This window comes from Dromaius novaehollandiae, unplaced genomic scaffold (assembly GCF_036370855.1).
Source record: "Dromaius novaehollandiae isolate bDroNov1 unplaced genomic scaffold, bDroNov1.hap1 HAP1_SCAFFOLD_102, whole genome shotgun sequence".
Lineage (NCBI taxonomy): Eukaryota > Metazoa > Chordata > Aves > Casuariiformes > Dromaiidae > Dromaius > Dromaius novaehollandiae.
In genome coordinates this window covers 8,872-146,158 of record NW_026991412.1, presented here as the reverse complement: position 1 = coordinate 146,158, position 137,287 = coordinate 8,872, and the positions used below count along the sequence as shown (strand labels likewise).

The 137,287-nt window shown below is 47.7% G+C and overlaps 4 protein-coding genes and 11 long non-coding RNA genes across 20 annotated transcripts in view; 12 read left to right on the top strand and 3 right to left on the bottom strand.

The window, feature by feature from the left end:
* The first annotated feature begins 680 nt into the window (after window positions 1-680).
* LOC135326277 (uncharacterized) lies at window positions 681-1,936 on the top strand. Its single transcript, XR_010386805.1, has 3 exons — window positions 681-716; window positions 1,222-1,373; window positions 1,857-1,936. It is a non-coding gene; the product is annotated as an uncharacterized LOC135326277 (long non-coding RNA).
* LOC135326278 (uncharacterized) lies at window positions 1,934-3,126 on the top strand. Its single transcript, XR_010386806.1, has 3 exons — window positions 1,934-2,000; window positions 2,261-2,353; window positions 3,063-3,126. It is a non-coding gene; the product is annotated as an uncharacterized LOC135326278 (long non-coding RNA).
* A 902-nt stretch (window positions 3,127-4,028) lies between these two features.
* LOC135326284 (maestro heat-like repeat-containing protein family member 2B) lies at window positions 4,029-21,460 on the top strand. Its single transcript, XM_064504170.1, has 29 exons — window positions 4,029-4,096; window positions 4,243-4,362; window positions 5,416-5,523; window positions 5,881-6,031; window positions 6,487-6,527; window positions 6,866-7,007; window positions 7,710-7,762; window positions 8,077-8,184; window positions 8,525-8,644; window positions 8,812-8,934; window positions 9,462-9,614; window positions 10,429-10,551; window positions 10,916-10,995; window positions 11,480-11,612; window positions 11,759-11,851; window positions 12,341-12,445; window positions 12,814-12,937; window positions 13,699-13,802; window positions 14,394-14,546; window positions 15,573-15,727; window positions 15,990-16,152; window positions 16,462-16,655; window positions 17,962-18,099; window positions 18,296-18,407; window positions 18,598-18,744; window positions 19,050-19,232; window positions 20,319-20,477; window positions 20,970-21,092; window positions 21,341-21,460. The coding sequence occupies exons 1-29, from the start codon at window positions 4,043-4,045 to the stop codon at window positions 21,458-21,460; spliced, it is 3,582 nt and encodes a 1,193-aa protein (XP_064360240.1). The 5' UTR covers window positions 4,029-4,042.
* Window positions 21,461-21,569: 109 nt separating this feature from the next.
* Window positions 21,570-22,720, top strand: LOC135326280 (uncharacterized). The gene is made up of 2 exons (XR_010386808.1): window positions 21,570-21,917; window positions 22,471-22,720. It is a non-coding gene; the product is annotated as an uncharacterized LOC135326280 (long non-coding RNA).
* A 5,976-nt stretch (window positions 22,721-28,696) lies between these two features.
* LOC135326289 (uncharacterized) lies at window positions 28,697-38,929 on the bottom strand. Of its 2 annotated transcripts, XR_010386814.1 has the most exons (4): window positions 38,822-38,929; window positions 38,475-38,630; window positions 38,064-38,151; window positions 28,697-37,494 (listed from the first exon to the last, which is right to left on the bottom strand). It is a non-coding gene; the product is annotated as an uncharacterized LOC135326289 (long non-coding RNA). The 2 variants fall into 2 exon arrangements; XR_010386813.1 differs by lacking the exon at window positions 38,064-38,151.
* A 6,741-nt stretch (window positions 38,930-45,670) lies between these two features.
* Window positions 45,671-46,863, top strand: LOC135326275 (uncharacterized). The gene is made up of 3 exons (XR_010386803.1): window positions 45,671-45,737; window positions 45,998-46,090; window positions 46,800-46,863. It is a non-coding gene; the product is annotated as an uncharacterized LOC135326275 (long non-coding RNA).
* Window positions 46,864-47,765: 902 nt separating this feature from the next.
* Window positions 47,766-65,197, top strand: LOC135326283 (maestro heat-like repeat-containing protein family member 2B). The gene is made up of 29 exons (XM_064504169.1): window positions 47,766-47,833; window positions 47,980-48,099; window positions 49,153-49,260; window positions 49,618-49,768; window positions 50,224-50,264; window positions 50,603-50,744; window positions 51,447-51,499; window positions 51,814-51,921; window positions 52,262-52,381; window positions 52,549-52,671; window positions 53,199-53,351; window positions 54,166-54,288; window positions 54,653-54,732; window positions 55,217-55,349; window positions 55,496-55,588; window positions 56,078-56,182; window positions 56,551-56,674; window positions 57,436-57,539; window positions 58,131-58,283; window positions 59,310-59,464; window positions 59,727-59,889; window positions 60,199-60,392; window positions 61,699-61,836; window positions 62,033-62,144; window positions 62,335-62,481; window positions 62,787-62,969; window positions 64,056-64,214; window positions 64,707-64,829; window positions 65,078-65,197. The coding sequence occupies exons 1-29, from the start codon at window positions 47,780-47,782 to the stop codon at window positions 65,195-65,197; spliced, it is 3,582 nt and encodes a 1,193-aa protein (XP_064360239.1). The 5' UTR covers window positions 47,766-47,779.
* A 109-nt stretch (window positions 65,198-65,306) lies between these two features.
* Window positions 65,307-66,457, top strand: LOC135326281 (uncharacterized). The gene is made up of 2 exons (XR_010386809.1): window positions 65,307-65,654; window positions 66,208-66,457. It is a non-coding gene; the product is annotated as an uncharacterized LOC135326281 (long non-coding RNA).
* A 5,976-nt stretch (window positions 66,458-72,433) lies between these two features.
* On the bottom strand, window positions 72,434-83,493 carry LOC135326291 (uncharacterized). Of its 3 annotated transcripts, XR_010386819.1 has the most exons (4): window positions 82,704-82,811; window positions 82,357-82,512; window positions 81,946-82,033; window positions 72,434-81,231 (listed from the first exon to the last, which is right to left on the bottom strand). It is a non-coding gene; the product is annotated as an uncharacterized LOC135326291 (long non-coding RNA). The 3 variants fall into 3 exon arrangements; XR_010386820.1 differs by lacking the exons at window positions 81,946-82,033; window positions 82,704-82,811 and adding an exon at window positions 83,383-83,493; XR_010386818.1 differs by lacking the exon at window positions 81,946-82,033.
* A 5,976-nt stretch (window positions 83,494-89,469) lies between these two features.
* LOC135326274 (uncharacterized) lies at window positions 89,470-90,662 on the top strand. Its single transcript, XR_010386802.1, has 3 exons — window positions 89,470-89,536; window positions 89,797-89,889; window positions 90,599-90,662. It is a non-coding gene; the product is annotated as an uncharacterized LOC135326274 (long non-coding RNA).
* A 902-nt stretch (window positions 90,663-91,564) lies between these two features.
* Window positions 91,565-108,996, top strand: LOC135326282 (maestro heat-like repeat-containing protein family member 2B). The gene is made up of 29 exons (XM_064504168.1): window positions 91,565-91,632; window positions 91,779-91,898; window positions 92,952-93,059; window positions 93,417-93,567; window positions 94,023-94,063; window positions 94,402-94,543; window positions 95,246-95,298; window positions 95,613-95,720; window positions 96,061-96,180; window positions 96,348-96,470; window positions 96,998-97,150; window positions 97,965-98,087; window positions 98,452-98,531; window positions 99,016-99,148; window positions 99,295-99,387; window positions 99,877-99,981; window positions 100,350-100,473; window positions 101,235-101,338; window positions 101,930-102,082; window positions 103,109-103,263; window positions 103,526-103,688; window positions 103,998-104,191; window positions 105,498-105,635; window positions 105,832-105,943; window positions 106,134-106,280; window positions 106,586-106,768; window positions 107,855-108,013; window positions 108,506-108,628; window positions 108,877-108,996. The coding sequence occupies exons 1-29, from the start codon at window positions 91,579-91,581 to the stop codon at window positions 108,994-108,996; spliced, it is 3,582 nt and encodes a 1,193-aa protein (XP_064360238.1). The 5' UTR covers window positions 91,565-91,578.
* Window positions 108,997-109,105: 109 nt separating this feature from the next.
* Window positions 109,106-110,256, top strand: LOC135326273 (uncharacterized). The gene is made up of 2 exons (XR_010386801.1): window positions 109,106-109,453; window positions 110,007-110,256. It is a non-coding gene; the product is annotated as an uncharacterized LOC135326273 (long non-coding RNA).
* Window positions 110,257-116,232: 5,976 nt separating this feature from the next.
* LOC135326290 (uncharacterized) lies at window positions 116,233-127,276 on the bottom strand. 3 transcript variants are annotated; one of them, XR_010386816.1, is made up of 3 exons: window positions 127,166-127,276; window positions 126,158-126,313; window positions 116,233-125,032 (listed from the first exon to the last, which is right to left on the bottom strand). It is a non-coding gene; the product is annotated as an uncharacterized LOC135326290 (long non-coding RNA). The 3 variants fall into 3 exon arrangements; XR_010386815.1 differs by lacking the exon at window positions 127,166-127,276 and adding an exon at window positions 126,505-126,612; XR_010386817.1 differs by lacking the exons at window positions 126,158-126,313; window positions 127,166-127,276 and adding an exon at window positions 125,747-125,830.
* Window positions 127,277-133,252: 5,976 nt separating this feature from the next.
* On the top strand, window positions 133,253-134,445 carry LOC135326276 (uncharacterized). The gene is made up of 3 exons (XR_010386804.1): window positions 133,253-133,319; window positions 133,580-133,672; window positions 134,382-134,445. It is a non-coding gene; the product is annotated as an uncharacterized LOC135326276 (long non-coding RNA).
* Window positions 134,446-135,347: 902 nt separating this feature from the next.
* The window catches only part of LOC135326288 (maestro heat-like repeat-containing protein family member 2B), a gene marked incomplete at its 3' end in the record, with an annotated part of 10,518 nt that continues 8,578 nt past the window's right edge, over window positions 135,348-137,287 (top strand). Inside the window, exons 1-4 of the mRNA XM_064504172.1 lie at window positions 135,348-135,415; window positions 135,562-135,681; window positions 136,735-136,842; window positions 137,200-137,287. The exon at window positions 137,200-137,287 is cut by the window's right edge and continues 63 nt beyond it. Of these exons, the coding sequence (XP_064360242.1) occupies window positions 135,362-135,415; window positions 135,562-135,681; window positions 136,735-136,842; window positions 137,200-137,287 (370 nt within the window). The remainder of the gene's footprint in view (window positions 135,416-135,561; window positions 135,682-136,734; window positions 136,843-137,199) is intronic.

Below are 137,287 nucleotides of genomic sequence, written 5' to 3'. Positions count from 1 at the left end.
ACTCTTCCCTTCAACATGGAAATGTAGAGCTGAAGTCATACAGCCATCGTTGGCTAGTTCCATCTGCCCCGCTGCCTCAGTCTTTCCTGTGTTGATGGTTTTCCTTCATGGTCCTTTTGTAGGGTGTAACGGATGTCGTGCAAAGAGCAGCAAGTGACATCCTGGTCTCCCTGGCCCGCTCTCACTTCCTACAAGTCATGGAAGAGCTACAGCGTCATCTGAAGCCTGTGGAGGATATCCCTCAGGAATTTGTTTTTATAACCCTCAGCAAACTGGCCACGAGCTATGGTACGGCAACTTGGGCTGCATGCTTTGGTGCTGGCTTCTTTGAGCAGCGGGAGAAGGGTTTCGGTTGTTGGAATATGGGAGGGCTACAGGGTTATGGCTTCCACATCTTTTGCTGCCTGGGAGCAGTCGGAAGTGGTGGCTTTGTCCCCTGAGCTAAGTGCCCTAAGGATGGGACCGTGGGAAGACCCAGCCTAGCGGAGTTCTGCTCCACTCTGCTTCCAGTCCCACCCTGAAGGGCTTCCCTGCTCCCATCCCTCGGGGAAGGGCACCCTTGCTGAACAGCTTTCCTGACAGCAGGTTGTTTGCTTTCCCTCTGCCCTTCTCTGCAGCACTGAGCTGCATCCCGTTTCTGGAAATGACCTGGAATGTCATGTACACCATGCTGGGGCAAGTACAGAGCAGCAGGATGAAGCAAGCCTTCTGTGCTGGTAAGTGTCCACCTCTAGTGCCAGGGCTGCACTGGGATGCAGAGGGAAGGGGAAGTTAGTGAGCGGCAGTCGGCACCCAAGTCTCTTCTCTCTCAAGCTGCTACTGCAGGTTCTGAACCTCTAGGGAGCTCCAGCCCTTTAAAGCTCCAAACAGTCTGTACAACATAAAAGAATGTCTAAAGCTCAGGAGATGGCTGTGGCCAGGAAGGGAATGGAGTTGTTGGAGTTTTACTACTCAGCTAATTTTACTACTCAACAGCTAATCTTGGAGGGGGGAAAAAGGACTAGCAGGAACAAGGAGGAGAAGAGGGAGGAGAGAAACAGCTTAGCATTTCAAGGAAGGCATTTTCAAACATTTCACGCCTGCCCCAGAACCCAAAACTGCTCTGGAGCTAAGTGCTGATGAGCATGGGACGGCAGTTTGAGACAGGCTGGAGTGATAATGCAAACTCTTCTCTCTGGGACATACTTGACAGAGTGACCTTTCTCCCCATCTTTCATGCAGTTCTGGAAACGTGGTCGAAAGGGGTGACTGTTTACTTCCAAGACTGGGCAAAGTGCTCCTTCCCTCGAATAGGGGAAGCCCAGCTTTGTGAGAAGACATACCCTTTCTTCTGCTACGTGGTCAGAAACTGGCTGGACTGTGAAGAGAAGGAGGTGAGACTGGCTGCCTTTGTGGCCCTTTAGCAGCAGCAGCTGCAATGCTGGAGTTCACCTGTCTTTCTGGGGAACAGTGGTGTCACGTCAGGAGAAGTGCTTTCCAGGGAGGAAGCAGGTCGTTGAGGCGTTGTCTAGAGCTGGGAGCCTGCTGCAGCTCGACAGTGTGGAAATGCTGTGGGCCAACAGGCAGTGTGCCTGGAGTCCCGCTTTGCAGCCTCGCGATGAACTAGTGAGGCCAGGCCGGGTCTGGAGAACCGCCGCTGGGAACCAGCCAAATTCCAGTGGCCTTTGAGCCCCAAGGGTCTTGGGTTTAGAAGAGGGGAAATGTTCTCTCTCTTCTCGAGCAAGACCGTTTCCTCCAGAGGAAGCTGGGAAATGGCCGTCTTTGGGAAGGGGGAAGTTTGTGTCTGGGGGATGCTGCCTCCTAGAGCAGAGCTTCAGTCGGAGCAAACAAAGGTCTTCTGTCTTCCTTGTGTGCAGCTCAAGGAGGACATCATCAGGGCTGTGGCAGCTATGATGGGCCTCCTCCTTCATCAGGAAGAGTATCAAGGGCATGTGTGCGACCAGCTCTGCTGGCTCTTGGACCAGTATGAAGAGGTCCAAGATGGTTTTCACGTGACCAAGGTGAGGTGTCTGGCAAGATACGATGTGGCTGCATGGGTCAGGGTGAGTGTGTGCTGGGATCAGGGAGCTGTGGGAGTTCCTGGAGGAGCTGGGAACCTGTTAGAGAAGAAGCCAAGACAGTCGCACACAGATGGAGGGGGAGGCTTGATACTGCCTGTTTTTTCAGGGCAGAGAACAGCCAACTGTGGAGGCATGCTGTCCTGTGTTAATGAGCTGCTCTCACTCACAAGCCACCCTCTCGTTTTCACTTTTTCTTGTAGCGTCTCAGGCATTTCTTGGAAGCTGTGGAGAAAACTGAGCCCTTTATCCCCAGGGAAAGAGTTTTTATCATCTGCATTGTTGTGCACAACCAGGTAAGCAGGGGCTGAACATCTTGCACTTCCCTCTGGGTTAGCAGGTCTGCCTCTGGTTGGCAGGAAAGACCCATGGGGTGGCAGGGCAGAGTTTCCCTCCTTTGGGCTTTTCTCATACCTTGCAGTCAGGTCCATACAGCTGTTGAGGCCCCCATTCCGGCCAGGTGCCCACGGACTTTTCCAGGGCTGCTTTGCCTGGTTCCAGGGACAGCTCAGTTCACAAAGGAGTTTCCTGCTCGGGCAGAGAGCAGGAGGAATCTGGAGCCCAGAGAGCTGAAGCTGAGCCTTGGAATCCCAGCCAGCCCTTGTATCCTAACGGCCTTTTGCTGCTGCGGAACTGACTGGAACTCAAAGGTTGCTCTTGCCTCTAGGGCGTAGCCTTTGTTTTGGCTGTGGGTCCCCTGTCGTAGGCTCAAACTCCCTCTGGAGCGTTAGAGTGGAGCTGACAAGACGCTCAGGAAGGTGTTCATCTCTGACTCCAGGATCTAGAAGCTGTCTGTCAGAGCACAAGCTCATCTCTGGCCTCTCCGTAGAGTTCCAGAGAGACAGAAGGGTGGGGGGGAAGCAGAAGACAGCTTTGAGAGGACAGAGCACTGTCCTTCTTGAATGGCATCTTTCCCTGTGAGTCCCCAGGGAGACAAGACCTCATAGGAGCGATTCTTTTCAGTCTCTCTCAAGACTGATCCTAAAACGTACCTCATTCCCACAGCTCTCGGATGTGACCAAGAAGCACCGCATTGGCCATAAAACAGAGCTGTGCCACTGCATGCTGCTACTAGGTAAGGAGAAAACAGAATTTGGCTGTGGTTTCTTTGAAAGCTCTGCAATGGGAGAAGAGCTTGATTGTTAACCTAGAACATGATTTCTTCCCTCCAGCCCGAAGCTTCCCTGAGGAGACCATGGAGTTTCTGTACTCACAACTGGAGGCTGAGAACGAGGCTTCTAGAATAGCAGCCCTGTCTCTGCTGAGATTCTTTGTTCATTGTGACTGTAAGTAACACTAGGAAGAAAATAGGAGGAATGATGTACTTTGGCTGAGGGACTACGAGCAGAAACAGCCAAGAGCTGAAGCCATGAACTGCCAGAGCCTGATCAGAGGAGGTGTTCAGGCTGTGCAGTTGGGCTGTGGTAGACCAGACTCCTCTGCAACCTGAGTGCACAAGAAGTGCACACTCCCTGAGGTATCTCAGAAGTCGCCCGAGTCCCCTTCAGCTCTGAGAAACAGGCCAGCAGCCTTGTCAAAATCCATGGAGGGCACACGCTTAGTGTGGACCAAGCACCTTACCATGTTTCAGCTGAGAAAGGGTGAAGCACAGAAATGCGTGGGTGCTTACAAAGACTATGTTACCCAAATGAATTGTAGTCTCCAACCGTATCAAACCCAGCCGAGCAGTCTGTCTGGATAGTTATTGACCACGCTTCGTCAGGGGTGACAGCTGAAGCTCAGTAACACTCCGAGCATAAAGAGTAGTGAATTCCAGTGTGGATCCCATTTTTCTAACTCTCTGTGTTAGGCAGTCCCTGTTGCTCCTGGCTTCTGCTGCTTCCCCTGAAGTCAGATTTTGGCCCCGTGCTTTCTGTCTAGCTGTCCATGAGAAAGCAGAGACATTTTGACAGTGCTCTTTTGGAGGGGTGGGCTCTGCCTCAACGTACCTGTACTTCCTTTCAGCAATGGCGATAAGAAAGAACATGTTCCTGGTTGTCAAGGCAGTGGAAACTGTCTTTGGAGACCACCGGAGTAAGGTGAGGTGGCTGGGGAAGGGATGGTAGCCTGATGAGTGACAGGGGAAGCATTTCCCTACGCAGTTTGGATCTAGCCTAGGCATATGTTTCCTGCTTCGGAGAGAAGGACTCATGGTTACTCTTGTTTGCAATCTCCTCCCCGGCAGGTGAAGGTGGCTGTTCTTGGTTTCATCAAGGAACTGTTCAGCTCTGGTGTCGAGAACTGTTCGGCCTGGGGTCTGGTGGCCTATGTTTTCAGGGAGTTCAGTCGGGCCACCAGCAGACTGGTAAGAGGAGAATGTGACATTTGGGGCTTTGTTTTGTGCCTTTTGTCCACTGACTACTGCACTGAGCTTCCCTGAAAATGTGGAGGCCCCCAAGCAGCAGCCCTTGAGTGCCTGGTGCCATGACCTCATCAGCATCCCAACCGACTTGAATCGTGGGTCTCTCTGTTGCTGTCAAGGGTGCGGCTGTGGTGCTACACCACCATGTCATGCAATGGGAGGCACCGTGGGAGAGTAAGAAAAGAGCAGTGGTGCTGCCAGGGATTTCAGCAAAACTGCTTGGCAAAAGCCACCCTGGAAAAGTGGATTCTCAGCAGGATACAAAGGTGGACAAGTCTTTTCTGAACTGCTGATGGATGATCAGCAAAAGACAGAAATTGTGGGCTAAGCAGGACAAGCCGGAAAAGCTCTCCAGTTCTTTCCTTGTCCTCCATATTTCTGTCCGAACCTGTCCTGCCCTCCATGCAGTGCTTTCGGGCCCTGTGTGCTTTCTGGAAACAAAGGGACCACAGGCACCTCTTTCTTAGGTGTTGCCAGCCAGGTCCACAGGGAATGACTCCTTGTAGGTGGCTCACCAGAACAAGGACTTGGTGAAACTCTTGGCTTTGGCTGTGCCTTTCCTCTTGTTCAGTCATTTGCTGTGAGGCTCCTGAAGGCTGCATTTGTAAGGAGAAGCGTGTCAAGAACTCCCACCTCCTCTTCCTTGTCCTTGGGGCCAGTTCTGCTCTCCTTTCAGTGCAGGAATTGAGCAGAACTCCTCTGAAGAGCGTTTCTTTGGTGTCATTAAAACAGAGCTCGGGCCATTGAGCATCTGCTGTCGCGAATAAACCATTTACCCCCATTGGTTGGGTAATTGCAAACAGGCAGTTGCTCTCTCTGCATTCTGTGTAGTTTTCCTTGCAGTCCAGGATGTGACCCCTACTATAGGATTTCCCATTGTCTTACCTCAGGTGACCTGTGCTCCCAAAGCAAAAGCCAAGTCTCCTACTGAAGCCTCTAGCCTCTTCCTGAAGAAACAGTAGCTGATGGGAGTGTTTTCAAACTTGTGTCTTGCAGGAGACAGGAAACCTCTCTGAGAGGGAAGCAGTGGCAGAGACCGCGCTTCAAACTCTCTGCTTACATGTCCTCGACACCCTGGACGTCTCAGCAAGCGGCATGACAAGAGTAAGTCATCCCACCACCTGGTGCTACTCCTTGCCTTGAGGATACCTTCTTCTAGCCCTCCCCCTCCCTGCTGACAAGCTCTTCCGAGCACGGGGCTACCAGAATGTCTTGTCGGAGGAGAGGGGAAATGAAGCCTTGTGAATAACAGTCCAAGAGATGGGCTCAAGTGGGGATTAGGACAGTGGACTAGAAGGAAGAGAGACAGAAGAGAAAGGGTGGGAGAGACATGAAGTAATGCCCTGGAGAGGGCTAACAGTGGAGGGGCTGGGTCATAGCCACAGAGGACAGCCACTATGAAAACAGGAGTTGAAGGGATGGAAAGAATGACGTGCTGAATTGCTGTATTTTGCTCTGCAGCTCCTATGGCCAAGGCTCCTCCAGTTCGTAGTGCCAGCTCAGTACACTGGCACTCTGGTCCCACTCTCCCGCTGCCTCAGGGAGCTCGTGGAGAGACAGGAGAGAGCAGAAGAGAAGGAGGAACCCAATTACCTGTGCTACCAAGAACGCGGTAAAAGAGAGAAACTTCCAAAGTATTCTGTCCTGCTCTGTCAGGTGGACAGGCTGAGCCTGTGTGTGTCTCTGTCCCCTGGCAGACCCAACTGGGAGGCTGGGAAGAGTGAACAGCACAGCCTTGCCCTTCTGCTAGGTGACAGGGAGTCCTGCCCTGTATTTCCTTTGTGGAAATTTCCTCTGCATTTCCCAGAGAAAATGCTTTGCTCTTCATTTCTCAGCATTCTCCCTGTAAAATGGAGGACTCCTTGCTGGCAGTGCTGGGGAGTTACCTTCCTTTCGGCACGTTAATTGCATGGATACCCTAAGATGGGAAAAGCTGGGGGAAGGCAAATTTATCAGCAGATTATCAGGCCCCTTCAGTCCTGTCCTGGAGGCTTTGCCTGGGATGGACGGGTGATCATCTTGTGTGGGACTTGGCCTGCTGAAATGGATCTTTCTTTCTCTTTCCAGCCAAACTGCCAACTCCCCAGGCTCTGCTGGTACGTCTCCTGGTGAGTAGTTGGGGACTCCTCGGGGCAGAGTTTTCCTGACCAAGGGAAAGGGGGAGAGCTCCGGATGGAGACTGCTTTCAAGGCAGATGCTTGCAGCCTTCAGGGAGGAACAAGCCTGCTGGAGGGCGTCTTGCCCTCCAAGGACTGCCTGGGCATTCCCAGTGTGGACCTCTCGAATAGCAAGGACGCGCCATTCCTCAGGGAGGCAGTGCAAAAAGAGAAGCAGTTCTGCTGTGTGCTGCCTGCCATGGCACCTGCAAAGCCCCTCTCCTTTCTCAGACAAACTGCTGTTCCTCTGTCAGGCTGGAGCTCTAATTCTCTCTCCTTCCCTCTTCCAGGTGCTTGCTTGCTCTCCTTATGAAGGAGGTGGCCATGGAGCTGTTGCCCTGCAGCTGCTGAAGACCCTTCACAGGGCAATTCACAGAGCGGTGGGGATTCCCTGGATGGCCCAGATCCCTTCCTTGCTGCAGTACCTTGAAGGTAAAGTGTCCGCTGGGAGGGGATTGATTTGAAGAGGACAGAAGGGAAGTCAGGAAAAGGCAGGTCCCCAGAGTGCCTGAGGACAACGGAGCCCTTGAGTGTCTTAAAGCTGTCTTGTTCTTCATCCCTCCCAGTTCCAGGGAGCTGGAACTGACAGCTGAGAGAAGTAATGCTCCTGAAATAATCTGATCCCTGTGTGGGCTTTAGCCTGGCATATTGCATCAGAATGGCAGGCTCTGGCAGCATCCTCCCACCCTTGCTTGGACAGTGTTTGTGAGTGGTTACATTCCCCCTTGAGGAGATTTTGTGGCACTGCCCTCTCCTTGGAAGCTCAGAGTCACCAGTCGAGTCCAGCTTGGCAGTGGCAGTTCTCTCTTGCACTAAGCTCCAGCTGGTTGTGAAAGGCCCTTCTGCCTCATTTTTCTTCCTGTGAGGAAATAGACAGCTGCTTTGACCAGCAGTCAGTATTCCCCAGCGTTGATTCCATGGTCCTGAACAAATGGGACTTGGACATACCTTATGCATTTGGACTCACAAAGGGGCTGGTGGAGTAGCTGCCTTTGAGCCCTGACAGAACAGGTACATTCTGGGAGCTGGTAGCCTGGGAATGCTGGACTTTTTGCTTCCAAAGGAGACGTGTGGATGCTTCTTTTGGGCTCACTGTAATCAGATGACCTGCTGTTGTGTCCTCTTGTTTCCCAGGAAAAGATGAGAGCTCCCTGGACTATGCAGAATGGGAGTGCCGTCTGCTGCAGGTACAGAGTTCTTTTATGACAGCTGGGAGGTGGGGTCTTGGCAGTGAGGTTTTGGGCAAGCCTGTCCTCTCCCAGAACTTGGGCCTGTTGTCCTAAAAGCGCCACTGCCTCTTTCTCTATAGTTTCCTGAGACCCAGAAGGATCTTAGCTGCATATTGGAAGAAGGGTCTGGGGCAGATTAAAGGGGTGGGAAGGGAAGATGGATTATCCGTAGTGTGAGCTGTCCCCAGACACCTTCTTGTTACACTGGAATGAGAGAAAGACCTTGACAAAACCTGAGGAAGCATTTGCTTCACTTTTTGTTTTCTCCATAGTTCCTGAGAACATCTCTGGAAGCCATAAAGAATGAGACCTGGAATATGAAGCTGAATGGCGAGTTAACTCAGCAGATGGCCCACTATCCAAACTTTTCCAAGGAGAAGGTTGGTCCTCTGCTAAGACTTGGTCTTTACTTTTCTTCCTTGAGAGGTTTGGTGGCAGAGCCACAGGATGCTTCTCTCCCTGCATGGTTTTTTTCAATACAGTTGCTTTTCACTGCTTCCTATTCTCAGCCCTACATAATGTCTTTTTTTTTTTTCTTCCTTTAATTCTCTGTATAGAGCTGGTAACTGGATTGGGCCAAGAAATGGGCTGTTTTTGTAGTCTTGGTGCCTTGGCTGTCTCTTGGTCCTTGAGATGGGGTGGTAGCTGGGTGTTCCGCTTCTCCAGTGATGACAGGTTGCTGTGTTAGCAACCTCTTCGCGCTGGCCTCTTCTCTTTCAGAATTTCCTCTATAAGGCTGTGGGGGGAGCACTGGCAGCGTCTCAGAACATCAGCTACATTGAAGAACAGCTGCAGAGCTACTTGGAAAGAGTCAGACGTCTGGAACCTTCTGAGAGAGAGGTGGGTGCTCTCTATCCCTGCGCTCTCCAGTTTTCCCTCGGCAGCTTGGATCTCGTTGCCTGACTTGGAGCTTTTTCCTGCTGATTCCCTCAGGCAATATGCTTGAAAGCTTGAAAGGGATGAATGTGTGGGATGGAAACAGACTCACTCTTTCCCTTGTGTTGCAGGGACCGATTTCGGTGTTAGCATCCTCTGCTGAGGGCCACTTCGACCTGGCCTTGAAGACAGTCCACGACTTTGCTGCTGCTGGGGAGAATAGGAGACTTCCTAGGGTCTTCACCCTCCAGAAGGTAAGGGAAGCAGGTTTTCTCTGTTGTCTTGGCTTTCTTTGCTTGTGTAAGAACTGCCGGAAGCCTGTAGCCAGGAGTTCTGGTGCTTCAGGCGTCTTCAGGACAGATCCCATTACAAAGTCATGGATCAAAATTCCCCAGCAGTGGCAACAAACAGCAACTGGCCATTGGAACAGTGTTGGGTGTGGTTTCAGTTCAGCTGGCAAATGGAAATGAGGGATGGTCAATGGGCAGTGCTCAAACTCCTGGTGCTGTCAAGGAAGGAGGTTCTGCACTTCAGCCCTCCTTTGTCTAAGAGTTCCAGCTCTTAGACACAAGAGAGGGAGACAGTGGGAGGGAGAACAGCTCTCTCCCAGAGAGTTAACGGAGGCATTGAAGAGTTACTTGGTGAAATGTTTTGAGAAGTGTGGATGAAAAAGGCAAGCTCGTACCTGTTTGGAGGCAGTTTCTCAGCTAGAAGCAAAGGGGAAGTCTAAGGTAAAATGAAGAGGCTCGACTGAATCCTCCTGACTTTCCCAATTTTCCAGGAGCACCAGAAGGAGAACGGAGCAAAGACAGCTGCTGCTGTCATGCTCATCTACAGTAAAATAGCACTCCATGCACCCAAGCAGCAGCTTCTTGCCCGGGTCGAGACGGACATTGTAGAGAACATCCTGTGCCAGTACAGAACCAGCCCTCAGGTAGGAGCTGTGAATGCTCGGTGTCGGGACAATTAGTCTAGAGCTAGCTCCCGCCCTCCTCTGAACCGGAGCTTACTGGGACAGAGCATCTGTTTGGAAAGATCTGCTCTCAACAAGAGTCCTGGATCTCCAGTTCCAAACCTGCCACTCTATCCCTTTGACATATATCCCCGTGTCATTGCTGGTGTTCTTTGAGTTTTGGGGGACTTGTCTGAGATGTCAGAGACCCGAAGCACAAGCAGTATCCCAGGTCCAGTTCTAGCCGTTGCTCCCCATGCAGGGGACAGAGGGCTCCAGATGAGTCTCTGCAGCCTCGTAGTGTTGGCGGTAATCTGAACTGCTGCCGTCTTTCGCATACTAGTGTTTTCTGTTTCCCCGACTCTCACTCTTTCTCCTTGCACCTTGCAGGCACCGGGCATCACTTTCCCAGCCCCAGTAAATGCTCCCTGAATGAGCCTTGCTCCTTGCCCTTCTCCCATTTCCAGTTTCCGTTGTTCCAGATTTGCTTTCCCCACTGCCTTGGGCCAGAGTCCAGGGGGCTCTCTTTTGGGTAGGAAGCTGGGGAAAGCTCCTTTCTGCTTCCAGGTAGTCCATGTCTTCCTAGGATCCCAGGAGAGATCTCCTTCCACTGAAATAAGACCCAGAGGCCCTTCCCCCTAGGCTCCTGGAGGATGCAGTTTCTTCCCTCCGCAGCACTTTGAGAGTAGCTTTGGCCCTTGGGTTGATCTTTTGGCCCTCCTGTTAATCTTTTGGCCTTTGGTCCTTTGAACAGCTCCTCATCTATGTCACCTTTTTTTTCTTTCCTGGTCCTCAGGACACAGAACTCAAGCTGGCCCTAATCCAGAGTGTCACAGAAGTCAGCTGCGCCCTTCAAGGCGTTGGCACCTGTGAGAACTTCAGCTTTGCTTCGAAGAGGGTGCTGCTGGAGCTTGTGCTGGTGAGTGACATGGAATGAGAGAGGCTGTCCTGCAGAAGAGTTTGTGCACTGAGAGGGGTTTCCTCAGAGAGGCACTGTTCTCTGTGGGCTGAGAAAGGCCTTGGGCAAACTTGGGAGTGTCCGAGGCCTAGGCACCAGCACACTAGGGTCCCTTGTGCTGCCAGCTTGTGGGTGATCCCTGGGAAGAGCAGTGGGTCTGTCCTCTCTGGAGCTGCGGTCTTCCGGCAGTTCTGGGAGAAACCTGCATGGAGGCTGTCTGTGTTAGCCACACGCGCGGAAGAAGAATCTGCTCTTCTTGCTGAGGCAAGGCCCTCTTCTTTCCTGCCCTCTGACCTCTGTGTACCTGTCTCTCTGTGACCTGCAGGACTTCATGAAGCAGGAGCCCCTGGATTGCGTGGCTTCTCCCGTTCGCTACAGGGCAATTCTTGCGGTGGAGCACTTGAGGTAGGGCTTTTCCTCCTGTGTGCTGGGTTTTCCTCCGCATGTCACAGAGGAGCTGATTGAAGCTTCACAGTTGACCTGAGTGTGGGGTGAGAAGCTGCCTTTGGTGTGGGGTGAGGTGATGGTCCCCGTTTTGTATGATCCTGGAAGATGTGATGCGGTACAGATCCTGGAGCCCAGTGTTGGAGAGAGATGGCCTGAGGCTGTAGATTGGAGAAGTGTGGAACAGAGAGTGGTCTGGGCTGCAGAAAGGCTGCTGGCTGGCTGGCTGGCTGGCTGGCTGGGGGAAGAGAGCTCCCGGCTCTCTGTACGCTGGGAGTCTGATGGGCAAGAATCCATGGGAGTTGGCGGAAGTGCTCCCTCTTCATGGAACAGCAGTGTTGGGAACTGGGGCTCCAGCTTCAGATGAACTCTAGCTGCCACTGGACCCCCTCTGGCAAAGAGTAGCAAGTGTCCTTTCTGAACTCTTTCTTTTGTCTTCTGCCAGCAAGATCAAGCCATCTCTGACCCAGAAGGAAAACTGTCATCTTCTTCAGGAGTGCTTCCGAAGCCTATTTCCCCTTCCTCCCCTTGAGCAGACAAAAGAAGGGGAGGCAGCAGATGATGCTGAGCATGCAGAGGTAGCTGTCAATCCCCCTCTGCTGCTCTGCATGTTCAGAGCTGCACCTTATCATGCACTGAATGCTGGCAGAGCTGAGGCTCTGGACTCTGGCTGAGTTCTGAGGCTCTCTGATTTCAGCTACCACTCCTTCTCTCTTGCTTTTAGGCTCTCTATACACGATCCCTGGAAGCTCTTGCTCGCCTCATGACAAGTCTTGAGGAAGAGCTGACCTTGTCATGGCTCAAGGAAACCTTTCACGTGAGTAGCAAAGAGGAGAAAGGGAAACTCTCTTTTGTCAAGAGGAGAGCCAAGGATGGAGGGCCTCACGCTTTAGGGGATCATCTGAGAATAGGAGATGCTCTGGAGGCAGGTGCAAGGCATGCAATTCTTCCCTGGAGGTGGAGAAAACTATGGCCCGTCGTGGCTGTAGGAGTTGTGTTATTGGTTGTCAGGGCATGTTGCAATGGGAGCTGTTGCCAAGATGGCCATGGTGGACGGATACAAGGCACTCCCAATCTTTGCTGATGAGTGAGTGCTGTGTGCAAGTATCAGATACACTAATATAAGAAGCCTTCAGTGTTTGTGTACCTCACAGCGGTGATGAATTCCCATGGAGGCCAATGTATCCTTAGTGTGGTTCCTGGGGGAAGAAAAGGTGGGAGACTGTAAAGGAGTGTGTGTGTGTGTGTGTGAGTGTGTGTGCGTGCAAACGATGCATGCCCTGATCTAGCTGTGGTCTTCCAACAGCTCCTAGAGGCCTGGCTCCGTTCTGGGAAAGAGTGGGAGAGAGAGAGGGCCCTTTATGCCTGCACTCATCTGCTAAAGACTTACACCGAGAGACTGGAGGATGCTGTGAGTATTGACTCCCTCTTCCCAAAACTCTTTGGGAGTGCTTGTGGGTTCAGCTGGAGTCTCTCGGGGAACCAAGACGAGGGCAGCCCTGGCGAGCCAGGAGGCCCTGCAGGTCTTCTCTGCAGCTCTGCCCTAACCTCAGCACCCATCTGCCACCAAGACAGCATTGCTCCTTAAGCCCTTCTGCTTCCCTGGCAGGGAGGTTTGCTCAGAGCTGTGCTCTGGGTTGCTAATCTCCTGGGAGGATAAAGCTGAGCTTCTGTCGATCCAGATGCCCTGCTGTGGGTCAGGAGTCAGTGTCAGAAGGAGAAGGTTGAAGGGCCACTCCTGCAGCCTGAGAACTTTCTTCTTTCTTTGATTTCTACCAGAGAGAAAACTCTTCTGAGCAGTTTGGCTCCATGATTGGAGTGCTGGGGCCTCTCAGCTGTGACTCCCTGGCCACATCACGCCAGCGGGCAGTCGACTGTATCAGCTGCCTTCTCTCAACACAAGGTGAGAAGAACAGTCATTGCTTCCCACTTCCTTCCGCCTGCTCTTCCCTCTCTTCCCTGTCTGGCAGCAGAGGCAATGTGCAGGGAGGGGGCTCCATTGCCAGAGGAGAAGAGTAATGGACAGCAGACTGCTGGTTTCTTGCATCCAGACCTTGGTCATTCTTTTCCCTCCTGGCCATAGCACAAGGGAGGCCTGGGAAAGTTCTCTGAGCAGCCTTGCCTCAGGGGCACTTCTGGGTGCTGTGGAGAATGAGAGCCCTCCCACATTTCTGTCTCAGGGCAGCACTCTCAGGCACCAAGGATTAGAGGACAGCACTTTCTAGCTTTGTAGAGACAAAGTAATGATCCCAGTTGAGAAATTGTTTAGAAGGGAGTTGTACACCTGGGCTTCTGGAGTGGACTTTGGTCAGCATCACCTGTCCACACTGATGAATCTATGGAGACCCTCCTCCCAGTCAGAGGATAGGTGTGACCTGTGCTTGCACATGGGATGGAGGGGCTGAGAAAAAGAGGAGCCATAGTTGAGGACAATAGGTATAGTCTGAAAACTGCTGTAGGAGAAGGAGAGTGTTTTTTCTGACTGGCATAGAGCAGAATCTGATGGCCTGACTCGTAAAATGCTGCACCCAGAGTTCAGAAGGGTCCTGCACTACCCCTGTGGAATTCCCTACCACCATTTGGTGATTCCTTGATCAATGGCTGTGGACTGGGGGTTCATTTTCAGAAAATGTGCCTATCCTTTCCCACCTGTGTTTCTTTTAGGCAAGGTTATGCACACAAGGGAAGTGGATCTGAATCACTTCTGTGAGGAGCTAGTGGCCGCAGATGTGGATTCGCTGCTGAGGACCTCTTCCAAAATCGCAAAGGTTACTGACTCCAAAGCCAGAGCTGTGGCTACCTGGTGGCTCAGCTCCCATCACTTTTCTCTTCTTTACTTCCAAGATTTCTCTCCCCTTTCAGAGTGGCCTATAGCAATGGGGCCTCTGTTGTTAGCAAGTAGTAAGAGGGTTTTGAAGCATAACAATATCTAGCGTTCCCACTGGGGAAAGAAGTAGACTCCATGAAGTTTCTATGAGTTTGTGTGTTTGTTTTCATCCATCCACACCCAAACACTCTCCATCTGGGGAAAGTGAGCTGTTGAAGCAAAGCAGGGAAGTTCCTTAGCCCGATGGCTTTCTCTTTATTTTAACATGTATTAGCTTGCCAGCTCTTGAGAGTTATTTTAAGAACATAAGTTGTGTAGGCAAGCAACCGACCTCATGGAAGAGCCTTCCAACTCTATGAGCTTCATAAATCAAAAGAAGAAGTTGTATGTGCAATTGGAATACAAAGCACCTGCCACCTTCAGGATTAGCTAATGGCTGAACTGAGAAGCTGCTCAAGTTTTCTTGTCCTTTGCTTGTAAGAGAGGAAGCAGACTTCTGATGTTGTTTCTCCTGTTTCTCATTTCTCTCCAGGTTGCATGCAAATCCTTTTGCTCAGAGCAGGCAAGAGGCTTTCTGAAGGCTGTCCTGGGCAGCATGCTGTCCTTCAGCCCCACTTGTGCTCGGGCAGCAGGCGAGTGGATGCTCATCTTCCTGAAGGAATGTGGAAGAGAAATGTTGCGGGAGGTAAAACACCCCTTGTTTATCTTTAGAGTTGGAACTTTGACACTGAGCTGCTGCACTACCCCTTGTCTAGCTGCTGTGGTCTGCAGAAATGCATCTTGCATGCAGAGCCAAGAATGTCTTGTTTATCCAGCTGAAGTCCTGGCAACCTAATCCAAGAGCTACTGTGCATCTGGTACCAGCAATACAAACCCTTCTGGAGCAAAGTCTCCAACTGTTCCAGACACAGTGCCAAGAAGGAGCAAATCTGATAGACACAATTTAGTAGAGCCCCCCCCCTTTCTCTGGTCTGTGCTGCGTCTCGGGGTCCACTGGTGAACGGTGCCAGCCATCTTTTCTCCTGGGCTCTGTTCCTTTCATACGTGGTCAGCAGATCGCTTGGTGTCTGTCCTGTGGGGAAAAAGAGCAGACAGATAGTGTCTTGATGGCTGTCATCCACAGGAGAAGTGAGTAGTTTTGCTCTGTGCAGGCTACGGCCACAGTTTCTGGCGGTGAAAGGATCTGCCAAATGTCTTCCTCCAGAGCAAAGTTGTTCCCTCTGGGGAAGGTGTTAAATCTATGAGAAATGAGGAGGCTGGAGGCAAGGACAAGTATCCCTGGAGAGCTGGTTCCTCCAGGAAGGACCTGAAGGCCCTTGTGCAGGCACTGCATGGTATCTTCGGAAGGTGTGAAGAATGTGTTAGGTCTTGATGTTGCCTTATTTCAAGCACATAGTTAGAAGCGTTCAGACTGCTCTGGGTGAAACGTTAAAATGTCTTTTGTGTGCATGAGAAGAGAAGCTGAAAACAGAAGGGAGCCAAGGCATGTGCAATGACAGCACATCTGTGTGCGTGAGAGGGCAAGGAGCACACTTAGACCCAAAAGAAAACCCTCCACTGTGTGGAGTGGTAGGGCTGAAGTTTAGGGTGAGATCTTGACAAATGGTCAAGGAAGCAGGACTTGCTCATGTGCTGAAGAATTGGTCTGGCTTTAAGGGAAGCCCTAGGAAAGGCCTAAAACAACCTGCTGTTCTTTCCTTGTCCCTTCCAGGTGCCAGAAATCCTGACAATCCTTTACGATCATCTGCCAGCTGCTCAGCAGGGCAGCCTGAAGGAGTTCCTCTTTGAGGCAGTGTCTGTCCTGGGCTGCTATCACCCTGAGGCAGTAACCAACAGCCTCCTCCAGAGACACCTGCCCATGGACAGGTAGGTTCCCCTCCCCTCTCCTTCCACTTCAGGAGCCCAGAGACGCCACAGCCTGGCGGCACTAGAGGGGACTCTGTTCAGCAGCCAGTTGTCTCTTTCCCCGAGGAGAAAAGTCCGACTGTTGCCAGAGCATGTGCTTGTGACTTGCCAGGGACTGGGGCTGCTAAAGCTCCGCGCTGGGAGGGGGGGAGTATTTAACCTGCCTTTGAGGGGCTGCAGGCCCAACAGTACACGCGATCACGGGTAAACTGTTCACCTGCAGTGATACCGTGGAGCTGTGGAGGACTCTTGGCAGAGGCATCTTTGCAATTGAAATGCTCCAGTTGCTAATGGGCAAACTGGAGAGCGCTGAAGACACCCCCGCCAGAAGCAACTGCCTCGATGAGGAAGGGAGCGACAATCTGGCTGCGCTGGAGCCTCTCATGGTATGTGAAGTGACATTTCTGCCCCTCTTTGGCTGAGGATCCCGTGGAATGAAAGCGAGGGGTTGGACATCCTCCTGGTACACAGGCACTTGTAAATCCACATGCAGAAGCCTCACAGTGTGCTTTGCTGGGTCATTCTCATTTTGATCACTGTGAGAAGCTGTGAGAGCTTGTTGTTGCCCATCCACAAGCTTGTGGCAGAAGTCAGAGCTCCAGAGGAGAGCAGCCAGGCAGGCGGGCAGGCAGGTGGGGTAAGTGGTGGCAAAAGCTCTTCCTTTCCAAGTGGTTTGTGACGGCATTTCTTCATAGGTAACCTGTGCCCTCCGTGAGCTGGTGTATTCCCTGGAGCCCCGGGAAAGTGTGTCTCTCCTGCTGCCACGGCTGTTTCCAATGCTGCTGAAACAAATCAGCAACACTCTTGGAAAGGAGCTGCCTTCATCTGCAGGAAGAGTTGAAGACGAGCCAGTCCTTGTGGCAAGTGGTGAAGGCAGCAGTCCTTGCAGGTAATGAGCAAAACGGGCAGAGATGAAGGATGCAGCTTTAGCTCACCTCACCAAGCCAGTCTTTGTCTATGTCTGTCTCCTCTCTCTGCGTTCTTGTCAGGCTTTGCTCCACTTTCTTAAAAAGCCTGTGAGTTGTCTCTTGTGCCCTAGCATGAGCTCAATATGCTTTTGAAAAAGTAGGCTGGTGGGAGCTAGTCTGAAGAAAATCTTGTGTGGCCCTGGTGAGGAAAAGCTACAGCAGAAATGAAGGCGGAACTGGCCCTCTCAGCACAGCTAAAATTCGCCTATTGGTTTACTCTGTGTCATGCACAGGGAATTCTGCTGTTTCATCTATTTCTTTGGGCTTGGTTTTTGTCTACTTTGTTATTAGTCTTCCCTGGGCATCCTTGGATGATTTTATTCCCCTTTGGAGGTGCTTCTGAATCAAAAGTCTCAGTTATTCAATGATTGGGGTTTGATGAAAGCAGGAACATTCCTGCCTCACCAGACATGAGTGGAGACAGCTCCCTGGCCTTCAGCTGAGTCGACCCGTTTGTCAGCACTGGAGGATATGGCAGGACATCCTTCTGGTCCTTCCAGTCTTATAGCCTTGAAGGTAGCTGTTCTTCCTATGAGAGAGGCTTCTGTGCTCCATGGACAAGATTTCTGCAGTCACCATGTTTAATCCTTTCCTTAGGAAACCAGAACTGAATTTCTCTTTGTCCAGACAGTGGCCACAGCAGGTTTCCAAACATCGCTTGGGGTGCTGTTTGTTTTTCTCTCTCTCTTTTTTTTCTTTTTGGTGTATGAACCCTGAGAGACTTTGCTTATATGAATGACAGAGAACAAAGTACCTCTTGGCCTTGCAAGGGCGACTGTCCCCTCAAGCTGTGCTGGGCCTCCTCTTCTACCATTACTAGTCTGTTTGGGGAACCCACAAGTGGTGATGCAGCGACAGCATGGTGATTCCTGCCCACTGCAATTCATTTCCCCAGCTCGGAGGACCTTGTTGTGCATCTTTTGCATAAATGGTACTCTGGTACTGCAGAAGACCCCTCAGGTTCTAGCATCAAAGAAGTTGAGGCTTCCGGGTTTTCCCCTGTGTTCAGTGAGTTTGGGGGCATCAAAGCGAGTGATCATGCCAGTTTCCTTTTAGCCTGATGCCCTTTGGGATTATGAAGTGTGCTTTCAGGGGGTGCTTTGAGTATTACTCGCTGGGGCTTGGAAGAAGTTAATGAGTGCCTCTGAAAGTGGCTGAGCTTCCTCAGTGATCCTGACACAGTCTCAAGTGCTCCGATTCTGACATATGTATATTCTTTTCAATCAGGCTTTCCATCAAAGCATTAGATACTGTGCTCTGCAAGTGCATCAGTGAGAAATGCATGGGGATTCTCCGGAAGCAGAACACATGGGCTTTTCTTGAAAATCCCCGGACATACCATGAGGGCATGTGTCTGCTGACTAGGTAAGAGCCTTGTGGAGGCCTTCTCTCCTTCTTGGGGGTGACTGTAAGCCAGAAACGGTCTGGATGGGAACCTCTCCAGCATATCTGCCTGGGGAGGCTGTCCTGAGTTGCCAAAGAAGACCGTCTGCATCACAGCAGCTGACTGTTGGAACCTCATACTCTGTCGCCTTCTTGTCTTCTTGTGTTGTGTGTGCAGTGTTCTCCTCCAAACTGATGTGGTCACGGTGACCACCATACGTGCTGTCTTGCCATGGCTGGACTCGCCATCAGCAAACCTGAGGATCATGGCAGCATCTTTCTTTGCTGAGGTAAGACAGAAGGTGGAAAAGGAAGGCTTGAGAGCAGTTGTCTTTGCAAGCTGCTGTCTCGGCCATCTCTTTCTCCAGGAAGATCCTAGCAGAAAGTATCCCAGCCATGCTGGAATCCATGAACAGTTACGCATGTGCCATGAGTGCTCAGGATCAATCTAATGCTAATGGTCATGGTGCTCTTTCCTAGCTGATGAAGGCGCCAATGCTTCAGAAGTGGAAGCTACTTCAGCCTGTCCGCCGTGCATTGGTGGACAAATCCCTGGATGCCAGCAGCACTGTGCGCCGGATGGCAGTGAGGGGCCTGGGCAATCTGGCCAGTGGAGCACCTGAGAAGGTGAGCATGAGCTTGCACTCACTACAGAAAGCTCCTAACCAGACAGGTCCTGGTAAAGAGCTGCACAAGGCTTACAGAAGCTGGACCAACCACAACAGGGAAATTCTGGTGTGTCTTAAGACCATGCTCCATTCTCCGACATCACTCTGGCTTCAAAGGTGCAACTGGAGACAGAGTGTGTAGCCTTGGGCTAAGGTGTGCTCTGGACTGGTTTCTTGCCAATTCTGTTCTTGGGAGAAATGGTAAAGAACTTCTGCTGTAGGCATGAATGGTGAGGAGCTCTTGTGTGCCTTCTGCTTTGACAGCTGAGAAAGCACAAGAAGGCCATTCTGAAGGCGTTAATGAGGGCCATCAAGGACGTCACCTCTTCTGAGATCGTGGGCGAGAGTTTGTCAGCTCTGGCGAAAGTGGTGGCAGAGCTGGGAGAGAAGGACATTGGAGTCACCTTTAAAGAAATCGCCCTTTATACCAAGACTTTCTTTGATGTCGTAAGTGAACGAGCAGTAGGTAACTCTTGTTTGAGTAGTCTGTGAGATCATCTGAAAGGTATGATGTGAGCAAGCACAGATGAGGACTGTTTGGGTTCAGGGAAGAAGCCTCATTCCTAGAAAAGCCTGAAGAGAAACTGATGAGACTTGGGATGATGTCTGCTGATTCCTAGCTCCATAGCGAGCTAATCACCTTTGGATTGCCCTTGGGAAGGAGTGAAGAAAGGCTGGACACTGAGGGAGGACGTCACCTCCCTTCACAGTAGTTCTCCATGTCTGGTCTAGCCCTCACAGGTTCTTTCATTGTCAATGGAGAGGAAGAGGGGTGTTGAGGGTCTCCTTTGCCTAGCTCTGTACCCTGGGTCTTTTCAGCATCTACCCTGGAAAGGAGGGCTTGCGCCTTGGACTGCCTCTTCCTCTCCATGGCCTCTACAGTCTGGAAGACTTGCTTAGATGCTCCTCGCAAATGGCGGGAGTTCACTTGCTCTGACATGAGAGGTGCCCATGCTGTGGTATGACAGACCACAACAGAGTCTTCTGAGCCGGAGTTCTTCCACAGAGCAGTACCAACTGGAATCAAGTATTCCATTTTGTAGAGCCTTTTGAATCTGAGGGGTTTTTTTTCTTTTTCTGAGGGAAATGGAAACTGACTGTTTACAACTCCCTTACAGGCCACCTGGAGGGCTGTCTCTGTGTGAAAGCCCTGAAGCCTTAGGAACGTGTGAGGCTGCCAGGTGGCTCTGAGTCTGGGAACTTTGGAGTCCAAGAGCTTCTAGGTTTTTAGCTCTCTGTCAGGTGCCAGTAAAGTGTTTGAGGACCTCGGAGACCAAAAGCCTAAGTGCCCAGTAGCTCAGGAGGCACGGTCCTGAGAAGCTGAGCAATGGACAAGGAAAGACTCAGCATAAGGCAACCCTTTCTTGATGCCAAATGGTGTCTTTCAAAGAAATGGATTCTCTTGATCCTCTGGCCTTGGACAAACTGCCTAGAACCATTGCTCAGGATATGGGCTCAGCATTTGGCTGGCCAGGAGATGTTTGTTTTGGGGTCCTAGGCAGCAACTTGGTGACTGGGGTTTCCTGATTGCAGGACGAGGCAGTCCTTCGTTCCTCAGCCTTCACCTTGTATGGAGTCCTGGCCTCCTCTGCCAAGAGGAAATGGAAATCTTTTCTCGGCAAAGAAATTACAACTTCTACGTGGACCAGAATTATGCTCCATCTTCAGGACCCAGATCCAGAAGTTTGCAATGTAAGAGCCACCTTTCACTTCTTTCTTCATGAGGAGGGTGCTACATGGTAACAGCAGAGCAATACTGGCCTTCCTGATAATGTCTCTGCATGGAAAGACAACCTCAAACTCTTCCAACAGCATTTTCTGTTTGAGGTGCAGGACAGTCTTCCCAGACTCCGCAGTGCTCAGGCCTCCAAGCCTTTGCTGACCATGTCCCTTCTGATCTCCCCTGCTTCCTGAGATCCGGGGCTTCTCCCAAGGGCACATCAGTTAACAGCTATCGTGCGGCGACAGCTCTCAGGCACCGATACTCTCTCTGGAGTGCCACATACCAGGCCAGGGGAACGATGGCTGCTGTTGCAATCCCTCCCCTCTCCTTTCTATAAATGGCGTTGAGTGAAACATCCCCCCCTCTTGAAAGAGAACAGCAGGGCTCAGCTCAATGAGGTCCCTTGAAAGGCACCTCGCTGGTCCTGGGGAGGGCTGAGCTGGGGCAACTCTCCTTTTCAGGCCTGTCGAAGCACTTTCCTGCTCTGCACTCCATTCCTGGGCCTGCAGAAGCTGCAAACCCAAGTTGCTCTGAACACCGAGAAGAGTGCAGAAGAGCTCCAGGAAGCTGTCTGCAGTCACCTGGTGAGTAAGCTGTGGCCCAGGGTGAGACTGCCTGGTGGCAGTGACTTTCCCTGGCTCAGAGACCTGGAGCATGGAGCGGCCTTCTGGGAAGTGGTAGGGTGGGAACTAGCATGGCAATGATGGGAACTGTCAGTCCCTTGCAGCCTCCGTCTCTTTCCTTCCTCTCCTAGTTCATCTGCCCTCTTTGCCAAGGGTCAATGGCAGGGCCTTTTCAGCCAAAGAACTCCTGTTTCTCTGTTTTCTACCAGGCCAGAGACATGCCAGAGCTTCTGCAAAGCGTCTATGACACCCTCCAGACCTACTTCTGGAGCTCGTGTTGGGGGATGCGGACTGCAGCCATCCAATTAGCTGGTAAGAGACAAAGCTGATATTCTCTTCTGCTGCTCCCTGCAAGAGACAGCAAAGGACAATCTCCACTTTCTCTGCAGTGGCACCAGGGACAGTCACCTGCCTTAGGAGGGTGGCAGCAGGAGGAATTAGTTACAGGCTGTAAAGGGGCTGAAGTCTCTAGCAAAGGCACAGTGGAATTAGTGCTCCACATTAGGCTTGGCCCCTGGCGCACACAGTTGCTCAGCTCTGCCTCCTGCTTCTGCCCAGGAACTTTAAAGCGGGAGGGACCCTTCTGGTTTGGTATTTCTAGCTTTCCCCTGCTCCCCAAAGCCTATCATCCATTGTCCAAGACCAGGAAGCGACTAGATTGGGAATTAGGGCTACCACAGGAAGTGCCTTGATGTTTACTTATTTGCATTGTGCGACTAGGTGTTATCCTGGAAAACGCAGACAGCCAGTGGCTGAGAGAGCACAGTACGAGTTTTCTGAGCACAGGTAGGTTACAGTTGCCCTTCCTGCATTCCATGGAAAGATGTCACCACCTTCCACTGCCCAACGCTGCCCCTTCTCTCTGGTGTCGTGCCCCAATACTCATCCTGGGTATGACTTTATGTCAGCTGCACATGGCCTCCGTGCTCTTGCATCCCCAGAGAGAGAAGCTCCTGATAAACTCTGAATGTCTTTTGGGTAACCGCTGGGAAAAGTCAGGCTCTTGAGAAACTAAGCTTTTGCACACATTCGGCCAAATGGCTGAAGTAGAAGAAGCCTCCTGGCCACTTAGAGGGAGATGGAAGACTCCTGATGGAGGAAGCTTTGGTGCCAGGAGAGAGCTTCTCTCGCTGACTATGTGCAGAAGGCCAAGGGTTTGCAGTGACAGTGTGCAAAGCAGACCACTCATCTCCCACCCTTCCCTCCCTCTCCCAGGACTGAGCCCAGGGAAAGCTGCCCAGCTTTCTCGAGTGGTGCTCGCTCAGAGAGTCAGGGACGGCACGACCGTTCGGTCCTGGGCTTTGGCAGTCATTTAGGAATCTGCCTGTGTCATTTTCAGCTCTCCACTTGTTCCACGGAGACGAGCATCCCAGTGTGCAGCAGGCAGCAGCTCAAGTCCTCAGAGACAACTGGGTGGAGCTCAGGAATCTTCGGAGCAACTAGGAGGTCCTCCAAAAACATCTTTGAGTGCAGAAAGTGAGCAGCGGGAAGGCAAGACAGGCAAGGCAAGAGCAGGCAGTCCACAGAGTGTTACCACGGAGCCAGTGCAATCAGCTGACTGAAATAAAACATTGCCTATTGAACAGAAATCCACGAGGTGCTTCCTTGGGGTGGAGGGCCTCTTGACAAGCCACTGGCCAAAGCAGGGCTGTTGTGTGCGTGGCCCAGCTGTGCTGGCAGTGTGCTTGAGCTGTGTCTGTATGGGGGGGAGCTGGAGAGGGCTGTGCGTCTGGAGCTGACCTTGAACACCGTGAGGTGGGCGAGTGATTCCAGAGCATATTTGTCTGTGGGGGGGGACTGCGTTCTGGCCAGATGGGGATTCGCTTTCTGGAGTCTGGAGTAGCAGCCTCTGGCCATTCCTGTGTGTTTTGGCTCTGCTTTTTACAGCCCCAGCCGTGTGGAAGTAAGGACTGACTGGAAGACCTTCTCCTCTCTGGTGCCCCTCCTTAGCCATGTAGAAAGCTCAGCAGAGGCCCACCAGTACTTCCAGCACCCAAGCCTCTGTTCAGAGGGTACTTGTGTGTGTCGCACACGCAGGAGTCCTGTACTCCTCACCAAGCAAATGCCAGTCAGTAGAAAGAATGTGAGACAGCAGAGTACTGCTAGGGCTGTCTTTGAACGGTCGGGTCCTGCGGCTTTCAATGCAAAGCGATCTTCACAAAAGGGCAGAGAAAGAACAGGCCGTTCAAGAGGCTGCTTCTGAGTTTCTTTCAATTCCTGTTTAAGCATAGCAGTCTAAATGATAATTGCTGCTAAGTTGCTTAGAGGCTTATCTGAAGCCAAAGCTGTAGAGATGCTTTTTAAAGAAAGTAAGCAAACTGTTGTTGTGATAGAAAAGCCATATCCAGTAAACAAAGTAATGGTGTGTAGAGAAATCAATACAGTTTTAGGTGTGCAAATTCTTCACGATAGCTTTCAGTTTGATTCTTCTAACAGAAGCAATTGATCCATTATTTTTTAGTGCAACATTTCACCAGAAATTGTTTAACTATATTCCACCTACCTGGGAAGCCATATGCTGAAATTTCCCAAAATCTCAAATAGCAAGCCAGAAAAATGATCTTTCATTATGATCTATACCTCAAATACTCTATGTCCTTTTGTGATAATCAAGTAACTAACCTATAAGTTGAAATGTACATGATTAAAGACATACTTTTTGAGTAGAAAGAGCAGAAAGTCGTCCATCTCCTTCTTAAAATTCATTACTGTCCAGATACGACTGAAGAATTTTCAAAATCTCTCATCTTCAGAAGTATCTGAGAAGTTGCATGTGATCAGATTTTGATTAACATTTTCAATGTTTATTCTGTAGTTAATAGGGCCAACAATCATTTTATAATAATCTAACAGTTCCAGCACTGTCCCAAGGCATTGGAAATCTAGACTTTCACCAGGTTGCTGAGGATATTCACCCAAGTTCCTCAAATTTGAGAGAGTACCCTAAGCACAAGGGTGAAAACATTGTTCAGTTTTCCCATTGAAAATGCACAAAAATGCACCACTGTATAGCCAAGACCATAAGAGAAGGTAAGAGAGATCAGGCATTTATCTGAACAAGGGCTTTCCTGAGAATTTCTGACCTTATTGCTAGATTATTCCTATTTTATCCAGTACTGTTTAATATAAAATTGCATGAACAGTGCTTGGAACCATGCTACCTGATTTTCGTAGTCTGTATTTCACAGCTGATGACCACAGACTACTTATTAGACATTTCAGTGCTGAAATTAGGCAGCTAATTTGGTCAGATTTTGTTTTTTCTCTTAAGAGATTTCCATAGGTTATGTGGTTCTTAGTGACTGGCATAGGGTTCTTCCTTGTTAACAGTCTTATTCTCCTGGATACAAAGACTAGCAGAATATCACTGTGTTTCATACAAGAAATATTTACAGTTCAGTGACAAGTGAATTTAATCTTCATAGGCCACAGTCTCAACTCTAATAGGCATAAGCACCGCAGTTAATTGTTATTACAATCACTGTAAAATTAATCTGAAAAGCTCTAATCTATAAATTACAAAAGAAAAAAGAAACCCTGAAAAATGCTACCTGAAACCTCTCAGATTCCAACACTGGGCAGCTCAGAAGCTTATCTAATGCAACAACAGAAAAATAAGAAACTCCTTCAATCCCCCCCACCAACACATTCTCCTGCGGAGATCAACACTGACCATGATCTAATGAAAAATATTTTCAATAAATACCTCTGAAGGAGTACATCGTGTTCCTTACATTTAATAGATGAACAAAAGGCTGAAAATTTCTTAGAGCAAAGCTGTTCAAAACACAGCGATGGGGTCCACAACTTATGTAGTTCTGCATAGTATCACCGTATAAGAACAGAGTTTTGATAGCAGTATCTAGTACAGAAATAGCCTTTTAACTCAATTATTCACTCCAATTATTAGGAAGAAAGGGTTTTTGTTTGTTGTTGGGGGGGGGAAGGGAATTCAGTGGGGAAAAAAAAAGACAGAACAAGTTATGTTTGATAATTTGGGAGGAATTAAGGCTTTTTGAATCATGAAGTTCTCTGTGATTGCTAGCATGAATTAATAAATATATGTATAAATAAACACAAACAAATCTGTATTATGTTGGATTAAATGCTAGAAGGATATTTGCATGTGTCTTGGTCCATACAGTTCATTCTTGTCAGTAGGTCCCATTATATTAGTAAATGATTTTTATGTAGTACAAAATGAAATACCATTTCTTACTTTATTCCCTGGTTACACATTATTTGGGAAGGGAAAGATAAGAATGGTTCTGACAAAACATCTTTTTGTTGTGGTGGGACTGATGTAAATGAAATCTGTGGTACATCAGTACGTCTAGTTAATTAATGCTACGAATCATGATAAATTTTTGTTTATTTCATGCTCTGTTAACGTAAAGCAAAAGTAGCAGAAATGAGCTTTCCTCCTGTGTCAGAGAAGCAAAATTTAACCATGAATGCATGAATCCCCCAGGAACTAGCAAGAGCTCAAATTTTAAGTGCAGTAGGAGTCATGCTGCTTAATTCTGAAAGCAGCATATAATTCTATTGGTTTTGGTTGATACACGGTACCAATGATGAATATCTCTGGAAAAAAAAAATCGTTTGTATTCTAACACATATACTTTGCTATATAGGTACACGTTAATAACTGCATATGTTGATTCATATAACAGCTCTTAAAAATGTATAGAAAAAATGTGTTCTCATTATAAAAAGTTGTTGGGAGAATAAAATAGATGAATCTCATGAAATCATGAAGATTAAAGGTGGAGAACTATTACATCAGAAATATCACCATCATGGAACTTTAAGAGCCTACAAAATCTGTGAACAATATGGTGGAAAACATTTTTCTTTCAGTTCAATTAAAGATATGATGTCTTTAATAGTAAATGCAATTTAAAATACAGATTTCCTTGGAGAGATGTTTATATAAGCTACTTACATTTCAGGATTTCTCTCTCGTAAACTCTTATCTTCACAGAAAATTACTTGCATAAGGAATAAGTCATCACTAAAATCAAATAAAAATGCCATCTATTTTGGCCCCTGTGATGCTATTAGTCCACTGAAAGTTAAAGCCTACAGGTCTCTAAAGAAATTATTGTTCACTTCTGGTTAATCATTGCTTCCAGTAAGGATTTATTTCAATTTATTTTATGTATTTATTTCACCAAAGCGTAAGGGGCCATTTAATTACCTCTAAAGACTGTGTCTTTTTCTTGCATCAGAACAATCATCGGTTGTTTGCTCTGCCCTGATCTTATAATCGGATCATCACACCAGAAAAGCAGCCTCTGCCAGCTGCGACCAGGACTTTCAGAAATTACACCACTGACAGCCCTCTCCTGCTACTGTGAAAATTACATTTACCTGCAGTGCTGAAGCGCTAGAGTCATCTAACTAAATTTGTGTTTTACAATGTAGCTGTCTGCAGCTGAGCCAGTTAACCTTTGCTTACTGAACAGGCATTGGAAAAAACACTGTGTAAAACAGTGTAACTCACCTTGTTCTGTCCAAAAAACATATGAAATACATCAAATGAATCTAGAAGTAACGATTTCTTTCTATGAAAGGAATACAGTGTGACTGTGATAGGTGTAGATGTCTACACACAGGCACCTAAAGTTTAAATGGGACCCAGCCCATAGCCTTACTCTAAGGTTGTGGTGGAACTAGAGACGGCAAATGGGCTGACTCTGCTGAACTTACTGACTAATATAAACTTATTTCCCATAGAGCATCCTGACAGTTTAAACAAAGTTGCTTCAAAATGATCTTTTATGTTGTCCTGCAGGGTCACCCCAACTATCTTAAGAAGGGCAAGAAGGAGGATATGGGCAACTGCAAGCCAGCCAACCTCACCTTAAATTCCTGCAAAGGTGATGGAGTAATTAATCCTGGGTATTATTTCCAGCCATGTGAAGGACAGGAAAGTGACTGGGAGCAGTCAGCACAGATTTACAAAGGGGAAATAGTGCTTGATCAGCCTGATCCCCTTCTGTGACGAGATGACCGGCTTGGTGGATGAGAGGAGAGCAGGGCATGTTGTCTCCCTTGGCTTCAGGAAGGCTTTTGGCACTGTCTCCCATAATATCCTCATGGTCTTGATGAAGTACAGGTCAGAAAAGTGGATGATGGGACACAGTGCATCACCAGCAAGTTTGCAGATGATACAAAGCTGAGAAGAGCAGCAGATACATCAGATGGTTGTACTGCCATTCAGAGGGACCTTGACAGACTGGAGAAATGGGCAGAGAGTGACCTCACAAAGTTCAATAAAAGGAAATGTAAAGGCCTGCACCTGGGTGGTGGTGGGGCAGAGTAACTCCATGCACCAGGACAAACTGGGGACTGATGGGCTGGAGAGCAGTTTTGCAGAGAAGGACCTCGAGGTCCTGGCAGACAACAAGTTGGACACAAGTCAACAACAGCCCTCGTGGCAGAGGTGGCTGATATCGTCCTGAGCTGCATTAGCTCCAGCTCCAGCCTGAGCTTAACAGCTGCACTAGGAAGAGTGTTGCAAGCGGGTTGCAGGAGGGGATCCCTCCCCTCTGCTCAGCACTGCTGAGGCCACACCTGGAGTCAGGCTGGGTCCGGCTCCTTGCTCCCCAGTACGAGAGAGACATGGAGCTACTGGAGCGATTCCAGCAAAGGGCCACAGGGATGTTTATAAATATCTGATGGGAGGGTGTTAGATCACAGCATGTGTAGAAGAGTTTTTAGAGAATGTCTTCAACCAGAAAGACTCAGAACATATCTTGTATTTACACTCTCCTACCAGCACCGCTTTGTCTGCCTGTCCAGCTGCGGTGTCCTTAAATGATGGCAGCTACAAGCAACTTTTGCCCCTGGTCTCCAGGACTGGCTCTTTAACAAGTGTTGTTCGTTCTGGTAGAGCCCAGAGTGACCTGCCACTGACTGCCTCAGTGCGTGGTGATGCACATAGTTGTGGTACGATGCCGAAGTCAGCCTTGTTAGCAAGACTGCTTGTGTCATCAGAAGACAAACACACAGCCTCTTTAGTAATAAATCCAGACAACATGTTTAGTATTTTGATTCAGTGAATTATTCATATATATGACTTTTTCTGTAAGAGGGGAGTTGAGAGGTAATATTTCTCTTACCAAGCTTACAGCTGAATTAGTCACTCAGATCACTGCTTATCATCACTGGAGAGAAACTCGTAGAACACAGTTATTATTATCTTAAACATTTAACATTAACATTACCTATTCATTGCCTACGTCTCTCCATTTACTGTGAGGAGAGCTTAGTTTGGTTCAGCTGTAGACATTCTGCATTGCTTAAAACTGAATTAAGAGAAATAAATATTAGTCACATAAAATCAGTGGGACAATTAAGAAGCTTAGAGGTGAGCTGGTTTTTGTCAAAACAGTGTTCTGAACCAGAATTTTATGTTAGCTAAAAATACATTTGTAATTTTATTTGAGTAACTGGCTTCTACAAACTCTTTGGTGTCCATATGAATATATATGTTTGTGAATGCAAAAATAGATTTCTGTGTGTGTGCATGTGTGTATGTATAAAAATTCACTAAAATCTTCATTAAAGAATATTTTATTATGCTTTATAAATTAGTATATAGAGCTTATCTCACTGGGATTACTCTTAGTAGTATCTTAAATATTTTTCTCTCAGTAGAAATAAAGAAATAAAGCTTGGCTGATTGATAGCTTTTTACAGTATTAGTCTATTGACTTACAAGGCATCATTTCCTCCACAATTCCATCTTACTACACAATTGGACTTCTTAAACCCAATTCTTTCAAGAGTTTTTTGCCTACTACCTAACAGTTAAGAATTGCATGGAGAAGAGGCATGGAAAGGGAAAGGGGAAAGAGAAGGGGAAGTGGAAGAGGAGGGGGAAGGGGAAGGGGAAGGGGAAGGGAAAAGAGAGAGAAAGAGAAAAACGAGAGAGAAAGAGAGTGGGGACATGACAAATCTATGGAAGTCAATGGGATAAGGATCATGGATCTTCAATTTTTTTTTATAATCTCATTTAGCACCCCAAATAATATTTGCTGAAATTTTAATAATAAATGAAAGCTTTGACTTTAAGAAGAGTCTGGTACTGTGTGTCTTGTACAGATATATCTCAGGATTATGCTTCTAACCTGAACATTAATATTCATAGAGAACTCCACTGGTGTCTTATTCTGTTCTATTACTGAAGCAAAGAAAAAAATAAGAAATTATTTTTTCATTTATATTACTAAGCTTCAGTACACTTCTATTCATAGAACAGTGTAAAGTACCCTCAGGTACCTGAAAATGAGGCCTGAGAATTTTAGTTATCTGTTTGTATTTCGGGGCATTCAGTAGTAATGATAAACCATTATACTGCAGGATGAGCTGGTCTGTTAAAGACATATTGACATTCGATAAAAGTTGTCTTCATACAACAACTCTGAATAAAAAAGATTCTATGTTTATGACTCAGTACTTAAGCTCTTTCATAGTAATCGTAAATCTTTTTTCTGCTTTCCCACTATCTACTGAGATTTTTCACTTGAACATTCACCAGCATTTACAAATTGAATGTATTCTGTTCAGTAAGTTCAGAAACTGATTTAAAACCGTATTAGATGGCAAACGCAAGTAAGCACTAATATTGGAGGTCATCGTTGCTCTCATTGATTCACAAGTGCTATCTTGCTTATCTCTAAGTGATCAACACAGAAAATTCCTTCCAAAGTTTAGTCAGATTCCCTGGATTAAAATCATTCAATTAGAAGTATTTTAAATGAAAGTTATTAAGGTAAAATTCATTTTAACAGCAACACAAAAAAATCATGTGCAAATTCACAACTTTCAAAGAGTAATGAAGACAATTTAAAAATAATTTCTATTTTAGAACTGAGTCTAATGGATTTAATTCTGTAAATTTAGTGCAAACTTACAAGTGTTGCATAGGATAAAACTTAGCCCAGGCAGCTTACATTAGATTGTTGAACCCAAAGCCCAAGGAGAAAAGTTTTACTAAAACCTCCCAGGTAAAAAACAACCCTGTGGGAAAAACAAAGCAAAACAAAACCCAGAAACCGAAAATAACACTTGCCAAATTCAGAAGAACAGGAAACGACCAGTTATAGCTTTTGCTCTTCAACCAGAAAGGTAGACTCTTAAAGATACCTACAGGGCTTATTTTATACTTTTCTATTGCTCTGTTCTTCTCTGTCAATGCAGTACTCAAGGGAGGAAAAAACACTTACAATTTGTTTTTACAGAATCAATAACATGCCCATTTATTCCTTTTCTCAGATTTCTTTGATTTTTTTACTGTAATTTCTGTATGTTTCTATTTTTTTTATTCATCCAGAGAATCTCAGAGCCTCATTAAACTCTATAGATTTTCATGACAGATATGAAATAGCCAAAACACATTGGATTGACATTAGGTTTAAAGACAGGGATCACATGCCTAAAAGAGAATATAAATGTATCCTGCCTATATTCTCAACCACTTACACTTTTTTAATTTGCTAATTATGATATTTTGCCTATATGTTAACATATAATATTACTAGGATCAAAATAAATAATAGTGTTATGCTCAAAATCTTGTTTATGGGCAAAGAGGAAACATACCTTACATATAAAGCCAAGAATTTAGTGTTAATATAGTGGGAATCTTAACGGTCTAAATGCAGGATCGTTATTCGTCCAGAAGAAATTGTTACATGAGAAGAAGGGTTCTATACACCAAAAAAGCCTCAATAATAATAATAATAATAATACTGTTAAAATTGTTACACTTCAGAGTTTCTACTCTTTTCCCAGTATTATGTTCACCCTTCCGCTGCTCCGTAGGTCCTAGGTCTGTGGTTCATTTATGGCGGGATGACGGTGGGTGTTAGAGCGAGCTGTCAGCATCTGGGCTCCTTCGCCGGGAGGAATATGATGTTCATGGTGATGGTTTCCTCCTACTCACTCTAGGATTCATCTGCGGCTATTTTTATATGTTTTCTAGTATGCTTTTACATCATTCTTTCTTCATTGGTCTGCAGCTCTGTGTTGGATATGAATTTCTGGTGTTTGGGGCCTTTTACATAAGTTAAATGTGCATTTTTTGTTGTCCTGTTTGTTTATCAACCTATGGTTCTACCGTACAAAGATAAACACAAGTAAAATAAAATAGCCATCGCCATCCGGGCAGTTAGAAAAACTGCTGCCCCAGCTAAGCCGAGGGAAGCAGAGCTGCAGGCGAGACGAGTTCAGACAAAACTCGGGCCAAGCCTGACCAGCCTCAGTCCCGAGGCTGTGCAAACTCAGTGCGAAGCTTACGGCCAGGAGCTAGCAATGCCCATACTGTATTACAGGGTAACAGTAAAATCTCTCAAATTACAAAAATTCAGATTTGTTTTATAAAAACAAATTTAGACATCTGAACTGTCGACGACCACACATGAACTGGAAACTCGGAGTAGTTGAACGATAGGTGAGACAAGTCCTAAAGCAGCTGTCTTCTGATGTGTCTGACTACACTTAACCTAAATAATCTGGGAATTTAAATTGGTTCCCAAGTCTGGCACACACCACTTTGACCCATTTACTCCAGTGTTTGACAGAGACTAAACCTGGGTTCACCGCCTAGGAGGCAGCCAAAACACATCTAACCTGGACCAGGCGAATCCTTGTTTTCTCTCCTTTCTGTCACCATTCCCAGCAAATCTATGTACAACCCGAATAAGCAGCACATGCCGAATTTGGGTTCTGACTCAGGTGAGAGTCAGAATCATTTACCAATAGGTAAATGCAGCAGAGATAAGGCATAAGGATTCACATACACCACATGCTTTTTATGTTTGATATGAATATTACTCTTGTTTTTGTTATGCTCAAAATTATGATTATGGATAAAATTGAAACACAACTTTTATATTAAGACAAGAATTTATCAGCAGTTGCTGATTTTTGGAAGAGTTGAATTAGCTCGACAGTGGTGGCTGCAGTGATGGTTGTACGAGGCATCAGAGAAAGCTGGCTGAGATTTCTGTGAACAGAGGCATGTGCTACTTCTGGATTTCCATGAACGCTGGTGGTGCTAAATGGTGCACTGGTGTGAATAGACCTTATTGACATATCCTTGAAAACCAGGTAGAAATGTTTGTTTGTGTCACCTTTCTAGTCAAAGCTTGCACACAGAAAGCAGCCACAATTTGGTCCTAAATCTATCCAAACTATCTCAGAATTTAAGCAAAATCTGCTTTTAGCATATTTTTAATTGAAGAATAAGAAATTAAAATCATGAAAAGACAATGCGTATAGCTGTGCTAATGATTTTTTTTATAAATTCAGGGTGAAATATTTCAAATCACATTAAAATGAAATCAGACATGTCACATTTAAAATATACGTATATGATTTTCTGCTGTTTTAATTCATTATCAGTACACAAAACACAGAAAACGCAGTATGAATACATAGGATCCCAACACTGAACAAACAATATATCTGAACCAGCAAGAAACCCTGCTTAAAACACAGATTGCCCTGCTGAAGTCCTGTTAACCCCAAAATATATGTGAGATTTCTATGTCTGTAGCAAAAGGTCAGAAAAAGAAGAAAAGAAGGTGTGTTTTGACTAATACATTGACTTAAACTTTGGCTAGTGTGTCATTTTTTTGCTATGACATGTAGGGACTACTTTATCCGCAATCAAATTTCTTGAATGAAAATACAGTATGCAGGTGCTATAAAAAAAGAAATAATATGGTCAAAGTAATAAAAGAGGTAAAGTTCATACATTTGATTTGTTTCTCATATTGCTCATATTTACTTTATTGACCAGAAGGGTGCAATTGGTCAAGGGTTGTAATTTTTAAGCTCTTCATATTGATATATACATATTGTGTGTATATGTGTATATATACATATATATATATATCTATAAAAAATGTTGAAATGAATTTTAGCCTAGATATTATCTTCCTTGACAGCTAAGAAGAAAGTCTTTCCTTTAAATAGTGTTCTTCTCACATAGCTGTTTGTGGTTTGTAACACAGAGGTATACATGCACACAAGGGAAGATATTTAGTTATAGTGCACACAGGGCATAGTTTAAAGTGGGTTTAAAGAAGAGTAACATTTATTTTTGGTGGCTTTTTTCTTTTTTTGCCCTCCCATGAACATTTGGATAAACAGCAAACAGCTTATCAATTGTTGGATTTGTTGTGGCAAAAACCTGTGCCGTAGGGCTCTGCGACCCAAAAGGAAAGATAATGAAGTCGGTCAGTGAAATAAGATAGAAGTAATTGAATCGATTTTTTCAAGTAAAAAACAAAACAAGGAATCTGTAAGTCTGTTTCATGATTTTTGACTTTCTCTGAAAAGCCTTCAAAGGCGGTTATAAAGGTCAGGTATCTACACACAGTTAGCCATTTTTGGTAATCTGTGAAAATTTGTGGTTATTCTTAGGAGGAATCCTAGCATTTTTAATATGTCTGACTTTTTTTTTTGTCTGCTGATAGATGACCCAGTGTATTAGCGTTAACTCAGCATTTACAATGGAATGCAGTGAGCGTTTTTTGGGAGGGGAGCTGAGTCTGGGGGAAGGGAGAAAGGAGGGGCAGGGAGGAGGAGATTCTTATAATGAAGTTGTGGTGTTAAAGCTGAAAAGTTAAAGGTAAAATGTAACAGCTTGTCATAATTATGTTTCATATTGGCAGGTGTTCTGAACTTGCTGTTTGATAACTAGACATACAAATTTCAGCTCTTAAAGCTTTGCAGCCAATTTAAGGGCTCATTTATTTCACTGACAGCAAGATGTATATGTTGCCTGGCAGAGTGGATGTCTGGGGCCAAATCCACCAGTTTGTTGCTTGCTTGTCTCACGGGAAGTAAATAGTAGCAATTTTTCAGCATAGGCATACCAGCACAAGGTGTTTAGCAAATAAATGAGCATAAGATGACCTGTGGTGTCCTGAAATTACTAAAATTCATGAATAATAAAATGATCTATAGCTTGTTAGCAGAGGGCTATAGCAAAGGCTAATTTGCAGTCACTGAAGCTTTACAGGATAATTTGTAACTTTTGAAAATTTAATGACTTCATCAGCTTTTACCAGTTTTTCTTTTTACCAATATAATTGTCTGAAAGCTACCTTCGGCAGAGCTCTTCTGTCTAGATAATATCACAATCACCTATGTCATCACATTATGAATACTTAACGGACTTTATCTGAAGAACTACTTCTCTTTTCTTTTATCTTTCCTTTCATGTCTGTATTACGGTAACTAACAAAAATGTGTCTTTATCCTATGAAGACATACTTTTCATTTTGTTAAATCTTCTTGACATGGGAGACAGTTATAAGAAAAAAAATCAGTAGAGTAATGCAAAGGGAAGAGGAATTTAAAACATATATATGTTAACATATACATAAATACATATACATATTTGAGCAAACTATAGCTCACTGGAAATACACTGAAAGCACCCTAAAACAAGATCAAAGAAATCAGATGGAATCTTAAAGGGCTCTGCACATAACATATCACACATATTCAACAGCATTTAGTTACGGCTTTGCCAAGGAAAAGAGGGACCTGTGAGTTTTGATCCTCGATCACAGTGTTTATTTTTAATTAGATGAGATAGTCACTAACCCATGCATACAGAAATAATCAAGGGAACAGGGACCAAAACCACAGCTGTTGTCTCCTTCACCTGAAAGGCTGATCACTGAGTACGCTGTTCTTTCGTCCTTCCAGATTCAAACATTTTGAATTCTTTGGTGTCTTAATACTCGCTGTCTCCTACGTACATTACAGTTGGAGCCAGATTTGTGTTACCTTGGATATTGCTACATGAAAACGGGATGTAAGCCAATAGTCAGGCATACTTCAAAGTGAAGACTGTGGTTATGTTAAGCATTGCAGGAGTGCACACACTCCTGCAGCTTATAATTTGCTTTTCAAATGGTGACACTGTTTTAAGGCCTCTGAATTCTCTGTGTCACCTATCTCATAGGTTTCCTGGGCACATTTAGAAAAATATGCCCCTTCGCTACACTTTTGTGTGTCCCCTTTCTACATAAAGATCCCCACCCCTCGACGGGTATAAATATAACTACAGGTTGACGGCACCTTTTTCTCACCTAGTGCCATACCTTTGAGAAAGAAGAGATCCATCTAAAACTAGTGAAGAAAGTCCTATGCCAGGATTTATACGGGACTAACTCATTTCAATACCAAATGTACCTATCAGAGGAATGTTCCACCTGCAAAAACATACATTTCTATCAGGAAATATTTGAACGTTAATCTAGAAAAGCAAAAATAGAAAATGGGAGCATCCCCTGTGCAATCGCTACTTTTTTAAAAACATACTCTTAGTTAGGGAAGTTGAATTTTTAAACCATTAAAAAGTAAAGATAATTAACATCATTCACATAATACAGAGAAACAGCGATATTCGTCAGATACTTTTTAAAGTGCTTTAAGGGGATACTTACGAAGAGAATATTAGAAAAAGAGAAAGTACAACTGGAATATAGCAATATCTGGAAAATACAATTTAAGGAAAAGAGTATTCAAAGGAGGAAAGGGAAAGATAAAATAAATGAAATAAGTAGCTAGTGCACTTATTTTACAATTTTAATTCATTTTTAACCTTTGAACACTATTGAAGGCAAAAAATTGCAAAATTTATTCATTTATAGAGCCTTTTTAGTTTATTTTAGAAGTAGTTATTCTCTGACAATGCAGAACAAATCTCTCTTTTTAAAATATTTTTGATTTATGATTTAAAATTAATGACTTAGAAAGTATCATTCTACACAATATTTATATTGGTCTTCAAGTATTATATGTTGAGAAATCGCTGTATTATATGTTGAGAAAATATAAGATAGATCATGTGCAACAACGGGTTTCTCCAGATAACGGGCATCCTGAAGGAAACTTTACATAGGTAATCACAGTGACCTTGCTCTCTGTGGACAGTGTTTTTTGTAGTCAGAGCATATGGACCATGTACTTAGTCCCAGAACTTCAGAGTGGGTGCTTAAATCACAGTAAGTGGGAATTGCTCCTGAAAAAGGAGCTCAAATCACAGTAAGTGGGAATTGCTCCTGAAAAAGGAGCTCTTTTTTTTTTTTGATTTTGTTTTATCCCCATCTCTGTCAAAGCAGTGATGTATCCTTCTGAGTTTTCTTGGGTAGAGGAAAAAAAAAAAAGATTAGGGACCTTGATCATATCACCTTCACTAGTCTGCTACTAAAAAAAAACTGAAAAAAAATCCTATTTCATCCCCTTACCATGCTTCCCCAGGAACTTAAGCTCTGTGAGCCAAAGGTAGTAGAACAATGAAGCAGTAGTTTAATGTTGTTTTTATGTTTAAATAAATTATTATCCTCTTTCTTTTTTCTGTATCCCATATCTTTTTTGTTCTTTCAGGCTATGAATATGCAGATCAAGTACTCTGTCTTTCTCTTTTTTTCCAGTAGCAAAACCATTAATAATTCCGTATAGGATTCTGACTATTTGGTAGTCTAAGAGCAGCTGTGAATTGCCCAGAAAAGATCCACCCCTTGTGGACACCGTGTCAGCATGATACCCGGTGATGACAGTGCACCTGAAGTCTCTTTAGGCTTGAACACACCACAGGCACAGTGTGCTGGGTCTGCCTGTTTGGCTACAGGCTAACCTGGACACAGTTCGCTGGGAGTCTCTGAATAGTCACACACCCAGAAGGCTGAAACTTGTATACATATACATCTCTGGAAACCGTCTTTTTAGGTTGTACATATGCTATAACATTGCTATATGTCTTGGCTGCAGAAAGTATTTTCTAAATGTGTAAGGTTGTTGGATAACTGCATTCATTCTGAGCTTGCATGGCAAATCTCATATGCTCCATAGGTAGAGAAACAGCAATTAATATTATCTACCAGGATGAGAGAGAGACTCCTGCAGCACCGAGACTGAAGAATAAAGATATTAAATTTTCATACCATCTTAACACCAAGTAATGTTTACCAGCTCATTCAATCTCCTTATTCAAGGTCTAAAATGAAATAATCACTTTAACTGTTCATGGAGAATATTGCACAATTTTGACTATGTGATATATTCGTGATCTAAACCAGAATCCATTTAATCAGTTACCGAATCAAACTTGAGATCTAGGGTGGCTTTTCTATCGAGGACAGCGGGATGCGTTCCCGACAGAACTTTATCAAGGGTTCTCACCACAAAGGTCTGTCTTAGTTACTCTTTTTTGCACTAAGCACAGACAGCAGCAGTTCACACACCAGCACGAAGCCCGGCATCACAGCCCTCGGAAAGGAAGTCGACTGTGCCTGCTCGGTAACCCTCAGGTGGGGAGGTGGGCGAACTGCACCAGATAAAAGCATTAAAGCTGTTAACACTCTGGTCTGATCATTCTAATATGCAACATTCCAGCAAGTCAATTTAATGAGCTTAGTGCAGTAAGAGCAATTTCAGCTATTTTCACATATTTGAGTGCTTGAATGTGAGCTATATTTCCTTCTTTTATCTTTTTAATACACCTAATTAAAACTACACAGACTTGGTTAACTTTTTAAAATAGCCACTCTCTACAGAATACTGGGAAAGGAGCAAAATTAGTCAAGTATTAGTTTAAAAAATAATCCTTTTTTTTACCTGATATTTTTACCTGATATTGTGTGGTTTAATGGCTTTGGGGGGGTGGTTGCAGGAAGGGTGGGACTCTGCGGGGCCCTCAGGGCAGGGGTGCCATCCCAGATGCGTAGGGAGCGCATAGGGGTGCCCCACGTGGCTGTCAGCTTGGCAGGAGGAGCCACGGGTCTCCCACCCCACCAGACAGGGTGGGGGGGGAGGGGGAGGAGGAGGAGAAGGAGGAGGAGGAGGGGGGATTTATGAGCTCGCAGAGGACGCCAGAGGAGGCAGCAGGGAACTCACCAAGGGCCCCGCATCCCAGACGAGAGGAGGCATCAGGCTGCTGTGCCGCTGCTGGAAACATCCAGACCCCTGCGCAGCGTACGAGCGCCTGGGGAGATGCCAGAGGCAATGGAGGACCCATCGACACATGCTGCACCGGGGAAACTCATGGCTTTAGGGCAGCTGTACAGGAGGGAGCAGGGCTCAGCGGGGGTTCCAATCAGTTGGTGCCCAGGTCGGCTGGTACCCACAGTCTGTGCCTGGGGGCAGGGGAGGCCTCAGGGTGTCCAGGAGCATCTGTCTTCTACCCATCTTCTTGCTTGCCTAGCCACAATTCTCAAGTAAATAACTTGGGGCTGCACTAATCGTATCTAACTCAAGTTGACCTTAACCCTATTTGGTCCAGAGGTTTTAAACTCCTTCATGACCTACCAGCACTCTCGGGCACGCCTATTGCATCAGGAGCCGTCCTCCCGCCGACGCCGTGCCCTAATCCCGCTCCGGGGCCCGCCTGCCCCCCCGCTCCTCCAGGCTGCGTCCGCAGGGGCGAGCGCACGCCCCGGCCCGCGCTGGGGAGGAACCGGGGCCCTACAGGCGACACACGCAAAAGGGAGAGTCAGAGCCGCGCTCCGGCAGACCCGGCGCCGCGCAGACCCGGCGCCGCGCGGCCCCCGGCCCGACTCCCCCCCCCCGCCCCGCCGCCTCCACGCAGCGACGGCCCCGGCTGGCAGGACACAGCCCGACACCCGCGGCCACCCGAAGGCACACGCTCGCCTCACCTCGCCTCACCGCGGCCCCCACATGCTCGACTCCAGCGCGCCTCTGCCCTCGCCCGCCGCCGTCCAGCCAAAACACCCGCCCTGCTCGCCGCCATCTTGCCCGAGCGCGAGGGGCGGGGGGAGCGCGAGGGGCGGGGGGAGCGCGAGGGGCGGGGGGAGCGCGAGAGGGGCGGGGGGAGCGCGAGGGGCGGGGGAGCGCGAGGGGCGGGGGGAGCGCGAGAGGGGCGGGGGAGCGCGAGAGGGGCGGGGGGAGCGCGAGAGGGGCGGGGGGAGCGCGAGAGGGGCGGGGGGAGCGAGAGAGGGGCGGGGGGAGCGCGAGAGGGGCGGGGGGAGCGCGAGGGGGGCGGGGGGAGCGCGAGGGGCGGGGGGAGCGCGAGAGGGGCGGGGGGAGCGCGAGAGGGGCGGGGGGAGCGGAGCGCGAGGCAGGCCAGACCCGCAATGGCCCCACCCTCGCGTGGTCGCAGCGCCGCGCTGCAGCCGGCCGGCTCCCGCGCGCTAACCGCAGCCCGCCGCGCCACCCCGGCGCTCAGGCCGAGCAGCGAGCGCCCCGAGGCTGCTCTGCCCGCGCCCGAGAGAGCGGCGGGCATCAGCGAGCAGGCGCTGGGGCTGCCCCGGGGAGAGAGCGCCGCGGAGCAGCTCCGAGACAGCACTGCCCGTCCCCGCGCCCCCAGGAAGCACCGAGAAGGAAAAGCCCTCTCGGGAAAAGCGCTCCCGGTCCGTGAGCACCGGGCAGGGGGCACGAGCGCGGCCCCTGCGCTTACCCGTCCCCGAGAGAGCGCAGAGTAGCGGCCAACGCGGCGACCGGCAGCGCGCACGTGTGCGCCGGCTGCCCGCAACGGTCTTCGTACGCAGCGGTGGCCGCCGGCGGCTGCAGTGCTGCCTTGTCGACACGCGAGGGCAGCCGTGAGCGCGCCGGAACGCAATGCGCATGCGCGCCCCCCCCTCCCGCGTGCAGTGCCGCCTTTCAGACACGCGAGGGCAGCAAGGAGCAGGGCGCAGCGCTTTCCTGCCCCCCTTGCAAAATACTCGCTAGGCAAAAGTGGCTTGGGCTCCTCCCGAACGCTTACCTGGCTTCATTACTACAGCTATTAGGAACCGAAGTGCATAGCCTTCTAGAAAAGGGAACGACCGTCTTTTCAGAACTTCCCGCGACTCCCCAGAATTGTCACTGCCTTGCATCAGCAGCCAGCTTCTTCCAACCCAGCCGCAAGAAACATTTTGCCTTCCCGGCAGAACTTTCTGCTCCCCGGGGGGTCCAAAGGAAACCCGTCACTCACTACTGTCTGTCAAAACGTACCGGAAGCCCTCAAATACAGGACAAGACGCCTTCTCTAAGGAAGCTGACTACTAGGTCTGCTTCACGGCAGCTTCTCCCCAGTATCAGGGCCCACTCAATAAACAAAATAGGACGAGAGATGTCTTAATCTGCTCCAAGTGCTTTCGTAGAAGAGAACAACATCAAAACGAGGTATTATTGCATTTAGCCTCCACTACACGTGCTACCCCAGCGCCACTGTGACTGCTTATTAGCAATAGCAATTAACAACTATGATTAGTGGTTTGATTTTCTGTTAGTCTAAGTATCTGATGTTCTTGTACATGCTATATTAGATTTTTGTCACAGGAACAGTGAATAAACAAGAAGCCACTGTCTTACCATGTGAGCAAAATGAGAATTGTGAATACAGTTCTGTGATTAAACATTTGGGTGGGGGGGATGTCTGAAAGTTCCTGGCTAATGAATTCCCAGGAGTTGGCTGATGAGAAGAATAATTTAAGATTTCTTTAATTGATATTTTTTAAACATTTTAATATGTGGATCTAAATGGAAGTTGCTTGTAACTCAAAAATCAATTTTTATATTTTAACATTGCTATCTGTAATACTTGTACATTTAAAATATATTAATTGAAATGCACACTAACTGGAAAAAAGCTTTAGGCAACAATAATAGAATGCTGTTACTTTTTTTTTTACATTTGATTGGAAATATGCACAAAAATGTATTTCCATACACAGAAAAAGAAATTTTCCAGAAAATATGTTTACAATTTTATCTTTATTCACTGTCATATGAAAATTACAGTCACATAAGGTTGTCTTCTTGTAATCTATTGAGAAATACTCTATCTCCAGGGTATGGCATAAGCCTCTTTTTCTGAGGGCATCGACATCATGGCAGAAAAGAAAGAAAGAAAAGAGCCCATCAGCCCAGGTGACCACTCCATCTCCGGTCGCTGGAAAATGCCAATTGAACAGAAAAGGAGGTGTGAGAAGACGCGCAGATACCGTCCATACTCCTGACCACTCCAGAAGTAAGACCCACGAACGAGTGACTGAGCGAGATGGGGAAAAGTGGCTTTGTGGGAGGGCAAGGAGCCTGCTCCTGAGCCCGTGCCCACCTCTGGTGCCATCCCCCAAGGGAGGGACTGCCTGGGACACCAGCCCGCAGCGGTCAGCAGACGTCTGTGAGGTGTGCGTGGGACGCGGGGGTGTCACAATGGCCTTGGCTGCCCGCCCGGGCGTCTGGGGAGGTGGGGTCTTCAGTGGCTTGCTCCTTCACCTGTGAGGAGGTAGCTGGAGCGAGCACTGCTGTCCGGAAGGAATTCCTTCTGAGATGAAGAGATTACGATTGTGGTGGGGTAAGGGCCACTCCTCAGTTCTTTATGGCAGGCCCACAGAGCTCCTCCCGTTCGGGGCTGTCCTCTGCTCGATTTCTAAATGCCTGATCTCGACCTGGATCCTCCTGCTGTGAACTTCTCACCCAAGGAACTCATCCACAAAATCCCTCGGAGGGAAGGGAAAGGAAGCAACCAAGGCAGAGTCGTTTTTCTGCTGTGTCTCCTCGGCACACTGCAGACAACTTTGATGCCATCTACCAGACGTCAGGCCTGCCTGCCTGAATCTGGTGGCTCCAATACGCCCACCTTTGGCTGGGTAATAGAGGCACCTGCTGCAAACCAGCTGGTCTTCTGGTGTTAGCAGTGAGGGGAGGAATTTCCCTGAAGGCTGGGGAGCCGTTTGACCCAGCCTGATGCTAATACCTGAGGGCAGGTAATCCTCAGCTTGTTTCCTTCCAGGTCGCTTGACTAAAAGAGCTTCCCGGGTGAGACCTGAGGAGCCTGAGGATGGAGGCGTGGATGCAGAGTCTCCTCCTGCAGCCACCAACACCTTGCCTGGCTCTGTGGTCTCCTTTCTGTGCCAACTGCAGGAAAATGAGGTAAGGGAGTGGCAGTTTCAGTGGATTCCGCCTGAATTCAAGCACTTGGATTCCGAACGTGCCTGGCTCAGGCACCAGGGGATGTGCTCTTGCCACATGGTAAATGCACTCTCCTGCAAACACCGCATCACAGAAATGCAATTTTTGCCAGTCATTAGGAGACAATGCTACTGCACATCATCCTTTCTCACAGAAGGCAGGAGTGCAGTAGAGGACACGGCCAACCTTCTGGTCATTTGCTCTCCCCAGGCTTCCTCCTTTTGTCGACATATTCTCTGAAAACTTCCTGAGCGCAGCAGTAGTCCTACACCCACCCTAAGCCCCCGGCCACCTCTCTGTCTGGGCTGCTGTCTGCGGCTCCGACCATGCTTTGATCTTTGTCGACTTCTCAAAGACAGTGAAACATAAACATAATTTGAGAACCAATCTGTGCAGGGAAGGCAGATCTCCCGGTATGATCCACAAAAGTTACCCCAGGAACTTCCCTAAGGAGCCGGGGGAAGCCTGTGAGTCAGGCCCTACCAAGGAAGTCTGGAAATGCCATTGTCCCGTGTATTCCTTTTGCCCCCGGCACTTTGTTTGGTCTAGAGGAGCTATGAGCTCTTTGGGGCAGCAACTGTGTGGTTGCAGAATATCCAGCAGAGTGGAGGGAGCTGTGAAGTTGGGGAGATCCTTACCAGAGCAATGGGTGGATCCTCCGTTTGGCGAAACACTTCCTTGTGAGGCTGGTCACTCAGCTACTTTCTAGGACTAGATCCTCGAAATGGAGCTGTCTGCATGATGCCGTTTGGGAAGGCTGTACGGACCAAGTGCTCTACGACATCCTGGTCATCAAGGAGAAAGAAGTTCAGATGTTCCCTGTTCTGATTTGTCCTCAGGGTAATCGGGTAGAAATTTACCAGGAACTGGGGAGAATCCTCCAGGAAGATGGCGACCATTTGGAGAGAGATCTGTTAAGCCAATTAATAACATTGGCTTCAAGGGATTTGAGAGTGGCAAGCTTGTTCTCTTCGAAACTAGTCAAAGCATCCTGCCTAGAGCCCTGTTGTCTGGAAAGCTATAGCATGACACCAAAGATCTCCCCTTTGCCTTAAGAACCAATGACAGTCCCCAGATCCCACTATGGGAGACTCTTCCTCAGGGCAGCTGACTCCTTGAGGGAAAGGGCCATATCCAGCCAAGCTCTTGAGCAGGTGCAACCTCTGAAGTAGCTGCCCTGTGTAAAGTGGCACTGGGCCTTTGGCTGCAGCTGAGGCAAGCAGGCCCACGACTGCTGTAACAAGCATGTCTGTGCTGAAGGGAAAGGCTCCAGGCAGGGAGGCAGAAACTCAGCCTGCTTCCACACGGTTGGCCATTGGATTACCGTTCTTAGGTAGTCATCCTGCTTTGAGGAAGAGGCATGGCGAAGTGCCAGTCCCTTCCCTGCTGTACCCAATATTCCATCTGGCCTTCTGTGTGGAGCGTGTTCGTTGCTGGAGCCTTCTGGGAGCTTCTCTGTTCCTATTCTCCCGCTGTCACAAAGGGAAGGGAGAGGCAGCAGTAGCACAGAAGGGCAAATGGTCAAACTCTTTCTTGACCAACAAGTTTAGGACTGCTGAACTGCTTACCTTTCACAAAGGGGCAAAGCGGTGGCAGCCAAACAAGGCAGGGAATATTTATCACTGATGGATCTCTCTGGAGAGATGACGTTTCTCTCACTCTTCCCTTCAACATGGAAATGTAGAGCTGAAGTCATACAGCCATCGTTGGCTAGTTCCATCTGCCCCGCTGCCTCAGTCTTTCCTGTGTTGATGGTTTTCCTTCATGGTCCTTTTGTAGGGTGTAACGGATGTCGTGCAAAGAGCAGCAAGTGACATCCTGGTCTCCCTGGCCCGCTCTCACTTCCTACAAGTCATGGAAGAGCTACAGCGTCATCTGAAGCCTGTGGAGGATATCCCTCAGGAATTTGTTTTTATAACCCTCAGCAAACTGGCCACGAGCTATGGTACGGCAACTTGGGCTGCATGCTTTGGTGCTGGCTTCTTTGAGCAGCGGGAGAAGGGTTTCGGTTGTTGGAATATGGGAGGGCTACAGGGTTATGGCTTCCACATCTTTTGCTGCCTGGGAGCAGTCGGAAGTGGTGGCTTTGTCCCCTGAGCTAAGTGCCCTAAGGATGGGACCGTGGGAAGACCCAGCCTAGCGGAGTTCTGCTCCACTCTGCTTCCAGTCCCACCCTGAAGGGCTTCCCTGCTCCCATCCCTCGGGGAAGGGCACCCTTGCTGAACAGCTTTCCTGACAGCAGGTTGTTTGCTTTCCCTCTGCCCTTCTCTGCAGCACTGAGCTGCATCCCGTTTCTGGAAATGACCTGGAATGTCATGTACACCATGCTGGGGCGAGTACAGAGCAGCAGGATGAAGCAAGCCTTCTGTGCTGGTAAGTGTCCACCTCTAGTGCCAGGGCTGCACTGGGATGCAGAGGGAAGGGGAAGTTAGTGAGCGGCAGTCGGCACCCAAGTCTCTTCTCTCTCAAGCTGCTACTGCAGGTTCTGAACCTCTAGGGAGCTCCAGCCCTTTAAAGCTCCAAACAGTCTGTACAACATAAAAGAATGTCTAAAGCTCAGGAGATGGCTGTGGCCAGGAAGGGAATGGAGTTGTTGGAGTTTTACTACTCAGCTAATTTTACTACTCAACAGCTAATCTTGGAGGGGGGAAAAAGGACTAGCAGGAACAAGGAGGAGAAGAGGGAGGAGAGAAACAGCTTAGCATTTCAAGGAAGGCATTTTCAAACATTTCACGCCTGCCCCAGAACCCAAAACTGCTCTGGAGCTAAGTGCTGATGAGCATGGGACGGCAGTTTGAGACAGGCTGGAGTGATAATGCAAACTCTTCTCTCTGGGACATACTTGACAGAGTGACCTTTCTCCCCATCTTTCATGCAGTTCTGGAAACGTGGTCGAAAGGGGTGACTGTTTACTTCCAAGACTGGGCAAAGTGCTCCTTCCCTCGAATAGGGGAAGCCCAGCTTTGTGAGAAGACATACCCTTTCTTCTGCTACGTGGTCAGAAACTGGCTGGACTGTGAAGAGAAGGAGGTGAGACTGGCTGCCTTTGTGGCCCTTTAGCAGCAGCAGCTGCAATGCTGGAGTTCACCTGTCTTTCTGGGGAACAGTGGTGTCACGTCAGGAGAAGTGCTTTCCAGGGAGGAAGCAGGTCGTTGAGGCGTTGTCTAGAGCTGGGAGCCTGCTGCAGCTCGACAGTGTGGAAATGCTGTGGGCCAACAGGCAGTGTGCCTGGAGTCCCGCTTTGCAGCCTCGCGATGAACTAGTGAGGCCAGGCCGGGTCTGGAGAACCGCCGCTGGGAACCAGCCAAATTCCAGTGGCCTTTGAGCCCCAAGGGTCTTGGGTTTAGAAGAGGGGAAATGTTCTCTCTCTTCTCGAGCAAGACCGTTTCCTCCAGAGGAAGCTGGGAAATGGCCGTCTTTGGGAAGGGGGAAGTTTGTGTCTGGGGGATGCTGCCTCCTAGAGCAGAGCTTCAGTCGGAGCAAACAAAGGTCTTCTGTCTTCCTTGTGTGCAGCTCAAGGAGGACATCATCAGGGCTGTGGCAGCTATGATGGGCCTCCTCCTTCATCAGGAAGAGTATCAAGGGCATGTGTGCGACCAGCTCTGCTGGCTCTTGGACCAGTATGAAGAGGTCCAAGATGGTTTTCACGTGACCAAGGTGAGGTGTCTGGCAAGATACGATGTGGCTGCATGGGTCAGGGTGAGTGTGTGCTGGGATCAGGGAGCTGTGGGAGTTCCTGGAGGAGCTGGGAACCTGTTAGAGAAGAAGCCAAGACAGTCGCACACAGATGGAGGGGGAGGCTTGATACTGCCTGTTTTTTCAGGGCAGAGAACAGCCAACTGTGGAGGCATGCTGTCCTGTGTTAATGAGCTGCTCTCACTCACAAGCCACCCTCTCGTTTTCACTTTTTCTTGTAGCGTCTCAGGCATTTCTTGGAAGCTGTGGAGAAAACTGAGCCCTTTATCCCCAGGGAAAGAGTTTTTATCATCTGCATTGTTGTGCACAACCAGGTAAGCAGGGGCTGAACATCTTGCACTTCCCTCTGGGTTAGCAGGTCTGCCTCTGGTTGGCAGGAAAGACCCATGGGGTGGCAGGGCAGAGTTTCCCTCCTTTGGGCTTTTCTCATACCTTGCAGTCAGGTCCATACAGCTGTTGAGGCCCCCATTCCGGCCAGGTGCCCACGGACTTTTCCAGGGCTGCTTTGCCTGGTTCCAGGGACAGCTCAGTTCACAAAGGAGTTTCCTGCTCGGGCAGAGAGCAGGAGGAATCTGGAGCCCAGAGAGCTGAAGCTGAGCCTTGGAATCCCAGCCAGCCCTTGTATCCTAACGGCCTTTTGCTGCTGCGGAACTGACTGGAACTCAAAGGTTGCTCTTGCCTCTAGGGCGTAGCCTTTGTTTTGGCTGTGGGTCCCCTGTCGTAGGCTCAAACTCCCTCTGGAGCGTTAGAGTGGAGCTGACAAGACGCTCAGGAAGGTGTTCATCTCTGACTCCAGGATCTAGAAGCTGTCTGTCAGAGCACAAGCTCATCTCTGGCCTCTCCGTAGAGTTCCAGAGAGACAGAAGGGTGGGGGGGAAGCAGAAGACAGCTTTGAGAGGACAGAGCACTGTCCTTCTTGAATGGCATCTTTCCCTGTGAGTCCCCAGGGAGACAAGACCTCATAGGAGCGATTCTTTTCAGTCTCTCTCAAGACTGATCCTAAAACGTACCTCATTCCCACAGCTCTCGGATGTGACCAAGAAGCACCGCATTGGCCATAAAACAGAGCTGTGCCACTGCATGCTGCTACTAGGTAAGGAGAAAACAGAATTTGGCTGTGGTTTCTTTGAAAGCTCTGCAATGGGAGAAGAGCTTGATTGTTAACCTAGAACATGATTTCTTCCCTCCAGCCCGAAGCTTCCCTGAGGAGACCATGGAGTTTCTGTACTCACAACTGGAGGCTGAGAACGAGGCTTCTAGAATAGCAGCCCTGTCTCTGCTGAGATTCTTTGTTCATTGTGACTGTAAGTAACACTAGGAAGAAAATAGGAGGAATGATGTACTTTGGCTGAGGGACTACGAGCAGAAACAGCCAAGAGCTGAAGCCATGAACTGCCAGAGCCTGATCAGAGGAGGTGTTCAGGCTGTGCAGTTGGGCTGTGGTAGACCAGACTCCTCTGCAACCTGAGTGCACAAGAAGTGCACACTCCCTGAGGTATCTCAGAAGTCGCCCGAGTCCCCTTCAGCTCTGAGAAACAGGCCAGCAGCCTTGTCAAAATCCATGGAGGGCACACGCTTAGTGTGGACCAAGCACCTTACCATGTTTCAGCTGAGAAAGGGTGAAGCACAGAAATGCGTGGGTGCTTACAAAGACTATGTTACCCAAATGAATTGTAGTCTCCAACCGTATCAAACCCAGCCGAGCAGTCTGTCTGGATAGTTATTGACCACGCTTCGTCAGGGGTGACAGCTGAAGCTCAGTAACACTCCGAGCATAAAGAGTAGTGAATTCCAGTGTGGATCCCATTTTTCTAACTCTCTGTGTTAGGCAGTCCCTGTTGCTCCTGGCTTCTGCTGCTTCCCCTGAAGTCAGATTTTGGCCCCGTGCTTTCTGTCTAGCTGTCCATGAGAAAGCAGAGACATTTTGACAGTGCTCTTTTGGAGGGGTGGGCTCTGCCTCAACGTACCTGTACTTCCTTTCAGCAATGGCGATAAGAAAGAACATGTTCCTGGTTGTCAAGGCAGTGGAAACTGTCTTTGGAGACCACCGGAGTAAGGTGAGGTGGCTGGGGAAGGGATGGTAGCCTGATGAGTGACAGGGGAAGCATTTCCCTACGCAGTTTGGATCTAGCCTAGGCATATGTTTCCTGCTTCGGAGAGAAGGACTCATGGTTACTCTTGTTTGCAATCTCCTCCCCGGCAGGTGAAGGTGGCTGTTCTTGGTTTCATCAAGGAACTGTTCAGCTCTGGTGTCGAGAACTGTTCGGCCTGGGGTCTGGTGGCCTATGTTTTCAGGGAGTTCAGTCGGGCCACCAGCAGACTGGTAAGAGGAGAATGTGACATTTGGGGCTTTGTTTTGTGCCTTTTGTCCACTGACTACTGCACTGAGCTTCCCTGAAAATGTGGAGGCCCCCAAGCAGCAGCCCTTGAGTGCCTGGTGCCATGACCTCATCAGCATCCCAACCGACTTGAATCGTGGGTCTCTCTGTTGCTGTCAAGGGTGCGGCTGTGGTGCTACACCACCATGTCATGCAATGGGAGGCACCGTGGGAGAGTAAGAAAAGAGCAGTGGTGCTGCCAGGGATTTCAGCAAAACTGCTTGGCAAAAGCCACCCTGGAAAAGTGGATTCTCAGCAGGATACAAAGGTGGACAAGTCTTTTCTGAACTGCTGATGGATGATCAGCAAAAGACAGAAATTGTGGGCTAAGCAGGACAAGCCGGAAAAGCTCTCCAGTTCTTTCCTTGTCCTCCATATTTCTGTCCGAACCTGTCCTGCCCTCCATGCAGTGCTTTCGGGCCCTGTGTGCTTTCTGGAAACAAAGGGACCACAGGCACCTCTTTCTTAGGTGTTGCCAGCCAGGTCCACAGGGAATGACTCCTTGTAGGTGGCTCACCAGAACAAGGACTTGGTGAAACTCTTGGCTTTGGCTGTGCCTTTCCTCTTGTTCAGTCATTTGCTGTGAGGCTCCTGAAGGCTGCATTTGTAAGGAGAAGCGTGTCAAGAACTCCCACCTCCTCTTCCTTGTCCTTGGGGCCAGTTCTGCTCTCCTTTCAGTGCAGGAATTGAGCAGAACTCCTCTGAAGAGCGTTTCTTTGGTGTCATTAAAACAGAGCTCGGGCCATTGAGCATCTGCTGTCGCGAATAAACCATTTACCCCCATTGGTTGGGTAATTGCAAACAGGCAGTTGCTCTCTCTGCATTCTGTGTAGTTTTCCTTGCAGTCCAGGATGTGACCCCTACTATAGGATTTCCCATTGTCTTACCTCAGGTGACCTGTGCTCCCAAAGCAAAAGCCAAGTCTCCTACTGAAGCCTCTAGCCTCTTCCTGAAGAAACAGTAGCTGATGGGAGTGTTTTCAAACTTGTGTCTTGCAGGAGACAGGAAACCTCTCTGAGAGGGAAGCAGTGGCAGAGACCGCGCTTCAAACTCTCTGCTTACATGTCCTCGACACCCTGGACGTCTCAGCAAGCGGCATGACAAGAGTAAGTCATCCCACCACCTGGTGCTACTCCTTGCCTTGAGGATACCTTCTTCTAGCCCTCCCCCTCCCTGCTGACAAGCTCTTCCGAGCACGGGGCTACCAGAATGTCTTGTCGGAGGAGAGGGGAAATGAAGCCTTGTGAATAACAGTCCAAGAGATGGGCTCAAGTGGGGATTAGGACAGTGGACTAGAAGGAAGAGAGACAGAAGAGAAAGGGTGGGAGAGACATGAAGTAATGCCCTGGAGAGGGCTAACAGTGGAGGGGCTGGGTCATAGCCACAGAGGACAGCCACTATGAAAACAGGAGTTGAAGGGATGGAAAGAATGACGTGCTGAATTGCTGTATTTTGCTCTGCAGCTCCTATGGCCAAGGCTCCTCCAGTTCGTAGTGCCAGCTCAGTACACTGGCACTCTGGTCCCACTCTCCCGCTGCCTCAGGGAGCTCGTGGAGAGACAGGAGAGAGCAGAAGAGAAGGAGGAACCCAATTACCTGTGCTACCAAGAACGCGGTAAAAGAGAGAAACTTCCAAAGTATTCTGTCCTGCTCTGTCAGGTGGACAGGCTGAGCCTGTGTGTGTCTCTGTCCCCTGGCAGACCCAACTGGGAGGCTGGGAAGAGTGAACAGCACAGCCTTGCCCTTCTGCTAGGTGACAGGGAGTCCTGCCCTGTATTTCCTTTGTGGAAATTTCCTCTGCATTTCCCAGAGAAAATGCTTTGCTCTTCATTTCTCAGCATTCTCCCTGTAAAATGGAGGACTCCTTGCTGGCAGTGCTGGGGAGTTACCTTCCTTTCGGCACGTTAATTGCATGGATACCCTAAGATGGGAAAAGCTGGGGGAAGGCAAATTTATCAGCAGATTATCAGGCCCCTTCAGTCCTGTCCTGGAGGCTTTGCCTGGGATGGACGGGTGATCATCTTGTGTGGGACTTGGCCTGCTGAAATGGATCTTTCTTTCTCTTTCCAGCCAAACTGCCAACTCCCCAGGCTCTGCTGGTACGTCTCCTGGTGAGTAGTTGGGGACTCCTCGGGGCAGAGTTTTCCTGACCAAGGGAAAGGGGGAGAGCTCCGGATGGAGACTGCTTTCAAGGCAGATGCTTGCAGCCTTCAGGGAGGAACAAGCCTGCTGGAGGGCGTCTTGCCCTCCAAGGACTGCCTGGGCATTCCCAGTGTGGACCTCTCGAATAGCAAGGACGCGCCATTCCTCAGGGAGGCAGTGCAAAAAGAGAAGCAGTTCTGCTGTGTGCTGCCTGCCATGGCACCTGCAAAGCCCCTCTCCTTTCTCAGACAAACTGCTGTTCCTCTGTCAGGCTGGAGCTCTAATTCTCTCTCCTTCCCTCTTCCAGGTGCTTGCTTGCTCTCCTTATGAAGGAGGTGGCCATGGAGCTGTTGCCCTGCAGCTGCTGAAGACCCTTCACAGGGCAATTCACAGAGCGGTGGGGATTCCCTGGATGGCCCAGATCCCTTCCTTGCTGCAGTACCTTGAAGGTAAAGTGTCCGCTGGGAGGGGATTGATTTGAAGAGGACAGAAGGGAAGTCAGGAAAAGGCAGGTCCCCAGAGTGCCTGAGGACAACGGAGCCCTTGAGTGTCTTAAAGCTGTCTTGTTCTTCATCCCTCCCAGTTCCAGGGAGCTGGAACTGACAGCTGAGAGAAGTAATGCTCCTGAAATAATCTGATCCCTGTGTGGGCTTTAGCCTGGCATATTGCATCAGAATGGCAGGCTCTGGCAGCATCCTCCCACCCTTGCTTGGACAGTGTTTGTGAGTGGTTACATTCCCCCTTGAGGAGATTTTGTGGCACTGCCCTCTCCTTGGAAGCTCAGAGTCACCAGTCGAGTCCAGCTTGGCAGTGGCAGTTCTCTCTTGCACTAAGCTCCAGCTGGTTGTGAAAGGCCCTTCTGCCTCATTTTTCTTCCTGTGAGGAAATAGACAGCTGCTTTGACCAGCAGTCAGTATTCCCCAGCGTTGATTCCATGGTCCTGAACAAATGGGACTTGGACATACCTTATGCATTTGGACTCACAAAGGGGCTGGTGGAGTAGCTGCCTTTGAGCCCTGACAGAACAGGTACATTCTGGGAGCTGGTAGCCTGGGAATGCTGGACTTTTTGCTTCCAAAGGAGACGTGTGGATGCTTCTTTTGGGCTCACTGTAATCAGATGACCTGCTGTTGTGTCCTCTTGTTTCCCAGGAAAAGATGAGAGCTCCCTGGACTATGCAGAATGGGAGTGCCGTCTGCTGCAGGTACAGAGTTCTTTTATGACAGCTGGGAGGTGGGGTCTTGGCAGTGAGGTTTTGGGCAAGCCTGTCCTCTCCCAGAACTTGGGCCTGTTGTCCTAAAAGCGCCACTGCCTCTTTCTCTATAGTTTCCTGAGACCCAGAAGGATCTTAGCTGCATATTGGAAGAAGGGTCTGGGGCAGATTAAAGGGGTGGGAAGGGAAGATGGATTATCCGTAGTGTGAGCTGTCCCCAGACACCTTCTTGTTACACTGGAATGAGAGAAAGACCTTGACAAAACCTGAGGAAGCATTTGCTTCACTTTTTGTTTTCTCCATAGTTCCTGAGAACATCTCTGGAAGCCATAAAGAATGAGACCTGGAATATGAAGCTGAATGGCGAGTTAACTCAGCAGATGGCCCACTATCCAAACTTTTCCAAGGAGAAGGTTGGTCCTCTGCTAAGACTTGGTCTTTACTTTTCTTCCTTGAGAGGTTTGGTGGCAGAGCCACAGGATGCTTCTCTCCCTGCATGGTTTTTTTCAATACAGTTGCTTTTCACTGCTTCCTATTCTCAGCCCTACATAATGTCTTTTTTTTTTTTCTTCCTTTAATTCTCTGTATAGAGCTGGTAACTGGATTGGGCCAAGAAATGGGCTGTTTTTGTAGTCTTGGTGCCTTGGCTGTCTCTTGGTCCTTGAGATGGGGTGGTAGCTGGGTGTTCCGCTTCTCCAGTGATGACAGGTTGCTGTGTTAGCAACCTCTTCGCGCTGGCCTCTTCTCTTTCAGAATTTCCTCTATAAGGCTGTGGGGGGAGCACTGGCAGCGTCTCAGAACATCAGCTACATTGAAGAACAGCTGCAGAGCTACTTGGAAAGAGTCAGACGTCTGGAACCTTCTGAGAGAGAGGTGGGTGCTCTCTATCCCTGCGCTCTCCAGTTTTCCCTCGGCAGCTTGGATCTCGTTGCCTGACTTGGAGCTTTTTCCTGCTGATTCCCTCAGGCAATATGCTTGAAAGCTTGAAAGGGATGAATGTGTGGGATGGAAACAGACTCACTCTTTCCCTTGTGTTGCAGGGACCGATTTCGGTGTTAGCATCCTCTGCTGAGGGCCACTTCGACCTGGCCTTGAAGACAGTCCACGACTTTGCTGCTGCTGGGGAGAATAGGAGACTTCCTAGGGTCTTCACCCTCCAGAAGGTAAGGGAAGCAGGTTTTCTCTGTTGTCTTGGCTTTCTTTGCTTGTGTAAGAACTGCCGGAAGCCTGTAGCCAGGAGTTCTGGTGCTTCAGGCGTCTTCAGGACAGATCCCATTACAAAGTCATGGATCAAAATTCCCCAGCAGTGGCAACAAACAGCAACTGGCCATTGGAACAGTGTTGGGTGTGGTTTCAGTTCAGCTGGCAAATGGAAATGAGGGATGGTCAATGGGCAGTGCTCAAACTCCTGGTGCTGTCAAGGAAGGAGGTTCTGCACTTCAGCCCTCCTTTGTCTAAGAGTTCCAGCTCTTAGACACAAGAGAGGGAGACAGTGGGAGGGAGAACAGCTCTCTCCCAGAGAGTTAACGGAGGCATTGAAGAGTTACTTGGTGAAATGTTTTGAGAAGTGTGGATGAAAAAGGCAAGCTCGTACCTGTTTGGAGGCAGTTTCTCAGCTAGAAGCAAAGGGGAAGTCTAAGGTAAAATGAAGAGGCTCGACTGAATCCTCCTGACTTTCCCAATTTTCCAGGAGCACCAGAAGGAGAACGGAGCAAAGACAGCTGCTGCTGTCATGCTCATCTACAGTAAAATAGCACTCCATGCACCCAAGCAGCAGCTTCTTGCCCGGGTCGAGACGGACATTGTAGAGAACATCCTGTGCCAGTACAGAACCAGCCCTCAGGTAGGAGCTGTGAATGCTCGGTGTCGGGACAATTAGTCTAGAGCTAGCTCCCGCCCTCCTCTGAACCGGAGCTTACTGGGACAGAGCATCTGTTTGGAAAGATCTGCTCTCAACAAGAGTCCTGGATCTCCAGTTCCAAACCTGCCACTCTATCCCTTTGACATATATCCCCGTGTCATTGCTGGTGTTCTTTGAGTTTTGGGGGACTTGTCTGAGATGTCAGAGACCCGAAGCACAAGCAGTATCCCAGGTCCAGTTCTAGCCGTTGCTCCCCATGCAGGGGACAGAGGGCTCCAGATGAGTCTCTGCAGCCTCGTAGTGTTGGCGGTAATCTGAACTGCTGCCGTCTTTCGCATACTAGTGTTTTCTGTTTCCCCGACTCTCACTCTTTCTCCTTGCACCTTGCAGGCACCGGGCATCACTTTCCCAGCCCCAGTAAATGCTCCCTGAATGAGCCTTGCTCCTTGCCCTTCTCCCATTTCCAGTTTCCGTTGTTCCAGATTTGCTTTCCCCACTGCCTTGGGCCAGAGTCCAGGGGGCTCTCTTTTGGGTAGGAAGCTGGGGAAAGCTCCTTTCTGCTTCCAGGTAGTCCATGTCTTCCTAGGATCCCAGGAGAGATCTCCTTCCACTGAAATAAGACCCAGAGGCCCTTCCCCCTAGGCTCCTGGAGGATGCAGTTTCTTCCCTCCGCAGCACTTTGAGAGTAGCTTTGGCCCTTGGGTTGATCTTTTGGCCCTCCTGTTAATCTTTTGGCCTTTGGTCCTTTGAACAGCTCCTCATCTATGTCACCTTTTTTTTCTTTCCTGGTCCTCAGGACACAGAACTCAAGCTGGCCCTAATCCAGAGTGTCACAGAAGTCAGCTGCGCCCTTCAAGGCGTTGGCACCTGTGAGAACTTCAGCTTTGCTTCGAAGAGGGTGCTGCTGGAGCTTGTGCTGGTGAGTGACATGGAATGAGAGAGGCTGTCCTGCAGAAGAGTTTGTGCACTGAGAGGGGTTTCCTCAGAGAGGCACTGTTCTCTGTGGGCTGAGAAAGGCCTTGGGCAAACTTGGGAGTGTCCGAGGCCTAGGCACCAGCACACTAGGGTCCCTTGTGCTGCCAGCTTGTGGGTGATCCCTGGGAAGAGCAGTGGGTCTGTCCTCTCTGGAGCTGCGGTCTTCCGGCAGTTCTGGGAGAAACCTGCATGGAGGCTGTCTGTGTTAGCCACACGCGCGGAAGAAGAATCTGCTCTTCTTGCTGAGGCAAGGCCCTCTTCTTTCCTGCCCTCTGACCTCTGTGTACCTGTCTCTCTGTGACCTGCAGGACTTCATGAAGCAGGAGCCCCTGGATTGCGTGGCTTCTCCCGTTCGCTACAGGGCAATTCTTGCGGTGGAGCACTTGAGGTAGGGCTTTTCCTCCTGTGTGCTGGGTTTTCCTCCGCATGTCACAGAGGAGCTGATTGAAGCTTCACAGTTGACCTGAGTGTGGGGTGAGAAGCTGCCTTTGGTGTGGGGTGAGGTGATGGTCCCCGTTTTGTATGATCCTGGAAGATGTGATGCGGTACAGATCCTGGAGCCCAGTGTTGGAGAGAGATGGCCTGAGGCTGTAGATTGGAGAAGTGTGGAACAGAGAGTGGTCTGGGCTGCAGAAAGGCTGCTGGCTGGCTGGCTGGCTGGCTGGCTGGGGGAAGAGAGCTCCCGGCTCTCTGTACGCTGGGAGTCTGATGGGCAAGAATCCATGGGAGTTGGCGGAAGTGCTCCCTCTTCATGGAACAGCAGTGTTGGGAACTGGGGCTCCAGCTTCAGATGAACTCTAGCTGCCACTGGACCCCCTCTGGCAAAGAGTAGCAAGTGTCCTTTCTGAACTCTTTCTTTTGTCTTCTGCCAGCAAGATCAAGCCATCTCTGACCCAGAAGGAAAACTGTCATCTTCTTCAGGAGTGCTTCCGAAGCCTATTTCCCCTTCCTCCCCTTGAGCAGACAAAAGAAGGGGAGGCAGCAGATGATGCTGAGCATGCAGAGGTAGCTGTCAATCCCCCTCTGCTGCTCTGCATGTTCAGAGCTGCACCTTATCATGCACTGAATGCTGGCAGAGCTGAGGCTCTGGACTCTGGCTGAGTTCTGAGGCTCTCTGATTTCAGCTACCACTCCTTCTCTCTTGCTTTTAGGCTCTCTATACACGATCCCTGGAAGCTCTTGCTCGCCTCATGACAAGTCTTGAGGAAGAGCTGACCTTGTCATGGCTCAAGGAAACCTTTCACGTGAGTAGCAAAGAGGAGAAAGGGAAACTCTCTTTTGTCAAGAGGAGAGCCAAGGATGGAGGGCCTCACGCTTTAGGGGATCATCTGAGAATAGGAGATGCTCTGGAGGCAGGTGCAAGGCATGCAATTCTTCCCTGGAGGTGGAGAAAACTATGGCCCGTCGTGGCTGTAGGAGTTGTGTTATTGGTTGTCAGGGCATGTTGCAATGGGAGCTGTTGCCAAGATGGCCATGGTGGACGGATACAAGGCACTCCCAATCTTTGCTGATGAGTGAGTGCTGTGTGCAAGTATCAGATACACTAATATAAGAAGCCTTCAGTGTTTGTGTACCTCACAGCGGTGATGAATTCCCATGGAGGCCAATGTATCCTTAGTGTGGTTCCTGGGGGAAGAAAAGGTGGGAGACTGTAAAGGAGTGTGTGTGTGTGTGTGTGAGTGTGTGTGCGTGCAAACGATGCATGCCCTGATCTAGCTGTGGTCTTCCAACAGCTCCTAGAGGCCTGGCTCCGTTCTGGGAAAGAGTGGGAGAGAGAGAGGGCCCTTTATGCCTGCACTCATCTGCTAAAGACTTACACCGAGAGACTGGAGGATGCTGTGAGTATTGACTCCCTCTTCCCAAAACTCTTTGGGAGTGCTTGTGGGTTCAGCTGGAGTCTCTCGGGGAACCAAGACGAGGGCAGCCCTGGCGAGCCAGGAGGCCCTGCAGGTCTTCTCTGCAGCTCTGCCCTAACCTCAGCACCCATCTGCCACCAAGACAGCATTGCTCCTTAAGCCCTTCTGCTTCCCTGGCAGGGAGGTTTGCTCAGAGCTGTGCTCTGGGTTGCTAATCTCCTGGGAGGATAAAGCTGAGCTTCTGTCGATCCAGATGCCCTGCTGTGGGTCAGGAGTCAGTGTCAGAAGGAGAAGGTTGAAGGGCCACTCCTGCAGCCTGAGAACTTTCTTCTTTCTTTGATTTCTACCAGAGAGAAAACTCTTCTGAGCAGTTTGGCTCCATGATTGGAGTGCTGGGGCCTCTCAGCTGTGACTCCCTGGCCACATCACGCCAGCGGGCAGTCGACTGTATCAGCTGCCTTCTCTCAACACAAGGTGAGAAGAACAGTCATTGCTTCCCACTTCCTTCCGCCTGCTCTTCCCTCTCTTCCCTGTCTGGCAGCAGAGGCAATGTGCAGGGAGGGGGCTCCATTGCCAGAGGAGAAGAGTAATGGACAGCAGACTGCTGGTTTCTTGCATCCAGACCTTGGTCATTCTTTTCCCTCCTGGCCATAGCACAAGGGAGGCCTGGGAAAGTTCTCTGAGCAGCCTTGCCTCAGGGGCACTTCTGGGTGCTGTGGAGAATGAGAGCCCTCCCACATTTCTGTCTCAGGGCAGCACTCTCAGGCACCAAGGATTAGAGGACAGCACTTTCTAGCTTTGTAGAGACAAAGTAATGATCCCAGTTGAGAAATTGTTTAGAAGGGAGTTGTACACCTGGGCTTCTGGAGTGGACTTTGGTCAGCATCACCTGTCCACACTGATGAATCTATGGAGACCCTCCTCCCAGTCAGAGGATAGGTGTGACCTGTGCTTGCACATGGGATGGAGGGGCTGAGAAAAAGAGGAGCCATAGTTGAGGACAATAGGTATAGTCTGAAAACTGCTGTAGGAGAAGGAGAGTGTTTTTTCTGACTGGCATAGAGCAGAATCTGATGGCCTGACTCGTAAAATGCTGCACCCAGAGTTCAGAAGGGTCCTGCACTACCCCTGTGGAATTCCCTACCACCATTTGGTGATTCCTTGATCAATGGCTGTGGACTGGGGGTTCATTTTCAGAAAATGTGCCTATCCTTTCCCACCTGTGTTTCTTTTAGGCAAGGTTATGCACACAAGGGAAGTGGATCTGAATCACTTCTGTGAGGAGCTGATGGCCGCAGATGTGGATTCGCTGCTGAGGACCTCTTCCAAAATCGCAAAGGTTACTGACTCCAAAGCCAGAGCTGTGGCTACCTGGTGGCTCAGCTCCCATCACTTTTCTCTTCTTTACTTCCAAGATTTCTCTCCCCTTTCAGAGTGGCCTATAGCAATGGGGCCTCTGTTGTTAGCAAGTAGTAAGAGGGTTTTGAAGCATAACAATATCTAGCGTTCCCACTGGGGAAAGAAGTAGACTCCATGAAGTTTCTATGAGTTTGTGTGTTTGTTTTCATCCATCCACACCCAAACACTCTCCATCTGGGGAAAGTGAGCTGTTGAAGCAAAGCAGGGAAGTTCCTTAGCCCGATGGCTTTCTCTTTATTTTAACATGTATTAGCTTGCCAGCTCTTGAGAGTTATTTTAAGAACATAAGTTGTGTAGGCAAGCAACCGACCTCATGGAAGAGCCTTCCAACTCTATGAGCTTCATAAATCAAAAGAAGAAGTTGTATGTGCAATTGGAATACAAAGCACCTGCCACCTTCAGGATTAGCTAATGGCTGAACTGAGAAGCTGCTCAAGTTTTCTTGTCCTTTGCTTGTAAGAGAGGAAGCAGACTTCTGATGTTGTTTCTCCTGTTTCTCATTTCTCTCCAGGTTGCATGCAAATCCTTTTGCTCAGAGCAGGCAAGAGGCTTTCTGAAGGCTGTCCTGGGCAGCATGCTGTCCTTCAGCCCCACTTGTGCTCGGGCAGCAGGCGAGTGGATGCTCATCTTCCTGAAGGAATGTGGAAGAGAAATGTTGCGGGAGGTAAAACACCCCTTGTTTATCTTTAGAGTTGGAACTTTGACACTGAGCTGCTGCACTACCCCTTGTCTAGCTGCTGTGGTCTGCAGAAATGCATCTTGCATGCAGAGCCAAGAATGTCTTGTTTATCCAGCTGAAGTCCTGGCAACCTAATCCAAGAGCTACTGTGCATCTGGTACCAGCAATACAAACCCTTCTGGAGCAAAGTCTCCAACTGTTCCAGACACAGTGCCAAGAAGGAGCAAATCTGATAGACACAATTTAGTAGAGCCCCCCCCCTTTCTCTGGTCTGTGCTGCGTCTCGGGGTCCACTGGTGAACGGTGCCAGCCATCTTTTCTCCTGGGCTCTGTTCCTTTCATACGTGGTCAGCAGATCGCTTGGTGTCTGTCCTGTGGGGAAAAAGAGCAGACAGATAGTGTCTTGATGGCTGTCATCCACAGGAGAAGTGAGTAGTTTTGCTCTGTGCAGGCTACGGCCACAGTTTCTGGCGGTGAAAGGATCTGCCAAATGTCTTCCTCCAGAGCAAAGTTGTTCCCTCTGGGGAAGGTGTTAAATCTATGAGAAATGAGGAGGCTGGAGGCAAGGACAAGTATCCCTGGAGAGCTGGTTCCTCCAGGAAGGACCTGAAGGCCCTTGTGCAGGCACTGCATGGTATCTTCGGAAGGTGTGAAGAATGTGTTAGGTCTTGATGTTGCCTTATTTCAAGCACATAGTTAGAAGCGTTCAGACTGCTCTGGGTGAAACGTTAAAATGTCTTTTGTGTGCATGAGAAGAGAAGCTGAAAACAGAAGGGAGCCAAGGCATGTGCAATGACAGCACATCTGTGTGCGTGAGAGGGCAAGGAGCACACTTAGACCCAAAAGAAAACCCTCCACTGTGTGGAGTGGTAGGGCTGAAGTTTAGGGTGAGATCTTGACAAATGGTCAAGGAAGCAGGACTTGCTCATGTGCTGAAGAATTGGTCTGGCTTTAAGGGAAGCCCTAGGAAAGGCCTAAAACAACCTGCTGTTCTTTCCTTGTCCCTTCCAGGTGCCAGAAATCCTGACAATCCTTTACGATCATCTGCCAGCTGCTCAGCAGGGCAGCCTGAAGGAGTTCCTCTTTGAGGCAGTGTCTGTCCTGGGCTGCTATCACCCTGAGGCAGTAACCAACAGCCTCCTCCAGAGACACCTGCCCATGGACAGGTAGGTTCCCCTCCCCTCTCCTTCCACTTCAGGAGCCCAGAGACGCCACAGCCTGGCGGCACTAGAGGGGACTCTGTTCAGCAGCCAGTTGTCTCTTTCCCCGAGGAGAAAAGTCCGACTGTTGCCAGAGCATGTGCTTGTGACTTGCCAGGGACTGGGGCTGCTAAAGCTCCGCGCTGGGAGGGGGGGAGTATTTAACCTGCCTTTGAGGGGCTGCAGGCCCAACAGTACACGCGATCACGGGTAAACTGTTCACCTGCAGTGATACCGTGGAGCTGTGGAGGACTCTTGGCAGAGGCATCTTTGCAATTGAAATGCTCCAGTTGCTAATGGGCAAACTGGAGAGCGCTGAAGACACCCCCGCCAGAAGCAACTGCCTCGATGAGGAAGGGAGCGACAATCTGGCTGCGCTGGAGCCTCTCATGGTATGTGAAGTGACATTTCTGCCCCTCTTTGGCTGAGGATCCCGTGGAATGAAAGCGAGGGGTTGGACATCCTCCTGGTACACAGGCACTTGTAAATCCACATGCAGAAGCCTCACAGTGTGCTTTGCTGGGTCATTCTCATTTTGATCACTGTGAGAAGCTGTGAGAGCTTGTTGTTGCCCATCCACAAGCTTGTGGCAGAAGTCAGAGCTCCAGAGGAGAGCAGCCAGGCAGGCGGGCAGGCAGGTGGGGTAAGTGGTGGCAAAAGCTCTTCCTTTCCAAGTGGTTTGTGACGGCATTTCTTCATAGGTAACCTGTGCCCTCCGTGAGCTGGTGTATTCCCTGGAGCCCCGGGAAAGTGTGTCTCTCCTGCTGCCACGGCTGTTTCCAATGCTGCTGAAACAAATCAGCAACACTCTTGGAAAGGAGCTGCCTTCATCTGCAGGAAGAGTTGAAGACGAGCCAGTCCTTGTGGCAAGTGGTGAAGGCAGCAGTCCTTGCAGGTAATGAGCAAAACGGGCAGAGATGAAGGATGCAGCTTTAGCTCACCTCACCAAGCCAGTCTTTGTCTATGTCTGTCTCCTCTCTCTGCGTTCTTGTCAGGCTTTGCTCCACTTTCTTAAAAAGCCTGTGAGTTGTCTCTTGTGCCCTAGCATGAGCTCAATATGCTTTTGAAAAAGTAGGCTGGTGGGAGCTAGTCTGAAGAAAATCTTGTGTGGCCCTGGTGAGGAAAAGCTACAGCAGAAATGAAGGCGGAACTGGCCCTCTCAGCACAGCTAAAATTCGCCTATTGGTTTACTCTGTGTCATGCACAGGGAATTCTGCTGTTTCATCTATTTCTTTGGGCTTGGTTTTTGTCTACTTTGTTATTAGTCTTCCCTGGGCATCCTTGGATGATTTTATTCCCCTTTGGAGGTGCTTCTGAATCAAAAGTCTCAGTTATTCAATGATTGGGGTTTGATGAAAGCAGGAACATTCCTGCCTCACCAGACATGAGTGGAGACAGCTCCCTGGCCTTCAGCTGAGTCGACCCGTTTGTCAGCACTGGAGGATATGGCAGGACATCCTTCTGGTCCTTCCAGTCTTATAGCCTTGAAGGTAGCTGTTCTTCCTATGAGAGAGGCTTCTGTGCTCCATGGACAAGATTTCTGCAGTCACCATGTTTAATCCTTTCCTTAGGAAACCAGAACTGAATTTCTCTTTGTCCAGACAGTGGCCACAGCAGGTTTCCAAACATCGCTTGGGGTGCTGTTTGTTTTTCTCTCTCTCTTTTTTTTCTTTTTGGTGTATGAACCCTGAGAGACTTTGCTTATATGAATGACAGAGAACAAAGTACCTCTTGGCCTTGCAAGGGCGACTGTCCCCTCAAGCTGTGCTGGGCCTCCTCTTCTACCATTACTAGTCTGTTTGGGGAACCCACAAGTGGTGATGCAGCGACAGCATGGTGATTCCTGCCCACTGCAATTCATTTCCCCAGCTCGGAGGACCTTGTTGTGCATCTTTTGCATAAATGGTACTCTGGTACTGCAGAAGACCCCTCAGGTTCTAGCATCAAAGAAGTTGAGGCTTCCGGGTTTTCCCCTGTGTTCAGTGAGTTTGGGGGCATCAAAGCGAGTGATCATGCCAGTTTCCTTTTAGCCTGATGCCCTTTGGGATTATGAAGTGTGCTTTCAGGGGGTGCTTTGAGTATTACTCGCTGGGGCTTGGAAGAAGTTAATGAGTGCCTCTGAAAGTGGCTGAGCTTCCTCAGTGATCCTGACACAGTCTCAAGTGCTCCGATTCTGACATATGTATATTCTTTTCAATCAGGCTTTCCATCAAAGCATTAGATACTGTGCTCTGCAAGTGCATCAGTGAGAAATGCATGGGGATTCTCCGGAAGCAGAACACATGGGCTTTTCTTGAAAATCCCCGGACATACCATGAGGGCATGTGTCTGCTGACTAGGTAAGAGCCTCGTGGAGGCCTTCTCTCCTTCTTGGGGGTGACTGTAAGCCAGAAACGGTCTGGATGGGAACCTCTCCAGCATATCTGCCTGGGGAGGCTGTCCTGAGTTGCCAAAGAAGACCGTCTGCATCACAGCAGCTGACTGTTGGAACCTCATACTCTGTCGCCTTCTTGTCTTCTTGTGTTGTGTGTGCAGTGTTCTCCTCCAAACTGATGTGGTCACGGTGACCACCATACGTGCTGTCTTGCCATGGCTGGACTCGCCATCAGCAAACCTGAGGATCATGGCAGCATCTTTCTTTGCTGAGGTAAGACAGAAGGTGGAAAAGGAAGGCTTGAGAGCAGTTGTCTTTGCAAGCTGCTGTCTCGGCCATCTCTTTCTCCAGGAAGATCCTAGCAGAAAGTATCCCAGCCATGCTGGAATCCATGAACAGTTACGCATGTGCCATGAGTGCTCAGGATCAATCTAATGCTAATGGTCATGGTGCTCTTTCCTAGCTGATGAAGGCGCCAATGCTTCAGAAGTGGAAGCTACTTCAGCCTGTCCGCCGTGCATTGGTGGACAAATCCCTGGATGCCAGCAGCACTGTGCGCCGGATGGCAGTGAGGGGCCTGGGCAATCTGGCCAGTGGAGCACCTGAGAAGGTGAGCATGAGCTTGCACTCACTACAGAAAGCTCCTAACCAGACAGGTCCTGGTAAAGAGCTGCACAAGGCTTACAGAAGCTGGACCAACCACAACAGGGAAATTCTGGTGTGTCTTAAGACCATGCTCCATTCTCCGACATCACTCTGGCTTCAAAGGTGCAACTGGAGACAGAGTGTGTAGCCTTGGGCTAAGGTGTGCTCTGGACTGGTTTCTTGCCAATTCTGTTCTTGGGAGAAATGGTAAAGAACTTCTGCTGTAGGCATGAATGGTGAGGAGCTCTTGTGTGCCTTCTGCTTTGACAGCTGAGAAAGCACAAGAAGGCCATTCTGAAGGCGTTAATGAGGGCCATCAAGGACGTCACCTCTTCTGAGATCGTGGGCGAGAGTTTGTCAGCTCTGGCGAAAGTGGTGGCAGAGCTGGGAGAGAAGGACATTGGAGTCACCTTTAAAGAAATCGCCCTTTATACCAAGACTTTCTTTGATGTCGTAAGTGAACGAGCAGTAGGTAACTCTTGTTTGAGTAGTCTGTGAGATCATCTGAAAGGTATGATGTGAGCAAGCACAGATGAGGACTGTTTGGGTTCAGGGAAGAAGCCTCATTCCTAGAAAAGCCTGAAGAGAAACTGATGAGACTTGGGATGATGTCTGCTGATTCCTAGCTCCATAGCGAGCTAATCACCTTTGGATTGCCCTTGGGAAGGAGTGAAGAAAGGCTGGACACTGAGGGAGGACGTCACCTCCCTTCACAGTAGTTCTCCATGTCTGGTCTAGCCCTCACAGGTTCTTTCATTGTCAATGGAGAGGAAGAGGGGTGTTGAGGGTCTCCTTTGCCTAGCTCTGTACCCTGGGTCTTTTCAGCATCTACCCTGGAAAGGAGGGCTTGCGCCTTGGACTGCCTCTTCCTCTCCATGGCCTCTACAGTCTGGAAGACTTGCTTAGATGCTCCTCGCAAATGGCGGGAGTTCACTTGCTCTGACATGAGAGGTGCCCATGCTGTGGTATGACAGACCACAACAGAGTCTTCTGAGCCGGAGTTCTTCCACAGAGCAGTACCAACTGGAATCAAGTATTCCATTTTGTAGAGCCTTTTGAATCTGAGGGGTTTTTTTTCTTTTTCTGAGGGAAATGGAAACTGACTGTTTACAACTCCCTTACAGGCCACCTGGAGGGCTGTCTCTGTGTGAAAGCCCTGAAGCCTTAGGAACGTGTGAGGCTGCCAGGTGGCTCTGAGTCTGGGAACTTTGGAGTCCAAGAGCTTCTAGGTTTTTAGCTCTCTGTCAGGTGCCAGTAAAGTGTTTGAGGACCTCGGAGACCAAAAGCCTAAGTGCCCAGTAGCTCAGGAGGCACGGTCCTGAGAAGCTGAGCAATGGACAAGGAAAGACTCAGCATAAGGCAACCCTTTCTTGATGCCAAATGGTGTCTTTCAAAGAAATGGATTCTCTTGATCCTCTGGCCTTGGACAAACTGCCTAGAACCATTGCTCAGGATATGGGCTCAGCATTTGGCTGGCCAGGAGATGTTTGTTTTGGGGTCCTAGGCAGCAACTTGGTGACTGGGGTTTCCTGATTGCAGGACGAGGCAGTCCTTCGTTCCTCAGCCTTCACCTTGTATGGAGTCCTGGCCTCCTCTGCCAAGAGGAAATGGAAATCTTTTCTCGGCAAAGAAATTACAACTTCTACGTGGACCAGAATTATGCTCCATCTTCAGGACCCAGATCCAGAAGTTTGCAATGTAAGAGCCACCTTTCACTTCTTTCTTCATGAGGAGGGTGCTACATGGTAACAGCAGAGCAATACTGGCCTTCCTGATAATGTCTCTGCATGGAAAGACAACCTCAAACTCTTCCAACAGCATTTTCTGTTTGAGGTGCAGGACAGTCTTCCCAGACTCCGCAGTGCTCAGGCCTCCAAGCCTTTGCTGACCATGTCCCTTCTGATCTCCCCTGCTTCCTGAGATCCGGGGCTTCTCCCAAGGGCACATCAGTTAACAGCTATCGTGCGGCGACAGCTCTCAGGCACCGATACTCTCTCTGGAGTGCCACATACCAGGCCAGGGGAACGATGGCTGCTGTTGCAATCCCTCCCCTCTCCTTTCTATAAATGGCGTTGAGTGAAACATCCCCCCCTCTTGAAAGAGAACAGCAGGGCTCAGCTCAATGAGGTCCCTTGAAAGGCACCTCGCTGGTCCTGGGGAGGGCTGAGCTGGGGCAACTCTCCTTTTCAGGCCTGTCGAAGCACTTTCCTGCTCTGCACTCCATTCCTGGGCCTGCAGAAGCTGCAAACCCAAGTTGCTCTGAACACCGAGAAGAGTGCAGAAGAGCTCCAGGAAGCTGTCTGCAGTCACCTGGTGAGTAAGCTGTGGCCCAGGGTGAGACTGCCTGGTGGCAGTGACTTTCCCTGGCTCAGAGACCTGGAGCATGGAGCGGCCTTCTGGGAAGTGGTAGGGTGGGAACTAGCATGGCAATGATGGGAACTGTCAGTCCCTTGCAGCCTCCGTCTCTTTCCTTCCTCTCCTAGTTCATCTGCCCTCTTTGCCAAGGGTCAATGGCAGGGCCTTTTCAGCCAAAGAACTCCTGTTTCTCTGTTTTCTACCAGGCCAGAGACATGCCAGAGCTTCTGCAAAGCGTCTATGACACCCTCCAGACCTACTTCTGGAGCTCGTGTTGGGGGATGCGGACTGCAGCCATCCAATTAGCTGGTAAGAGACAAAGCTGATATTCTCTTCTGCTGCTCCCTGCAAGAGACAGCAAAGGACAATCTCCACTTTCTCTGCAGTGGCACCAGGGACAGTCACCTGCCTTAGGAGGGTGGCAGCAGGAGGAATTAGTTACAGGCTGTAAAGGGGCTGAAGTCTCTAGCAAAGGCACAGTGGAATTAGTGCTCCACATTAGGCTTGGCCCCTGGCGCACACAGTTGCTCAGCTCTGCCTCCTGCTTCTGCCCAGGAACTTTAAAGCGGGAGGGACCCTTCTGGTTTGGTATTTCTAGCTTTCCCCTGCTCCCCAAAGCCTATCATCCATTGTCCAAGACCAGGAAGCGACTAGATTGGGAATTAGGGCTACCACAGGAAGTGCCTTGATGTTTACTTATTTGCATTGTGCGACTAGGTGTTATCCTGGAAAACGCAGACAGCCAGTGGCTGAGAGAGCACAGTACGAGTTTTCTGAGCACAGGTAGGTTACAGTTGCCCTTCCTGCATTCCATGGAAAGATGTCACCACCTTCCACTGCCCAACGCTGCCCCTTCTCTCTGGTGTCGTGCCCCAATACTCATCCTGGGTATGACTTTATGTCAGCTGCACATGGCCTCCGTGCTCTTGCATCCCCAGAGAGAGAAGCTCCTGATAAACTCTGAATGTCTTTTGGGTAACCGCTGGGAAAAGTCAGGCTCTTGAGAAACTAAGCTTTTGCACACATTCGGCCAAATGGCTGAAGTAGAAGAAGCCTCCTGGCCACTTAGAGGGAGATGGAAGACTCCTGATGGAGGAAGCTTTGGTGCCAGGAGAGAGCTTCTCTCGCTGACTATGTGCAGAAGGCCAAGGGTTTGCAGTGACAGTGTGCAAAGCAGACCACTCATCTCCCACCCTTCCCTCCCTCTCCCAGGACTGAGCCCAGGGAAAGCTGCCCAGCTTTCTCGAGTGGTGCTCGCTCAGAGAGTCAGGGACGGCACGACCGTTCGGTCCTGGGCTTTGGCAGTCATTTAGGAATCTGCCTGTGTCATTTTCAGCTCTCCACTTGTTCCACGGAGACGAGCATCCCAGTGTGCAGCAGGCAGCAGCTCAAGTCCTCAGAGACAACTGGGTGGAGCTCAGGAATCTTCGGAGCAACTAGGAGGTCCTCCAAAAACATCTTTGAGTGCAGAAAGTGAGCAGCGGGAAGGCAAGACAGGCAAGGCAAGAGCAGGCAGTCCACAGAGTGTTACCACGGAGCCAGTGCAATCAGCTGACTGAAATAAAACATTGCCTATTGAACAGAAATCCACGAGGTGCTTCCTTGGGGTGGAGGGCCTCTTGACAAGCCACTGGCCAAAGCAGGGCTGTTGTGTGCGTGGCCCAGCTGTGCTGGCAGTGTGCTTGAGCTGTGTCTGTATGGGGGGGAGCTGGAGAGGGCTGTGCGTCTGGAGCTGACCTTGAACACCGTGAGGTGGGCGAGTGATTCCAGAGCATATTTGTCTGTGGGGGGGGACTGCGTTCTGGCCAGATGGGGATTCGCTTTCTGGAGTCTGGAGTAGCAGCCTCTGGCCATTCCTGTGTGTTTTGGCTCTGCTTTTTACAGCCCCAGCCGTGTGGAAGTAAGGACTGACTGGAAGACCTTCTCCTCTCTGGTGCCCCTCCTTAGCCATGTAGAAAGCTCAGCAGAGGCCCACCAGTACTTCCAGCACCCAAGCCTCTGTTCAGAGGATACTTGTGTGTGTCGCACACGCAGGAGTCCTGTACTCCTCACCAAGCAAATGCCAGTCAGTAGAAAGAATGTGAGACAGCAGAGTACTGCTAGGGCTGTCTTTGAACGGTCGGGTCCTGCGGCTTTCAATGCAAAGCGATCTTCACAAAAGGGCAGAGAAAGAACAGGCCGTTCAAGAGGCTGCTTCTGAGTTTCTTTCAATTCCTGTTTAAGCATAGCAGTCTAAATGATAATTGCTGCTAAGTTGCTTAGAGGCTTATCTGAAGCCAAAGCTGTAGAGATGCTTTTTAAAGAAAGTAAGCAAACTGTTGTTGTGATAGAAAAGCCATATCCAGTAAACAAAGTAATGGTGTGTAGAGAAATCAATACAGTTTTAGGTGTGCAAATTCTTCACGATAGCTTTCAGTTTGATTCTTCTAACAGAAGCAATTGATCCATTATTTTTTAGTGCAACATTTCACCAGAAATTGTTTAACTATATTCCACCTACCTGGGAAGCCATATGCTGAAATTTCCCAAAATCTCAAATAGCAAGCCAGAAAAATGATCTTTCATTATGATCTATACCTCAAATACTCTATGTCCTTTTGTGATAATCAAGTAACTAACCTATAAGTTGAAATGTACATGATTAAAGACATACTTTTTGAGTAGAAAGAGCAGAAAGTCGTCCATCTCCTTCTTAAAATTCATTACTGTCCAGATACGACTGAAGAATTTTCAAAATCTCTCATCTTCAGAAGTATCTGAGAAGTTGCATGTGATCAGATTTTGATTAACATTTTCAATGTTTATTCTGTAGTTAATAGGGCCAACAATCATTTTATAATAATCTAACAGTTCCAGCACTGTCCCAAGGCATTGGAAATCTAGACTTTCACCAGGTTGCTGAGGATATTCACCCAAGTTCCTCAAATTTGAGAGAGTACCCTAAGCACAAGGGTGAAAACATTGTTCAGTTTTCCCATTGAAAATGCACAAAAATGCATCACTGTATAGCCAAGACCATAAGAGAAGGTAAGAGAGATCAGGCATTTATCTGAACAAGGGCTTTCCTGAGAATTTCTGACCTTATTGCTAGATTATTCCTATTTTATCCAGTACTGTTTAATATAAAATTGCATGAACAGTGCTTGGAACCATGCTACCTGATTTTCGTAGTCTGTATTTCACAGCTGATGACCACAGACTACTTATTAGACATTTCAGTGCTGAAATTAGGCAGCTAATTTGGTCAGATTTTGTTTTTTCTCTTAAGAGATTTCCATAGGTTATGTGGTTCTTAGTGACTGGCATAGGGTTCTTCCTTGTTAACAGTCTTATTCTCCTGGATACAAAGACTAGCAGAATATCACTGTGTTTCATACAAGAAATATTTACAGTTCAGTGACAAGTGAATTTAATCTTCATAGGCCACAGTCTCAACTCTAATAGGCATAAGCACCGCAGTTAATTGTTATTACAATCACTGTAAAATTAATCTGAAAAGCTCTAATCTATAAATTACAAAAGAAAAAAGAAACCCTGAAAAATGCTACCTGAAACCTCTCAGATTCCAACACTGGGCAGCTCAGAAGCTTATCTAATGCAACAACAGAAAAATAAGAAACTCCTTCAATCCCCCCCACCAACACATTCTCCTGCGGAGATCAACACTGACCATGATCTAATGAAAAATATTTTCAATAAATACCTCTGAAGGAGTACATCGTGTTCCTTACATTTAATAGATGAACAAAAGGCTGAAAATTTCTTAGAGCAAAGCTGTTCAAAACACAGCGATGGGGTCCACAACTTATGTAGTTCTGCATAGTATCACCGTATAAGAACAGAGTTTTGATAGCAGTATCTAGTACAGAAATAGCCTTTTAACTCAATTATTCACTCCAATTATTAGGAAGAAAGGGTTTTTGTTTGTTGTTGGGGGGGGGAAGGGAATTCAGTGGGGAAAAAAAAAGACAGAACAAGTTATGTTTGATAATTTGGGAGGAATTAAGGCTTTTTGAATCATGAAGTTCTCTGTGATTGCTAGCATGAATTAATAAATATATGTATAAATAAACACAAACAAATCTGTATTATGTTGGATTAAATGCTAGAAGGATATTTGCATGTGTCTTGGTCCATACAGTTCATTCTTGTCAGTAGGTCCCATTATATTAGTAAATGATTTTTATGTAGTACAAAATGAAATACCATTTCTTACTTTATTCCCTGGTTACACATTATTTGGGAAGGGAAAGATAAGAATGGTTCTGACAAAACATCTTTTTGTTGTGGTGGGACTGATGTAAATGAAATCTGTGGTACATCAGTACGTCTAGTTAATTAATGCTACGAATCATGATAAATTTTTGTTTATTTCATGCTCTGTTAACGTAAAGCAAAAGTAGCAGAAATGAGCTTTCCTCCTGTGTCAGAGAAGCAAAATTTAACCATGAATGCATGAATCCCCCAGGAACTAGCAAGAGCTCAAATTTTAAGTGCAGTAGGAGTCATGCTGCTTAATTCTGAAAGCAGCATATAATTCTATTGGTTTTGGTTGATACACGGTACCAATGATGAATATCTCTGGAAAAAAAAAATCGTTTGTATTCTAACACATATACTTTGCTATATAGGTACACGTTAATAACTGCATATGTTGATTCATATAACAGCTCTTAAAAATGTATAGAAAAAATGTGTTCTCATTATAAAAAGTTGTTGGGAGAATAAAATAGATGAATCTCATGAAATCATGAAGATTAAAGGTGGAGAACTATTACATCAGAAATATCACCATCATGGAACTTTAAGAGCCTACAAAATCTGTGAACAATATGGTGGAAAACATTTTTCTTTCAGTTCAATTAAAGATATGATGTCTTTAATAGTAAATGCAATTTAAAATACAGATTTCCTTGGAGAGATGTTTATATAAGCTACTTACATTTCAGGATTTCTCTCTCGTAAACTCTTATCTTCACAGAAAATTACTTGCATAAGGAATAAGTCATCACTAAAATCAAATAAAAATGCCATCTATTTTGGCCCCTGTGATGCTATTAGTCCACTGAAAGTTAAAGCCTACAGGTCTCTAAAGAAATTATTGTTCACTTCTGGTTAATCATTGCTTCCAGTAAGGATTTATTTCAATTTATTTTATGTATTTATTTCACCAAAGCGTAAGGGGCCATTTAATTACCTCTAAAGACTGTGTCTTTTTCTTGCATCAGAACAATCATCGGTTGTTTGCTCTGCCCTGATCTTATAATCGGATCATCACACCAGAAAAGCAGCCTCTGCCAGCTGCGACCAGGACTTTCAGAAATTACACCACTGACAGCCCTCTCCTGCTACTGTGAAAATTACATTTACCTGCAGTGCTGAAGCGCTAGAGTCATCTAACTAAATTTGTGTTTTACAATGTAGCTGTCTGCAGCTGAGCCAGTTAACCTTTGCTTACTGAACAGGCATTGGAAAAAACACTGTGTAAAACAGTGTAACTCACCTTGTTCTGTCCAAAAAACATATGAAATACATCAAATGAATCTAGAAGTAACGATTTCTTTCTATGAAAGGAATACAGTGTGACTGTGATAGGTGTAGATGTCTACACACAGGCACCTAAAGTTTAAATGGGACCCAGCCCATAGCCTTACTCTAAGGTTGTGGTGGAACTAGAGACGGCAAATGGGCTGACTCTGCTGAACTTACTGACTAATATAAACTTATTTCCCATAGAGCATCCTGACAGTTTAAACAAAGTTGCTTCAAAATGATCTTTTATGTTGTCCTGCAGGGTCACCCCAACTATCTTAAGAAGGGCAAGAAGGAGGATATGGGCAACTGCAAGCCAGCCAACCTCACCTTAAATTCCTGCAAAGGTGATGGAGTAATTAATCCTGGGTATTATTTCCAGCCATGTGAAGGACAGGAAAGTGACTGGGAGCAGTCAGCACAGATTTACAAAGGGGAAATAGTGCTTGATCAGCCTGATCCCCTTCTGTGACGAGATGACCGGCTTGGTGGATGAGAGGAGAGCAGGGCATGTTGTCTCCCTTGGCTTCAGGAAGGCTTTTGGCACTGTCTCCCATAATATCCTCATGGTCTTGATGAAGTACAGGTCAGAAAAGTGGATGATGGGACACAGTGCATCACCAGCAAGTTTGCAGATGATACAAAGCTGAGAAGAGCAGCAGATACATCAGATGGTTGTACTGCCATTCAGAGGGACCTTGACAGACTGGAGAAATGGGCAGAGAGTGACCTCACAAAGTTCAATAAAAGGAAATGTAAAGGCCTGCACCTGGGTGGTGGTGGGGCAGAGTAACTCCATGCACCAGGACAAACTGGGGACTGATGGGCTGGAGAGCAGTTTTGCAGAGAAGGACCTCGAGGTCCTGGCAGACAACAAGTTGGACACAAGTCAACAACAGCCCTCGTGGCAGAGGTGGCTGATATCGTCCTGAGCTGCATTAGCTCCAGCTCCAGCCTGAGCTTAACAGCTGCACTAGGAAGAGTGTTGCAAGCGGGTTGCAGGAGGGGATCCCTCCCCTCTGCTCAGCACTGCTGAGGCCACACCTGGAGTCAGGCTGGGTCCGGCTCCTTGCTCCCCAGTACGAGAGAGACATGGAGCTACTGGAGCGATTCCAGCAAAGGGCCACAGGGATGTTTATAAATATCTGATGGGAGGGTGTTAGATCACAGCATGTGTAGAAGAGTTTTTAGAGAATGTCTTCAACCAGAAAGACTCAGAACATATCTTGTATTTACACTCTCCTACCAGCACCGCTTTGTCTGCCTGTCCAGCTGCGGTGTCCTTAAATGATGGCAGCTACAAGCAACTTTTGCCCCTGGTCTCCAGGACTGGCTCTTTAACAAGTGTTGTTCGTTCTGGTAGAGCCCAGAGTGACCTGCCACTGACTGCCTCAGTGCGTGGTGATGCACATAGTTGTGGTACGATGCCGAAGTCAGCCTTGTTAGCAAGACTGCTTGTGTCATCAGAAGACAAACACACAGCCTCTTTAGTAATAAATCCAGACAACATGTTTAGTATTTTGATTCAGTGAATTATTCATATATATGACTTTTTCTGTAAGAGGGGAGTTGAGAGGTAATATTTCTCTTACCAAGCTTACAGCTGAATTAGTCACTCAGATCACTGCTTATCATCACTGGAGAGAAACTCGTAGAACACAGTTATTATTATCTTAAACATTTAACATTAACATTACCTATTCATTGCCTACGTCTCTCCATTTACTGTGAGGAGAGCTTAGTTTGGTTCAGCTGTAGACATTCTGCATTGCTTAAAACTGAATTAAGAGAAATAAATATTAGTCACATAAAATCAGTGGGACAATTAAGAAGCTTAGAGGTGAGCTGGTTTTTGTCAAAACAGTGTTCTGAACCAGAATTTTATGTTAGCTAAAAATACATTTGTAATTTTATTTGAGTAACTGGCTTCTACAAACTCTTTGGTGTCCATATGAATATATATGTTTGTGAATGCAAAAATAGATTTCTGTGTGTGTGCATGTGTGTATGTATAAAAATTCACTAAAATCTTCATTAAAGAATATTTTATTATGCTTTATAAATTAGTATATAGAGCTTATCTCACTGGGATTACTCTTAGTAGTATCTTAAATATTTTTCTCTCAGTAGAAATAAAGAAATAAAGCTTGGCTGATTGATAGCTTTTTACAGTATTAGTCTATTGACTTACAAGGCATCATTTCCTCCACAATTCCATCTTACTACACAATTGGACTTCTTAAACCCAATTCTTTCAAGAGTTTTTTGCCTACTACCTAACAGTTAAGAATTGCATGGAGAAGAGGCATGGAAAGGGAAAGGGGAAAGAGAAGGGGAAGTGGAAGAGGAGGGGGAAGGGGAAGGGGAAGGGGAAGGGAAAAGAGAGAGAAAGAGAAAAACGAGAGAGAAAGAGAGTGGGGACATGACAAATCTATGGAAGTCAATGGGATAAGGATCATGGATCTTCAATTTTTTTTTATAATCTCATTTAGCACCCCAAATAATATTTGCTGAAATTTTAATAATAAATGAAAGCTTTGACTTTAAGAAGAGTCTGGTACTGTGTGTCTTGTACAGATATATCTCAGGATTATGCTTCTAACCTGAACATTAATATTCATAGAGAACTCCACTGGTGTCTTATTCTGTTCTATTACTGAAGCAAAGAAAAAAATAAGAAATTATTTTTTCATTTATATTACTAAGCTTCAGTACACTTCTATTCATAGAACAGTGTAAAGTACCCTCAGGTACCTGAAAATGAGGCCTGAGAATTTTAGTTATCTGTTTGTATTTCGGGGCATTCAGTAGTAATGATAAACCATTATACTGCAGGATGAGCTGGTCTGTTAAAGACATATTGACATTCGATAAAAGTTGTCTTCATACAACAACTCTGAATAAAAAAGATTCTATGTTTATGACTCAGTACTTAAGCTCTTTCATAGTAATCGTAAATCTTTTTTCTGCTTTCCCACTATCTACTGAGATTTTTCACTTGAACATTCACCAGCATTTACAAATTGAATGTATTCTGTTCAGTAAGTTCAGAAACTGATTTAAAACCGTATTAGATGGCAAACGCAAGTAAGCACTAATATTGGAGGTCATCGTTGCTCTCATTGATTCACAAGTGCTATCTTGCTTATCTCTAAGTGATCAACACAGAAAATTCCTTCCAAAGTTTAGTCAGATTCCCTGGATTAAAATCATTCAATTAGAAGTATTTTAAATGAAAGTTATTAAGGTAAAATTCATTTTAACAGCAACACAAAAAAATCATGTGCAAATTCACAACTTTCAAAGAGTAATGAAGACAATTTAAAAATAATTTCTATTTTAGAACTGAGTCTAATGGATTTAATTCTGTAAATTTAGTGCAAACTTACAAGTGTTGCATAGGATAAAACTTAGCCCAGGCAGCTTACATTAGATTGTTGAACCCAAAGCCCAAGGAGAAAAGTTTTACTAAAACCTCCCAGGTAAAAAACAACCCTGTGGGAAAAACAAAGCAAAACAAAACCCAGAAACCGAAAATAACACTTGCCAAATTCAGAAGAACAGGAAACGACCAGTTATAGCTTTTGCTCTTCAACCAGAAAGGTAGACTCTTAAAGATACCTACAGGGCTTATTTTATACTTTTCTATTGCTCTGTTCTTCTCTGTCAATGCAGTACTCAAGGGAGGAAAAAACACTTACAATTTGTTTTTACAGAATCAATAACATGCCCATTTATTCCTTTTCTCAGATTTCTTTGATTTTTTTACTGTAATTTCTGTATGTTTCTATTTTTTTTATTCATCCAGAGAATCTCAGAGCCTCATTAAACTCTATAGATTTTCATGACAGATATGAAATAGCCAAAACACATTGGATTGACATTAGGTTTAAAGACAGGGATCACATGCCTAAAAGAGAATATAAATGTATCCTGCCTATATTCTCAACCACTTACACTTTTTTAATTTGCTAATTATGATATTTTGCCTATATGTTAACATATAATATTACTAGGATCAAAATAAATAATAGTGTTATGCTCAAAATCTTGTTTATGGGCAAAGAGGAAACATACCTTACATATAAAGCCAAGAATTTAGTGTTAATATAGTGGGAATCTTAACGGTCTAAATGCAGGATCGTTATTCGTCCAGAAGAAATTGTTACATGAGAAGAAGGGTTCTATACACCAAAAAAGCCTCAATAATAATAATAATAATAATACTGTTAAAATTGTTACACTTCAGAGTTTCTACTCTTTTCCCAGTATTATGTTCACCCTTCCGTTGCTCCGTAGGTCCTAGGTCTGTGGTTCATTTATGGCGGGATGACGGTGGGTGTTAGAGCGAGCTGTCAGCATCTGGGCTCCTTCGCCGGGAGGAATATGATGTTCATGGTGATGGTTTCCTCCTACTCACTCTAGGATTCATCTGCGGCTATTTTTATATGTTTTCTAGTATGCTTTTACATCATTCTTTCTTCATTGGTCTGCAGCTCTGTGTTGGATATGAATTTCTGGTGTTTGGGGCCTTTTACATAAGTTAAATGTGCATTTTTTGTTGTCCTGTTTGTTTATCAACCTATGGTTCTACCGTACAAAGATAAACACAAGTAAAATAAAATAGCCATCGCCATCCGGGCAGTTAGAAAAACTGCTGCCCCAGCTAAGCCGAGGGAAGCAGAGCTGCAGGCGAGACGAGTTCAGACAAAACTCGGGCCAAGCCTGACCAGCCTCAGTCCCGAGGCTGTGCAAACTCAGTGCGAAGCTTACGGCCAGGAGCTAGCAATGCCCATACTGTATTACAGGGTAACAGTAAAATCTCTCAAATTACAAAAATTCAGATTTGTTTTATAAAAACAAATTTAGACATCTGAACTGTCGACGACCACACATGAACTGGAAACTCGGAGTAGTTGAACGATAGGTGAGACAAGTCCTAAAGCAGCTGTCTTCTGATGTGTCTGACTACACTTAACCTAAATAATCTGGGAATTTAAATTGGTTCCCAAGTCTGGCACACACCACTTTGACCCATTTACTCCAGTGTTTGACAGAGACTAAACCTGGGTTCACCGCCTAGGAGGCAGCCAAAACACATCTAACCTGGACCAGGCGAATCCTTGTTTTCTCTCCTTTCTGTCACCATTCCCAGCAAATCTATGTACAACCCGAATAAGCAGCACATGCCGAATTTGGGTTCTGACTCAGGTGAGAGTCAGAATCATTTACCAATAGGTAAATGCAGCAGAGATAAGGCATAAGGATTCACATACACCACATGCTTTTTATGTTTGATATGAATATTACTCTTGTTTTTGTTATGCTCAAAATTATGATTATGGATAAAATTGAAACACAACTTTTATATTAAGACAAGAATTTATCAGCAGTTGCTGATTTTTGGAAGAGTTGAATTAGCTCGACAGTGGTGGCTGCAGTGATGGTTGTACGAGGCATCAGAGAAAGCTGGCTGAGATTTCTGTGAACAGAGGCATGTGCTACTTCTGGATTTCCATGAACGCTGGTGGTGCTAAATGGTGCACTGGTGTGAATAGACCTTATTGACATATCCTTGAAAACCAGGTAGAAATGTTTGTTTGTGTCACCTTTCTAGTCAAAGCTTGCACACAGAAAGCAGCCACAATTTGGTCCTAAATCTATCCAAACTATCTCAGAATTTAAGCAAAATCTGCTTTTAGCATATTTTTAATTGAAGAATAAGAAATTAAAATCATGAAAAGACAATGCGTATAGCTGTGCTAATGATTTTTTTTATAAATTCAGGGTGAAATATTTCAAATCACATTAAAATGAAATCAGACATGTCACATTTAAAATATACGTATATGATTTTCTGCTGTTTTAATTCATTATCAGTACACAAAACACAGAAAACGCAGTATGAATACATAGGATCCCAACACTGAACAAACAATATATCTGAACCAGCAAGAAACCCTGCTTAAAACACAGATTGCCCTGCTGAAGTCCTGTTAACCCCAAAATATATGTGAGATTTCTATGTCTGTAGCAAAAGGTCAGAAAAAGAAGAAAAGAAGGTGTGTTTTGACTAATACATTGACTTAAACTTTGGCTAGTGTGTCATTTTTTTGCTATGACATGTAGGGACTACTTTATCCGCAATCAAATTTCTTGAATGAAAATACAGTATGCAGGTGCTATAAAAAAAGAAATAATATGGTCAAAGTAATAAAAGAGGTAAAGTTCATACATTTGATTTGTTTCTCATATTGCTCATATTTACTTTATTGACCAGAAGGGTGCAATTGGTCAAGGGTTGTAATTTTTAAGCTCTTCATATTGATATATACATATTGTGTGTATATGTGTATATATACATATATATATATATCTATAAAAAATGTTGAAATGAATTTTAGCCTAGATATTATCTTCCTTGACAGCTAAGAAGAAAGTCTTTCCTTTAAATAGTGTTCTTCTCACATAGCTGTTTGTGGTTTGTAACACAGAGGTATACATGCACACAAGGGAAGATATTTAGTTATAGTGCACACAGGGCATAGTTTAAAGTGGGTTTAAAGAAGAGTAACATTTATTTTTGGTGGCTTTTTTCTTTTTTTGCCCTCCCATGAACATTTGGATAAACAGCAAACAGCTTATCAATTGTTGGATTTGTTGTGGCAAAAACCTGTGCCGTAGGGCTCTGCGACCCAAAAGGAAAGATAATGAAGTCGGTCAGTGAAATAAGATAGAAGTAATTGAATCGATTTTTTCAAGTAAAAAACAAAACAAGGAATCTGTAAGTCTGTTTCATGATTTTTGACTTTCTCTGAAAAGCCTTCAAAGGCGGTTATAAAGGTCAGGTATCTACACACAGTTAGCCATTTTTGGTAATCTGTGAAAATTTGTGGTTATTCTTAGGAGGAATCCTAGCATTTTTAATATGTCTGACTTTTTTTTTTGTCTGCTGATAGATGACCCAGTGTATTAGCGTTAACTCAGCATTTACAATGGAATGCAGTGAGCGTTTTTTGGGAGGGGAGCTGAGTCTGGGGGAAGGGAGAAAGGAGGGGCAGGGAGGAGGAGATTCTTATAATGAAGTTGTGGTGTTAAAGCTGAAAAGTTAAAGGTAAAATGTAACAGCTTGTCATAATTATGTTTCATATTGGCAGGTGTTCTGAACTTGCTGTTTGATAACTAGACATACAAATTTCAGCTCTTAAAGCTTTGCAGCCAATTTAAGGGCTCATTTATTTCACTGACAGCAAGATGTATATGTTGCCTGGCAGAGTGGATGTCTGGGGCCAAATCCACCAGTTTGTTGCTTGCTTGTCTCACGGGAAGTAAATAGTAGCAATTTTTCAGCATAGGCATACCAGCACAAGGTGTTTAGCAAATAAATGAGCATAAGATGACCTGTGGTGTCCTGAAATTACTAAAATTCATGAATAATAAAATGATCTATAGCTTGTTAGCAGAGGGCTATAGCAAAGGCTAATTTGCAGTCACTGAAGCTTTACAGGATAATTTGTAACTTTTGAAAATTTAATGACTTCATCAGCTTTTACCAGTTTTTCTTTTTACCAATATAATTGTCTGAAAGCTACCTTCGGCAGAGCTCTTCTGTCTAGATAATATCACAATCACCTATGTCATCACATTATGAATACTTAACGGACTTTATCTGAAGAACTACTTCTCTTTTCTTTTATCTTTCCTTTCATGTCTGTATTACGGTAACTAACAAAAATGTGTCTTTATCCTATGAAGACATACTTTTCATTTTGTTAAATCTTCTTGACATGGGAGACAGTTATAAGAAAAAAAATCAGTAGAGTAATGCAAAGGGAAGAGGAATTTAAAACATATATATGTTAACATATACATAAATACATATACATATTTGAGCAAACTATAGCTCACTGGAAATACACTGAAAGCACCCTAAAACAAGATCAAAGAAATCAGATGGAATCTTAAAGGGCTCTGCACATAACATATCACACATATTCAACAGCATTTAGTTACGGCTTTGCCAAGGAAAAGAGGGACCTGTGAGTTTTGATCCTCGATCACAGTGTTTATTTTTAATTAGATGAGATAGTCACTAACCCATGCATACAGAAATAATCAAGGGAACAGGGACCAAAACCACAGCTGTTGTCTCCTTCACCTGAAAGGCTGATCACTGAGTACGCTGTTCTTTCGTCCTTCCAGATTCAAACATTTTGAATTCTTTGGTGTCTTAATACTCGCTGTCTCCTACGTACATTACAGTTGGAGCCAGATTTGTGTTACCTTGGATATTGCTACATGAAAACGGGATGTAAGCCAATAGTCAGGCATACTTCAAAGTGAAGACTGTGGTTATGTTAAGCATTGCAGGAGTGCACACACTCCTGCAGCTTATAATTTGCTTTTCAAATGGTGACACTGTTTTAAGGCCTCTGAATTCTCTGTGTCACCTATCTCATAGGTTTCCTGGGCACATTTAGAAAAATATGCCCCTTCGCTACACTTTTGTGTGTCCCCTTTCTACATAAAGATCCCCACCCCTCGACGGGTATAAATATAACTACAGGTTGACGGCACCTTTTTCTCACCTAGTGCCATACCTTTGAGAAAGAAGAGATCCATCTAAAACTAGTGAAGAAAGTCCTATGCCAGGATTTATACGGGACTAACTCATTTCAATACCAAATGTACCTATCAGAGGAATGTTCCACCTGCAAAAACATACATTTCTATCAGGAAATATTTGAACGTTAATCTAGAAAAGCAAAAATAGAAAATGGGAGCATCCCCTGTGCAATCGCTACTTTTTTAAAAACATACTCTTAGTTAGGGAAGTTGAATTTTTAAACCATTAAAAAGTAAAGATAATTAACATCATTCACATAATACAGAGAAACAGCGATATTCGTCAGATACTTTTTAAAGTGCTTTAAGGGGATACTTACGAAGAGAATATTAGAAAAAGAGAAAGTACAACTGGAATATAGCAATATCTGGAAAATACAATTTAAGGAAAAGAGTATTCAAAGGAGGAAAGGGAAAGATAAAATAAATGAAATAAGTAGCTAGTGCACTTATTTTACAATTTTAATTCATTTTTAACCTTTGAACACTATTGAAGGCAAAAAATTGCAAAATTTATTCATTTATAGAGCCTTTTTAGTTTATTTTAGAAGTAGTTATTCTCTGACAATGCAGAACAAATCTCTCTTTTTAAAATATTTTTGATTTATGATTTAAAATTAATGACTTAGAAAGTATCATTCTACACAATATTTATATTGGTCTTCAAGTATTATATGTTGAGAAATCGCTGTATTATATGTTGAGAAAATATAAGATAGATCATGTGCAACAACGGGTTTCTCCAGATAACGGGCATCCTGAAGGAAACTTTACATAGGTAATCACAGTGACCTTGCTCTCTGTGGACAGTGTTTTTTGTAGTCAGAGCATATGGACCATGTACTTAGTCCCAGAACTTCAGAGTGGGTGCTTAAATCACAGTAAGTGGGAATTGCTCCTGAAAAAGGAGCTCAAATCACAGTAAGTGGGAATTGCTCCTGAAAAAGGAGCTCTTTTTTTTTTTTGATTTTGTTTTATCCCCATCTCTGTCAAAGCAGTGATGTATCCTTCTGAGTTTTCTTGGGTAGAGGAAAAAAAAAAAAGATTAGGGACCTTGATCATATCACCTTCACTAGTCTGCTACTAAAAAAAAACTGAAAAAAAATCCTATTTCATCCCCTTACCATGCTTCCCCAGGAACTTAAGCTCTGTGAGCCAAAGGTAGTAGAACAATGAAGCAGTAGTTTAATGTTGTTTTTATGTTTAAATAAATTATTATCCTCTTTCTTTTTTCTGTATCCCATATCTTTTTTGTTCTTTCAGGCTATGAATATGCAGATCAAGTACTCTGTCTTTCTCTTTTTTTCCAGTAGCAAAACCATTAATAATTCCGTATAGGATTCTGACTATTTGGTAGTCTAAGAGCAGCTGTGAATTGCCCAGAAAAGATCCACCCCTTGTGGACACCGTGTCAGCATGATACCCGGTGATGACAGTGCACCTGAAGTCTCTTTAGGCTTGAACACACCACAGGCACAGTGTGCTGGGTCTGCCTGTTTGGCTACAGGCTAACCTGGACACAGTTCGCTGGGAGTCTCTGAATAGTCACACACCCAGAAGGCTGAAACTTGTATACATATACATCTCTGGAAACCGTCTTTTTAGGTTGTACATACGCTATAACATTGCTATATGTCTTGGCTGCAGAAAGTATTTTCTAAATGTGTAAGGTTGTTGGATAACTGCATTCATTCTGAGCTTGCATGGCAAATCTCATATGCTCCATAGGTAGAGAAACAGCAATTAATATTATCTACCAGGATGAGAGAGAGACTCCTGCAGCACCGAGACTGAAGAATAAAGATATTAAATTTTCATACCATCTTAACACCAAGTAATGTTTACCAGCTCATTCAATCTCCTTATTCAAGGTCTAAAATGAAATAATCACTTTAACTGTTCATGGAGAATATTGCACAATTTTGACTATGTGATATATTCGTGATCTAAACCAGAATCCATTTAATCAGTTACCGAATCAAACTTGAGATCTAGGGTGGCTTTTCTATCGAGGACAGCGGGATGCGTTCCCGACAGAACTTTATCAAGGGTTCTCACCACAAAGGTCTGTCTTAGTTACTCTTTTTTGCACTAAGCACAGACAGCAGCAGTTCACACACCAGCACGAAGCCCGGCATCACAGCCCTCGGAAAGGAAGTCGACTGTGCCTGCTCGGTAACCCTCAGGTGGGGAGGTGGGCGAACTGCACCAGATAAAAGCATTAAAGCTGTTAACACTCTGGTCTGATCATTCTAATATGCAACATTCCAGCAAGTCAATTTAATGAGCTTAGTGCAGTAAGAGCAATTTCAGCTATTTTCACATATTTGAGTGCTTGAATGTGAGCTATATTTCCTTCTTTTATCTTTTTAATACACCTAATTAAAACTACACAGACTTGGTTAACTTTTTAAAATAGCCACTCTCTACAGAATACTGGGAAAGGAGCAAAATTAGTCAAGTATTTTTAGAACTGCTTGTGCCCTTAAACTGAAAATGTTATCATTTATACATCTGTGAGCAAGGATTACAGGATCAGACCCTGAATTACATTTTACTCATGCTTATCAATTGTTTCCAGACTATTACATACATGCTTTATCCACAGATTAGTTTAAAAAATAATCCTTTTTTTTACCTGATATTTTTACCTGATATTGTGTGGTTTAATGGCTTTGGGGGGGTGGTTGCAGGAAGGGTGGGACTCTGCGGGGCCCTCAGGGCAGGGGTGCCATCCCAGATGCGTAGGGAGCGCATAGGGGTGCCCCACGTGGCTGTCAGCTTGGCAGGAGGAGCCACGGGTCTCCCACCCCACCAGACAGGGTGGGGGGGGAGGGAGAGGAGGAGGAGAAGGAGGAGGAGGAGGGGGGATTTATGAGCTCGCAGAGGACGCCAGAGGAGGCAGCAGGGAACTCACCAAGGGCCCCGCATCCCAGACGAGAGGAGGCATCAGGCTGCTGTGCCGCTGCTGGAAACATCCAGACCCCTGCGCAGCGTACGAGCGCCTGGGGAGATGCCAGAGGCAATGGAGGACCCATCGACACATGCTGCACCGGGGAAACTCATGGCTTTAGGGCAGCTGTACAGGAGGGAGCAGGGCTCAGCGGGGGTTCCAATCAGTTGGTGCCCAGGTCGGCTGGTACCCACAGTCTGTGCCTGGGGGCAGGGGAGGCCTCAGGGTGTCCAGGAGCATCTGTCTTCTACCCATCTTCTTGCTTGCCTAGCCACAATTCTCAAGTAAATAACTTGGGGCTGCACTAATCGTATCTAACTCAAGTTGACCTTAACCCTATTTGGTCCAGAGGTTTTAAACTCCTTCATGACCTACCAGCACTCTCGGGCACGCCTATTGCATCAGGAGCCGTCCTCCCGCCGACGCCGTGCCCTAATCCCGCTCCGGGGCCCGCCTGCCCCCCCGCTCCTCCAGGCTGCGTCCGCAGGGGCGAGCGCACGCCCCGGCCCGCGCTGGGGAGGAACCGGGGCCCTACAGGCGACACACGCAAAAGGGAGAGTCAGAGCCGCGCTCCGGCAGACCCGGCGCCGCGCAGACCCGGCGCCGCGCGGCCCCCGGCCCGACTCCCCCCCCCCGCCCCGCCGCCTCCACGCAGCGACGGCCCCGGCTGGCAGGACACAGCCCGACACCCGCGGCCACCCGAAGGCACACGCTCGCCTCACCTCGCCTCACCGCGGCCCCCACATGCTCGACTCCAGCGCGCCTCTGCCCTCGCCCGCCGCCGTCCAGCCAAAACACCCGCCCTGCTCGCCGCCATCTTGCCCGAGCGCGAGGGGCGGGGGGAGCGCGAGGGGCGGGGGGAGCGCGAGAGGGGCGGGGGGAGCGCGAGAGGGGCGGGGGGAGCGCGAGGGGCGGGGGGAGCGCGAGGGGCGGGGGGAGCGCGAGGGGCGGGGGAGCGCGAGGGGCGGGGGGAGCGCGAGAGGGGCGGGGGGAGCGCGAGAGGGGCGGGGGGAGCGCGAGAGGGGCGGGGGGAGCGCGAGGGGCGGGGGAGCGGAGCGCGAGGCAGGCCAGACCCGCAATGGCCCCACCCTCGCGTGGTCGCAGCGCCGCGCTGCAGCCGGCCGGCTCCCGCGCGCTAACCGCAGCCCGCCGCGCCACCCCGGCGCTCAGGCCGAGCAGCGAGCGCCCCGAGGCTGCTCTGCCCGCGCCCGAGAGAGCGGCGGGCATCAGCGAGCAGGCGCTGGGGCTGCCCCGGGGAGAGAGCGCCGCGGAGCAGCTCCGAGACAGCACTGCCCGTCCCCGCGCCCCCAGGAAGCACCGAGAAGGAAAAGCCCTCTCGGGAAAAGCGCTCCCGGTCCGTGAGCACCGGGCAGGGGGCACGAGCGCGGCCCCTGCGCTTACCCGTCCCCGAGAGAGCGCAGAGTAGCGGCCAACGCGGCGACCGGCAGCGCGCACGTGTGCGCCGGCTGCCCGCAACGGTCTTCGTACGCAGCGGTGGCCGCCGGCGGCTGCAGTGCTGCCTTGTCGACACGCGAGGGCAGCCGTGAGCGCGCCGGAACGCAATGCGCATGCGCGCCCCCCCTCCCGCGTGCAGTGCCGCCTTTCAGACACGCGAGGGCAGCAAGGAGCAGGGCGCAGCGCTTTCCTGCCCCCCTTGCAAAATACTCGCTAGGCAAAAGTGGCTTGGGCTCCTCCCGAACGCTTACCTGGCTTCATTACTACAGCTATTAGGAACCGAAGTGCATAGCCTTCTAGAAAAGGGAACGACCGTCTTTTCAGAACTTCCTGCGACTCCCCAGAATTGTCACTGCCTTGCATCAGCAGCCAGCTTCTTCCAACCCAGCCGCAAGAAACATTTTGCCTTCCCGGCAGAACTTTCTGCTCCCCGGGGGGTCCAAAGGAAACCCGTCACTCACTACTGTCTGTCAAAACGTACCGGAAGCCCTCAAATACAGGACAAGACGCCTTCTCTAAGGAAGCTGACTACTAGGTCTGCTTCACGGCAGCTTCTCCCCAGTATCAGGGCCCACTCAATAAACAAAATAGGACGAGAGATGTCTTAATCTGCTCCAAGTGCTTTCGTAGAAGAGAACAACATCAAAACGAGGTATTATTGCATTTAGCCTCCACTACACGTGCTACCCCAGCGCCACTGTGACTGCTTATTAGCAATAGCAATTAACAACTATGATTAGTGGTTTGATTTTCTGTTAGTCTAAGTATCTGATGTTCTTGTACATGCTATATTAGATTTTTGTCACAGGAACAGTGAATAAACAAGAAGCCACTGTCTTACCATGTGAGCAAAATGAGAATTGTGAATACAGTTCTGTGATTAAACATTTGGGTGGGGGGGATGTCTGAAAGTTCCTGGCTAATGAATTCCCAGGAGTTGGCTGATGAGAAGAATAATTTAAGATTTCTTTAATTGATATTTTTTAAACATTTTAATATGTGGATCTAAATGGAAGTTGCTTGTAACTCAAAAATCAATTTTTATATTTTAACATTGCTATCTGTAATACTTGTACATTTAAAATATATTAATTGAAATGCACACTAACTGGAAAAAAGCTTTAGGCAACAATAATAGAATGCTGTTACTTTTTTTTTTACATTTGATTGGAAATATGCACAAAAATGTATTTCCATACACAGAAAAAGAAATTTTCCAGAAAATATGTTTACAATTTTATCTTTATTCACTGTCATATGAAAATTACAGTCACATAAGGTTGTCTTCTTGTAATCTATTGAGAAATACTCTATCTCCAGGGTATGGCATAAGCCTCTTTTTCTGAGGGCATCGACATCATGGCAGAAAAGAAAGAAAGAAAAGAGCCCATCAGCCCAGGTGACCACTCCATCTCCGGTCGCTGGAAAATGCCAATTGAACAGAAAAGGAGGTGTGAGAAGACACGCAGATACCGTCCATACTCCTGACCACTCCAGAAGTAAGACCCACGAACGAGTGACTGAGCGAGATGGGGAAAAGTGGCTTTGTGGGAGGGCAAGGAGCCTGCTCCTGAGCCCGTGCCCACCTCTGGTGCCATCCCCCAAGGGAGGGACTGCCTGGGACACCAGCCCGCAGCGGTCAGCAGACGTCTGTGAGGTGTGCGTGGGACGCGGGGGTGTCACAATGGCCTTGGCTGCCCGCCCGGGCGTCTGGGGAGGTGGGGTCTTCAGTGGCTTGCTCCTTCACCTGTGAGGAGGTAGCTGGAGCGAGCACTGCTGTCCGGAAGGAATTCCTTCTGAGATGAAGAGATTACGATTGTGGTGGGGTAAGGGCCACTCCTCAGTTCTTTATGGCAGGCCCACAGAGCTCCTCCCGTTCGGGGCTGTCCTCTGCTCGATTTCTAAATGCCTGATCTCGACCTGGATCCTCCTGCTGTGAACTTCTCACCCAAGGAACTCATCCACAAAATCCCTCGGAGGGAAGGGAAAGGAAGCAACCAAGGCAGAGTCGTTTTTCTGCTGTGTCTCCTCGGCACACTGCAGACAACTTTGATGCCATCTACCAGACGTCAGGCCTGCCTGCCTGAATCTGGTGGCTCCAATACGCCCACCTTTGGCTGGGTAATAGAGGCACCTGCTGCAAACCAGCTGGTCTTCTGGTGTTAGCAGTGAGGGGAGGAATTTCCCTGAAGGCTGGGGAGCCGTTTGACCCAGCCTGATGCTAATACCTGAGGGCAGGTAATCCTCAGCTTGTTTCCTTCCAGGTCGCTTGACTAAAAGAGCTTCCCGGGTGAGACCTGAGGAGCCTGAGGATGGAGGCGTGGATGCAGAGTCTCCTCCTGCAGCCACCAACACCTTGCCTGGCTCTGTGGTCTCCTTTCTGTGCCAACTGCAGGAAAATGAGGTAAGGGAGTGGCAGTTTCAGTGGATTCCGCCTGAATTCAAGCACTTGGATTCCGAACGTGCCTGGCTCAGGCACCAGGGGATGTGCTCTTGCCACATGGTAAATGCACTCTCCTGCAAACACCGCATCACAGAAATGCAATTTTTGCCAGTCATTAGGAGACAATGCTACTGCACATCATCCTTTCTCACAGAAGGCAGGAGTGCAGTAGAGGACACGGCCAACCTTCTGGTCATTTGCTCTCCCCAGGCTTCCTCCTTTTGTCGACATATTCTCTGAAAACTTCCTGAGCGCAGCAGTAGTCCTACACCCACCCTAAGCCCCCGGCCACCTCTCTGTCTGGGCTGCTGTCTGCGGCTCCGACCATGCTTTGATCTTTGTCGACTTCTCAAAGACAGTGAAACATAAACATAATTTGAGAACCAATCTGTGCAGGGAAGGCAGATCTCCCGGTATGATCCACAAAAGTTACCCCAGGAACTTCCCTAAGGAGCCGGGGGAAGCCTGTGAGTCAGGCCCTACCAAGGAAGTCTGGAAATGCCATTGTCCCGTGTATTCCTTTTGCCCCCGGCACTTTGTTTGGTCTAGAGGAGCTATGAGCTCTTTGGGGCAGCAACTGTGTGGTTGCAGAATATCCAGCAGAGTGGAGGGAGCTGTGAAGTTGGGGAGATCCTTACCAGAGCAATGGGTGGATCCTCCGTTTGGCGAAACACTTCCTTGTGAGGCTGGTCACTCAGCTACTTTCTAGGACTAGATCCTCGAAATGGAGCTGTCTGCATGATGCCGTTTGGGAAGGCTGTACGGACCAAGTGCTCTACGACATCCTGGTCATCAAGGAGAAAGAAGTTCAGATGTTCCCTGTTCTGATTTGTCCTCAGGGTAATCGGGTAGAAATTTACCAGGAACTGGGGAGAATCCTCCAGGAAGATGGCGACCATTTGGAGAGAGATCTGTTAAGCCAATTAATAACATTGGCTTCAAGGGATTTGAGAGTGGCAAGCTTGTTCTCTTCGAAACTAGTCAAAGCATCCTGCCTAGAGCCCTGTTGTCTGGAAAGCTATAGCATGACACCAAAGATCTCCCCTTTGCCTTAAGAACCAATGACAGTCCCCAGATCCCACTATGGGAGACTCTTCCTCAGGGCAGCTGACTCCTTGAGGGAAAGGGCCATATCCAGCCAAGCTCTTGAGCAGGTGCAACCTCTGAAGTAGCTGCCCTGTGTAAAGTGGCACTGGGCCTTTGGCTGCAGCTGAGGCAAGCAGGCCCACGACTGCTGTAACAAGCATGTCTGTGCTGAAGGGAAAGGCTCCAGGCAGGGAGGCAGAAACTCAGCCTGCTTCCACACGGTTGGCCATTGGATTACCGTTCTTAGGTAGTCATCCTGCTTTGAGGAAGAGGCATGGCGAAGTGCCAGTCCCTTCCCTGCTGTACCCAATATTCCATCTGGCCTTCTGTGTGGAGCGTGTTCGTTGCTGGAGCCTTCTGGGAGCTTCTCTGTTCCTATTCTCCCGCTGTCACAAAGGGAAGGGAGAGGCAGCAGTAGCACAGAAGGGCAAATGGTCAAACTCTTTCTTGACCAACAAGTTTAGGACTGCTGAACTGCTTACCTTTCACAAAGGGGCAAAGCGGTGGCAGCCAAACAAGGCAGGGAATATTTATCACTGATGGATCTCTCTGGAGAGATGACGTTTCTCTCACTCTTCCCTTCAACATGGAAATGTAGAGCTGAAGTCATACAGCCATCGTTGGCTAGTTCCATCTGCCCCGCTGCCTCAGTCTTTCCTGTGTTGATGGTTTTCCTTCATGGTCCTTTTGTAGGGTGTAACGGATGTCGTGCAAAGAGCAGCAAGTGACATCCTGGTCTCCCTGGCCCGCTCTCACTTCCTACAAGTCATGGAAGAGCTACAGCGTCATCTGAAGCCTGTGGAGGATATCCCTCAGGAATTTGTTTTTATAACCCTCAGCAAACTGGCCACGAGCTATGGTACGGCAACTTGGGCTGCATGCTTTGGTGCTGGCTTCTTTGAGCAGCGGGAGAAGGGTTTCGGTTGTTGGAATATGGGAGGGCTACAGGGTTATGGCTTCCACATCTTTTGCTGCCTGGGAGCAGTCGGAAGTGGTGGCTTTGTCCCCTGAGCTAAGTGCCCTAAGGATGGGACCGTGGGAAGACCCAGCCTAGCGGAGTTCTGCTCCACTCTGCTTCCAGTCCCACCCTGAAGGGCTTCCCTGCTCCCATCCCTCGGGGAAGGGCACCCTTGCTGAACAGCTTTCCTGACAGCAGGTTGTTTGCTTTCCCTCTGCCCTTCTCTGCAGCACTGAGCTGCATCCCGTTTCTGGAAATGACCTGGAATGTCATGTACACCATGCTGGGGCGAGTACAGAGCAGCAGGATGAAGCAAGCCTTCTGTGCTGGTAAGTGTCCACCTCTAGTGCCAGGGCTGCACTGGGATGCAGAGGGAAGGGGAAGTTAGTGAGCGGCAGTCGGCACCCAAGTCTCTTCTCTCTCAAGCTGCTACTGCAGGTTCTGAACCTCTAGGGAGCTCCAGCCCTTTAAAGCTCCAAACAGTCTGTACAACATAAAAGAATGTCTAAAGCTCAGGAGATGGCTGTGGCCAGGAAGGGAATGGAGTTGTTGGAGTTTTACTACTCAGCTAATTTTACTACTCAACAGCTAATCTTGGAGGGGGGAAAAAGGACTAGCAGGAACAAGGAGGAGAAGAGGGAGGAGAGAAACAGCTTAGCATTTCAAGGAAGGCATTTTCAAACATTTCACGCCTGCCCCAGAACCCAAAACTGCTCTGGAGCTAAGTGCTGATGAGCATGGGACGGCAGTTTGAGACAGGCTGGAGTGATAATGCAAACTCTTCTCTCTGGGACATACTTGACAGAGTGACCTTTCTCCCCATCTTTCATGCAGTTCTGGAAACGTGGTCGAAAGGGGTGACTGTTTACTTCCAAGACTGGGCAAAGTGCTCCTTCCCTCGAATAGGGGAAGCCCAGCTTTGTGAGAAGACATACCCTTTCTTCTGCTACGTGGTCAGAAACTGGCTGGACTGTGAAGAGAAGGAGGTGAGACTGGCTGCCTTTGTGGCCCTTTAGCAGCAGCAGCTGCAATGCTGGAGTTCACCTGTCTTTCTGGGGAACAGTGGTGTCACGTCAGGAGAAGTGCTTTCCAGGGAGGAAGCAGGTCGTTGAGGCGTTGTCTAGAGCTGGGAGCCTGCTGCAGCTCGACAGTGTGGAAATGCTGTGGGCCAACAGGCAGTGTGCCTGGAGTCCCGCTTTGCAGCCTCGCGATGAACTAGTGAGGCCAGGCCGGGTCTGGAGAACCGCCGCTGGGAACCAGCCAAATTCCAGTGGCCTTTGAGCCCCAAGGGTCTTGGGTTTAGAAGAGGGGAAATGTTCTCTCTCTTCTCGAGCAAGACCGTTTCCTCCAGAGGAAGCTGGGAAATGGCCGTCTTTGGGAAGGGGGAAGTTTGTGTCTGGGGGATGCTGCCTCCTAGAGCAGAGCTTCAGTCGGAGCAAACAAAGGTCTTCTGTCTTCCTTGTGTGCAGCTCAAGGAGGACATCATCAGGGCTGTGGCAGCTATGATGGGCCTCCTCCTTCATCAGGAAGAGTATCAAGGGCATGTGTGCGACCAGCTCTGCTGGCTCTTGGACCAGTATGAAGAGGTCCAAGATGGTTTTCACGTGACCAAGGTGAGGTGTCTGGCAAGATACGATGTGGCTGCATGGGTCAGGGTGAGTGTGTGCTGGGATCAGGGAGCTGTGGGAGTTCCTGGAGGAGCTGGGAACCTGTTAGAGAAGAAGCCAAGACAGTCGCACACAGATGGAGGGGGAGGCTTGATACTGCCTGTTTTTTCAGGGCAGAGAACAGCCAACTGTGGAGGCATGCTGTCCTGTGTTAATGAGCTGCTCTCACTCACAAGCCACCCTCTCGTTTTCACTTTTTCTTGTAGCGTCTCAGGCATTTCTTGGAAGCTGTGGAGAAAACTGAGCCCTTTATCCCCAGGGAAAGAGTTTTTATCATCTGCATTGTTGTGCACAACCAGGTAAGCAGGGGCTGAACATCTTGCACTTCCCTCTGGGTTAGCAGGTCTGCCTCTGGTTGGCAGGAAAGACCCATGGGGTGGCAGGGCAGAGTTTCCCTCCTTTGGGCTTTTCTCATACCTTGCAGTCAGGTCCATACAGCTGTTGAGGCCCCCATTCCGGCCAGGTGCCCACGGACTTTTCCAGGGCTGCTTTGCCTGGTTCCAGGGACAGCTCAGTTCACAAAGGAGTTTCCTGCTCGGGCAGAGAGCAGGAGGAATCTGGAGCCCAGAGAGCTGAAGCTGAGCCTTGGAATCCCAGCCAGCCCTTGTATCCTAACGGCCTTTTGCTGCTGCGGAACTGACTGGAACTCAAAGGTTGCTCTTGCCTCTAGGGCGTAGCCTTTGTTTTGGCTGTGGGTCCCCTGTCGTAGGCTCAAACTCCCTCTGGAGCGTTAGAGTGGAGCTGACAAGACGCTCAGGAAGGTGTTCATCTCTGACTCCAGGATCTAGAAGCTGTCTGTCAGAGCACAAGCTCATCTCTGGCCTCTCCGTAGAGTTCCAGAGAGACAGAAGGGTGGGGGGGAAGCAGAAGACAGCTTTGAGAGGACAGAGCACTGTCCTTCTTGAATGGCATCTTTCCCTGTGAGTCCCCAGGGAGACAAGACCTCATAGGAGCGATTCTTTTCAGTCTCTCTCAAGACTGATCCTAAAACGTACCTCATTCCCACAGCTCTCGGATGTGACCAAGAAGCACCGCATTGGCCATAAAACAGAGCTGTGCCACTGCATGCTGCTACTAGGTAAGGAGAAAACAGAATTTGGCTGTGGTTTCTTTGAAAGCTCTGCAATGGGAGAAGAGCTTGATTGTTAACCTAGAACATGATTTCTTCCCTCCAGCCCGAAGCTTCCCTGAGGAGACCATGGAGTTTCTGTACTCACAACTGGAGGCTGAGAACGAGGCTTCTAGAATAGCAGCCCTGTCTCTGCTGAGATTCTTTGTTCATTGTGACTGTAAGTAACACTAGGAAGAAAATAGGAGGAATGATGTACTTTGGCTGAGGGACTACGAGCAGAAACAGCCAAGAGCTGAAGCCATGAACTGCCAGAGCCTGATCAGAGGAGGTGTTCAGGCTGTGCAGTTGGGCTGTGGTAGACCAGACTCCTCTGCAACCTGAGTGCACAAGAAGTGCACACTCCCTGAGGTATCTCAGAAGTCGCCCGAGTCCCCTTCAGCTCTGAGAAACAGGCCAGCAGCCTTGTCAAAATCCATGGAGGGCACACGCTTAGTGTGGACCAAGCACCTTACCATGTTTCAGCTGAGAAAGGGTGAAGCACAGAAATGCGTGGGTGCTTACAAAGACTATGTTACCCAAATGAATTGTAGTCTCCAACCGTATCAAACCCAGCCGAGCAGTCTGTCTGGATAGTTATTGACCACGCTTCGTCAGGGGTGACAGCTGAAGCTCAGTAACACTCCGAGCATAAAGAGTAGTGAATTCCAGTGTGGATCCCATTTTTCTAACTCTCTGTGTTAGGCAGTCCCTGTTGCTCCTGGCTTCTGCTGCTTCCCCTGAAGTCAGATTTTGGCCCCGTGCTTTCTGTCTAGCTGTCCATGAGAAAGCAGAGACATTTTGACAGTGCTCTTTTGGAGGGGTGGGCTCTGCCTCAACGTACCTGTACTTCCTTTCAGCAATGGCGATAAGAAAGAACATGTTCCTGGTTGTCAAGGCAGTGGAAACTGTCTTTGGAGACCACCGGAGTAAGGTGAGGTGGCTGGGGAAGGGATGGTAGCCTGATGAGTGACAGGGGAAGCATTTCCCTACGCAGTTTGGATCTAGCCTAGGCATATGTTTCCTGCTTCGGAGAGAAGGACTCATGGTTACTCTTGTTTGCAATCTCCTCCCCGGCAGGTGAAGGTGGCTGTTCTTGGTTTCATCAAGGAACTGTTCAGCTCTGGTGTCGAGAACTGTTCGGCCTGGGGTCTGGTGGCCTATGTTTTCAGGGAGTTCAGTCGGGCCACCAGCAGACTGGTAAGAGGAGAATGTGACATTTGGGGCTTTGTTTTGTGCCTTTTGTCCACTGACTACTGCACTGAGCTTCCCTGAAAATGTGGAGGCCCCCAAGCAGCAGCCCTTGAGTGCCTGGTGCCATGACCTCATCAGCATCCCAACCGACTTGAATCGTGGGTCTCTCTGTTGCTGTCAAGGGTGCGGCTGTGGTGCTACACCACCATGTCATGCAATGGGAGGCACCGTGGGAGAGTAAGAAAAGAGCAGTGGTGCTGCCAGGGATTTCAGCAAAACTGCTTGGCAAAAGCCACCCTGGAAAAGTGGATTCTCAGCAGGATACAAAGGTGGACAAGTCTTTTCTGAACTGCTGATGGATGATCAGCAAAAGACAGAAATTGTGGGCTAAGCAGGACAAGCCGGAAAAGCTCTCCAGTTCTTTCCTTGTCCTCCATATTTCTGTCCGAACCTGTCCTGCCCTCCATGCAGTGCTTTCGGGCCCTGTGTGCTTTCTGGAAACAAAGGGACCACAGGCACCTCTTTCTTAGGTGTTGCCAGCCAGGTCCACAGGGAATGACTCCTTGTAGGTGGCTCACCAGAACAAGGACTTGGTGAAACTCTTGGCTTTGGCTGTGCCTTTCCTCTTGTTCAGTCATTTGCTGTGAGGCTCCTGAAGGCTGCATTTGTAAGGAGAAGCGTGTCAAGAACTCCCACCTCCTCTTCCTTGTCCTTGGGGCCAGTTCTGCTCTCCTTTCAGTGCAGGAATTGAGCAGAACTCCTCTGAAGAGCGTTTCTTTGGTGTCATTAAAACAGAGCTCGGGCCATTGAGCATCTGCTGTCGCGAATAAACCATTTACCCCCATTGGTTGGGTAATTGCAAACAGGCAGTTGCTCTCTCTGCATTCTGTGTAGTTTTCCTTGCAGTCCAGGATGTGACCCCTACTATAGGATTTCCCATTGTCTTACCTCAGGTGACCTGTGCTCCCAAAGCAAAAGCCAAGTCTCCTACTGAAGCCTCTAGCCTCTTCCTGAAGAAACAGTAGCTGATGGGAGTGTTTTCAAACTTGTGTCTTGCAGGAGACAGGAAACCTCTCTGAGAGGGAAGCAGTGGCAGAGACCGCGCTTCAAACTCTCTGCTTACATGTCCTCGACACCCTGGACGTCTCAGCAAGCGGCATGACAAGAGTAAGTCATCCCACCACCTGGTGCTACTCCTTGCCTTGAGGATACCTTCTTCTAGCCCTCCCCCTCCCTGCTGACAAGCTCTTCCGAGCACGGGGCTACCAGAATGTCTTGTCGGAGGAGAGGGGAAATGAAGCCTTGTGAATAACAGTCCAAGAGATGGGCTCAAGTGGGGATTAGGACAGTGGACTAGAAGGAAGAGAGACAGAAGAGAAAGGGTGGGAGAGACATGAAGTAATGCCCTGGAGAGGGCTAACAGTGGAGGGGCTGGGTCATAGCCACAGAGGACAGCCACTATGAAAACAGGAGTTGAAGGGATGGAAAGAATGACGTGCTGAATTGCTGTATTTTGCTCTGCAGCTCCTATGGCCAAGGCTCCTCCAGTTCGTAGTGCCAGCTCAGTACACTGGCACTCTGGTCCCACTCTCCCGCTGCCTCAGGGAGCTCGTGGAGAGACAGGAGAGAGCAGAAGAGAAGGAGGAACCCAATTACCTGTGCTACCAAGAACGCGGTAAAAGAGAGAAACTTCCAAAGTATTCTGTCCTGCTCTGTCAGGTGGACAGGCTGAGCCTGTGTGTGTCTCTGTCCCCTGGCAGACCCAACTGGGAGGCTGGGAAGAGTGAACAGCACAGCCTTGCCCTTCTGCTAGGTGACAGGGAGTCCTGCCCTGTATTTCCTTTGTGGAAATTTCCTCTGCATTTCCCAGAGAAAATGCTTTGCTCTTCATTTCTCAGCATTCTCCCTGTAAAATGGAGGACTCCTTGCTGGCAGTGCTGGGGAGTTACCTTCCTTTCGGCACGTTAATTGCATGGATACCCTAAGATGGGAAAAGCTGGGGGAAGGCAAATTTATCAGCAGATTATCAGGCCCCTTCAGTCCTGTCCTGGAGGCTTTGCCTGGGATGGACGGGTGATCATCTTGTGTGGGACTTGGCCTGCTGAAATGGATCTTTCTTTCTCTTTCCAGCCAAACTGCCAACTCCCCAGGCTCTGCTGGTACGTCTCCTGGTGAGTAGTTGGGGACTCCTCGGGGCAGAGTTTTCCTGATCAAGGGAAAGGGGGAGAGCTCCGGATGGAGACTGCTTTCAAGGCAGATGCTTGCAGCCTTCAGGGAGGAACAAGCCTGCTGGAGGGCGTCTTGCCCTCCAAGGACTGCCTGGGCATTCCCAGTGTGGACCTCTCGAATAGCAAGGACGCGCCATTCCTCAGGGAGGCAGTGCAAAAAGAGAAGCAGTTCTGCTGTGTGCTGCCTGCCATGGCACCTGCAAAGCCCCTCTCCTTTCTCAGACAAACTGCTGTTCCTCTGTCAGGCTGGAGCTCTAATTCTCTCTCCTTCCCTCTTCCAGGTGCTTGCTTGCTCTCCTTATGAAGGAGGTGGCCATGGAGCTGTTGCCCTGCAGCTGCTGAAGACCCTTCACAGGGCAATTCACAGAGCGGTGGGGATTCCCTGGATGGCCCAGATCCCTTCCTTGCTGCAGTACCTTGAAGGTAAAGTGTCCGCTGGGAGGGGATTGATTTGAAGAGGACAGAAGGGAAGTCAGGAAAAGGCAGGTCCCCAGAGTGCCTGAGGACAACGGAGCCCTTGAGTGTCTTAAAGCTGTCTTGTTCTTCATCCCTCCCAGTTCCAGGGAGCTGGAACTGACAGCTGAGAGAAGTAATGCTCCTGAAATAATCTGATCCCTGTGTGGGCTTTAGCCTGGCATATTGCATCAGAATGGCAGGCTCTGGCAGCATCCTCCCACCCTTGCTTGGACAGTGTTTGTGAGTGGTTACATTCCCCCTTGAGGAGATTTTGTGGCACTGCCCTCTCCTTGGAAGCTCAGAGTCACCAGTCGAGTCCAGCTTGGCAGTGGCAGTTCTCTCTTGCACTAAGCTCCAGCTGGTTGTGAAAGGCCCTTCTGCCTCATTTTTCTTCCTGTGAGGAAATAGACAGCTGCTTTGACCAGCAGTCAGTATTCCCCAGCGTTGATTCCATGGTCCTGAACAAATGGGACTTGGACATACCTTATGCATTTGGACTCACAAAGGGGCTGGTGGAGTAGCTGCCTTTGAGCCCTGACAGAACAGGTACATTCTGGGAGCTGGTAGCCTGGGAATGCTGGACTTTTTGCTTCCAAAGGAGACGTGTGGATGCTTCTTTTGGGCTCACTGTAATCAGATGACCTGCTGTTGTGTCCTCTTGTTTCCCAGGAAAAGATGAGAGCTCCCTGGACTATGCAGAATGGGAGTGCCGTCTGCTGCAGGTACAGAGTTCTTTTATGACAGCTGGGAGGTGGGGTCTTGGCAGTGAGGTTTTGGGCAAGCCTGTCCTCTCCCAGAACTTGGGCCTGTTGTCCTAAAAGCGCCACTGCCTCTTTCTCTATAGTTTCCTGAGACCCAGAAGGATCTTAGCTGCATATTGGAAGAAGGGTCTGGGGCAGATTAAAGGGGTGGGAAGGGAAGATGGATTATCCGTAGTGTGAGCTGTCCCCAGACACCTTCTTGTTACACTGGAATGAGAGAAAGACCTTGACAAAACCTGAGGAAGCATTTGCTTCACTTTTTGTTTTCTCCATAGTTCCTGAGAACATCTCTGGAAGCCATAAAGAATGAGACCTGGAATATGAAGCTGAATGGCGAGTTAACTCAGCAGATGGCCCACTATCCAAACTTTTCCAAGGAGAAGGTTGGTCCTCTGCTAAGACTTGGTCTTTACTTTTCTTCCTTGAGAGGTTTGGTGGCAGAGCCACAGGATGCTTCTCTCCCTGCATGGTTTTTTTCAATACAGTTGCTTTTCACTGCTTCCTATTCTCAGCCCTACATAATGTCTTTTTTTTTTTTCTTCCTTTAATTCTCTGTATAGAGCTGGTAACTGGATTGGGCCAAGAAATGGGCTGTTTTTGTAGTCTTGGTGCCTTGGCTGTCTCTTGGTCCTTGAGATGGGGTGGTAGCTGGGTGTTCCGCTTCTCCAGTGATGACAGGTTGCTGTGTTAGCAACCTCTTCGTGCTGGCCTCTTCTCTTTCAGAATTTCCTCTATAAGGCTGTGGGGGGAGCACTGGCAGCGTCTCAGAACATCAGCTACATTGAAGAACAGCTGCAGAGCTACTTGGAAAGAGTCAGACGTCTGGAACCTTCTGAGAGAGAGGTGGGTGCTCTCTATCCCTGCGCTCTCCAGTTTTCCCTCGGCAGCTTGGATCTCGTTGCCTGACTTGGAGCTTTTTCCTGCTGATTCCCTCAGGCAATATGCTTGAAAGCTTGAAAGGGATGAATGTGTGGGATGGAAACAGACTCACTCTTTCCCTTGTGTTGCAGGGACCGATTTCGGTGTTAGCATCCTCTGCTGAGGGCCACTTCGACCTGGCCTTGAAGACAGTCCACGACTTTGCTGCTGCTGGGGAGAATAGGAGACTTCCTAGGGTCTTCACCCTCCAGAAGGTAAGGGAAGCAGGTTTTCTCTGTTGTCTTGGCTTTCTTTGCTTGTGTAAGAACTGCCGGAAGCCTGTAGCCAGGAGTTCTGGTGCTTCAGGCGTCTTCAGGACAGATCCCATTACAAAGTCATGGATCAAAATTCCCCAGCAGTGGCAACAAACAGCAACTGGCCATTGGAACAGTGTTGGGTGTGGTTTCAGTTCAGCTGGCAAATGGAAATGAGGGATGGTCAATGGGCAGTGCTCAAACTCCTGGTGCTGTCAAGGAAGGAGGTTCTGCACTTCAGCCCTCCTTTGTCTAAGAGTTCCAGCTCTTAGACACAAGAGAGGGAGACAGTGGGAGGGAGAACAGCTCTCTCCCAGAGAGTTAACGGAGGCATTGAAGAGTTACTTGGTGAAATGTTTTGAGAAGTGTGGATGAAAAAGGCAAGCTCGTACCTGTTTGGAGGCAGTTTCTCAGCTAGAAGCAAAGGGGAAGTCTAAGGTAAAATGAAGAGGCTCGACTGAATCCTCCTGACTTTCCCAATTTTCCAGGAGCACCAGAAGGAGAACGGAGCAAAGACAGCTGCTGCTGTCATGCTCATCTACAGTAAAATAGCACTCCATGCACCCAAGCAGCAGCTTCTTGCCCGGGTCGAGACGGACATTGTAGAGAACATCCTGTGCCAGTACAGAACCAGCCCTCAGGTAGGAGCTGTGAATGCTCGGTGTCGGGACAATTAGTCTAGAGCTAGCTCCCGCCCTCCTCTGAACCGGAGCTTACTGGGACAGAGCATCTGTTTGGAAAGATCTGCTCTCAACAAGAGTCCTGGATCTCCAGTTCCAAACCTGCCACTCTATCCCTTTGACATATATCCCCGTGTCATTGCTGGTGTTCTTTGAGTTTTGGGGGACTTGTCTGAGATGTCAGAGACCCGAAGCACAAGCAGTATCCCAGGTCCAGTTCTAGCCGTTGCTCCCCATGCAGGGGACAGAGGGCTCCAGATGAGTCTCTGCAGCCTCGTAGTGTTGGCGGTAATCTGAACTGCTGCCGTCTTTCGCATACTAGTGTTTTCTGTTTCCCCGACTCTCACTCTTTCTCCTTGCACCTTGCAGGCACCGGGCATCACTTTCCCAGCCCCAGTAAATGCTCCCTGAATGAGCCTTGCTCCTTGCCCTTCTCCCATTTCCAGTTTCCGTTGTTCCAGATTTGCTTTCCCCACTGCCTTGGGCCAGAGTCCAGGGGGCTCTCTTTTGGGTAGGAAGCTGGGGAAAGCTCCTTTCTGCTTCCAGGTAGTCCATGTCTTCCTAGGATCCCAGGAGAGATCTCCTTCCACTGAAATAAGACCCAGAGGCCCTTCCCCCTAGGCTCCTGGAGGATGCAGTTTCTTCCCTCCGCAGCACTTTGAGAGTAGCTTTGGCCCTTGGGTTGATCTTTTGGCCCTCCTGTTAATCTTTTGGCCTTTGGTCCTTTGAACAGCTCCTCATCTATGTCACCTTTTTTTTCTTTCCTGGTCCTCAGGACACAGAACTCAAGCTGGCCCTAATCCAGAGTGTCACAGAAGTCAGCTGCGCCCTTCAAGGCGTTGGCACCTGTGAGAACTTCAGCTTTGCTTCGAAGAGGGTGCTGCTGGAGCTTGTGCTGGTGAGTGACATGGAATGAGAGAGGCTGTCCTGCAGAAGAGTTTGTGCACTGAGAGGGGTTTCCTCAGAGAGGCACTGTTCTCTGTGGGCTGAGAAAGGCCTTGGGCAAACTTGGGAGTGTCCGAGGCCTAGGCACCAGCACACTAGGGTCCCTTGTGCTGCCAGCTTGTGGGTGATCCCTGGGAAGAGCAGTGGGTCTGTCCTCTCTGGAGCTGCGGTCTTCCGGCAGTTCTGGGAGAAACCTGCATGGAGGCTGTCTGTGTTAGCCACACGCGCGGAAGAAGAATCTGCTCTTCTTGCTGAGGCAAGGCCCTCTTCTTTCCTGCCCTCTGACCTCTGTGTACCTGTCTCTCTGTGACCTGCAGGACTTCATGAAGCAGGAGCCCCTGGATTGCGTGGCTTCTCCCGTTCGCTACAGGGCAATTCTTGCGGTGGAGCACTTGAGGTAGGGCTTTTCCTCCTGTGTGCTGGGTTTTCCTCCGCATGTCACAGAGGAGCTGATTGAAGCTTCACAGTTGACCTGAGTGTGGGGTGAGAAGCTGCCTTTGGTGTGGGGTGAGGTGATGGTCCCCGTTTTGTATGATCCTGGAAGATGTGATGCGGTACAGATCCTGGAGCCCAGTGTTGGAGAGAGATGGCCTGAGGCTGTAGATTGGAGAAGTGTGGAACAGAGAGTGGTCTGGGCTGCAGAAAGGCTGCTGGCTGGCTGGCTGGCTGGCTGGCTGGGGGAAGAGAGCTCCCGGCTCTCTGTACGCTGGGAGTCTGATGGGCAAGAATCCATGGGAGTTGGCGGAAGTGCTCCCTCTTCATGGAACAGCAGTGTTGGGAACTGGGGCTCCAGCTTCAGATGAACTCTAGCTGCCACTGGACCCCCTCTGGCAAAGAGTAGCAAGTGTCCTTTCTGAACTCTTTCTTTTGTCTTCTGCCAGCAAGATCAAGCCATCTCTGACCCAGAAGGAAAACTGTCATCTTCTTCAGGAGTGCTTCCGAAGCCTATTTCCCCTTCCTCCCCTTGAGCAGACAAAAGAAGGGGAGGCAGCAGATGATGCTGAGCATGCAGAGGTAGCTGTCAATCCCCCTCTGCTGCTCTGCATGTTCAGAGCTGCACCTTATCATGCACTGAATGCTGGCAGAGCTGAGGCTCTGGACTCTGGCTGAGTTCTGAGGCTCTCTGATTTCAGCTACCACTCCTTCTCTCTTGCTTTTAGGCTCTCTATACACGATCCCTGGAAGCTCTTGCTCGCCTCATGACAAGTCTTGAGGAAGAGCTGACCTTGTCATGGCTCAAGGAAACCTTTCACGTGAGTAGCAAAGAGGAGAAAGGGAAACTCTCTTTTGTCAAGAGGAGAGCCAAGGATGGAGGGCCTCACGCTTTAGGGGATCATCTGAGAATAGGAGATGCTCTGGAGGCAGGTGCAAGGCATGCAATTCTTCCCTGGAGGTGGAGAAAACTATGGCCCGTCGTGGCTGTAGGAGTTGTGTTATTGGTTGTCAGGGCATGTTGCAATGGGAGCTGTTGCCAAGATGGCCATGGTGGACGGATACAAGGCACTCCCAATCTTTGCTGATGAGTGAGTGCTGTGTGCAAGTATCAGATACACTAATATAAGAAGCCTTCAGTGTTTGTGTACCTCACAGCGGTGATGAATTCCCATGGAGGCCAATGTATCCTTAGTGTGGTTCCTGGGGGAAGAAAAGGTGGGAGACTGTAAAGGAGTGTGTGTGTGTGTGTGTGAGTGTGTGTGCGTGCAAACGATGCATGCCCTGATCTAGCTGTGGTCTTCCAACAGCTCCTAGAGGCCTGGCTCCGTTCTGGGAAAGAGTGGGAGAGAGAGAGGGCCCTTTATGCCTGCACTCATCTGCTAAAGACTTACACCGAGAGACTGGAGGATGCTGTGAGTATTGACTCCCTCTTCCCAAAACTCTTTGGGAGTGCTTGTGGGTTCAGCTGGAGTCTCTCGGGGAACCAAGACGAGGGCAGCCCTGGCGAGCCAGGAGGCCCTGCAGGTCTTCTCTGCAGCTCTGCCCTAACCTCAGCACCCATCTGCCACCAAGACAGCATTGCTCCTTAAGCCCTTCTGCTTCCCTGGCAGGGAGGTTTGCTCAGAGCTGTGCTCTGGGTTGCTAATCTCCTGGGAGGATAAAGCTGAGCTTCTGTCGATCCAGATGCCCTGCTGTGGGTCAGGAGTCAGTGTCAGAAGGAGAAGGTTGAAGGGCCACTCCTGCAGCCTGAGAACTTTCTTCTTTCTTTGATTTCTACCAGAGAGAAAACTCTTCTGAGCAGTTTGGCTCCATGATTGGAGTGCTGGGGCCTCTCAGCTGTGACTCCCTGGCCACATCACGCCAGCGGGCAGTCGACTGTATCAGCTGCCTTCTCTCAACACAAGGTGAGAAGAACAGTCATTGCTTCCCACTTCCTTCCGCCTGCTCTTCCCTCTCTTCCCTGTCTGGCAGCAGAGGCAATGTGCAGGGAGGGGGCTCCATTGCCAGAGGAGAAGAGTAATGGACAGCAGACTGCTGGTTTCTTGCATCCAGACCTTGGTCATTCTTTTCCCTCCTGGCCATAGCACAAGGGAGGCCTGGGAAAGTTCTCTGAGCAGCCTTGCCTCAGGGGCACTTCTGGGTGCTGTGGAGAATGAGAGCCCTCCCACATTTCTGTCTCAGGGCAGCACTCTCAGGCACCAAGGATTAGAGGACAGCACTTTCTAGCTTTGTAGAGACAAAGTAATGATCCCAGTTGAGAAATTGTTTAGAAGGGAGTTGTACACCTGGGCTTCTGGAGTGGACTTTGGTCAGCATCACCTGTCCACACTGATGAATCTATGGAGACCCTCCTCCCAGTCAGAGGATAGGTGTGACCTGTGCTTGCACATGGGATGGAGGGGCTGAGAAAAAGAGGAGCCATAGTTGAGGACAATAGGTATAGTCTGAAAACTGCTGTAGGAGAAGGAGAGTGTTTTTTCTGACTGGCATAGAGCAGAATCTGATGGCCTGACTCGTAAAATGCTGCACCCAGAGTTCAGAAGGGTCCTGCACTACCCCTGTGGAATTCCCTACCACCATTTGGTGATTCCTTGATCAATGGCTGTGGACTGGGGGTTCATTTTCAGAAAATGTGCCTATCCTTTCCCACCTGTGTTTCTTTTAGGCAAGGTTATGCACACAAGGGAAGTGGATCTGAATCACTTCTGTGAGGAGCTGATGGCCGCAGATGTGGATTCGCTGCTGAGGACCTCTTCCAAAATCGCAAAGGTTACTGACTCCAAAGCCAGAGCTGTGGCTACCTGGTGGCTCAGCTCCCATCACTTTTCTCTTCTTTACTTCCAAGATTTCTCTCCCCTTTCAGAGTGGCCTATAGCAATGGGGCCTCTGTTGTTAGCAAGTAGTAAGAGGGTTTTGAAGCATAACAATATCTAGCGTTCCCACTGGGGAAAGAAGTAGACTCCATGAAGTTTCTATGAGTTTGTGTGTTTGTTTTCATCCATCCACACCCAAACACTCTCCATCTGGGGAAAGTGAGCTGTTGAAGCAAAGCAGGGAAGTTCCTTAGCCCGATGGCTTTCTCTTTATTTTAACATGTATTAGCTTGCCAGCTCTTGAGAGTTATTTTAAGAACATAAGTTGTGTAGGCAAGCAACCGACCTCATGGAAGAGCCTTCCAACTCTATGAGCTTCATAAATCAAAAGAAGAAGTTGTATGTGCAATTGGAATACAAAGCACCTGCCACCTTCAGGATTAGCTAATGGCTGAACTGAGAAGCTGCTCAAGTTTTCTTGTCCTTTGCTTGTAAGAGAGGAAGCAGACTTCTGATGTTGTTTCTCCTGTTTCTCATTTCTCTCCAGGTTGCATGCAAATCCTTTTGCTCAGAGCAGGCAAGAGGCTTTCTGAAGGCTGTCCTGGGCAGCATGCTGTCCTTCAGCCCCACTTGTGCTCGGGCAGCAGGCGAGTGGATGCTCATCTTCCTGAAGGAATGTGGAAGAGAAATGTTGCTGGAGGTAAAACACCCCTTGTTTATCTTTAGAGTTGGAACTTTGACACTGAGCTGCTGCACTACCCCTTGTCTAGCTGCTGTGGTCTGCAGAAATGCATCTTGCATGCAGAGCCAAGAATGTCTTGTTTATCCAGCTGAAGTCCTGGCAACCTAATCCAAGAGCTACTGTGCATCTGGTACCAGCAATACAAACCCTTCTGGAGCAAAGTCTCCAACTGTTCCAGACACAGTGCCAAGAAGGAGCAAATCTGATAGACACAATTTAGTAGAGCCCCCCCCCTTTCTCTGGTCTGTGCTGCGTCTCGGGGTCCACTGGTGAACGGTGCCAGCCATCTTTTCTCCTGGGCTCTGTTCCTTTCATACGTGGTCAGCAGATCGCTTGGTGTCTGTCCTGTGGGGAAAAAGAGCAGACAGATAGTGTCTTGATGGCTGTCATCCACAGGAGAAGTGAGTAGTTTTGCTCTGTGCAGGCTACGGCCACAGTTTCTGGCGGTGAAAGGATCTGCCAAATGTCTTCCTCCAGAGCAAAGTTGTTCCCTCTGGGGAAGGTGTTAAATCTATGAGAAATGAGGAGGCTGGAGGCAAGGACAAGTATCCCTGGAGAGCTGGTTCCTCCAGGAAGGACCTGAAGGCCCTTGTGCAGGCACTGCATGGTATCTTCGGAAGGTGTGAAGAATGTGTTAGGTCTTGATGTTGCCTTATTTCAAGCACATAGTTAGAAGCGTTCAGACTGCTCTGGGTGAAACGTTAAAATGTCTTTTGTGTGCATGAGAAGAGAAGCTGAAAACAGAAGGGAGCCAAGGCATGTGCAATGACAGCACATCTGTGTGCGTGAGAGGGCAAGGAGCACACTTAGACCCAAAAGAAAACCCTCCACTGTGTGGAGTGGTAGGGCTGAAGTTTAGGGTGAGATCTTGACAAATGGTCAAGGAAGCAGGACTTGCTCATGTGCTGAAGAATTGGTCTGGCTTTAAGGGAAGCCCTAGGAAAGGCCTAAAACAACCTGCTGTTCTTTCCTTGTCCCTTCCAGGTGCCAGAAATCCTGACAATCCTTTACGATCATCTGCCAGCTGCTCAGCAGGGCAGCCTGAAGGAGTTCCTCTTTGAGGCAGTGTCTGTCCTGGGCTGCTATCACCCTGAGGCAGTAACCAACAGCCTCCTCCAGAGACACCTGCCCATGGACAGGTAGGTTCCCCTCCCCTCTCCTTCCACTTCAGGAGCCCAGAGACGCCACAGCCTGGCGGCACTAGAGGGGACTCTGTTCAGCAGCCAGTTGTCTCTTTCCCCGAGGAGAAAAGTCCGACTGTTGCCAGAGCATGTGCTTGTGACTTGCCAGGGACTGGGGCTGCTAAAGCTCCGCGCTGGGAGGGGGGGAGTATTTAACCTGCCTTTGAGGGGCTGCAGGCCCAACAGTACATGCGATCACGGGTAAACTGTTCACCTGCAGTGATACCGTGGAGCTGTGGAGGACTCTTGGCAGAGGCATCTTTGCAATTGAAATGCTCCAGTTGCTAATGGGCAAACTGGAGAGCGCTGAAGACACCCCCGCCAGAAGCAACTGCCTCGATGAGGAAGGGAGCGACAATCTGGCTGCGCTGGAGCCTCTCATGGTATGTGAAGTGACATTTCTGCCCCTCTTTGGCTGAGGATCCCGTGGAATGAAAGCGAGGGGTTGGACATCCTCCTGGTACACAGGCACTTGTAAATCCACATGCAGAAGCCTCACAGTGTGCTTTGCTGGGTCATTCTCATTTTGATCACTGTGAGAAGCTGTGAGAGCTTGTTGTTGCCCATCCACAAGCTTGTGGCAGAAGTCAGAGCTCCAGAGGAGAGCAGCCAGGCAGGCGGGCAGGCAGGTGGGGTAAGTGGTGGCAAAAGCTCTTCCTTTCCAAGTGGTTTGTGACGGCATTTCTTCATAGGTAACCTGTGCCCTCCGTGAGCTGGTGTATTCCCTGGAGCCCCGGGAAAGTGTGTCTCTCCTGCTGCCACGGCTGTTTCCAATGCTGCTGAAACAAATCAGCAACACTCTTGGAAAGGAGCTGCCTTCATCTGCAGGAAGAGTTGAAGACGAGCCAGTCCTTGTGGCAAGTGGTGAAGGCAGCAGTCCTTGCAGGTAATGAGCAAAACGGGCAGAGATGAAGGATGCAGCTTTAGCTCACCTCACCAAGCCAGTCTTTGTCTATGTCTGTCTCCTCTCTCTGCGTTCTTGTCAGGCTTTGCTCCACTTTCTTAAAAAGCCTGTGAGTTGTCTCTTGTGCCCTAGCATGAGCTCAATATGCTTTTGAAAAAGTAGGCTGGTGGGAGCTAGTCTGAAGAAAATCTTGTGTGGCCCTGGTGAGGAAAAGCTACAGCAGAAATGAAGGCGGAACTGGCCCTCTCAGCACAGCTAAAATTCACCTATTGGTTTACTCTGTGTCATGCACAGGGAATTCTGCTGTTTCATCTATTTCTTTGGGCTTGGTTTTTGTCTACTTTGTTATTAGTCTTCCCTGGGCATCCTTGGATGATTTTATTCCCCTTTGGAGGTGCTTTTGAATCAAAAGTCTCAGTTATTCAATGATTGGGGTTTGATGAAAGCAGGAACATTCCTGCCTCACCAGACATGAGTGGAGACAGCTCCCTGGCCTTCAGCTGAGTCGACCCGTTTGTCAGCACTGGAGGATATGGCAGGACATCCTTCTGGTCCTTCCAGTCTTATAGCCTTGAAGGTAGCTGTTCTTCCTATGAGAGAGGCTTCTGTGCTCCATGGACAAGATTTCTGCTGTCACCATGTTTAATCCTTTCCTTAGGAAACCAGAACTGAATTTCTCTTTGTCCAGACAGTGGCCACAGCAGGTTTCCAAACATCGCTTGGGGTGCTGTTTGTTTTTCTCTCTCTCTTTTTTTTCTTTTTGGTGTATGAACCCTGAGAGACTTTGCTTATATGAATGATAGAGAACAAAGTACCTCTTGGCCTTGCAAGGGCGACTGTCCCCTCAAGCTGTGCTGGGCCTCCTCTTCTACCATTACTAGTCTGTTTGGGGAACCCACAAGTGGTGATGCAGCGACAGCATGGTGATTCCTGCCCACTGCAATTCATTTCCCCAGCTCGGAGGACCTTGTTGTGCATCTTTTGCATAAATGGTACTCTGGTACTGCAGAAGACCCCTCAGGTTCTAGCATCAAAGAAGTTGAGGCTTCTGGGTTTTCCCCTGTGTTCAGTGAGTTTGGGGGCATCAAAGCGAGTGATCATGCCAGTTTCCTTTTAGCCTGATGCCCTTTGGGATTATGAAGTGTGCTTTCAGGGGGTGCTTTGAGTATTACTCGCTGGGGCTTGGAAGAAGTTAATGAGTGCCTCTGAAAGTGGCTGAGCTTCCTCAGTGATCCTGACACAGTCTCAAGTGCTCCGATTCTGACATATGTATATTCTTTTCAATCAGGCTTTCCATCAAAGCATTAGATACTGTGCTCTGCAAGTGCATCAGTGAGAAATGCATGGGGATTCTCCGGAAGCAGAACACATGGGCTTTTCTTGAAAATCCCCAGACATACCATGAGGGCATGTGTCTGCTGACTAGGTAAGAGCCTTGTGGAGGCCTTCTCTCCTTCTTGGGGGTGACTGTAAGCCAGAAACGGTCTGGATGGGAACCTCTCCAGCATATCTGCCTGGGGAGGCTGTCCTGAGTTGCCAAAGAAGACCGTCTGCATCACAGCAGCTGACTGTTGGAACCTCATACTCTGTCGCCTTCTTGTCTTCTTGTGTTGTGTGTGCAGTGTTCTCCTCCAAACTGATGTGGTCACGGTGACCACCATACGTGCTGTCTTGCCATGGCTGGACTCGCCATCAGCAAACCTGAGGATCATGGCAGCATCTTTCTTTGCTGAGGTAAGACAGAAGGTGGAAAAGGAAGGCTTGAGAGCAGTTGTCTTTGCAAGCTGCTGTCTCGGCCATCTCTTTCTCCAGGAAGATCCTAGCAGAAAGTATCCCAGCCATGCTGGAATCCATGAACAGTTACGCATGTGCCATGAGTGCTCAGGATCAATCTAATGCTAATGGTCATGGTGCTCTTTCCTAGCTGATGAAGGCGCCAATGCTTCAGAAGTGGAAGCTACTTCAGCCTGTCCGCCGTGCATTGGTGGACAAATCCCTGGATGCCAGCAGCACTGTGCGCCGGATGGCAGTGAGGGGCCTGGGCAATCTGGCCAGTGGAGCACCTGAGAAGGTGAGCATGAGCTTGCACTCACTACAGAAAGCTCCTAACCAGACAGGTCCTGGTAAAGAGCTGCACAAGGCTTACAGAAGCTGGACCAACCACAACAGGGAAATTCTGGTGTGTCTTAAGACCATGCTCCATTCTCCGACATCACTCTGGCTTCAAAGGTGCAACTGGAGACAGAGTGTGTAGCCTTGGGCTAAGGTGTGCTCTGGACTGGTTTCTTGCCAATTCTGTTCTTGGGAGAAATGGTAAAGAACTTCTGCTGTAGGCATGAATGGTGAGGAGCTCTTGTGTGCCTTCTGCTTTGACAGCTGAGAAAGCACAAGAAGGCCATTCTGAAGGCGTTAATGAGGGCCATCAAGGATGTCACCTCTTCTGAGATCGTGGGCGAGAGTTTGTCAGCTCTGGCGAAAGTGGTGGCAGAGCTGGGAGAGAAGGACATTGGAGTCACCTTTAAAGAAATCGCCCTTTATACCAAGACTTTCTTTGATGTCGTAAGTGAACGAGCAGTAGGTAACTCTTGTTTGAGTAGTCTGTGAGATCATCTGAAAGGTATGATGTGAGCAAGCACAGATGAGGACTGTTTGGGTTCAGGGAAGAAGCCTCATTCCTAGAAAAGCCTGAAGAGAAACTGATGAGACTTGGGATGATGTCTGCTGATTCCTAGCTCCATAGCGAGCTAATCACCTTTGGATTGCCCTTGGGAAGGAGTGAAGAAAGGCTGGACACTGAGGGAGGACGTCACCTCCCTTCACAGTAGTTCTCCATGTCTGGTCTAGCCCTCACAGGTTCTTTCATTGTCAATGGAGAGGAAGAGGGGTGTTGAGGGTCTCCTTTGCCTAGCTCTGTACCCTGGGTCTTTTCAGCATCTACCCTGGAAAGGAGGGCTTGCGCCTTGGACTGCCTCTTCCTCTCCATGGCCTCTACAGTCTGGAAGACTTGCTTAGATGCTCCTCGCAAATGGCGGGAGTTCACTTGCTCTGACATGAGAGGTGCCCATGCTGTGGTATGACAGACCACAACAGAGTCTTCTGAGCCGGAGTTCTTCCACAGAGCAGTACCAACTGGAATCAAGTATTCCATTTTGTAGAGCCTTTTGAATCTGAGGGGTTTTTTTTCTTTTTCTGAGGGAAATGGAAACTGACTGTTTACAACTCCCTTACAGGCCACCTGGAGGGCTGTCTCTGTGTGAAAGCCCTGAAGCCTTAGGAACGTGTGAGGCTGCCAGGTGGCTCTGAGTCTGGGAACTTTGGAGTCCAAGAGCTTCTAGGTTTTTAGCTCTCTGTCAGGTGCCAGTAAAGTGTTTGAGGACCTCGGAGACCAAAAGCCTAAGTGCCCAGTAGCTCAGGAGGCACGGTCCTGAGAAGCTGAGCAATGGACAAGGAAAGACTCAGCATAAGGCAACCCTTTCTTGATGCCAAATGGTGTCTTTCAAAGAAATGGATTCTCTTGATCCTCTGGCCTTGGACAAACTGCCTAGAACCATTGCTCAGGATATGGGCTCAGCATTTGGCTGGCCAGGAGATGTTTGTTTTGGGGTCCTAGGCAGCAACTTGGTGACTGGGGTTTCCTGATTGCAGGACGAGGCAGTCCTTCGTTCCTCAGCCTTCACCTTGTATGGAGTCCTGGCCTCCTCTGCCAAGAGGAAATGGAAATCTTTTCTCGGCAAAGAAATTACAACTTCTACGTGGACCAGAATTATGCTCCATCTTCAGGACCCAGATCCAGAAGTTTGCAATGTAAGAGCCACCTTTCACTTCTTTCTTCATGAGGAGGGTGCTACATGGTAACAGCAGAGCAATACTGGCCTTCCTGATAATGTCTCTGCATGGAAAGACAACCTCAAACTCTTCCAACAGCATTTTCTGTTTGAGGTGCAGGACAGTCTTCCCAGACTCCGCAGTGCTCAGGCCTCCAAGCCTTTGCTGACCATGTCCCTTCTGATCTCCCCTGCTTCCTGAGATCCGGGGCTTCTCCCAAGGGCACATCAGTTAACAGCTATCGTGCGGCGACAGCTCTCAGGCACCGATACTCTCTCTGGAGTGCCACATACCAGGCCAGGGGAACGATGGCTGCTGTTGCAATCCCTCCCCTCTCCTTTCTATAAATGGCGTTGAGTGAAACATCCCCCCCTCTTGAAAGAGAACAGCAGGGCTCAGCTCAATGAGGTCCCTTGAAAGGCACCTCGCTGGTCCTGGGGAGGGCTGAGCTGGGGCAACTCTCCTTTTCAGGCCTGTCGAAGCACTTTCCTGCTCTGCACTCCATTCCTGGGCCTGCAGAAGCTGCAAACCCAAGTTGCTCTGAACACCGAGAAGAGTGCAGAAGAGCTCCAGGAAGCTGTCTGCAGTCACCTGGTGAGTAAGCTGTGGCCCAGGGTGAGACTGCCTGGTGGCAGTGACTTTCCCTGGCTCAGAGACCTGGAGCATGGAGCGGCCTTCTGGGAAGTGGTAGGGTGGGAACTAGCATGGCAATGATGGGAACTGTCAGTCCCTTGCAGCCTCCGTCTCTTTCCTTCCTCTCCTAGTTCATCTGCCCTCTTTGCCAAGGGTCAATGGCAGGGCCTTTTCAGCCAAAGAACTCCTGTTTCTCTGTTTTCTACCAGGCCAGAGACATGCCAGAGCTTCTGCAAAGCGTCTATGACACCCTCCAGACCTACTTCTGGAGCTCGTGTTGGGGGATGCGGACTGCAGCCATCCAATTAGCTGGTAAGAGACAAAGCTGATATTCTCTTCTGCTGCTCCCTGCAAGAGACAGCAAAGGACAATCTCCACTTTCTCTGCAGTGGCACCAGGGACAGTCACCTGCCTTAGGAGGGTGGCAGCAGGAGGAATTAGTTACAGGCTGTAAAGGGGCTGAAGTCTCTAGCAAAGGCACAGTGGAATTAGTGCTCCACATTAGGCTTGGCCCCTGGCGCACACAGTTGCTCAGCTCTGCCTCCTGCTTCTGCCCAGGAACTTTAAAGCGGGAGGGACCCTTCTGGTTTGGTATTTCTAGCTTTCCCCTGCTCCCCAAAGCCTATCATCCATTGTCCAAGACCAGGAAGCGACTAGATTGGGAATTAGGGCTACCACAGGAAGTGCCTTGATGTTTACTTATTTGCATTGTGCGACTAGGTGTTATCCTGGAAAACGCAGACAGCCAGTGGCTGAGAGAGCACAGTACGAGTTTTCTGAGCACAGGTAGGTTACAGTTGCCCTTCCTGCATTCCATGGAAAGATGTCACCACCTTCCACTGCCCAACGCTGCCCCTTCTCTCTGGTGTCGTGCCCCAATACTCATCCTGGGTATGACTTTATGTCAGCTGCACATGGCCTCCGTGCTCTTGCATCCCCAGAGAGAGAAGCTCCTGATAAACTCTGAATGTCTTTTGGGTAACCGCTGGGAAAAGTCAGGCTCTTGAGAAACTAAGCTTTTGCACACATTCGGCCAAATGGCTGAAGTAGAAGAAGCCTCCTGGCCACTTAGAGGGAGATGGAAGACTCCTGATGGAGGAAGCTTTGGTGCCAGGAGAGAGCTTCTCTCGCTGACTATGTGCAGAAGGCCAAGGGTTTGCAGTGACAGTGTGCAAAGCAGACCACTCATCTCCCACCCTTCCCTCCCTCTCCCAGGACTGAGCCCAGGGAAAGCTGCCCAGCTTTCTCGAGTGGTGCTCGCTCAGAGAGTCAGGGACGGCACGACCGTTCGGTCCTGGGCTTTGGCAGTCATTTAGGAATCTGCCTGTGTCATTTTCAGCTCTCCACTTGTTCCACGGAGACGAGCATCCCAGTGTGCAGCAGGCAGCAGCTCAAGTCCTCAGAGACAACTGGGTGGAGCTCAGGAATCTTCGGAGCAACTAGGAGGTCCTCCAAAAACATCTTTGAGTGCAGAAAGTGAGCAGCGGGAAGGCAAGACAGGCAAGGCAAGAGCAGGCAGTCCACAGAGTGTTACCACGGAGCCAGTGCAATCAGCTGACTGAAATAAAACATTGCCTATTGAACAGAAATCCACGAGGTGCTTCCTTGGGGTGGAGGGCCTCTTGACAAGCCACTGGCCAAAGCAGGGCTGTTGTGTGCGTGGCCCAGCTGTGCTGGCAGTGTGCTTGAGCTGTGTCTGTATGGGGGGGAGCTGGAGAGGGCTGTGCGTCTGGAGCTGACCTTGAACACCGTGAGGTGGGCGAGTGATTCCAGAGCATATTTGTCTGTGGGGGGGGACTGCGTTCTGGCCAGATGGGGATTCGCTTTCTGGAGTCTGGAGTAGCAGCCTCTGGCCATTCCTGTGTGTTTTGGCTCTGCTTTTTACAGCCCCAGCCGTGTGGAAGTAAGGACTGACTGGAAGACCTTCTCCTCTCTGGTGCCCCTCCTTAGCCATGTAGAAAGCTCAGCAGAGGCCCACCAGTACTTCCAGCACCCAAGCCTCTGTTCAGAGGGTACTTGTGTGTGTCGCACACGCAGGAGTCCTGTACTCCTCACCAAGCAAATGCCAGTCAGTAGAAAGAATGTGAGACAGCAGAGTACTGCTAGGGCTGTCTTTGAACGGTCGGGTCCTGCGGCTTTCAATGCAAAGCGATCTTCACAAAAGGGCAGAGAAAGAACAGGCCGTTCAAGAGGCTGCTTCTGAGTTTCTTTCAATTCCTGTTTAAGCATAGCAGTCTAAATGATAATTGCTGCTAAGTTGCTTAGAGGCTTATCTGAAGCCAAAGCTGTAGAGATGCTTTTTAAAGAAAGTAAGCAAACTGTTGTTGTGATAGAAAAGCCATATCCAGTAAACAAAGTAATGGTGTGTAGAGAAATCAATACAGTTTTAGGTGTGCAAATTCTTCACGATAGCTTTCAGTTTGATTCTTCTAACAGAAGCAATTGATCCATTATTTTTTAGTGCAACATTTCACCAGAAATTGTTTAACTATATTCCACCTACCTGGGAAGCCATATGCTGAAATTTCCCAAAATCTCAAATAGCAAGCCAGAAAAATGATCTTTCATTATGATCTATACCTCAAATACTCTATGTCCTTTTGTGATAATCAAGTAACTAACCTATAAGTTGAAATGTACATGATTAAAGACATACTTTTTGAGTAGAAAGAGCAGAAAGTCGTCCATCTCCTTCTTAAAATTCATTACTGTCCAGATACGACTGAAGAATTTTCAAAATCTCTCATCTTCAGAAGTATCTGAGAAGTTGCATGTGATCAGATTTTGATTAACATTTTCAATGTTTATTCTGTAGTTAATAGGGCCAACAATCATTTTATAATAATCTAACAGTTCCAGCACTGTCCCAAGGCATTGGAAATCTAGACTTTCACCAGGTTGCTGAGGATATTCACCCAAGTTCCTCAAATTTGAGAGAGTACCCTAAGCACAAGGGTGAAAACATTGTTCAGTTTTCCCATTGAAAATGCACAAAAATGCACCACTGTATAGCCAAGACCATAAGAGAAGGTAAGAGAGATCAGGCATTTATCTGAACAAGGGCTTTCCTGAGAATTTCTGACCTTATTGCTAGATTATTCCTATTTTATCCAGTACTGTTTAATATAAAATTGCATGAACAGTGCTTGGAACCATGCTACCTGATTTTCGTAGTCTGTATTTCACAGCTGATGACCACAGACTACTTATTAGACATTTCAGTGCTGAAATTAGGCAGCTAATTTGGTCAGATTTTGTTTTTTCTCTTAAGAGATTTCCATAGGTTATGTGGTTCTTAGTGACTGGCATAGGGTTCTTCCTTGTTAACAGTCTTATTCTCCTGGATACAAAGACTAGCAGAATATCACTGTGTTTCATACAAGAAATATTTACAGTTCAGTGACAAGTGAATTTAATCTTCATAGGCCACAGTCTCAACTCTAATAGGCATAAGCACCGCAGTTAATTGTTATTACAATCACTGTAAAATTAATCTGAAAAGCTCTAATCTATAAATTACAAAAGAAAAAAGAAACCCTGAAAAATGCTACCTGAAACCTCTCAGATTCCAACACTGGGCAGCTCAGAAGCTTATCTAATGCAACAACAGAAAAATAAGAAACTCCTTCAATCCCCCCCACCAACACATTCTCCTGCGGAGATCAACACTGACCATGATCTAATGAAAAATATTTTCAATAAATACCTCTGAAGGAGTACATCGTGTTCCTTACATTTAATAGATGAACAAAAGGCTGAAAATTTCTTAGAGCAAAGCTGTTCAAAACACAGCGATGGGGTCCACAACTTATGTAGTTCTGCATAGTATCACCGTATAAGAACAGAGTTTTGATAGCAGTATCTAGTACAGAAATAGCCTTTTAACTCAATTATTCACTCCAATTATTAGGAAGAAAGGGTTTTTGTTTGTTGTTGGGGGGGGGAAGGGAATTCAGTGGGGAAAAAAAAAGACAGAACAAGTTATGTTTGATAATTTGGGAGGAATTAAGGCTTTTTGAATCATGAAGTTCTCTGTGATTGCTAGCATGAATTAATAAATATATGTATAAATAAACACAAACAAATCTGTATTATGTTGGATTAAATGCTAGAAGGATATTTGCATGTGTCTTGGTCCATACAGTTCATTCTTGTCAGTAGGTCCCATTATATTAGTAAATGATTTTTATGTAGTACAAAATGAAATACCATTTCTTACTTTATTCCCTGGTTACACATTATTTGGGAAGGGAAAGATAAGAATGGTTCTGACAAAACATCTTTTTGTTGTGGTGGGACTGATGTAAATGAAATCTGTGGTACATCAGTACGTCTAGTTAATTAATGCTACGAATCATGATAAATTTTTGTTTATTTCATGCTCTGTTAACGTAAAGCAAAAGTAGCAGAAATGAGCTTTCCTCCTGTGTCAGAGAAGCAAAATTTAACCATGAATGCATGAATCCCCCAGGAACTAGCAAGAGCTCAAATTTTAAGTGCAGTAGGAGTCATGCTGCTTAATTCTGAAAGCAGCATATAATTCTATTGGTTTTGGTTGATACACGGTACCAATGATGAATATCTCTGGAAAAAAAAAATCGTTTGTATTCTAACACATATACTTTGCTATATAGGTACACGTTAATAACTGCATATGTTGATTCATATAACAGCTCTTAAAAATGTATAGAAAAAATGTGTTCTCATTATAAAAAGTTGTTGGGAGAATAAAATAGATGAATCTCATGAAATCATGAAGATTAAAGGTGGAGAACTATTACATCAGAAATATCACCATCATGGAACTTTAAGAGCCTACAAAATCTGTGAACAATATGGTGGAAAACATTTTTCTTTCAGTTCAATTAAAGATATGATGTCTTTAATAGTAAATGCAATTTAAAATACAGATTTCCTTGGAGAGATGTTTATATAAGCTACTTACATTTCAGGATTTCTCTCTCGTAAACTCTTATCTTCACAGAAAATTACTTGCATAAGGAATAAGTCATCACTAAAATCAAATAAAAATGCCATCTATTTTGGCCCCTGTGATGCTATTAGTCCACTGAAAGTTAAAGCCTACAGGTCTCTAAAGAAATTATTGTTCACTTCTGGTTAATCATTGCTTCCAGTAAGGATTTATTTCAATTTATTTTATGTATTTATTTCACCAAAGCGTAAGGGGCCATTTAATTACCTCTAAAGACTGTGTCTTTTTCTTGCATCAGAACAATCATCGGTTGTTTGCTCTGCCCTGATCTTATAATCGGATCATCACACCAGAAAAGCAGCCTCTGCCAGCTGCAACCAGGACTTTCAGAAATTACACCACTGACAGCCCTCTCCTGCTACTGTGAAAATTACATTTACCTGCAGTGCTGAAGCGCTAGAGTCATCTAACTAAATTTGTGTTTTACAATGTAGCTGTCTGCAGCTGAGCCAGTTAACCTTTGCTTACTGAACAGGCATTGGAAAAAACACTGTGTAAAACAGTGTAACTCACCTTGTTCTGTCCAAAAAACATATGAAATACATCAAATGAATCTAGAAGTAACGATTTCTTTCTATGAAAGGAATACAGTGTGACTGTGATAGGTGTAGATGTCTACACACAGGCACCTAAAGTTTAAATGGGACCCAGCCCATAGCCTTACTCTAAGGTTGTGGTGGAACTAGAGACGGCAAATGGGCTGACTCTGCTGAACTTACTGACTAATATAAACTTATTTCCCATAGAGCATCCTGACAGTTTAAACAAAGTTGCTTCAAAATGATCTTTTATGTTGTCCTGCAGGGTCACCCCAACTATCTTAAGAAGGGCAAGAAGGAGGATATGGGCAACTGCAAGCCAGCCAACCTCACCTTAAATTCCTGCAAAGGTGATGGAGTAATTAATCCTGGGTATTATTTCCAGCCATGTGAAGGACAGGAAAGTGACTGGGAGCAGTCAGCACAGATTTACAAAGGGGAAATAGTGCTTGATCAGCCTGATCCCCTTCTGTGACGAGATGACCGGCTTGGTGGATGAGAGGAGAGCAGGGCATGTTGTCTCCCTTGGCTTCAGGAAGGCTTTTGGCACTGTCTCCCATAATATCCTCATGGTCTTGATGAAGTACAGGTCAGAAAAGTGGATGATGGGACACAGTGCATCACCAGCAAGTTTGCAGATGATACAAAGCTGAGAAGAGCAGCAGATACATCAGATGGTTGTACTGCCATTCAGAGGGACCTTGACAGACTGGAGAAATGGGCAGAGAGTGACCTCACAAAGTTCAATAAAAGGAAATGTAAAGGCCTGCACCTGGGTGGTGGTGGGGCAGAGTAACTCCATGCACCAGGACAAACTGGGGACTGATGGGCTGGAGAGCAGTTTTGCAGAGAAGGACCTCGAGGTCCTGGCAGACAACAAGTTGGACACAAGTCAACAACAGCCCTCGTGGCAGAGGTGGCTGATATCGTCCTGAGCTGCATTAGCTCCAGCTCCAGCCTGAGCTTAACAGCTGCACTAGGAAGAGTGTTGCAAGCGGGTTGCAGGAGGGGATCCCTCCCCTCTGCTCAGCACTGCTGAGGCCACACCTGGAGTCAGGCTGGGTCCGGCTCCTTGCTCCCCAGTACGAGAGAGACATGGAGCTACTGGAGCGATTCCAGCAAAGGGCCACAGGGATGTTTATAAATATCTGATGGGAGGGTGTTAGATCACAGCATGTGTAGAAGAGTTTTTAGAGAATGTCTTCAACCAGAAAGACTCAGAACATATCTTGTATTTACACTCTCCTACCAGCACCGCTTTGTCTGCCTGTCCAGCTGCGGTGTCCTTAAATGATGGCAGCTACAAGCAACTTTTGCCCCTGGTCTCCAGGACTGGCTCTTTAACAAGTGTTGTTCGTTCTGGTAGAGCCCAGAGTGACCTGCCACTGACTGCCTCAGTGCGTGGTGATGCACATAGTTGTGGTACGATGCCGAAGTCAGCCTTGTTAGCAAGACTGCTTGTGTCATCAGAAGACAAACACACAGCCTCTTTAGTAATAAATCCAGACAACATGTTTAGTATTTTGATTCAGTGAATTATTCATATATATGACTTTTTCTGTAAGAGGGGAGTTGAGAGGTAATATTTCTCTTACCAAGCTTACAGCTGAATTAGTCACTCAGATCACTGCTTATCATCACTGGAGAGAAACTCGTAGAACACAGTTATTATTATCTTAAACATTTAACATTAACATTACCTATTCATTGCCTACGTCTCTCCATTTACTGTGAGGAGAGCTTAGTTTGGTTCAGCTGTAGACATTCTGCATTGCTTAAAACTGAATTAAGAGAAATAAATATTAGTCACATAAAATCAGTGGGACAATTAAGAAGCTTAGAGGTGAGCTGGTTTTTGTCAAAACAGTGTTCTGAACCAGAATTTTATGTTAGCTAAAAATACATTTGTAATTTTATTTGAGTAACTGGCTTCTACAAACTCTTTGGTGTCCATATGAATATATATGTTTGTGAATGCAAAAATAGATTTCTGTGTGTGTGCATGTGTGTATGTATAAAAATTCACTAAAATCTTCATTAAAGAATATTTTATTATGCTTTATAAATTAGTATATAGAGCTTATCTCACTGGGATTACTCTTAGTAGTATCTTAAATATTTTTCTCTCAGTAGAAATAAAGAAATAAAGCTTGGCTGATTGATAGCTTTTTACAGTATTAGTCTATTGACTTACAAGGCATCATTTCCTCCACAATTCCATCTTACTACACAATTGGACTTCTTAAACCCAATTCTTTCAAGAGTTTTTTGCCTACTACCTAACAGTTAAGAATTGCATGGAGAAGAGGCATGGAAAGGGAAAGGGGAAAGAGAAGGGGAAGTGGAAGAGGAGGGGGAAGGGGAAGGGGAAGGGGAAGGGAAAAGAGAGAGAAAGAGAAAAACGAGAGAGAAAGAGAGTGGGGACATGACAAATCTATGGAAGTCAATGGGATAAGGATCATGGATCTTCAATTTTTTTTTATAATCTCATTTAGCACCCCAAATAATATTTGCTGAAATTTTAATAATAAATGAAAGCTTTGACTTTAAGAAGAGTCTGGTACTGTGTGTCTTGTACAGATATATCTCAGGATTATGCTTCTAACCTGAACATTAATATTCATAGAGAACTCCACTGGTGTCTTATTCTGTTCTATTACTGAAGCAAAGAAAAAAATAAGAAATTATTTTTTCATTTATATTACTAAGCTTCAGTACACTTCTATTCATAGAACAGTGTAAAGTACCCTCAGGTACCTGAAAATGAGGCCTGAGAATTTTAGTTATCTGTTTGTATTTCGGGGCATTCAGTAGTAATGATAAACCATTATACTGCAGGATGAGCTGGTCTGTTAAAGACATATTGACATTCGATAAAAGTTGTCTTCATACAACAACTCTGAATAAAAAAGATTCTATGTTTATGACTCAGTACTTAAGCTCTTTCATAGTAATCGTAAATCTTTTTTCTGCTTTCCCACTATCTACTGAGATTTTTCACTTGAACATTCACCAGCATTTACAAATTGAATGTATTCTGTTCAGTAAGTTCAGAAACTGATTTAAAACCGTATTAGATGGCAAACGCAAGTAAGCACTAATATTGGAGGTCATCGTTGCTCTCATTGATTCACAAGTGCTATCTTGCTTATCTCTAAGTGATCAACACAGAAAATTCCTTCCAAAGTTTAGTCAGATTCCCTGGATTAAAATCATTCAATTAGAAGTATTTTAAATGAAAGTTATTAAGGTAAAATTCATTTTAACAGCAACACAAAAAAATCATGTGCAAATTCACAACTTTCAAAGAGTAATGAAGACAATTTAAAAATAATTTCTATTTTAGAACTGAGTCTAATGGATTTAATTCTGTAAATTTAGTGCAAACTTACAAGTGTTGCATAGGATAAAACTTAGCCCAGGCAGCTTACATTAGATTGTTGAACCCAAAGCCCAAGGAGAAAAGTTTTACTAAAACCTCCCAGGTAAAAAACAACCCTGTGGGAAAAACAAAGCAAAACAAAACCCAGAAACCGAAAATAACACTTGCCAAATTCAGAAGAACAGGAAATGACCAGTTATAGCTTTTGCTCTTCAACCAGAAAGGTAGACTCTTAAAGATACCTACAGGGCTTATTTTATACTTTTCTATTGCTCTGTTCTTCTCTGTCAATGCAGTACTCAAGGGAGGAAAAAACACTTACAATTTGTTTTTACAGAATCAATAACATGCCCATTTATTCCTTTTCTCAGATTTCTTTGATTTTTTTACTGTAATTTCTGTATGTTTCTATTTTTTTTATTCATCCAGAGAATCTCAGAGCCTCATTAAACTCTATAGATTTTCATGACAGATATGAAATAGCCAAAACACATTGGATTGACATTAGGTTTAAAGACAGGGATCACATGCCTAAAAGAGAATATAAATGTATCCTGCCTATATTCTCAACCACTTACACTTTTTTAATTTGCTAATTATGATATTTTGCCTATATGTTAACATATAATATTACTAGGATCAAAATAAATAATAGTGTTATGCTCAAAATCTTGTTTATGGGCAAAGAGGAAACATACCTTACATATAAAGCCAAGAATTTAGTGTTAATATAGTGGGAATCTTAACGGTCTAAATGCAGGATCGTTATTCGTCCAGAAGAAATTGTTACATGAGAAGAAGGGTTCTATACACCAAAAAAGCCTCAATAATAATAATAATAATAATACTGTTAAAATTGTTACACTTCAGAGTTTCTACTCTTTTCCCAGTATTATGTTCACCCTTCCGTTGCTCCGTAGGTCCTAGGTCTGTGGTTCATTTATGGCGGGATGACGGTGGGTGTTAGAGCGAGCTGTCAGCATCTGGGCTCCTTCGCCGGGAGGAATATGATGTTCATGGTGATGGTTTCCTCCTACTCACTCTAGGATTCATCTGCGGCTATTTTTATATGTTTTCTAGTATGCTTTTACATCATTCTTTCTTCATTGGTCTGCAGCTCTGTGTTGGATATGAATTTCTGGTGTTTGGGGCCTTTTACATAAGTTAAATGTGCATTTTTTGTTGTCCTGTTTGTTTATCAACCTATGGTTCTACCGTACAAAGATAAACACAAGTAAAATAAAATAGCCATCGCCATCCGGGCAGTTAGAAAAACTGCTGCCCCAGCTAAGCCGAGGGAAGCAGAGCTGCAGGCGAGACGAGTTCAGACAAAACTCGGGCCAAGCCTGACCAGCCTCAGTCCCGAGGCTGTGCAAACTCAGTGCGAAGCTTACGGCCAGGAGCTAGCAATGCCCATACTGTATTACAGGGTAACAGTAAAATCTCTCAAATTACAAAAATTCAGATTTGTTTTATAAAAACAAATTTAGACATCTGAACTGTCGACGACCACACATGAACTGGAAACTCGGAGTAGTTGAACGATAGGTGAGACAAGTCCTAAAGCAGCTGTCTTCTGATGTGTCTGACTACACTTAACCTAAATAATCTGGGAATTTAAATTGGTTCCCAAGTCTGGCACACACCACTTTGACCCATTTACTCCAGTGTTTGACAGAGACTAAACCTGGGTTCACCGCCTAGGAGGCAGCCAAAACACATCTAACCTGGACCAGGCGAATCCTTGTTTTCTCTCCTTTCTGTCACCATTCCCAGCAAATCTATGTACAACCCGAATAAGCAGCACATGCCGAATTTGGGTTCTGACTCAGGTGAGAGTCAGAATCATTTACCAATAGGTAAATGCAGCAGAGATAAGGCATAAGGATTCACATACACCACATGCTTTTTATGTTTGATATGAATATTACTCTTGTTTTTGTTATGCTCAAAATTATGATTATGGATAAAATTGAAACACAACTTTTATATTAAGACAAGAATTTATCAGCAGTTGCTGATTTTTGGAAGAGTTGAATTAGCTCGACAGTGGTGGCTGCAGTGATGGTTGTACGAGGCATCAGAGAAAGCTGGCTGAGATTTCTGTGAACAGAGGCATGTGCTACTTCTGGATTTCCATGAACGCTGGTGGTGCTAAATGGTGCACTGGTGTGAATAGACCTTATTGACATATCCTTGAAAACCAGGTAGAAATGTTTGTTTGTGTCACCTTTCTAGTCAAAGCTTGCACACAGAAAGCAGCCACAATTTGGTCCTAAATCTATCCAAACTATCTCAGAATTTAAGCAAAATCTGCTTTTAGCATATTTTTAATTGAAGAATAAGAAATTAAAATCATGAAAAGACAATGCGTATAGCTGTGCTAATGATTTTTTTTATAAATTCAGGGTGAAATATTTCAAATCACATTAAAATGAAATCAGACATGTCACATTTAAAATATACGTATATGATTTTCTGCTGTTTTAATTCATTATCAGTACACAAAACACAGAAAACGCAGTATGAATACATAGGATCCCAACACTGAACAAACAATATATCTGAACCAGCAAGAAACCCTGCTTAAAACACAGATTGCCCTGCTGAAGTCCTGTTAACCCCAAAATATATGTGAGATTTCTATGTCTGTAGCAAAAGGTCAGAAAAAGAAGAAAAGAAGGTGTGTTTTGACTAATACATTGACTTAAACTTTGGCTAGTGTGTCATTTTTTTGCTATGACATGTAGGGACTACTTTATCCGCAATCAAATTTCTTGAATGAAAATACAGTATGCAGGTGCTATAAAAAAAGAAATAATATGGTCAAAGTAATAAAAGAGGTAAAGTTCATACATTTGATTTGTTTCTCATATTGCTCATATTTACTTTATTGACCAGAAGGGTGCAATTGGTCAAGGGTTGTAATTTTTAAGCTCTTCATATTGATATATACATATTGTGTGTATATGTGTATATATACATATATATATATATATCTATAAAAAATGTTGAAATGAATTTTAGCCTAGATATTATCTTCCTTGACAGCTAAGAAGAAAGTCTTTCCTTTAAATAGTGTTCTTCTCACATAGCTGTTTGTGGTTTGTAACACAGAGGTATACATGCACACAAGGGAAGATATTTAGTTATAGTGCACACAGGGCATAGTTTAAAGTGGGTTTAAAGAAGAGTAACATTTATTTTTGGTGGCTTTTTTCTTTTTTTGCCCTCCCATGAACATTTGGATAAACAGCAAACAGCTTATCAATTGTTGGATTTGTTGTGGCAAAAACCTGTGCCGTAGGGCTCTGCGACCCAAAAGGAAAGATAATGAAGTCGGTCAGTGAAATAAGATAGAAGTAATTGAATCGATTTTTTCAAGTAAAAAACAAAACAAGGAATCTGTAAGTCTGTTTCATGATTTTTGACTTTCTCTGAAAAGCCTTCAAAGGCGGTTATAAAGGTCAGGTATCTACACACAGTTAGCCATTTTTGGTAATCTGTGAAAATTTGTGGTTATTCTTAGGAGGAATCCTAGCATTTTTAATATGTCTGACTTTTTTTTTTGTCTGCTGATAGATGACCCAGTGTATTAGCGTTAACTCAGCATTTACAATGGAATGCAGTGAGCGTTTTTTGGGAGGGGAGCTGAGTCTGGGGGAAGGGAGAAAGGAGGGGCAGGGAGGAGGAGATTCTTATAATGAAGTTGTGGTGTTAAAGCTGAAAAGTTAAAGGTAAAATGTAACAGCTTGTCATAATTATGTTTCATATTGGCAGGTGTTCTGAACTTGCTGTTTGATAACTAGACATACAAATTTCAGCTCTTAAAGCTTTGCAGCCAATTTAAGGGCTCATTTATTTCACTGACAGCAAGATGTATATGTTGCCTGGCAGAGTGGATGTCTGGGGCCAAATCCACCAGTTTGTTGCTTGCTTGTCTCACGGGAAGTAAATAGTAGCAATTTTTCAGCATAGGCATACCAGCACAAGGTGTTTAGCAAATAAATGAGCATAAGATGACCTGTGGTGTCCTGAAATTACTAAAATTCATGAATAATAAAATGATCTATAGCTTGTTAGCAGAGGGCTATAGCAAAGGCTAATTTGCAGTCACTGAAGCTTTACAGGATAATTTGTAACTTTTGAAAATTTAATGACTTCATCAGCTTTTACCAGTTTTTCTTTTTACCAATATAATTGTCTGAAAGCTACCTTCGGCAGAGCTCTTCTGTCTAGATAATATCACAATCACCTATGTCATCACATTATGAATACTTAACGGACTTTATCTGAAGAACTACTTCTCTTTTCTTTTATCTTTCCTTTCATGTCTGTATTACGGTAACTAACAAAAATGTGTCTTTATCCTATGAAGACATACTTTTCATTTTGTTAAATCTTCTTGACATGGGAGACAGTTATAAGAAAAAAAATCAGTAGAGTAATGCAAAGGGAAGAGGAATTTAAAACATATATATGTTAACATATACATAAATACATATACATATTTGAGCAAACTATAGCTCACTGGAAATACACTGAAAGCACCCTAAAACAAGATCAAAGAAATCAGATGGAATCTTAAAGGGCTCTGCACATAACATATCACACATATTCAACAGCATTTAGTTACGGCTTTGCCAAGGAAAAGAGGGACCTGTGAGTTTTGATCCTCGATCACAGTGTTTATTTTTAATTAGATGAGATAGTCACTAACCCATGCATACAGAAATAATCAAGGGAACAGGGACCAAAACCACAGCTGTTGTCTCCTTCACCTGAAAGGCTGATCACTGAGTACGCTGTTCTTTCGTCCTTCCAGATTCAAACATTTTGAATTCTTTGGTGTCTTAATACTCGCTGTCTCCTACGTACATTACAGTTGGAGCCAGATTTGTGTTACCTTGGATATTGCTACATGAAAACGGGATGTAAGCCAATAGTCAGGCATACTTCAAAGTGAAGACTGTGGTTATGTTAAGCATTGCAGGAGTGCACACACTCCTGCAGCTTATAATTTGCTTTTCAAATGGTGACACTGTTTTAAGGCCTCTGAATTCTCTGTGTCACCTATCTCATAGGTTTCCTGGGCACATTTAGAAAAATATGCCCCTTCGCTACACTTTTGTGTGTCCCCTTTCTACATAAAGATCCCCACCCCTCGACGGGTATAAATATAACTACAGGTTGACGGCACCTTTTTCTCACCTAGTGCCATACCTTTGAGAAAGAAGAGATCCATCTAAAACTAGTGAAGAAAGTCCTATGCCAGGATTTATACGGGACTAACTCATTTCAATACCAAATGTACCTATCAGAGGAATGTTCCACCTGCAAAAACATACATTTCTATCAGGAAATATTTGAACGTTAATCTAGAAAAGCAAAAATAGAAAATGGGAGCATCCCCTGTGCAATCGCTACTTTTTTAAAAACATACTCTTAGTTAGGGAAGTTGAATTTTTAAACCATTAAAAAGTAAAGATAATTAACATCATTCACATAATACAGAGAAACAGCGATATTCGTCAGATACTTTTTAAAGTGCTTTAAGGGGATACTTACGAAGAGAATATTAGAAAAAGAGAAAGTACAACTGGAATATAGCAATATCTGGAAAATACAATTTAAGGAAAAGAGTATTCAAAGGAGGAAAGGGAAAGATAAAATAAATGAAATAAGTAGCTAGTGCACTTATTTTACAATTTTAATTCATTTTTAACCTTTGAACACTATTGAAGGCAAAAAATTGCAAAATTTATTCATTTATAGAGCCTTTTTAGTTTATTTTAGAAGTAGTTATTCTCTGACAATGCAGAACAAATCTCTCTTTTTAAAATATTTTTGATTTATGATTTAAAATTAATGACTTAGAAAGTATCATTCTACACAATATTTATATTGGTCTTCAAGTATTATATGTTGAGAAATCGCTGTATTATATGTTGAGAAAATATAAGATAGATCATGTGCAACAACGGGTTTCTCCAGATAACGGGCATCCTGAAGGAAACTTTACATAGGTAATCACAGTGACCTTGCTCTCTGTGGACAGTGTTTTTTGTAGTCAGAGCATATGGACCATGTACTTAGTCCCAGAACTTCAGAGTGGGTGCTTAAATCACAGTAAGTGGGAATTGCTCCTGAAAAAGGAGCTCAAATCACAGTAAGTGGGAATTGCTCCTGAAAAAGGAGCTCTTTTTTTTTTTTGATTTTGTTTTATCCCCATCTCTGTCAAAGCAGTGATGTATCCTTCTGAGTTTTCTTGGGTAGAGGAAAAAAAAAAAAGATTAGGGACCTTGATCATATCACCTTCACTAGTCTGCTACTAAAAAAAAACTGAAAAAAAATCCTATTTCATCCCCTTACCATGCTTCCCCAGGAACTTAAGCTCTGTGAGCCAAAGGTAGTAGAACAATGAAGCAGTAGTTTAATGTTGTTTTTATGTTTAAATAAATTATTATCCTCTTTCTTTTTTCTGTATCCCATATCTTTTTTGTTCTTTCAGGCTATGAATATGCAGATCAAGTACTCTGTCTTTCTCTTTTTTTCCAGTAGCAAAACCATTAATAATTCCGTATAGGATTCTGACTATTTGGTAGTCTAAGAGCAGCTGTGAATTGCCCAGAAAAGATCCACCCCTTGTGGACACCGTGTCAGCATGATACCCGGTGATGACAGTGCACCTGAAGTCTCTTTAGGCTTGAACACACCACAGGCACAGTGTGCTGGGTCTGCCTGTTTGGCTACAGGCTAACCTGGACACAGTTCGCTGGGAGTCTCTGAATAGTCACACACCCAGAAGGCTGAAACTTGTATACATATACATCTCTGGAAACCGTCTTTTTAGGTTGTACATACGCTATAACATTGCTATATGTCTTGGCTGCAGAAAGTATTTTCTAAATGTGTAAGGTTGTTGGATAACTGCATTCATTCTGAGCTTGCATGGCAAATCTCATATGCTCCATAGGTAGAGAAACAGCAATTAATATTATCTACCAGGATGAGAGAGAGACTCCTGCAGCACCGAGACTGAAGAATAAAGATATTAAATTTTCATACCATCTTAACACCAAGTAATGTTTACCAGCTCATTCAATCTCCTTATTCAAGGTCTAAAATGAAATAATCACTTTAACTGTTCATGGAGAATATTGCACAATTTTGACTATGTGATATATTCGTGATCTAAACCAGAATCCATTTAATCAGTTACCGAATCAAACTTGAGATCTAGGGTGGCTTTTCTATCGAGGACAGCGGGATGCGTTCCCGACAGAACTTTATCAAGGGTTCTCACCACAAAGGTCTGTCTTAGTTACTCTTTTTTGCACTAAGCACAGACAGCAGCAGTTCACACACCAGCACGAAGCCCGGCATCACAGCCCTCGGAAAGGAAGTCGACTGTGCCTGCTCGGTAACCCTCAGGTGGGGAGGTGGGCGAACTGCACCAGATAAAAGCATTAAAGCTGTTAACACTCTGGTCTGATCATTCTAATATGCAACATTCCAGCAAGTCAATTTAATGAGCTTAGTGCAGTAAGAGCAATTTCAGCTATTTTCACATATTTGAGTGCTTGAATGTGAGCTATATTTCCTTCTTTTATCTTTTTAATACACCTAATTAAAACTACACAGACTTGGTTAACTTTTTAAAATAGCCACTCTCTACAGAATACTGGGAAAGGAGCAAAATTAGTCAAGTATTTTTAGAACTGCTTGTGCCCTTAAACTGAAAATGTTATCATTTATACATCTGTGAGCAAGGATTACAGGATCAGACCCTGAATTACATTTTACTCATGCTTATCAATTGTTTCCAGACTATTACATACATGCTTTATCCACAGATTAGTTTAAAAAATAATCCTTTTTTTTACCTGATATTTTTACCTGATATTGTGTGGTTTAATGGCTTTGGGGGGGTGGTTGCAGGAAGGGTGGGACTCTGCGGGGCCCTCAGGGCAGGGGTGCCATCCCAGATGCGTAGGGAGCGCATAGGGGTGCCCCACGTGGCTGTCAGCTTGGCAGGAGGAGCCACGGGTCTCCCACCCCACCAGACAGGGTGGGGGGGGAGGGGGAGGAGGAGGAGAAGGAGGAGGAGGAGGGGGGATTTATGAGCTCGCAGAGGACGCCAGAGGAGGCAGCAGGGAACTCACCAAGGGCCCCGCATCCCAGACGAGAGGAGGCATCAGGCTGCTGTGCCGCTGCTGGAAACATCCAGACCCCTGTGCAGCGTACGAGCGCCTGGGGAGATGCCAGAGGCAATGGAGGACCCATCGACACATGCTGCACCGGGGAAACTCATGGCTTTAGGGCAGCTGTACAGGAGGGAGCAGGGCTCAGCGGGGGTTCCAATCAGTTGGTGCCCAGGTCGGCTGGTACCCACAGTCTGTGCCTGGGGGCAGGGGAGGCCTCAGGGTGTCCAGGAGCATCTGTCTTCTACCCATCTTCTTGCTTGCCTAGCCACAATTCTCAAGTAAATAACTTGGGGCTGCACTAATCGTATCTAACTCAAGTTGACCTTAACCCTATTTGGTCCAGAGGTTTTAAACTCCTTCATGACCTACCAGCACTCTCGGGCACGCCTATTGCATCAGGAGCCGTCCTCCCGCCGACGCCGTGCCCTAATCCCGCTCCGGGGCCCGCCTGCCCCCCCGCTCCTCCAGGCTGCGTCCGCAGGGGCGAGCGCACGCCCCGGCCCGCGCTGGGGAGGAACCGGGGCCCTACAGGCGACACACGCAAAAGGGAGAGTCAGAGCCGCGCTCCGGCAGACCCGGCGCCGCGCAGACCCGGCGCCGCGCGGCCCCCGGCCCGACTCCCCCCCCCCGCCCCGCCGCCTCCACGCAGCGACGGCCCCGGCTGGCAGGACACAGCCCGACACCCGCGGCCACCCGAAGGCACACGCTCGCCTCACCTCGCCTCACCGCGGCCCCCACATGCTCGACTCCAGCGCGCCTCTGCCCTCGCCCGCCGCCGTCCAGCCAAAACACCCGCCCTGCTCGCCGCCATCTTGCCCGAGCGCGAGGGGCGGGGGGAGCGCGAGGGGCGGGGGGAGCGCGAGAGGGGCGGGGGGAGCGCGAGGGGCGGGGGGAGCGCGAGGGGCGGGGGGAGCGCGAGGGGCGGGGGAGCGCGAGAGGGGCGGGGGGAGCGCGAGAGGGGCGGGGGGAGCGCGAGAGGGGCGGGGGGAGCGCGAGAGGGGCGGGGGGAGCGCGAGGGGCGGGGGAGCGGAGCGCGAGGCAGGCCAGACCCGCAATGGCCCCACCCTCGCGTGGTCGCAGCGCCGCGCTGCAGCCGGCCGGCTCCCGCGCGCTAACCGCAGCCCGCCGCGCCACCCCGGCGCTCAGGCCGAGCAGCGAGCGCCCCGAGGCTGCTCTGCCCGCGCCCGAGAGAGCGGCGGGCATCAGCGAGCAGGCGCTGGGGCTGCCCCGGGGAGAGAGCGCCGCGGAGCAGCTCCGAGACAGCACTGCCCGTCCCCGCGCCCCCAGGAAGCACCGAGAAGGAAAAGCCCTCTCGGGAAAAGCGCTCCCGGTCCGTGAGCACCGGGCAGGGGGCACGAGCGCGGCCCCTGCGCTTACCCGTCCCCGAGAGAGCGCAGAGTAGCGGCCAACGCGGCGACCGGCAGCGCGCACGTGTGCGCCGGCTGCCCGCAACGGTCTTCGTACGCAGCGGTGGCCGCCGGCGGCTGCAGTGCTGCCTTGTCGACACGCGAGGGCAGCCGTGAGCGCGCCGGAACGCAATGCGCATGCGCGCCCCCCCTCCCGCGTGCAGTGCCGCCTTTCAGACACGCGAGGGCAGCAAGGAGCAGGGCGCAGCGCTTTCCTGCCCCCCTTGCAAAATACTCGCTAGGCAAAAGTGGCTTGGGCTCCTCCCGAACGCTTACCTGGCTTCATTACTACAGCTATTAGGAACCGAAGTGCATAGCCTTCTAGAAAAGGGAACGACCGTCTTTTCAGAACTTCCTGCGACTCCCCAGAATTGTCACTGCCTTGCATCAGCAGCCAGCTTCTTCCAACCCAGCCGCAAGAAACATTTTGCCTTCCCGGCAGAACTTTCTGCTCCCCGGGGGGTCCAAAGGAAACCCGTCACTCACTACTGTCTGTCAAAACGTACCGGAAGCCCTCAAATACAGGACAAGACGCCTTCTCTAAGGAAGCTGACTACTAGGTCTGCTTCACGGCAGCTTCTCCCCAGTATCAGGGCCCACTCAATAAACAAAATAGGACGAGAGATGTCTTAATCTGCTCCAAGTGCTTTCGTAGAAGAGAACAACATCAAAACGAGGTATTATTGCATTTAGCCTCCACTACACGTGCTACCCCAGCGCCACTGTGACTGCTTATTAGCAATAGCAATTAACAACTATGATTAGTGGTTTGATTTTCTGTTAGTCTAAGTATCTGATGTTCTTGTACATGCTATATTAGATTTTTGTCACAGGAACAGTGAATAAACAAGAAGCCACTGTCTTACCATGTGAGCAAAATGAGAATTGTGAATACAGTTCTGTGATTAAACATTTGGGTGGGGGGGATGTCTGAAAGTTCCTGGCTAATGAATTCCCAGGAGTTGGCTGATGAGAAGAATAATTTAAGATTTCTTTAATTGATATTTTTTAAACATTTTAATATGTGGATCTAAATGGAAGTTGCTTGTAACTCAAAAATCAATTTTTATATTTTAACATTGCTATCTGTAATACTTGTACATTTAAAATATATTAATTGAAATGCACACTAACTGGAAAAAAGCTTTAGGCAACAATAATAGAATGCTGTTACTTTTTTTTTTACATTTGATTGGAAATATGCACAAAAATGTATTTCCATACACAGAAAAAGAAATTTTCCAGAAAATATGTTTACAATTTTATCTTTATTCACTGTCATATGAAAATTACAGTCACATAAGGTTGTCTTCTTGTAATCTATTGAGAAATACTCTATCTCCAGGGTATGGCATAAGCCTCTTTTTCTGAGGGCATCGACATCATGGCAGAAAAGAAAGAAAGAAAAGAGCCCATCAGCCCAGGTGACCACTCCATCTCCGGTCGCTGGAAAATGCCAATTGAACAGAAAAGGAGGTGTGAGAAGACGCGCAGATACCGTCCATACTCCTGACCACTCCAGAAGTAAGACCCACGAACGAGTGACTGAGCGAGATGGGGAAAAGTGGCTTTGTGGGAGGGCAAGGAGCCTGCTCCTGAGCCCGTGCCCACCTCTGGTGCCATCCCCCAAGGGAGGGACTGCCTGGGACACCAGCCCGCAGCGGTCAGCAGACGTCTGTGAGGTGTGCGTGGGACGCGGGGGTGTCACAATGGCCTTGGCTGCCCGCCCGGGCGTCTGGGGAGGTGGGGTCTTCAGTGGCTTGCTCCTTCACCTGTGAGGAGGTAGCTGGAGCGAGCACTGCTGTCCGGAAGGAATTCCTTCTGAGATGAAGAGATTACGATTGTGGTGGGGTAAGGGCCACTCCTCAGTTCTTTATGGCAGGCCCACAGAGCTCCTCCCGTTCGGGGCTGTCCTCTGCTCGATTTCTAAATGCCTGATCTCGACCTGGATCCTCCTGCTGTGAACTTCTCACCCAAGGAACTCATCCACAAAATCCCTCGGAGGGAAGGGAAAGGAAGCAACCAAGGCAGAGTCGTTTTTCTGCTGTGTCTCCTCGGCACACTGCAGACAACTTTGATGCCATCTACCAGACGTCAGGCCTGCCTGCCTGAATCTGGTGGCTCCAATACGCCCACCTTTGGCTGGGTAATAGAGGCACCTGCTGCAAACCAGCTGGTCTTCTGGTGTTAGCAGTGAGGGGAGGAATTTCCCTGAAGGCTGGGGAGCCGTTTGACCCAGCCTGATGCTAATACCTGAGGGCAGGTAATCCTCAGCTTGTTTCCTTCCAGGTCGCTTGACTAAAAGAGCTTCCCGGGTGAGACCTGAGGAGCCTGAGGATGGAGGCGTGGATGCAGAGTCTCCTCCTGCAGCCACCAACACCTTGCCTGGCTCTGTGGTCTCCTTTCTGTGCCAACTGCAGGAAAATGAGGTAAGGGAGTGGCAGTTTCAGTGGATTCCGCCTGAATTCAAGCACTTGGATTCCGAACGTGCCTGGCTCAGGCACCAGGGGATGTGCTCTTGCCACATGGTAAATGCACTCTCCTGCAAACACCGCATCACAGAAATGCAATTTTTGCCAGTCATTAGGAGACAATGCTACTGCACATCATCCTTTCTCACAGAAGGCAGGAGTGCAGTAGAGGACACGGCCAACCTTCTGGTCATTTGCTCTCCCCAGGCTTCCTCCTTTTGTCGACATATTCTCTGAAAACTTCCTGAGCGCAGCAGTAGTCCTACACCCACCCTAAGCCCCCGGCCACCTCTCTGTCTGGGCTGCTGTCTGCGGCTCCGACCATGCTTTGATCTTTGTCGACTTCTCAAAGACAGTGAAACATAAACATAATTTGAGAACCAATCTGTGCAGGGAAGGCAGATCTCCCGGTATGATCCACAAAAGTTACCCCAGGAACTTCCCTAAGGAGCCGGGGGAAGCCTGTGAGTCAGGCCCTACCAAGGAAGTCTGGAAATGCCATTGTCCCGTGTATTCCTTTTGCCCCCGGCACTTTGTTTGGTCTAGAGGAGCTATGAGCTCTTTGGGGCAGCAACTGTGTGGTTGCAGAATATCCAGCAGAGTGGAGGGAGCTGTGAAGTTGGGGAGATCCTTACCAGAGCAATGGGTGGATCCTCCGTTTGGCGAAACACTTCCTTGTGAGGCTGGTCACTCAGCTACTTTCTAGGACTAGATCCTCGAAATGGAGCTGTCTGCATGATGCCGTTTGGGAAGGCTGTACGGACCAAGTGCTCTACGACATCCTGGTCATCAAGGAGAAAGAAGTTCAGATGTTCCCTGTTCTGATTTGTCCTCAGGGTAATCGGGTAGAAATTTACCAGGAACTGGGGAGAATCCTCCAGGAAGATGGCGACCATTTGGAGAGAGATCTGTTAAGCCAATTAATAACATTGGCTTCAAGGGATTTGAGAGTGGCAAGCTTGTTCTCTTCGAAACTAGTCAAAGCATCCTGCCTAGAGCCCTGTTGTCTGGAAAGCTATAGCATGACACCAAAGATCTCCCCTTTGCCTTAAGAACCAATGACAGTCCCCAGATCCCACTATGGGAGACTCTTCCTCAGGGCAGCTGACTCCTTGAGGGAAAGGGCCATATCCAGCCAAGCTCTTGAGCAGGTGCAACCTCTGAAGTAGCTGCCCTGTGTAAAGTGGCACTGGGCCTTTGGCTGCAGCTGAGGCAAGCAGGCCCACGACTGCTGTAACAAGCATGTCTGTGCTGAAGGGAAAGGCTCCAGGCAGGGAGGCAGAAACTCAGCCTGCTTCCACACGGTTGGCCATTGGATTACCGTTCTTAGGTAGTCATCCTGCTTTGAGGAAGAGGCATGGCGAAGTGCCAGTCCCTTCCCTGCTGTACCCAATATTCCATCTGGCCTTCTGTGTGGAGCGTGTTCGTTGCTGGAGCCTTCTGGGAGCTTCTCTGTTCCTATTCTCCCGCTGTCACAAAGGGAAGGGAGAGGCAGCAGTAGCACAGAAGGGCAAATGGTCAAACTCTTTCTTGACCAACAAGTTTAGGACTGCTGAACTGCTTACCTTTCACAAAGGGGCAAAGCGGTGGCAGCCAAACAAGGCAGGGAATATTTATCACTGATGGATCTCTCTGGAGAGATGACGTTTCTCTCACTCTTCCCTTCAACATGGAAATGTAGAGCTGAAGTCATACAGCCATCGTTGGCTAGTTCCATCTGCCCCGCTGCCTCAGTCTTTCCTGTGTTGATGGTTTTCCTTCATGGTCCTTTTGTAGGGTGTAACGGATGTCGTGCAAAGAGCAGCAAGTGACATCCTGGTCTCCCTGGCCCGCTCTCACTTCCTACAAGTCATGGAAGAGCTACAGCGTCATCTGAAGCCTGTGGAGGATATCCCTCAGGAATTTGTTTTTATAACCCTCAGCAAACTGGCCACGAGCTATGGTACGGCAACTTGGGCTGCATGCTTTGGTGCTGGCTTCTTTGAGCAGCGGGAGAAGGGTTTCGGTTGTTGGAATATGGGAGGGCTACAGGGTTATGGCTTCCACATCTTTTGCTGCCTGGGAGCAGTCGGAAGTGGTGGCTTTGTCCCCTGAGCTAAGTGCCCTAAGGATGGGACCGTGGGAAGACCCAGCCTAGCGGAGTTCTGCTCCACTCTGCTTCCAGTCCCACCCTGAAGGGCTTCCCTGCTCCCATCCCTCGGGGAAGGGCACCCTTGCTGAACAGCTTTCCTGACAGCAGGTTGTTTGCTTTCCCTCTGCCCTTCTCTGCAGCACTGAGCTGCATCCCGTTTCTGGAAATGACCTGGAATGTCATGTACACCATGCTGGGGCGAGTACAGAGCAGCAGGATGAAGCAAGCCTTCTGTGCTGGTAAGTGTCCACCTCTAGTGCCAGGGCTGCACTGGGATGCAGAGGGAAGGGGAAGTTAGTGAGCGGCAGTCGGCACCCAAGTCTCTTCTCTCTCAAGCTGCTACTGCAGGTTCTGAACCTCTAGGGAGCTCCAGCCCTTTAAAGCTCCAAACAGTCTGTACAACATAAAAGAATGTCTAAAGCTCAGGAGATGGCTGTGGCCAGGAAGGGAATGGAGTTGTTGGAGTTTTACTACTCAGCTAATTTTACTACTCAACAGCTAATCTTGGAGGGGGGAAAAAGGACTAGCAGGAACAAGGAGGAGAAGAGGGAGGAGAGAAACAGCTTAGCATTTCAAGGAAGGCATTTTCAAACATTTCACGCCTGCCCCAGAACCCAAAACTGCTCTGGAGCTAAGTGCTGATGAGCATGGGACGGCAGTTTGAGACAGGCTGGAGTGATAATGCAAACTCTTCTCTCTGGGACATACTTGACAGAGTGACCTTTCTCCCCATCTTTCATGCAGTTCTGGAAACGTGGTCGAAAGGGGTGACTGTTTACTTCCAAGACTGGGCAAAGTGCTCCTTCCCTCGAATAGGGGAAGCCCAGCTTTGTGAGAAGACATACCCTTTCTTCTGCTACGTGGTCAGAAACTGGCTGGACTGTGAAGAGAAGGAGGTGAGACTGGCTGCCTTTGTGGCCCTTTAGCAGCAGCAGCTGCAATGCTGGAGTTCACCTGTCTTTCTGGGGAACAGTGGTGTCACGTCAGGAGAAGTGCTTTCCAGGGAGGAAGCAGGTCGTTGAGGCGTTGTCTAGAGCTGGGAGCCTGCTGCAGCTCGACAGTGTGGAAATGCTGTGGGCCAACAGGCAGTGTGCCTGGAGTCCCGCTTTGCAGCCTCGCGATGAACTAGTGAGGCCAGGCCGGGTCTGGAGAACCGCCGCTGGGAACCAGCCAAATTCCAGTGGCCTTTGAGCCCCAAGGGTCTTGGGTTTAGAAGAGGGGAAATGTTCTCTCTCTTCTCGAGCAAGACCGTTTCCTCCAGAGGAAGCTGGGAAATGGCCGTCTTTGGGAAGGGGGAAGTTTGTGTCTGGGGGATGCTGCCTCCTAGAGCAGAGCTTCAGTCGGAGCAAACAAAGGTCTTCTGTCTTCCTTGTGTGCAGCTCAAGGAGGACATCATCAGGGCTGTGGCAGCTATGATGGGCCTCCTCCTTCATCAGGAAGAGTATCAAGGGCATGTGTGCGACCAGCTCTGCTGGCTCTTGGACCAGTATGAAGAGGTCCAAGATGGTTTTCACGTGACCAAGGTGAGGTGTCTGGCAAGATACGATGTGGCTGCATGGGTCAGGGTGAGTGTGTGCTGGGATCAGGGAGCTGTGGGAGTTCCTGGAGGAGCTGGGAACCTGTTAGAGAAGAAGCCAAGACAGTCGCACACAGATGGAGGGGGAGGCTTGATACTGCCTGTTTTTTCAGGGCAGAGAACAGCCAACTGTGGAGGCATGCTGTCCTGTGTTAATGAGCTGCTCTCACTCACAAGCCACCCTCTCGTTTTCACTTTTTCTTGTAGCGTCTCAGGCATTTCTTGGAAGCTGTGGAGAAAACTGAGCCCTTTATCCCCAGGGAAAGAGTTTTTATCATCTGCATTGTTGTGCACAACCAGGTAAGCAGGGGCTGAACATCTTGCACTTCCCTCTGGGTTAGCAGGTCTGCCTCTGGTTGGCAGGAAAGACCCATGGGGTGGCAGGGCAGAGTTTCCCTCCTTTGGGCTTTTCTCATACCTTGCAGTCAGGTCCATACAGCTGTTGAGGCCCCCATTCCGGCCAGGTGCCCACGGACTTTTCCAGGGCTGCTTTGCCTGGTTCCAGGGACAGCTCAGTTCACAAAGGAGTTTCCTGCTCGGGCAGAGAGCAGGAGGAATCTGGAGCCCAGAGAGCTGAAGCTGAGCCTTGGAATCCCAGCCAGCCCTTGTATCCTAACGGCCTTTTGCTGCTGCGGAACTGACTGGAACTCAAAGGTTGCTCTTGCCTCTAGGGCGTAGCCTTTGTTTTGGCTGTGGGTCCCCTGTCGTAGGCTCAAACTCCCTCTGGAGCGTTAGAGTGGAGCTGACAAGACGCTCAGGAAGGTGTTCATCTCTGACTCCAGGATCTAGAAGCTGTCTGTCAGAGCACAAGCTCATCTCTGGCCTCTCCGTAGAGTTCCAGAGAGACAGAAGGGTGGGGGGGAAGCAGAAGACAGCTTTGAGAGGACAGAGCACTGTCCTTCTTGAATGGCATCTTTCCCTGTGAGTCCCCAGGGAGACAAGACCTCATAGGAGCGATTCTTTTCAGTCTCTCTCAAGACTGATCCTAAAACGTACCTCATTCCCACAGCTCTCGGATGTGACCAAGAAGCACCGCATTGGCCATAAAACAGAGCTGTGCCACTGCATGCTGCTACTAGGTAAGGAGAAAACAGAATTTGGCTGTGGTTTCTTTGAAAGCTCTGCAATGGGAGAAGAGCTTGATTGTTAACCTAGAACATGATTTCTTCCCTCCAGCCCGAAGCTTCCCTGAGGAGACCATGGAGTTTCTGTACTCACAACTGGAGGCTGAGAACGAGGCTTCTAGAATAGCAGCCCTGTCTCTGCTGAGATTCTTTGTTCATTGTGACTGTAAGTAACACTAGGAAGAAAATAGGAGGAATGATGTACTTTGGCTGAGGGACTACGAGCAGAAACAGCCAAGAGCTGAAGCCATGAACTGCCAGAGCCTGATCAGAGGAGGTGTTCAGGCTGTGCAGTTGGGCTGTGGTAGACCAGACTCCTCTGCAACCTGAGTGCACAAGAAGTGCACACTCCCTGAGGTATCTCAGAAGTCGCCCGAGTCCCCTTCAGCTCTGAGAAACAGGCCAGCAGCCTTGTCAAAATCCATGGAGGGCACACGCTTAGTGTGGACCAAGCACCTTACCATGTTTCAGCTGAGAAAGGGTGAAGCACAGAAATGCGTGGGTGCTTACAAAGACTATGTTACCCAAATGAATTGTAGTCTCCAACCGTATCAAACCCAGCCGAGCAGTCTGTCTGGATAGTTATTGACCACGCTTCGTCAGGGGTGACAGCTGAAGCTCAGTAACACTCCGAGCATAAAGAGTAGTGAATTCCAGTGTGGATCCCATTTTTCTAACTCTCTGTGTTAGGCAGTCCCTGTTGCTCCTGGCTTCTGCTGCTTCCCCTGAAGTCAGATTTTGGCCCCGTGCTTTCTGTCTAGCTGTCCATGAGAAAGCAGAGACATTTTGACAGTGCTCTTTTGGAGGGGTGGGCTCTGCCTCAACGTACCTGTACTTCCTTTCAGCAATGGCGATAAGAAAGAACATGTTCCTGGTTGTCAAGGCAGTGGAAACTGTCTTTGGAGACCACCGGAGTAAGGTGAGGTGGCTGGGGAAGGGATGGTAGCCTGATGAGTGACAGGGGAAGCATTTCCCTACGCAGTTTGGATCTAGCCTAGGCATATGTTTCCTGCTTCGGAGAGAAGGACTCATGGTTACTCTTGTTTGCAATCTCCTCCCCGGCAGGTGAAGGTGGCTGTTCTTGGTTTCATCAAGGAACTGTTCAGCTCTGGTGTCGAGAACTGTTCGGCCTGGGGTCTGGTGGCCTATGTTTTCAGGGAGTTCAGTCGGGCCACCAGCAGACTGGTAAGAGGAGAATGTGACATTTGGGGCTTTGTTTTGTGCCTTTTGTCCACTGACTACTGCACTGAGCTTCCCTGAAAATGTGGAGGCCCCCAAGCAGCAGCCCTTGAGTGCCTGGTGCCATGACCTCATCAGCATCCCAACCGACTTGAATCGTGGGTCTCTCTGTTGCTGTCAAGGGTGCGGCTGTGGTGCTACACCACCATGTCATGCAATGGGAGGCACCGTGGGAGAGTAAGAAAAGAGCAGTGGTGCTGCCAGGGATTTCAGCAAAACTGCTTGGCAAAAGCCACCCTGGAAAAGTGGATTCTCAGCAGGATACAAAGGTGGACAAGTCTTTTCTGAACTGCTGATGGATGATCAGCAAAAGACAGAAATTGTGGGCTAAGCAGGACAAGCCGGAAAAGCTCTCCAGTTCTTTCCTTGTCCTCCATATTTCTGTCCGAACCTGTCCTGCCCTCCATGCAGTGCTTTCGGGCCCTGTGTGCTTTCTGGAAACAAAGGGACCACAGGCACCTCTTTCTTAGGTGTTGCCAGCCAGGTCCACAGGGAATGACTCCTTGTAGGTGGCTCACCAGAACAAGGACTTGGTGAAACTCTTGGCTTTGGCTGTGCCTTTCCTCTTGTTCAGTCATTTGCTGTGAGGCTCCTGAAGGCTGCATTTGTAAGGAGAAGCGTGTCAAGAACTCCCACCTCCTCTTCCTTGTCCTTGGGGCCAGTTCTGCTCTCCTTTCAGTGCAGGAATTGAGCAGAACTCCTCTGAAGAGCGTTTCTTTGGTGTCATTAAAACAGAGCTCGGGCCATTGAGCATCTGCTGTCGCGAATAAACCATTTACCCCCATTGGTTGGGTAATTGCAAACAGGCAGTTGCTCTCTCTGCATTCTGTGTAGTTTTCCTTGCAGTCCAGGATGTGACCCCTACTATAGGATTTCCCATTGTCTTACCTCAGGTGACCTGTGCTCCCAAAGCAAAAGCCAAGTCTCCTACTGAAGCCTCTAGCCTCTTCCTGAAGAAACAGTAGCTGATGGGAGTGTTTTCAAACTTGTGTCTTGCAGGAGACAGGAAACCTCTCTGAGAGGGAAGCAGTGGCAGAGACCGCGCTTCAAACTCTCTGCTTACATGTCCTCGACACCCTGGACGTCTCAGCAAGCGGCATGACAAGAGTAAGTCATCCCACCACCTGGTGCTACTCCTTGCCTTGAGGATACCTTCTTCTAGCCCTCCCCCTCCCTGCTGACAAGCTCTTCCGAGCACGGGGCTACCAGAATGTCTTGTCGGAGGAGAGGGGAAATGAAGCCTTGTGAATAACAGTCCAAGAGATGGGCTCAAGTGGGGATTAGGACAGTGGACTAGAAGGAAGAGAGACAGAAGAGAAAGGGTGGGAGAGACATGAAGTAATGCCCTGGAGAGGGCTAACAGTGGAGGGGCTGGGTCATAGCCACAGAGGACAGCCACTATGAAAACAGGAGTTGAAGGGATGGAAAGAATGACGTGCTGAATTGCTGTATTTTGCTCTGCAGCTCCTATGGCCAAGGCTCCTCCAGTTCGTAGTGCCAGCTCAGTACACTGGCACTCTGGTCCCACTCTCCCGCTGCCTCAGGGAGCTCG

What these genes read in the sequence shown, in the direction of transcription:
- LOC135326284 (XM_064504170.1), top strand. Translation starts at nt 4,043, where the DNA reads ATGTTCCTGGTTGTCAAGGCAGTGGAAACTGTCTTTGGAGACCACCGG. An exon ending in GTCGGGCCACCAGCAGACTG is followed by an intron (nt 4,363 to 5,415) that starts GTAAGAGGAGAA and finishes TGTGTCTTGCAG; the next exon opens with GAGACAGGAAACCTCTCTGA. An exon ending in CCAAGACTTTCTTTGATGTC is followed by an intron (nt 19,233 to 20,318) that starts GTAAGTGAACGA and finishes TCCTGATTGCAG; the next exon opens with GACGAGGCAGTCCTTCGTTC.
- LOC135326283 (XM_064504169.1), top strand. Translation starts at nt 47,780, where the DNA reads ATGTTCCTGGTTGTCAAGGCAGTGGAAACTGTCTTTGGAGACCACCGG. An exon ending in GAAGAGAAATGTTGCGGGAG is followed by an intron (nt 58,284 to 59,309) that starts GTAAAACACCCC and finishes TGTCCCTTCCAG; the next exon opens with GTGCCAGAAATCCTGACAAT. An exon ending in CTGCGCTGGAGCCTCTCATG is followed by an intron (nt 59,890 to 60,198) that starts GTATGTGAAGTG and finishes ATTTCTTCATAG; the next exon opens with GTAACCTGTGCCCTCCGTGA.
- LOC135326282 (XM_064504168.1), top strand. Translation starts at nt 91,579, where the DNA reads ATGTTCCTGGTTGTCAAGGCAGTGGAAACTGTCTTTGGAGACCACCGG. An exon ending in CTCTGCTGGTACGTCTCCTG is followed by an intron (nt 94,064 to 94,401) that starts GTGAGTAGTTGG and finishes TCCCTCTTCCAG; the next exon opens with GTGCTTGCTTGCTCTCCTTA. An exon ending in CCAGTGGAGCACCTGAGAAG is followed by an intron (nt 106,281 to 106,585) that starts GTGAGCATGAGC and finishes CTGCTTTGACAG; the next exon opens with CTGAGAAAGCACAAGAAGGC.